The sequence below is a fragment of the Trichoplusia ni genome, chromosome 11 (genome assembly GCF_003590095.1).
Source record: "Trichoplusia ni isolate ovarian cell line Hi5 chromosome 11, tn1, whole genome shotgun sequence".
NCBI lineage: Eukaryota > Metazoa > Arthropoda > Insecta > Lepidoptera > Noctuidae > Trichoplusia > Trichoplusia ni.
The window spans coordinates 5,104,266-5,248,444 of record NC_039488.1 but is presented as its reverse complement, the minus strand read 5'-3'; the positions used below and the strand labels follow the sequence as shown (position 1 = coordinate 5,248,444).

Sequence of the window (144,179 nt, the reverse complement as noted above, 5' to 3'; positions counted from 1 at the left end):
GGGTTTCATAAACATTTGAATCACATGGACAAAAACACCCAGACTCCGGACACACAAGAAAATAGCCAGAAAGTAAGTACTTTTGCACATGTATTTTCATATCCCATATTTCTGTGTATTTTCTGTGAGAATAAATAAATAGTTTAGAAAAAAATCACCGGATTAACTGTCTCCCACTATCTTTGCATTACAACAACAGCTCAACCACTATTATTTTTACGAACATTAAACCTGAACAATACACCGAACAGTCACCTATCTCCACTATAAATCACTATTGATACAGCCTCCCGGCTCACACAACCCTTGATGGAAGAACAACATGAAGTCTAAACCTTTGTCTTAAGATAGGAAATGATTGGTGCAAGTCACAGTGACTGAATAAAAGCACGACTTTCCACGTATAAGCGATTTTCACGTGACAGAGCATTTTCTTGAGTGCCTCAAGTAGTTTGGGGAAAAAATTAGGACACATTAGGGTAAGTTAAACGTTAGGTACTTATAGAAGGTCGTATACGTTTAGGTCTTGGCATTAATGTTGTTGGTAGAGTCAAATCAATCTTGTTGAAATAGCTTTAGGTTTTAAGAGTACAAGGTATGTTTTTAAACTAGAACTACTCATAACAGAAACTGTAAGGATAGCCGAGTGGTTGAAGTGACCTCGCCAAATCCACGGAATGCGACGTTTCGTGGGTATGATCTCCACGAAAACACAAGCTTTTATGTGATCCCTGAATGCTTGTCCTAAGTCTGGGTGTCTTTGTGCATCTGACTTGAATTTTGATAGTAACTGTCGTGAAAATGATTCATTATTAAATGATGTAATGGTTTACTCACGCGTATTTATCGGGGTAGCCCGACTAGTTCGGGATCGCGAGTCGAACTCAACTCGCGTTCGACTCGCGATCTCATGATTAAGGACTCCGGTTGGGTCCGAAACTAGTCGGGCTACCCCGATAAATACGCGTGAGTAAACCGTTACATCATTTAATAATGTGACTTGAATGTTTGTGCACAAGCATTAAATCCCTTACCTCGGGGGACTTTTTTTTTAAATTGTGTGATAAATTTTCTCGTTCGCGGCTTTATATATAATGTTTGAAAAATTAAAATAGTTCTGGGAGTAATGGACAAAAATACTAGATTGAACATAGAGGGGGAAACTAATGTCCTCTTACACTAAGTGTGACTAAGTCGATGTATTTTCTCTATTAAAATCGAATCTTTCCTTTGTTCTTAAACAAATCCACAGTCTAGACTCTAGACGTAATAAAGTCTTTTAAGGACCCTAAAAGGCCCATAATTATATCCAATAAAGAGGTCTGAAATCCATTTGATAAGTTATGCTGGTCGTTTGCAGATGGACAAATGATCTATGGAGCAGACATTCTTAGAATACAGATGACGTTTTTAAAAACTATTGGGTATGGTTAGTACGGTAAATATATTTAACTAGCTGTTGCCCGCGACTTCGTCCCCGTGGGTAGAAGATATAAGTTATGATTAATGCCTGCCCTGCTTTTTTGACATTTTCCATTGTATCTTCGCTCCTATTAGTCGCAGCGTGATAGGTACATTGCTACACATCTAATAGGAACGTATTCTATGCCTTGACAATAAAAATCAGATGATCTAGAATTGACAAGCTGCGTGAAAGTATTTTGTTGTTTGCCTCCTGAAAAGGTTTTTTTTAGTAAATCGTCCAAATACTTAAGTTGACGAATGGTTTCTAATCGCTGTTCATGAAGAATTAAAACCGTTTTTCGTACTGTACGAGGTCTCGAGTTATTATGAAGGAACAAAGATCAATCCAGGAGTCGGGGCAACCTGGTGGCGATTAAAATATACTAAATTATTCAGTGCATGTGGAGGCAAAGAAAAAATATTTTTTTGCGATAGCATAGCAAATATTCCTGGTATCGATATGTATGAAGTTGTAAAAACAAAATGTATAAACGTGGTCCACACTCATAAAAATATATTTTTTTCTGGGTAAAATTGTACTCTCGGTCATTGACCCTGATAGCAGCTCCTAGCAGATGTGTAAATTTCTCCTACACATTATTTGAAATGTATCTACCTCGTTTGATGTGTCTATATATTCTATTCCAAGCATGGGGTATTTAATCGTATCTTGTTAATACTCAAAGATGTTTAAAACATGTCCCTCGTCAACCTTCAATTTCATTAAAGACAAGATAAATTTGTCTTTTACTCAATCAACTAAGTTTGATGGGAACTAACTACCGAATTACGTGTCATATATTGTAGATGGCTATACACAGCCCTTGATTAATCCTAAACTTATACACACGAGTCAACATCTCACTTGAACCTTGCCAAACTTGTTATGCCTCAAACAAACGAACCCAAGTTAATAGCTTAATATTGATGCGTGGTTTTGACATTTCCGTACTCAGTTACCCTACAGAGCAACGAAGGTCCTTAGTACGGGAGTCTTGCAATACCCTTTTACTTCTCAACTTTGAATGGCAAGGTGAGTTAATACATGCGTGAAACTTCAACGTGTGATTAATAATTTGTGTTAGGAATCACTCGTGCATCTAAATTGGTAAACATTTCGGTCAGTCACGTAGCGGTGAGGAGTCGAGGGTTAAGCCACACATTTTGATTTTATGATCCCAATTATACGGCCGTTGAATGTTTTGATTCTGTTTGTATGATTTTTCGAATGATTTGTGTGTTTGATGTTAGATATTAGATTTTTTTGGGATGAATATTGTTTTTATTAGTTCTTTGAATTTCTCTGACTCTCTTTTCCTTTTTTTTCTCAAGTCCTAATTTTTATTTAATGCCTAGTGTCATTCATACCTTATGCCTTGTTTTTTTTCAGGCACAGTCAACTGTTTACCTTTACTTATTATGGTAGATCTCTCAAGAGTCAATCCTATGAATTCAATCAGCAAGACAGTACCGAAATTAACCTTTTTGTATTCAGTTCCATACAACGTGTATATGAGTGCTAAATTATTTTCGTTGCTAAACTGATAGACTATATTTTACGTCAATTCATCAATAAAATATTTTCAAACTGCGCTTCGAGCTGTCAGATGTTATGATATTTTTATTACAAAGCTATAAAACGGGTTGAAAATAGGTTAGCGAGTACTGTCGTCAACTTGAAATGCCGGCGAATATTTCTTTGCTTTTTAATGTCGTAAATTTTATATCTTAGAACTCCGATTAGAGAATTGACTGAGTTTGGCTTTATGAGAAAGGAGGTTGAAAGTGTTGATTTTTAGTTGAGATTATAAACTTTTTGGAACTAAATAGTAGAGCGAAGAAATATTAGAAGAAATTTCAAATAAAATATACTATAGCTATAAATTTGCCGGGTCAAATTCTCCTACACAGTATTCAATTTTATCCTATTCGGAATTAAATTTTCGAAGATAATTCAAATTAAAATCCTCTGAATCTAACAGACCACCAATTAATAAAGCTACTTAATAAAAACGAACCAATACTATTATTATTATATTACAAATACTATTATTTCACAGCACGTATCCACGTCTAAAGTTACACCAGTATAGGGATTTAAATTTATGTCTCCGGAAACTCGATATTCCCGATTGAGGTAATTGAAAGCTTAAAGGAATTTATTTTCAATTTCCTATCATACGAGGTTTTTCCGTCTATGAAATACACCGCTCGTTTCGATATCATATTTATGCCGTGTCTGTTTTAATTCTGATTTTAACTTAATTGGACCTTAAATGTCTACGTCATTACGCTGTGTACACACTTCTTATTCTTTTTTTGAAAGTATCGATTATTGGTATATTCTTAGTGGTTTTATTCTCAGCTACACTGTCAGTTTTGTAAAAGTTTTTGTATATGCAGTTGGTGGGACATACAAGGCAGATTTTGAAGTATACTAAGCACCGAGGTGAGATACCATACAATTAGTTCTGGTGATTTGCAGCCTTGCCGGCACATAAGTTTTTAAAGTAACCGACTTAGGTCCCCAGACCTAAGTCGACTATAGAATCCCAATTCTATAGATGATACTTGTTTACTAGCACAAGTCTGCCAGACGCCTGAGGCTAAAAAGATACATGATTATTGGTCCAGAAGTTGTCATGTGTAAGCGTAACAAACGAATTTACTTTCGCATTCAAACTATTAAGTATAAATAAAGATAATTAACAGTAATCATAGTGTAAGTACCGGATAAGGTATGCTTTAGTAAGCCTATAGCGTTTGCAAATTCCTACTGCTTTAAAACAAAGCTTGGTTAAGTGAGAACCATTTTGTTTTAATATAAGGGACATTTGAAGATCGAATCGGAACGTTGACCGTAAAAAAAACTAATATCCCTTAAAAAGTTTCTTAATTTGACTGGTGTTATTGAAGAGTCTGCACTTGAAAAGTCGAGTGTCTTAAGTATCGAATGCTAAATATATTTTATTGACTGAGGTCATTTATTGGACTGCACTGAATTAGCTTGTACGTTTTAATTACATCAATTTAGAGTAAGAAACAAATATAATTGACATATTTTTTAAAGTTAAGTTATAGCAATATGTGTAGTCATCATCGGCCTAGCCTCTTCCCAACTATGTTGGGGTCGGCTACCAGTCCAACCGGTTTCAGCTAAGTACCAGTGTTTTACAGGGAGCGACTGCCTATCTGACCTCCTCAACCCAGTTACCTGGGCAACACGATACCCCTTGGTTAGACTGACTGTCAGACTTTTTCAGCTTCTGACTATCTACAACGACTGTCAAAGATGTAGGAATAACAGCCGGGACCCACAATTTAACGTGCCTTCCGAAACACGGAGGAACTCGTTTTGACAATGATGGTCACCCATCCACGGACCAACCACGTCAAGCATAGCTTAACCTGTGATCGAATCACTTATGCGGTTATAGCTTAGCCACAAGCTCCTCATAGCAATATGTGTAGTGTTAACTTAAAATGTTATCAGGTGAAATTTAGTCGTCATCTAGAATAAAAGTGATCGTTCGCTCTTCAGATTTATAAATGTTTATTTAAGTAGGTAATAGCGGTTTAATCGCCCCGTATTTTTTTGGATGGTCCGACTAGTTTTGGACCCACCCGAAGTCCTTAATTATGAGCAGAATTGCTGTCGCGAGTCAATGTCTGTCTAAACCGTTATGAAATTTACAATCGTTGTAATTGTTACATTTTAAAACATAAATTCAAGCTGACCTAAAAAATAAACATCGACTTCGATAAATACATATTACATAATATAATTATTAAGTATAACTAATAAAGTACCGCTAGAAACTTCAAAGTGTACATCAATTTATTTGGGGCTTATTTCTATGTACGTCATGAACACTTTTTCAATACCTAGGGTATGAATAAATTCACCAGTCATGTTCCACTTTGTACCGCAGTTAACTACCCCGGGGAGTACTAGGGGCATAGATGTCATATAAAAAACATATTTTCACGCATGTTCTTTAGTGCTTGGTTTGTATTTTTATTATCACATAGTTTTATGATATATTTCTATGTCATATTTTTGAGAGTAATTCTACGAGATGTTGTTGAAATACTCAAATAGAATAAGGTACAAAATTTTTATTTATTACAGTGCGTGTGAGTTGTATAGACCAAAAAATAGGGATGCCTGGGTGTAAAAAGGAAAAATCGCATTAGTCCCTCAGCTAGATAATTGAAGAGTATGAGACACGTATTTTTTCCTTTTTCAGAAATACTAGAATTGACAAAGATTAACTGCTTTAAAGTTTAGGAGAGGGGGCTTGTGACGTAATGATATGGTAAAATTTATACTCAATCGTGACGTCACGCGTAAGTTTAATTCACTGTAATTTGGTCAATTTATATTTGTGGGACAGATTAAAAAATACGCATCCATTATTATACAAAAAACTACAAAATGGACACTGCAAAAAAAGGCATCATCCCTATTACATTTTTTTTATCATGCTGATATTCTATTCATATATCAATTAATCCTCGTGACACAGATAGAGACATTTATAGATGACTCTAGGCTCTGTCGAGTATAAATACTTCGGTAAGACTTATTGATGGAGCTGTTTGACTATTTATGTAAATTATAACCTACTGTCTCCTTTGCTGTCTGATTTTCTTAATTTTGTTTAAATTTCCTATGCTTTGCTTGCTACCTATTCAGATAACCTAAAGGTGTAAAATTAACACGTAATTTAAAAAAGAAAAAAAATTACCTAGGTAATTATAATTTTCTTACGCCTATTTCAAAAACATTTTATTCCCGTTTTCCGCTCTAGGTAACAAAATCAATACTAACACAACACGGTACCAATAAAATGTAAAAGAAAGGAGATTAGCTAACTACTTCTTGCTAAAGTCTGAACTTTGTTACACTTTAGAGTCTGTCGGGTTTACCCACTTAAAGTCATTAGACAAACGATTACATTCTCGGGGCTGAGTGGAACACACCTAATGCTGGTGCTTCGTTTACACCGAGCTCATACGAGTATGTTTAAACTGTCATTAAACAATATTTTGAGACAGATTAAACGCTGTGTCATCAAGGCACCGACGCGGCGACGCGACGTCAAGAATTTAGGATGCGCAAACTTGAGAAACGTGCGCTGTGAAATTGAGACGATGGAGGTTTTTTTCTAGATATTTTATCATATTTTTTTTGTGCCTTTCTAGTTATTTTCAATCATGGTGAGTTCTATTTTAAGGCATTCATAGCAAAAATTGTAAAAACGAAAACCTATTAACTTAGGCTCACAGTTGTTTGCAAGGAATCGTGATAGCTAGACTGTAATTTTTCCATTTTTTTTTATTCGTCCTTTTTATCCTAGCTACAGTCCCTGTGTATATTGACAGGTTTGTGATTCACAAAATTTGGTTTAACTTCATCCAAACAAGACCGGTAATCACGCAAAAACGTATAAAAATATACGTTACTCGCAAATATTGCACACCCTTTCCAGAAAATATTATTGCTACTCAAAAAAACATCAAAAACAAAATGCATCCAGCGACAATCTCCCATCGAAGTTTTCACCAACAAACAAACAAGAGAGATCGGAAGAATTTATGTAGAACTAACGCCACGGAACAACTGTAAACAAGTTGACAGATAGATTTGTTTACATCCCTTTCTAGTACCATTACTTGTGGACACGAACGTAATTTAGAACAGAAGCATGGCTTTCCGCCTTCAATTTGCGGTGAAACGACAATTGTTTGCATTTCTAAGACAGCTCTATACAATAATCTTTGTTTGATAGCTATTACTCTATTATGCATTTGTGAATAGGATTTAGGAAATGACAAACTGCTGTTATGAAAACTTTGTAGTGTTTTTTTTTCGTATTGTTATTTTTTAAGTGGTACCTACTTATACTATTTAATTGAAGGCGTGTATGGAAATATTACGGTTTTTTTTTAATGATGCACCGGTTTATTTATTCACTCGTATTTATCGGGATTTTTCGACTAGATTCGAGTTCAACCGGATTCTTTAATCATAGGTCAAAGATCTTTCATGGCGGAGATATTATCAGGATCATCCGACTAGTTCAACTCGCGACCAAGCCGCCGCGTCAGCTTATAGCTAGGTACAAAATTAGTCGATTCTAATAAATATACGTGATGAAGCCTTTATTAAAGAAGTAACATCCTTTAAATCTCACAAGTACCCCAAACTCGAAAATGCGAAAGCCAAATTATTGCTTGTTATTTTGAAACGTCAGTCCACCAGAATCTCGAAGCATGCCAGTCCCAGTACGTCTACTGTAAAGTTAGAAAGAAAAAAAAAGAGTTACAATACACACCGTCTCCTTCTCACCCACCATTCTCAGATGCTTGTATCTTGCTCTAACAATCTTGTATCTCATTTCAGATGCGCCAAGTAACAAAGAGCGTACTGTACAAATAACACAATGTGTTTCGTGAATTTGGCACAAGTAACATCGTCTCTAATTAAACCAGGATCAGATGTAGCGGTTACATCGGCGGCCCGTTCGATGCTGCCACGTTTTTGGTTACAAGCCAACAAGCTTCTTGTTTAAATGATTCGCTTGTTAAGTTTTATGTTTTTATTCGGTGTGGCTCAGCTTGCTAATTATAGTTTTAACTTTTTGGGAAACTATTAAGCGGCGTTTAAGGAGAGACAAAATTACCCGCGTGGATGCAACACATCATATATTAATATCAATTCCACTTAGAATCGATGTGAATCGAATGCCTACTATTAAATCACCAGGTTTTTTTATGATAGAGAAAACTTGATCAGCTTGGAATCGCATACTGCTGGGGTTAGGCCTCTAATATTTTCCGCAACTTTTTTCTTCCCTTTGCCTCCAATCACTATTCTACACACACTTGCAAAACGGGCTATTTATTTTCAATTGACTACAAATACTGCAAGCTACAAACACTTTCAATAACCAATCAACCAACGTATACCCAACCTAAATCTATTTCTATCGCAACGCCAACACAGACAATTTTTGTCTACGATTTTCCCAGTAAAATTGCATTCGTAATTGATACGTCACAATCTCGTCTTCTTTTTTGGATTTAAGTCGACGATCATTTGCATTTCAAATGTAGCTTCAGTTTAAAATAATGTTAACATAAAGTACTTGAAACAACATGACGAACAAATACATTATACATTATTCGACATCGCTCGCTTCGTGAATCGACGTTCGTATTAAAAATGCCAGTTTTTATTTTGTATTAAATACATTTTCAACATATTTCTTCTATCTATATAAATATCAAAACGAGCTTTCAGGCTAAAGAAGTTATATAGAATAGGATATATTCCTTATTGTACAATAAATAATGAAATCAGTGAATATCACTTACTACTCGATTTCATAAATTACTGAATAAAAGTAGAATAGATGTAGTTGGTTTTTAAATAATTTCAAGCGGCAACAAAAAACACTTGACTATACACAGACGTTAAAATAACAAGGGACCTAGGGGCACGTCTTAAATTGCAGGTGTTGAAGAGAGATACCACTCTGAGCCGTGGATGGGCCGTCACGCTTCCACAGTCATAATTCCCTTAAGGCCTGGTGGTAGACTCTCTGGTTCATGTCACATAAGTATTGAGTATTGAGCATTATTATAATTTATTTTTCTAAACATTGACATTTTATAAAGGTTTTTTCATTGACGGTGACTTCAAAGCATCAATTGAAAGGACGGAAGCTGGATAATTTCATAACTTCCCGTGTACACGTTTAGAACTTACATTTACGGCTTCAGTGTGTTTCTGACCTCATTCTGGCCTTTAACTAGAACCTAAAAGTGCGACGGAGCTATTAAAACTTGGAGTCAAGCAACGGTCGTTAGAGCAGAGCTCTTGGTCCGCGATGCACTGTACTACACACGATCGAGAAGTTTCGCAAACTGCACTAATGGGAACAATAATATACACGCAAATAGCTTAGAAACTATATAAATAGGTTGGTTGGGTAGATATGTAGTTTTATGTGCTCTGAGTAGTCCCGTAGTCAGTGCACAAGTTTGTGACGACACATAATACTGTCACGTTTTTTATTATAACTAGATATGCCCCGCAACAAATAACAACCGATAAATCGTTCTTTACGAGGTCAAGTCGCAGCTTCCATCCTGTCTGGGATTAAAGAATAATCTATTGTATTTAATTGCAAACTCCACCTGAATAGGTATACCTACTCCAATAAAGTTCGTAATAATAATACAAACTTTGTTGGTTAGGATTCCTAGACTACAACTATGCAAAATAATTCTTCCAAAAGTAATGCATAGTGTATGAGTATTATGATAGTTATTGCCCTGGCTGTCAGTTGTGGGAGGTGTTCGCGCCACGTGCGGCAATCGTTCATCAAGATGACAGAATGTGGGCGAATAGGTATATTTGGCACGATTTCGGGCCCAAGCCTGAATGTTACTGATATTATAACTCTGATCGTCGGATTTGCATACTTCAAGCTTTGTTAAAGTTTTACTCGTCTAGTAGAGATGATGAGTTGTTTTTTGCGTGTGTGTGTGCTTTTTGGCACGCTTTGTGTTGTTTGGTATGATGTATTTTGGGTTGAGATATGTTGTCAGATTCTCACGAATGGTGATTGTAGCACTCGGAATATCAAAATGAGACTTTAGTAGCACTGAAAATTTCCATTTTGATATTTGCCGATACCAAATTACCCGAGATCAAATTAGCCTCTAAAAACCTAATAAGCACGCTTATCCCTTAAAATTAAGTACCAATAGTACCTAATTTTAAGGAAAACGCGTATAATAGATAAACTGTGAAGATACTTGAAAAGCTGCATCAGATTACGATTTGACTAGATAGCAAGAGAATCAGCTTGGTCAAATCAAATCAAAATTTTAGAAAGTAGGGACATGATATATTTAGATTTACCTAGCTCACCTAGATACAGAATCTTTTCAATAACCCTGAGTAAAAACAATTATCTATACTAATGTATAAAGCTGAAGAGTTTGTTTGATGGTTTGTTTGAACGCGCTAATCTCAGGAACTACTGGTCCAAGTTGAAAAATTATTTTTGGGTTGAATAGACCATTCATCAAGGAAGGCTTTAGGCTACAAACCATCACGCTGCGGCTAATAGGAGCGAAGATACAATGGAAAATGTGAAAAAAACAGGGCAGGTATAAATCATAACTTATATCTTCAACCCACGGGGACGAAGTCGCGGGCAACAGCTAGTAACCAATAAAAAGAACATATAAGGTAACTCGAACATATACCGAGACAGCATAGCAAAAATACATCCCCAACCAACTTTTCTTTCCGCAATCTTAACTCAATAAGAAAGTACGTACTAATTTATCTCCATAGCTTTCCGAACACCTAGTTCGTATGTGTTAGAGGTAACGCACGCGGTAACTTCTTTTGCCAACAAAAACGTGACTTGCTTTGTTTTATAATGTTGCCTGTTTCGAACAAAAGACGAGCGTTCGGTGTTGCCAGTTCAAAGGTGATCTCCGTTCGGTGTCGGTTGCGAAGTACGAGGCACTTGATAAATCAAAGGGTGAAAAATGTAAGTGTACCTTTGTGATTAAGGTTACGGCTCTTGAACTATGAGCGAGTGTGTTGAAGTGTTTGTTGGGTGTATTGGTGCATAATCAAAAGGATTGTTAACGTAGGCGTTTAAGGTTTAGGTTGCTTACTTGAGTTTGAAATATGTTAGGCTAGAAACTCATTTCTATATCAACCTTTTTTTGAAGTACCGAATTTTTTTATTTTCTTTTTTTTTGTTAGTCATATTCTGAATTCAAACTAACATAACAACATAACATAGCAGTGACGTTGCTTTCGCAAACTAAAACCTATAGATTTCGATTCCAACCGCGTCGTTTTTTTCCTTTACAAATTGTGTACAACATTTTTACCTACACACATCAAAAACCAACAAAATATTGCACATACAACGGTAAAACAAATAAAAATGTCACATACCATGACAACAAAAATAAAACAACACAAGCTCATTCTTTACCAAAATCACAGTATTTTAAAAGGAGCAATTGCACAACAAAAAACAACAACAATATCACATATTTTCAGTGCCGTCAACAATAATCCCACGAGTCTACAAAACAAGCAAAAGAGACATGCATTACGAAACGGAATTCATATTACATGTGCAAATAAAAATGGTGGCAGAAACGATGTAAATAGTGCACAATGAAACATTAAACTTAACAACAGTTTAATATGATCGTGGTGGATGCAGCTGCATTTTAATAATAGATTAACCTCTATACAAACACGGGTAGCGCTTGTAATCTTTAGTGTACACACAAATTTAATTAATTCTGCTATGACATGAGCACATAAACAGTTCCCGTTTGACTCTGACGGAAAATGTCACGATGTAGTACATTGCGTACTATGTTCTCTACTTTATAACTACTTTGTACCTAATTACTTCAGTGGAAGTCGTTGTTATTAAATTTGTATAATAATTTATGCAGTCTTTGTAGTTCTGTTGTTTAACAACTAAATTGTCTGGTTCTTGCTTCGTTGAAGGACTGAATTTACATTGTATTTCGTCATGAAAGTAATGAGACGTGACAACATGCTGAATTGACAGTATTTTTAATAACTTGTTTCAGTTGGATCCTAGCCTCATTTCGGGTAGGAAACTAAACGGGAAATTATTCTGAATGTTTAATTATGTATGTCGGAAAACTTGAATAGAGTACTCTGGAAGGAACTGATCTGACTGAAGGTATACAACATATGCAACGCAATATGATTCGTTGAATATTACTTTTTTTGTTCGAAATGTGCGGTTTCATTGCATACGTAAAAAGTCCGTTTCTCTTGTACAGTATTTTTATATTGTATACATTTTTAAAGGAATATTATCTATTTCTATCTTTTTTTATATAAGATTTTGTATATATTTTAGTTTAGGTTTTCAAATTCACAGTGATTCCCAGCTTACAGTAAAATTATTTCATTATTATATAACAGCCGAGTAATGAGGTGACCACGCCAAAACGACTATGCATGTGTCGTGGGTTCGATCACCGCGTAGGAAAAGCGCACATAAATCACAAAGCACAAATAATACAAGACCTCTTTTGTCCTGTCTTGCTGTAAGTACTCTGTAAATACGTCAACAAGATTTAATGAACAACTAACAAAGAGATAACATAATTGAATCTAGTTTAGTTTACTTAGAAGTTCCCTCAAGGTTTACTCGCATCGTCTGAGACTATTTTATGGTTTAGACCAGACTATTTAACTACAAACCAAGCAAACACGTTTAAAGCTAAAACTGACTTAACCTTGAATTAATTGTATTAAACATTCAACAATCAATGTTAAAGAAAATGTAATAAATCATATATTTTTAAAAACAAATGTACAACCTGCATTTGGTTGTAAAAACTGCTGAACTAATTATGGGACCAAATGACAGGTATTCACGTTGAGTGAATAAAAATGAACAAAGTCGTGGTTTATCCAGTCCGAAGCACTGAGGTAAAAACAAAAAAAGTAAAGAGAACCTTGAATTGAAAACGTTCTCGTTTTTGACGTCTGTTGACAATGAATTATGTTGCACTGTTTCAATCAGCAAACGATTCTACCTAAATGATCCATAGCTTGCGTTTGCCCCCGCTCTGGGGTAACTATCATCAGATGTTTTGCAAAAATATCTGATGATTCCATAGCAAACTTGATAAGAATTTGTCAAGCCAATATTGAATGAGTTTGAGTCAAGTGACACATTTTCGCTTTTGTGCGCCATACTTCATGCGGAGATAGAGATACAAATAAAACCCATTGTTTTATATTTATCCATATTTATACACATTTTCTTAGCTCGGCTTGAGAAGCAATTATAAAATATAATTTATTTATACTTAATGATAAAGTTAATTGCAATTTAAAGCCAGCAATTAAGGCATGTCACCCGGTTTCATTCGTACGCTACAAATTATAGCGTCCTGTATAAACAAAAATATTAATTGTGTGTTATACAGTATGTTATCTTTTCACGAAGATTTATAATAACTGGATGAGGTCCGTTATTCAGGAAACTTCCCGCTAATATTGAACTTATAACAACTTTAATCATAAACCTTTGTTTATTGGGTTTATTACCTTCAGGTTATTTAAGTATGAAAAGGTTATATTTAACAAACTCAGGATGAACGTTCAGAGAACATGGCCGCTTAAATCTTCAGAACATTTTCATTAGTGAGCGGAAGTTCCTTTATGTTGTAATTTTTGTAAAAATGTATAAGCTCTTTGAGTTTAAGTCATGAATTATAATTACACATACTTTTATAGGGCCAATTAATCAACTTATCTTATCAAAATCATAAACGCGAATGTTGGTAAGGATGGATGGATATTCGTTACTCCTTTAAGCAAAAACCGCAAAAAGGATTTAGATAACATTCGTGATTTATAAATCCGTTTACTACATTGGATAGTTTTTTTCTAATGTAAGTTTACTTTTCAGTTCTATCAGGTGGAGTCGCGGGCAACCTCTTGTATTCAATAATTATTGAAAATATACCAAGCATTTTACTTATTACATTGATACTTAAGTACATTGGTTTTTCCACATTTATCTTGGTGTGACCAGATACCATAATTACGTAACACTTAATGATCATTCTCAAGACCCATTTGATCGTATGTTCTATTGTCCGCTAAACACAGTAATACTGATACAGTGAGTGCTAAGCGATTGTCAAGATTGACATTAGATAGCCATTTCGACAGATAACATTCAACCTTCAGTACAATTGTCAGCTGGATTTGATCTGCATGTACTGTGACTGCTTGTAGCAAAACTGGTGTCGTTGAGTGAGATGCAACTACTTAATGTAGAGCGTTGTCTCGCTTCCACGATGACAAGAGTCTTTCTAAGTCAGTTAATGGAGAATGAGTGTTATCTATTTGAACTACTCAAATGGCCAGTCTAAGAACTCTTCATATAACAAGGTTTAACCTATTTCTCAAAAATTGTGTCTATGGACTTTGATAAGCTGAATTGTTAGATCGAAATGTAACAATTAATAAATAAGAGATTTTTGCTAGTGGGCAAGGTTCAAATAAAGTTCCTGCAAGTTATGCGTCATAATTTATTTCGTAATAAACTTGACTAAAATACAAAAACCTCATTATCACATTATGCTTACTAATATTATAAATGTGAAAGTGTGGATGTTTGTTACTCAATCACGCAAACACGGCTGGACGGATTTAAATGAAATTAGGCATGCATATATTATAGCCATTGACATGGAAAAGAACATAGGGGGCCGGCTACCTTTTACCCCGATTATTGAAATGGTTCCCAAAGGAAAATTTAAAAAGCGTGTAAAACCTATAAGATCACTCTGATGTATTTCCATGGAAACAGGGATGACCGAACGCTGTAAACAGAAGTCCACGCAGACGGAGTCGCGGGCAACAACTTGTTACAACATAATTGAGAAAACAAAATACTATGACGTATAAAAATACCTTCGCTTAAAAATAAATCGACTTTCCTAGAAATAATAATTATAAAATACACCAATCCGATCTATAAATAGAACTATCAATCCAAACCTGCTCACAATACTTGGTATCATTTAAACCGTATTAAAAAACATTTGTGCCAAACAGTAAGTATTGTTAATTGTTTGATTATGTCACTGAAGCTGGATTTCAAGCAATTATTCATGTTTGAAGCACTTCTTGTGACAATTGCCACTCGCAAAGCTTCCGTATAAATCGTAATTGTAAAGAGATTCCCCGTTTTATACTTTTGATCTCATTAAAACCGGGATATTTGGAATTTCAATTTATATTCCATTTCAATATATTATTTATGGGAAATTACTGATTTCTATTTATTTCCTTACTAGCTGTTGCCCGCGACTTCGTCCCCGTGGGTAGAAGATATGAGTTATGATTTATTTATACCTACCTGCCCTGTTTTTTTTCACATTTTCCATTGTATCTTCGCTCGTATTAGTCGCAGCGTGATGTTATATAGCCTATAGCCTTTCTTGATGAATGGTCTATTCAACACAAAAATAATTTTATTAATTTTTTAATTTTTTATTAATTAATTAATTTTTCAATTCAAACCACTAGTTCCTGAGATTAGCGCGTTCAAACAAACAAACAAACTCTTCAGCTTTATATATTAGTATAGATATAGAGTATAAATATAGATTAGCCATTTTATTTATCGTTCCAGTTATGGAAGGTAAAAACGAAACACTATTTATTACTGAGGCTCTGTTGTCTATCCACCAGTCTGTCCGTTCGTCTGTCCATGATTATTTATATCTCATGGACTAGACAGTTTAAATTTTTTGATGTTTATGTTTTTCGGCTGCTACAAAAACTAAGTATAAATCGAAGGAAGAGAACGATTATTACAAGATTATATAATTAAATTAACTTAAGGATGACATAAACTGATTGACGATTTTGAATTTGGCCATTAATCATTTACTAAATCCCCCGGAAGTAAAACAAAGAGGTATCGAGTAAGGAAGTTTATTAGTCAACAATCATCTAAAATGTAATCAAAACAATAAGTCTTTCCTTCAGCGAAATCTATTTTGTTAGAATTTTACCTGAATTAATAAACGAGATAAGTTTTGGCTTAGAAAACTATGTCAATTTCAAGTTCAAAGTTAAGGTCTGTTGAGGTTAGTTAGGTCAAAAACAAAGGTTTTGTTACAAAGAAACATCAAAACTTAGTGAAGGTCAAGTATTATGATAATTTACAGTTTGGTATTTGATACAAGATAAATTATACTAGTGGTACTTTCTATAAAATTATAAAAAAACCATGACGAGGACCAATATGAAAAATCATCTTCAGCAGAATTGCATAGACTGAAATGTAGTTGAAGTCTTTCGGCTATTTTCACCTCCAATACCTTCAAAACGATGGACCGAATACAGAACAAACTAAACTAAAATGGCTTTATCCGTTCAGGAGCTATAATGCCACAAACAGACACTTCAAACTTATAAGACCCATTTTTTCGCGAGGTTTGTAAGATATAATGAATGATAAATGAAAGATATTGTCATATTAATATTATTCCATTATATTTTAATTTCACGATAAAACGTTGTATGATTTTGATTAAGTAAAAACATTTTGGTTAGTATATTGAATAAGGAGAATAGATTAAATACAGAGTGCTGTGTGGGAGGGCGTACTTTATCATCACTCAGTTAAAATTAACAAAACCGCGACGAACGTCCAAAAGTAATGATAATTATTATGTAAAGTTTTTGTTTGTTTAAAAATGCATGATAATAAATCCCGTGGCTTCGTCTACGTGGAATTGATAAAACAGTAAATATCTTTCTATTTTATTAAAAGCTTACTATTTTAAGTACCTATAGTTTACTTTCAGTTCTGGTTAGATCTGTACCTATTAAAAAAATCATTTTTTCCTTTTTATTATTACTTTAGGTTTTTGTACTACAAGTAATAATTAATCAGATGCAGGACAAAAAAAAAACTCCTATTAACCATTTTAAATCTAGATCGCACTTCCAGTTTTTTTGTCTCCATATCAACACCCTCATTGGTGGCCAAGTGTGGTAAGAGTAGCCAAGTACACAAAAGAGCTAATTGTTTGCACCAAGGAGGGCAGCAAACAGACACAAAACTCCACCAAAGCCTCTGTTTACTTTTTATTAACCGAAGTCATCCTTAAACACATAGGCATATACCCTCTATTTGACAGTTTGCACAGAATAGGACGAGTAATGAGAATTTATATCCTAAATAAATTATTATATTGACGGCCGAAATAAATTGCTTTTCTTTTTTAGGGTTCCGCTATCAATGGGTAAAAATGGAGACCTCTTAGTTAGGTTCAGCTGTCTAGCCGTTTGTCTGTCTATAACCTGACTGTATCTCATCTTCTTTGATAGCTAGATAGTTAAGATTTTTACCGATGGCTTTTTTCTGTTGCTGTTAAAGCAAGAAATAAATATAAAAACTAACGGTTTAAATTATCATGAATTTTATGGGCGACCAATTTGATTGTATTATTCATTGTCCTGTTTGTACGAAATACTCAGTGTCGCGAATCAGACTCGCACTTGACTGATTTTTGTACACTGTTTTTAAATGAAGATACAGTACAAATACTATTATCCAAATTACTACCATCAACCCCTATCTAAAAGCTATGTAAAAATATCGTGTCACACTGTTTATTGCTGTATTGCTCCAAAACGGCTTGCCCAAAATTGATGCAATGAAATGCTAGCCATGTTGTATACCAATAGGTTTAATTGACATGTTAAAACAAGCTCTTTCATCTCAGTCAGTAATTATATGTATAGAATTTAAATCTAGTCTAATCTTTGGCTTAGAGAAACTAAATCATAAATTTTCTCAACACTCGGCACCTACACAAGTTTGGTCCAGACGACAATAAATTTTCATCACATAATTAGAGTAAAGAAAGACAAATGACTCTCTAGGTCGGGGTTCTTGTACCTTGATACGTCCCTTTACCGACCGGCGACCCTTGTATCGAAAAGCAAAAAAGTAAAAAAAACAACACCATTCATTGACTGCACGGATAGCCGAGTGGAAGGGTGCACGATGGACCCACTGAGCGCGACGTACGGTTCAATCGATGCATAGGACAAGTGTTTGTGTGATACACGAATGATTTTTTCGAGTCTGAGTGTCTTAGTGCTTGTGAGTTGAATATTGTGAAATCACAACTGCGGGGGTCGTTATAAAATATACGAATAAAAATAATATGTATTAAATAAATACTCGTATCTCAGTAAGTGTAAACTCTACACAAACATTAAACACCGTTTATAAACTTAATATTTAAACTGATTTTAAAATGTAAACTGGCAAATGTATTAATAAATTATTTTTACAAGCCTAAAGCTATTACAGTTTCGGAGCTAATATTTTATTAAAACTTTAATCCGAATAACGTTAGTTGAAATTACATTGTGTGTTCACAATAATACTATTTTATATGGAATCAAAAATATATCATTTTTCTTTTCAAACTTCACTTTAAAACCTTTGAATATTATTATCATATTCGGCTTAATTAAACCTCCGTTGTCATAGTTTTAAAAATAAAACAAATACTCATAATTGCTTGCTAAAAAGCTAAAGAAACCTTGCGTTACCCAGATATGGTCTGTATTTATATTTTCGTTTGTTTTTAGGGTTTCGAAACGAAAATGCTAAAACGAAACCCAATTATTGAGGCTTAACTAACTGTCAGTCCGTCCTTCACCAAACTTTATCTCATGAACCGCGATAGACGGATAAATTAAGTATTACTGCAGTCGCTACAACAACAAATATTAAAAATAACGATCGCGATTAAGGAAACTTTTTACACTCCTAATTTTGTTGGTCATAAATTTATTTGACTCCAAATCTATTACTATGTATTTGTACGAATCCCTCTGTACCTCGAATCCAAGTCGCACTTGACCAGTTTTTCCAGTTTTACGGCTGTATATTTGGAAAGTGCAAGAAAGGAGGCTCTTTATCGCCGGCCCCGAGGGTCACGATACATGTAACCTCTAGTAATGGACCAAGAAGGCTTTACTTGGTTTACGTACCACCTACCTGAAGATTGTGAATAGTGTTATGTTCTAAGTTCCCTGATGAAGTCCGTCGTTCAATGGCTGGTACTGTTTACTTGTCTTTCCTTATGTTGGGAAAGTTATTAGGGTTGCAAATGCTATGTTTTGGAGAGGTAACATCGTGTATTAGGTATGTTAGGATTTTGTTTTGTAAGAATTAGGTGCTTTTTCTTGAAATTTTTATTTTTTTTATTTTGTTCATGCAGTTACATCGTTGTTGGCGTTAACCTGACTATTTTAAGGACGATTTAGTCCATAGCAATTTTTTTTCCTGAAATGGTCTCATATGTAAGAAGCTGATTTTTTTTAGTAACACTGTTATTGTAATTTAATTTTCCACTCGGTCCATAATAGTTACTTTAATAATACAAATCAGTTTTATACATAAGCGGTCGATAAATGACGAAGAAAAATCCATAGAAAATATCGCTGAAAATAGTACAACTAAAAACGAATGAATTTATTTAAGTTTAGAAGACTAATCTTGACCAAATCAATTGAAAACCAAACCAATTAATAAGTGATTAAGGTCTAAATTAATTATTGAATCCAAATGCGCTACCGAGATACTGTCATTTGAGGACAATTAGATAATTACTGCATTAACAGGTTTAATTAAACGTATCAGCCTGTATTAGACAGAGGAGATATGAAAAGGGGACTTAGACAGGTCAGCGAGCACTAATATTAACGGTTAATTGGTAGATACACACGAGTCAATAGCAACAACACTGTTTATATTACGTGGTCAGTATACACATTATATTCAAGGTGATTAAACATATTACAGCCATATTATGAGATTTAGGACTTTAATGGATTATAGCCTTTTAATTTAACAACTAGCTGTTGCTTGCGACTTCGTCCGTGGGGTTAGTAAAATTGGATTTGTGTTTTAGACCTCACCCGATTTCGGCCCGTATTTGTAAGATATATCATTATTGCTCTGCTCTTATTAATCATAGCGTAATGGTAGATATATATCCTATAGCCTTCCTCAGTCAAGATATTATATCAAATCGACCATCAGTTTCTATGATGCAATGCGTCATGATGATTTTTTGAAATCGGTCCAGTAGTTTTTGAGTTTATTCATTACAAACATACATACAAATCTTTCCTCTTTATATAAGTATTAGTGTAGGACTTTATCCCATCAAAAACAATAAAACCAAGTCTCGCAACTCAGTTGTTCTGCGGTAAAAAGTTGTGAGATCCATGTAATACCAAGTCGGTTATTAATTTATTCAGTCTCTACTTAAGTGACTTTCTGTCTTAATACGTCCAGTCTCTAAGACCACGATCGTGGTTGATAACAATTGAAAATCAATTTTATTGTGTCTGGAATCTCCGTACTCGAAGCATTAAGTTATTACGTAATAATTAACAGGATCTTATAGTGACGTATATCAATATTAAAATTCTTGAATGTTTTATATAAGTATATCGAGACTTGGCCATCGCACTAAATAATTTAATTTACACGTGTTTTCAGGCGAGGCAAAAAAAATACAAGAATAATAAAATTATTGTGATTCTCTTTGTAATTTTATACTTAACATCATACAAGGTACCGTCTATCATCTCCTCATTCTTCTCTAGTTTAATGTAAATGATAAGCGAAAGTAATACTCCTAGAAACGCGATTCCTGGCTACATGGACCCAATACAGGTTCAGAATATTGTGGACACATGGGATGTTATCGTCACTATGTATTGATACAAAGTAGATTTCTGTACTCAGTAATCCGTAGACAGTAATGTAGAATATCTGAGTTCATTCGACCGTGTAGGCTTTGTTGACAGGTATAGTCGCGGCCAACTGGTTAATACGTACCTTAGAGGTGGATTAGGTCATCTCAATGTTTAAGTTGTGGATATTGTTTTATTGAATGATTAGTGCAATAAAAAATATATTTCAGGTTTTTTTTTTCGTGATTTGTGTCTAAACAAGTCCTATTTTCAGAACTTAAGATATTTTTTTTCTTATTATTTACACGCATCATTAATACGAATACGCTGTCTTTTGCTTTTCATCAAGAATGACTTACTAAGTTAAAGAGATTTTGCCACAATCAAATTATTTTGACTGATATTAAAGCCATTTTTATATTAAATATGAAATTAAAAATTAATATAAAGATATTTTAAATGAATTTGTAATTGAATTTAAACCGTAACTCACTGTTGACTTTACCTGTACCGTTTAATACCTTAACACAAACTGTAGTGCGAAATACCTTGGGGCTCCGGGTACATGCGCCCGTTGCCTAGCAACCAATATCTGAGAAAACCTTAGCCTATTGTATCCAAATACAATATTGCAGATATTTCCAATTGATCCAATTTCAATGGTGTTATAGGATGTCCAAGAGATAGAATACTTGTGTTGAAAATTGATATAACTGTTGGTATCGAATGTATTGTAGAGCATTCAAAAAATTCTTTTTGAGAGTTAACAATACGGTATATATTTATTTACGAGTTACAGAAGAATTAAAACTAGCGGCAGTATTTTAAAGAGTTTTTAATACACCCTTAATTAGCAAGTTGACATATTATTGTTGATTATTAATTATTTAAAATTATATTATTCCACAGCTGGGCAAACGCACTCTTATCTTTCCATTTTTATTTTAATATTAAAAAATTTCCAACCATGAAGGTATTTATTTAAAGACTGATATTTTAACTTTTCCGCTATGCTTTACCTACCTGTTAATGTTACTGCGTTTGTTTTTAACACAAATTCACAACCGTCATGCTTAATTCATGTTTATGTTAGCTTTATAAGATTTTTCTCATCAATGAGGTCGGGGTAAATGGTTCAATAGTGCGGAACCATAAGGGCCAGTGCACATGTAGCGAATCGAAGAGAAATTGATATTGCAATATCTTTCCTTTAGAGGAAACCTATATTCCAAACATTGCAATCTAAAATCAACACAGTAAGCTAGCATGGTGGTTAACCTTTTAACAAGAGATGAACGCTCGACAACAGGGCAAATCACAGAGTGGTTGAGGTCACCACGCCAAACCCACTGTGTGCGACGTGTCGTGGGTTCGATCCCCGCGTATGATCCACGAATCCTTGTTCTGAGTCTGGGTGTCTTTGTGCATGTGAGTTGTAAACCCCCCCGCGACGCAAGGATTAAATTCCTCAGTGCGGGAGCAGTTTAAAGAAAAAAAAATATGCACAGTATTGATAGTTTCTGTTTCTTTACAATTAATACAAAAAACTTTGCTTCAACATGCTCCGCTATATGTATGCCAGCCCTAAGACTATAGGGATCCGTTTGTAAAACCTCAAACACCTTTGTATTCATGGCGCGGACTGCCGAACAAGCCGGTTTGAGATAAGCCGATATAAATGGTAACAGGGTGTACACTACTAATGTTTTCCCGAATAACGTTTTTGCTAATCAATGCGACCCTTGTTTGTATTTTTGTGGGTCCATTAAGAGAAACTATCAGTTCATTTTCGTTTGGCTGGTCATTGAATGTTAATGTTCAGAATGAAAACACAAGATCACAATTTGTTGAAAGGTAAAAAAAAATGTTTCTGTTTTTTTCATTGATGAGATAGGTGAAAGTACAGAAAAAAAAACTTTAATTGTGTCTTCTCTACTGAGACACCGATGTCTGTAATCAGTCTATTTCAGGAACCATGATAACTTCACAGATAAAATTTTCACCGATCATGCATTTCTGTTGCCGCTATAACAAAAAATGAGAGAAACTACAAAGAAAAATGGAACTTAAGCAACGATTGATACAGTCATGAACTTGCTTGATGACAAATAAATACTAACCGAACGTATGTACGAAACCTATAGTTTCGTGAGTCCGACTTGAAGAAGAAGGTTTTATGCAACTTTTGAAGCATTCATTTCTCTACTTTCATTAGCGTCTCTTCAATACCACATCAATGTTAACACAATACAAGATGAAAACATTCAAACCGATAGCTCAGGAATCTTGGGAAACCATCAACATGACGCTGTTCCTCAGGGAATACACTGCTCCCAGCATCGGCATCGATATACGTGCCATGTATAAAACTGCGAGGAAATTCCGAATATCGGTGGTAAAGATTTTATGAGCGAATAGAGTCGTATCGTGAAGAGAATTGAGATAATTTTGAATGGAGGATGAGGTCATTGTTTTCCGGACTTAGATATTTTTGTGACAGAGAAATAGTGCTCATAACACAACTATACTAGAGTACAATGACCCGTAAGTAAATAAGTAAGTTACTTTATATAATGAAAATTTATTTACGAACTTAGCTAAACGCTTATAATATTTGATACCACCACTCAAGTGTGAGTCGTTCTCGCAACAATGTGTGATTAATTGGCGTTAGCAAACTTTCTAATGATTGAAAGATACCTATTTTTGTATTTTATAAAACAAAAATTCTATAAGGTGCACTTCGCAATAAAGATTTTACAACAAAGAACAAATTTAAAAACATTTCCTTAAAAGTGTTTGGTATCAACCCTAACAAGGTGTACTTTAAAAAGTTACTGCAAATCCCTGTATAAGTTTTAAAAACGTAACCCAATAGGGTTGTCACGGTTGTGCGGCTTGCCGGTTTCAGGTCAGTTTAATGAGTAAGAAGACGCCGTGAAGTATTTATAGAAACAATGTCGTTGACTCATCCATTAAAATAAATTAAATTGTTTTATAATTAAGTTTGCTGCTGACGTATACAACAGTAAACAATAAAATTGATCTAAGATTTTAGATTTATGTTTAAATAATGAAATAGATTAAGCAGTAGATATTTTTTTAATAAAATACCAATTTTACATCTAAAAGCTGTTTTTTCTACAACGGCCAAATTATTACTAGTTTTAGTAAGTCATTAAAAAAAAAAGCTTCAATTAGTATTTATGCCTATTATAATATATAAACAGGAATATTCTTAGAAAAAACCTGGTTCGCTCCGGGGACTTTTCCTATTAAAAAAAAATAAGTAAAAAAGGGGACAATTTTTTTTTTATTGACATTGTGAAATAGTGCTCGTAGCGAATCGTAACTTCTATTGCTTAACATTGATCTGTTATGTATTTTAAGAATAGTACAACAAAAATACTTCATTTGTAGAATTTAAACCCATAGCTTTTAGGATTCATGAGGGATAGTCCGTTGAAGGACAGACAGGTAGCCTAAAAAATAAAAGCCAAAAAAAAAACAACATAATTTTTGAATTCACTTAATATGATCAAAAAACTTAATATAATTTTCTTTGCAAAACCTGGAATAGCTCCAACTATACATTTGAAACAGAGCTTAATGTTATGAAAATCTGTTTGAATATTTATGTGTAGACCAAATTATGGTACCTACTGAATAAAGATGGTTGCCAAATGTATATTCTGTCGGTAAAACAACCAGATGTTTAGTTCATATTTACTTATTAATGTAACTATTATTGTTTGGCTATTCTCTTTCTATACTTTATTTAAATAATGTGCATTTGGAAATTGCAGAAAACTAGGTAATTTTATTTTCATTTTTATTTGAAGCGTGAACTTTTTTGTCACTGGTATAATAAGCTTGTATCATTAGTAGTCGCAGGCCCGCACGCTACAATTAAAAAAAGATCCCAACCTAAACTTTAAAAATCGCTATAAAAACTATCCTATGCGTTAATCCTGGTTATAAACTATTTGTGTACCAAGTTTTGACTAAATCAGTTTTTACAAAATTTTTATTAAACCTCTGAGATGATTATATTTCAGCATATTATCACATTTCCGTATACTTACTCTACATTTACCAAGAAATCATTGCTTTGACATTAATTAATTCATACAAAACGGTATGCGTAATGGCAAGTATTTTGCGAACTATGTTTTCTCTGAAGCAGACTGTTAATGAAGCTATTTTACCAAGAACCTACGAGATACGAGAACATAACCCTAATAACATATTCTGAGAAAGGTTCCGTACTAAAAGAGTCAAAATGGAACACTTACTGAGTCACCACTTTTCGTCCGTTTGCCTTGAAGTTGTATCTCACGAATACAACTAGTCAAATAGTAAAAATTTACCCAGATGAGGTTTTATGCCGCTTAACAATAAATGCTAAAATAAAAATTGAATTTGAGCAATTTCTCGATCATAAATTTGTTGTCACACAATTACCCTCCCAGGAAATAAATATTTTTTCACCCAACCGATTAGTTTTTCTTTAGTCTATTCACACTAAGCCCTCAGGATCGGGAGTTCGACTCTCACTTGACCGGTTATTATATAAGACAATATTTTTTTGCAACTAATTAGTGAAATATTGAAAACTAAAAGGTCGAAGAAGAATCATGATGACCTCTAGCATTTACAAAAAGAATTCTTAAAACAAATCCCAAATAAAGTAGCACCTACAAAACAGTTTATGAAGAAGTCCAGTCGGTAATTTACTACCAACATAATAAAAATAACTCGACAACACGGCACGCACATTGATCAAACGTCACAAGTCCGCACCGCACAACTTGGAACTGTCATTAACTTTCATATCTACAAGAAAAGAAGTTCGAACAACTATCTACAGATAAAATAATTGCAGCAATATCAGTCCGGCACACTCAATAGCCACAGGAGTGGTGACTGCAATAAAACTAACATCCCAGGTTGCCGTAGCCAACTATTTTCTATCATCAGAGTCTGCTATTGGAAAACTTTTTCGATCTACTGAATAGTGCGCTGTACGTGGGACATAAACGGTACAGATGGGCTCTCTTTTATTATTCCACACACAATGCTTAGGCAAGCTGAACTGTTTTATTGTTTCGCTTTGATACATTTAAATTGATTACTATTGTTCCTGATACGCTTGACGCTCTGTTTTATTACTTGCTTCGATTTACTGGTTGAGTTACAGATTTTTTTTTCGTTAATTGAACTACGCGTTGGGGTTTTTTATGACTTTAGAAATGATACGAGGTTTTGCTGTTAAGCTTACCTGATCTTTCAAGAATGTTAGGAGTATATGTAAGACATTAGGCTAACTATCTGGGGTGAGGTCATTCACATGCGCGTAATGTATTACGTAAGCGATGTTGTCGTCCGGTGAGCGTCAGGTGTCCCTGTCACGTGCATGTCATTAAGCGTGCTTCATTTGTGTCGATGCGGCCTTCAATTGCATGCGGACATCGGTGTAATGGCTCATTTACATTATGCGCTTAAACGCCTGCCGCGCCGTTCACGATTTCACCTCCAATATCGTACAAATGACTCATGTAAACGACCGCTCGTTTAACCATTCACGTGCAGATTTCTGAATTCCCCATCCCCAGTATCGACTTAATAGACTACGAAGATATACACACTTCCATCTTGCCTTGTTTTCTACGAGACCTGCAGAATTTACGTCCATAGATCGGTAGAGGAAACGCTGAAATATTTAAAATTAAAATGTTGCAGCGGTCTCTGAATATTGCAAACGATTCTCCCGCTCATGAAAGTCGTTAACGAAATCTCACACACGCGGGACAGCGTATAATGTAAATGAGCCATTATGTTACTCGCCTTGGGACACTAAGCGATGCTATCAGAACTTACGTTTGTGGATTAGTCGCAGCGATCGGTAACTATTGCTAATATGGCCGCCGGCTTCGCTACGCTTCGGAAATGGCAAATCTTTTCACAATATGGTATTACCGGTCGTAAAGTAAGATGTTTCATTCTGAAACCTTACCTTTAGGGAGCTCTGTGTTCTTGGGAATGCCAAGTTAGTGGATGCCGTCGTTTTCAAACCCACTGGCGCAAATAACATTAGCATAGTTATCGAACGCGCCGGGATGAGACCTCCGTAAAGGTCCCACTGGGGCTGGGACGGCTCTTAAACCCGCTTTTCCGATAATGACTATCGATGATTCTACCCCGAATGCGGCCCGAGCACAATATTATTACGTAGTTTGGCCGTTGTGGGGAATTGCGAAATATAACATGCTCTCGGTATTCAGTTATTTGAGCTGAGGAATGCCTCTTGTGTATCACGTGAACGAGTGCCGTGGGCTCGACGTGTTAAGGGGAAAGTAATCCGTTTTAATTGTGACCTTGTTGGCTGAAATATCTAATTAAATTGTGCGGTGTTCTGATATATATAAATTGTTGGAAGGTAGTTTCATTGTTCTAAAATTGTATCACTCTTCTATTCCAGAGTAAGTAACCTAATATTTTTTTACTCCAAAAGATTTTAAATAATATATATTTAATAAGTTCCGAAGTTTCAAAAGTTTAAAGTTGACCTTTGTTTCCGTATCAAAAATCCTGTTTAAAAAATTAGACTAGCTGTTAAAATATCCCGTTAATTGGAATCATAAAGATTAATTTGTTGGATTTCTAACTGAATGGGACCTTGCTTTGTTTGATAATAAATGTTATTTTTAGGTGGCAACCCTGGAAGCCCTAGTCACATTTGTAACAGTAATACAGATGAGCAGGATTCTATATTTCTATTTTCGTCTCTCTTGTTTCATATCACCTTTATGCGGCGAGCAGGTGTTGTTTATAGATCGAATATTATTATAAGGTTTCATTCGAATAGAGATTTAGGCTCTCGTCATGCTATATTAGGTTTACTAATGATAAGCGTTAAATATAAAAGACGGATGGCCGAGTGGACCCCAAGCCGGATACACATATAACACATTGCGCGACGTGTCGCGGGTTCGATCCCCGCGTAGGACAAGCATTTCCACGTAGGATTCTCAAATGTTTGTCCTGGGTCTAAGTGTCTTTTTGCATTGACTTTAATGTTTGTGTGTTTGTTTTTTCATAAATTCTGATAACCTACACTATTAAGCAAATCTTTGCATTATAACAAAGCATAATTATGCAGTAGTATTATAATATTTAAAATGATATGAAAAGAGGATTACAAGTGGTACTGTGGTGGTACTTTCTAGTTATTATATTCTACTCATAAGGCTTTTGCTGGTAATTGAGGTTTAAAGGCTTCATTGAATATAATTTTCATTTCAACAAATTACTATACATTCAATATTCAAAATTTCTGGTACACCGCTTCCGCAGAAGCTACATAAAATTGGTTAAATAATTAAACCTTGCAATTAAACAATAAATAATTAAAATTTTAATAATACGAGAGTTTATATAAAACGAATTCTTGCTTTTGTAAAATATGCATATTATTTGGAATAAGTCGAACAGAAATACAATACAAAATAAAATTACTACTGCTTACTCAAACTTCAGCAATGTTATGGGTATTTTGGTAAAATGTGTGTAAACAAAAATGTTAATATAATTAATTAACGCTGTGTACGAGAGCTCAATTATCAACGGATTCACTTGATAAATGTTATCTTGAAAAGTTTGTAATTAATCACACAATTGATATGCTTCACTTTAAATATAAATTATATTTATATGTGTGTGATCTTACGATTATTTATATGAATTTGTATGCGTAAGATGCAGGTTCGATTCGAATGCAGGTAAAATCAATATTTTTTTCAGAGTTATAATGACTTTCTTCATTATTCTGAGAAACAACGAACTTGACTTTTTCCACCCACCTTTTTCCGTCCTTTCCAAAAAATGCTGACAATGTACAAAAAATAAAACAAAATTATATCAAGCGATGCTCATTTGTCTCAGAAGTAAAACATCATCAACTTTAACCATTACTCACTCCTACCCCTCAATCACGAATCAAATAATAATTACTTAACAAAACAATCGATGAACGTCAGTCAGCTGTTTCTGACAGATCGAATCCCCTCCATACAGTTCTGTTTTGACGGAAAATTTCCGATTAATAATCTTTTCTTTGCATTAAAGGGAAGGTGGAGAAATAAAGGGTTCTACCGGCGTGCGATTCAATTTGTTAGAATCCTTCAGGAAATGCTTTCGAATGAAACATTTTGTGTTTACGGGAAGTTAAATTGTATTTCTTACAAGCTTGTTGGGCTTGTCGTTACGTGAATCCTTTTAATAAAAAATAAATACTTCGAATATTTGGATTACTCAATACGGAATGTTTTGATTTACATTACATTCACTTTACTACATGTCCCTGTATCTGGTTGCTAGTTCTATCCCAAGGTGTTACAGAAGTATTTTTTTATATCAAACAACTAAAAAAGGTTAATTTTTACTAATAATTAAAACCAGTACTGATGAAATATCATAAATAAAGACAGATTCAACAAAAGCAATTTTACCGATGCACGCTTTTTTCTTCTGAATTCGACCTTACAGCAATGATTGCATTAAATTTAAATTTAAATCAGCATACTGTCCACAATTTTCCATTATAATTTACTTCCCTTTCAGCCACTAAAGCGTAAAAATGCTTTGAAACATTAGAATATAATAAGACAAAATCTGCGACCATTCGACTGCGTGTTAGATTAAAATGCGGACACATTTGCCATTCAAATCTTTTTACAGTACCTCTACCATGAAACCTTAAAACAAAACCGATGGCGTTATAAAAGCGAGACGACGCTATGGTAATATAGCGCGCTGTCTCGTTTCAATCGCTTCTACAATATCAAGAGTCCTGCTTCAAGTGTTCGTAGTAGAGGTCCTGATCATAAAGTATTCAAATGTTCAAGTTAATATTTCCAACGCGTTGACTGTCGGGTTTTTTGTTATTCCTCCCCGGTGGTACTGGTTTGATTTATTCCTATAGGCTTCGTTTATTTGGTACAAGTGTACTTAACTTAAGTGACATTGAAATTATTAACGCCCGTTTAATTGCATAATGTATGGCTCAGTATTCGCTTCGAGATATCATGTTCTTGCTTCTCGTTTGATTTATGAATGTTTTTTTTTGTAAATATGAGTGTTAAGTATAATTAATATTCCACGACTTATTCATAAAGCCATCTAGGATCAAACTTAGTAAGGATTTTAAATATATCAGTACTAGATAACTGGTGAGCATATTTATAAACTTCTAAATACATTGAATAAGTCAATTCCGTCTCAACTCAGAACCAATAATCGTGCCCATCACAAGAATATTTGTCCTGGATAGGAATCGAATCCACCTCATACCTCCTACAACATGATACCTCTTACTTCCAGACAAACATGCCGGCCAAATTGTGATGTAAATAATTGAAAGTATTTTATTAGATTCGACACTTGTGTTATATTTTTGTAGTTGTAACCTTATTTCAGTAATCTTCCAAGCAGAATTTTACTAATTTTGTTACATATTTATAAATTTCAGAATATTATCCCTGCTTTCACTTACAACGACAAAAAAAAATAGTTTCTTAAAACGGCTATACTAAGGCAATAGGATTAAACTATCTGATTTACTGTGAGTTATTTATAGTTTTATCTCAAATACTTTATTTATTAGAAAATATTATAATGTATTATTACATCAACGTTTGTAAAATAAGTTTCACTAAAAGAGGTTCAATGTAATAATATCAAATCATTTATGAATACGGCAGAAAATATTTTGATCTAGTACTAAAATATTAAAACAAAAAAAATATGTAGACAACATTGATAACACAAAGTCAAACAGTATTTACTGACTTTGCCTTTATTTAGAAGTTTAAAACCTTCTTTATAGATAAGTCGTTAATAAATAAATAAACAATCTAAAACCAAGAACAAAGCAACAAACATCGAATTCAAATAAAAAATTCCTCTCACAACAAAAATATTCCAACTAATACTATTTTAATCTTATATACAGTACACCAAGTGTCTTATACTACCAAGAGTATCGAAGCAACAAATGCAATACCTCTCAAGTAAGCACGCACTCAGAGGTTATTGCCCCCCCTCCCCTCCGCGGCCCTCCAGCCCTCTGGCCCTCTGTTCTATCGGATGAATATGGCCCGAAGGAAATGACGAGAGTGCCGGCCCCATCACTGGGCCTGTCGCAAGGTAATGCCATCCGAACATCATCGTATGATAGAGCCACGAAAAACGTGGGTATAAGTGAAAGAGATTTTTGGTGCTTAGAAAGATTTTTGCTGAACAAATAAGTATTTTGTGAATGTAAACTAAATATGAAATTCGAAAAAAGAATGTTGGAGGTACTAGCATCATTCTAAATTAAATAAAGAATGACAGTTCCTGAACCATGATATAGTGAAAACGGACCCTATCTATAATATTTAAGTTAAGATATATATATATTATTAGTTAAGATATATAGTTAAGATAGATAGACTATCCTGATTTTTATTTTTAGTGCCGAATTTCTGTTTCGTAACAAAACCCTGACAAAACTAGAAATAGAAAAAAACCCATAGTAAAATAATTAAAAAGGTTTAAACACATAATCAATTGATGTTTAGCATCCCCATATCATGATTATTTTACTTTAACAAAAATGGTAGCTACAAATCAGAAATACCTACAGATCTAATTTCCCCCTGACTTCGTGACCACACCTTGTATACTCGATACAGTCTTTTCGATATGAATTTTCGTTATTTATTATTGTTTCTTTATACGGTTACGTATTTTAGTGACAGTTTGCATATTTTTCTAGCCTTAAAATATGTACCAATATATCTCAAAATGTCGTACGAAGCACTCGGAGCTTACTAACCTACAATACTGCTAAATTGCTGCTATAATTACCTTTATGATAGGTTTAAAAATATACGAAAAGTCGAATTTACATGTCCTTAAGTTATGTCATCAAGAACACCTATTAAATTACAATTATATCCCACTTTCCATAGTTGTTCCCTTGCAAGGTGAAGACATTTTTACAAGTTATAACTCTAATTCAAATAGGGCAGCTGTTTTCCAAAACTGCAAATTTATTTTTCAATCCCCATATGTCAGGACAATAACATTTTTGTTAAACTAATCCTTAAATTAGTAAGCGAACTATTTGGACATTAACCAACCATCCAACATCAATTAGCCGGCTAGAGCACATCTGTTGTCGTCAAACTGGCCACTCTGTTATTTTATATGACGCTATAAAGACGAGATGAACAATATAAATGTACTTACTCTTGTTTTATAGATATTTAAATACCAAAAGAGAAGTATATAAAAAGATTATACATCTCAGTACTGAACAACTTTATTCAAACCAACTAAAAATTCCATTGAATACTCGTTATTAAAAATAAAGTTATCATTTTTTTTAGGGTTCCATACCCAAAGAGTAAATACGGAATCCCATTAAGCTGTCTATCCGTCTGTCATCAGGCCGAAAGAATAAAATGAAAATCGATGTCTCTATAAAAAATATTCTTATTCTTTCAAATCTCTTCCATTCATATAGTTAAGACTCATATTCAAGAATACAATTATAAACGAAAAAAGGGTTGTCTCCAATCGTCTTCAAGAATAAGGGGAAGCCTTACAATACCCTTCGTGTCAAGGAGTACCTTCTGTCTCAGACCCTTATCCCAACTGAGAACGAGAGCCTCTTCAGATGGACTTAACGACCGGGTCAATGACCGTGATAACTACCTTCACGTGATTGTTGTACAGTCATATCAAATGACAATAATGTTAATTATACTCTAGATAGAATTTCGGTGTCGAAGCTAATCTCTGGCAACCTTAAGTGAGATCAAATGCTTTGGACAGATAGAACAAGTGGATGAAATTACCACGTCAGCGGTCATTCACATATGGCTGGATGGCATGGATTCATTCTTATGTAACTTTTTAATTAATTGCCATAATGACTTTTATTCATTATTGCTAGTTTTCAAAACTACCGAAGTCCTTTATTCTGCATTGACACAGTGGTCTTGCGAGTCGACTCGCTCACTGCTCAATCTCGTCTCTGGAGAGAGACGAGTAGAAAAGGAGTTTGGAGGCTTTTCAGCAATTACACATTTCAGATTTGTGACAGGAGAAAACAACGACAACACTGGAAAAGTTATTAAACATAGGAGTACAAACTCCGCCAATCTTCATTTACTTTCAAAACAGAAAGTCTTAGTTAATCCTAGTTCGTCTTTGCATTAATTTGAGACATATATAACCCAGTTTCATGCTATATTCAGCGAGCACCTCTGCTGTTATATTATTATATCGACCCTAATACAATGTTTCTAGCTTATTTTCAAGATCTAGGCCAAGGTCGTGTCTGTACACTTCAGAATTAATAAGTTTGTATATTGAGACTATGAATGTTATTGTTGTTACTATGCTGAGAGGGTGGTTAGTATATTAAGGTTAATATCCAAGTCTGTGAAGATTTGTTCAGTATATCATTTACGTAGCAAGTACCTAAGTATAATAAATATCCGGAACTAAACATCGATAAATTCAAAATTGCCTAAGCTATCATAATTTTGCTACGGCGTAGCTACTACGAGATTGCTACGAATTCCGTGGCTACGCCACATGTATTGCTGATTCAACTTATCTAAATATTGCACGAGTAACGGTTACTTAACTTTAAGTCGACTTCTTTTAATAATTATTATTATAACATCATTTTTATACAATTATGTACCTAAGACATATGAATCTTAGCCAAAAAAAAATGTTTAATTTGAGAATATTTTTTTTCGTTTTTGCACATAGCCTATTACTAAATCAAACCCTTTTTTGCAATTTTAAAACATAACTCAACGCTCAAAGAAATATTACAACCTATTTTAAGCCTCAAAATCATAAAATATTCATCCATCAAACAATATCACCAGCTCTATCATCACTACCAAATATGTCAAACAGCTTTAATCTCAATTCTCATAAGTAGAATTTCAACATTAATTTCCAGTTCGTCGAGCACAATATGGAGATGCTTCATAGTATCAAATTAGCGAAGTCTTGCTGCAATAATTAAACGCTAGCAGCTAAAGTGAGGAAACTGCGTTTGACTGGTTCAAATTAAACTGTGTTATAGGGAACGAATTAACTTGTATAAACTTTCTGCCTTTGACAAGTATTAAACATACTTTGTATGATCTGAAGGTAGTAGTTTATGGCTGGTATTTTGGAGAGTTCTGTTAGTGTTTTGAGGTACCTATTAATTTGAGATGAATTCAACTTACGTTTAATTTCTTTATTGTAATCACATGTTCTTAAAATATTTGTGAAATATATTAGTTAGTTTTAATTAAGCAAAGTAAGTAATACTAATAAGTGTAACTAACATAGTTTATGAGATATGAACTGATGATAGACAGATGGATAGACAGCGGTTTCTCGGTAATCAGGTTTCATTGTTATCCTTTGGTTAAGGAACATAAAAAAGATATAAATGTTTGATACCAGGAGCGATATGTTACAAATTACATAATATAACCTTTTATCATATAGTCTAGAGGATATTTTATTCGATTCGTCTGAGTAGTTTTTGCTCCCTAGGTAGAACCATTTTCGAAAGAAAAGTACAATTTATTGTAGTTTACAGCAATATCTTTCAGGTTCAATTTATGACATAATTCGTCACTTCATCTGTATCCTGCAAAATCAATGACATTTTTTAAGACACAGATAAATAATCTGCTCTCGAAACATACAAACAACATCAACATCATTCCCCTGCCCTTATTCCAATTATTTTATTTGGGGTCGACGCAACATGTCATCTTCTTCCATACCTTCCTATCGGCCGTCATCTCACAGGAAACACTCTTTACAGCCATATCGTCTTTCACACAATCCATCCATCGTTTCTTTGGTCGTCCTCTTCCACTATATCCATCCACATCCATGCTTAACGCCTTCCTTACGCAAAACGGCCCATACCATGACAGCCCGTTACCACGTAGTTTCTCAACATACAAACAAAAGTTACAAAAAAAGTATATACAAACTGTATTTACTTAACAAGCTCCGATATCTTGTTATCTAAGAATATAAGGTGTAACTATTTACTTGGGCGCACGACTTCAATTACTATTCATAGTGATTCCAATACTCATACATTCAACGCCTCTACTATGAAACCCGTAACACAAAATTGCTTCAATTGCAGAAGCGAGACAGCACTCTACATTACACATAGAGTCATCTCTGTCACACACAAAAAGAGAGTTTTGCTACAAATCTGATGGTACAGGTATTGGTCTCGTTTTTCCCTTTTAATTCTGTATTTTTTTCCGGTCCTATCTGCCCACCCATCATAAGGACATTAGATTAAATTGGGTCTCATTCCGTTCAGGACACTCGAATAGTTTTCATGTATATATTTAGGAAAATGATAAGGAACGTACTGGCGGTAAATTAGTTGTATTTGTAATGTATTGCTATGGTTTATTTAGTGTGTTTATTTGTATGTGGAGAGTTATGGTTATAATTTGGGTACTGCATGTGAACTAAATATATATCGTAGAAACATAGGTTGAACTGTAGAAAATTAGAAAAAAAAAGTCGAATAGAATTTTAATACACAAGGATTTATCTTACACGGAAGTACTGATTTTTTATAATTATGAGTCCGTTTCACAAAGGTTTGTTTTAAAATCCCAATATGCTTACATTGTAATTTTAGGGAAATCATAAATTATAATATAAACTAGCTGACCCAGCAAACGTTTTTTTTCCGAATATTTTTTTTTCCTAGTTGTATGTATTTTTAGTGCCACATTAAAAAAATAAAAACAATATTTTTTTTTAGTCTTATCAACCCTTATCACTTAGGGGTTTGAAAAATAGATGTTGTTCTATTCTCAGACCTACTAAATACGCATATAAAATTTGGTAAAAATCGGTTAAGCCGTTTTGGAGGAGTACGGTAACTAACATCGTGACACGGAAATTTTATATATTAGAAAATAAAGGTTATTCCGATTAAAATTCTAGTTAAAAAAATTTAAATAATCAATTAACGTCTCGTAAAAAATATTATCTGAATTTTTACTTATTAACGAAATAATCTAGTAATCTTATAGCCAATTAAACAACTACATCAAGGAATATTGTTCTTAGTTAAATATATTTCAGCTGTAAATGACGAAAACCGTTCTAATTTAATACTGTAACTTCGGTGATTCAATTTGATAACACAATTTTATAAGTTACTAATTACACTCGATTTTATCTCGATTCCAAATTGGAGGATTATTTTTGGTGTCAAATTTCTAAGAGATTGGATCGGAGTTAGGTATTAAATGTGATTTTTAGATGTCACTTGGAAATTTGAGACCGAAATTAAAAAAGAAAGTTAATGACAGATCATTTTGATTTCAGTTGCCTTGTTAATATTTTTGTGGTAGTTTTGAATTACACACATATTGTATCAGAATAAATACTTAACTCGCGTTACTTTTTAATTAAAATAAAATTTACAATTACATATTTTTGTCGTCTACAAAGAAAATTGTATAAAATTTTATCGTTGCCAAACCACCAGCAAAGCCATAAACGAAACGCAACAAAAAGATAAAAGTCAACTCATTTTCATTTAATTTATTTAATTACGTCCCTTAAATATCTCGGTCAAAACGTCTCGGGGGTAGATAAAAGAAAAAAACATTAAACAAAACGAGCGCATTATATTAACATAGAGTAACCTTTGGACGGACAGAGTGACAGACAGACACATAGATGTACGTACAGGCTCTCGTACCCTGAGGGCAGAAACCTAGACGAAACAACGGCCCTTTGTACTTGGCTCCTAATTAGCTATCCACTGGACTCGCTAAATATCATAATTAATTTCCAAATCAACAAGCCACGAATGATAAATTAATTTGAAACAACTCACGTTACTAGTTTGTTTAATTCATAAAGAAAACTCATTATTTTTTTCAGTATTTTATTAATGGGGTAACAAAAATGCTCTGCATTTTTTGAGAGTACATTATTAATTTTAAAAGAAAATTGATTTTGAAAATAATGCACAGAGCATGTAATGAAAAATTGTATGACTTAAATTGTCATTCAATTTTTCATTGGTTTCAAGTCCACATTTCATGATGGTTACATAAATTGGATTATTCAAAGAAAATTACTAAGGCACTATCAATAATGATTAATTAAACTAGCTACAGATATACGTTATTTCGTAAATAAAAGTTGTTCTACCCTCATTCATATCTTCATCCCTTTGGGGAGTAATTATTTCAAGATAAATCATCGAGTGAAATAGGAATTTGATCCTGATCCTATACTGTTGCTATGTCTACAAGAGTTTTGGTTTAAAACATTTGCTGTAGGAATATTGGTTTTTAAGAATATATGTACCGTGAATATAACAGCTAAAAACAATAGGATATTTTTCTGTAATCTGGTAAAAATACATTATTTTTTTAGAAATTTGTTTACTTAATATTTGTACTGTATGAAGTACCCTTGATTATAATCAGGTATTCTGCAAAATTCGGTTACTATTGTATGTTAAATAAACGAACAAAATAAAAATTAATCAAAATATTCGCGATACACGAACTGTAGTAAATAACTGCAGTTTTCGTGAATTCCTCACAAATAATTATACTGTCGATTCGAGTTTCTCTTAGTACATATTCATTTCAGAAGTCGATCTCACCCGCTTAATGGCGTAACCAGTGGTAAGGGCTAGGAATAGCAAGGTCACTGTAAAAGTCAACGGAGTGGAACACTTTAGGAAGTTCTCATCAAATCTCGGGCGGAGCCAGGCGGTTGACCTAGTCAAAGAGACGCTTTGATAACATTTGCTGTCGACGAACCGTGAGCTTAATTTGAATAAATCAAATTTGCCGTAATTCAAACTATATCTAAGGGAAAATATGTGTTTTCGAAGCGGTTTCCTTTCCTTATTGGCAAAGTCCTGGTTTGGGAAAATACTTGGGTTAATTAAAAACCGGTCAAGTTCGAATTGTTCGTTTAGTACTTAAATAGGCTAATGAGTTACAAAAAATTGACACCAATTAACGGTGCCAATGGATGCTTAACCTCAATATTCAATTTCTTTTTTGTGAAAACTTTTAATGTGGGTATCTATCTCAGTCCATAAAATTCAGCCTTGTGACAGATAGACTAACAGCCCAGCTGTCTGTCCAGTTGTCAGTAATAGGGTTCCGATTTTACCATTTGCGTAGACCCTAAAAAGGGAGGTAATTAAGAGCCAGTTTGTTTCATATACCTCCACGTATCAAAATAATCGTGTATTTTGGATGTCAAAGTTGAATCTCACGGAGTTATATTAAACTCGCGTATGCTTTTTGAAAACGTGCTCTAGTGTTGAATGCTGGAGAATTTCATTTGATGTTGCATAGCTACGTGAATAAGTTTATTACGAACGGTGATATTAATTTTGTTCATGATATAAGCAAATAGTATTTTATGATTTTGAAACGTCTGAGAATATGTTTTGAGAATATCAAAATACATAAACAAAAGCATAGCATATTTTGAACAAACTTTATCAAAACTCCAGTTGATATCTGGTCCATTTAACGTCCCTATTCCTACAATAAAATTTAAATTAAACAAAGCTGAACTGAGTATTTTTACGAAAAACACAAATTATAATGAGTTGCGAAAAAAATTTTTGTTCATTATTGAAATAAGTTAATGACTCAAAAATCTACAGCACCAAAACTATTTATGAGAGTAAAAAAAATGGCGAAAGATTCGAAATTATAGCTTCTAAAATTAAAATCAACTTCTTACAACATAAAAACTATCGTAACGAAACGTAAAGCCGTAATCCGACACAGTCCACTCCCCTGTATCACATTTACACAAGTACAAGTCAATTTAACTTAAAAAACAACAGTCTCAAAGATAAATAGTTAGTCTTTCGTAACGTTAAAATAGAATCACGTAAAATATGATTTTGTCGAACGTGTCCCGGTACGGTACACCGGCAGGTAGAACTGGTAACAGTACGGTACACCTGCAAGTGAAATGCGCTTCGGAGTCACGTCACACAATCCCACAGCGATAACGATTCCAGGGAAAAAATACTGAAGCAATTTATTTTAACTTAGAAAATATTAAGTCGACTAGTCTATGTATTGTGGAGTTTCTAGTTAAAGACTGTATTTTAATAATTCTGCGTATAATACTTTTATTCATGTATTTTTGTTATGTAATAAATGTTTGGCCGTACGTAAGTACGTAGTATTTTGATGTTTATGAAAATAATGGTAATGTTGTTATTTTTTTAATAATGATGTCATGTATATCGATGAAGTATGTTAAACATGTAGTTTATTTTTCTAAAAAAATGGAAGAGCATCGTCCCTAACCAATACTTTTTAGGCTAGTATCATTTGCTAGTACTTTTTACTTACTTACGTAATGCTTAGTATTTGCAAGCAGAAATACATGATCTCTGAAAATTTCAACTGTCTTGCTATCACGGTTTTTATGATGCATAGACACACAGTGGTGTTTCAAAAATATTGTTCCCCTTGGTAACACCTCAAAAGTGCTAATACCCGAAGCTTGACCTCTAAATACCCAGTCAAATACCGATTAAAAGGTCAAGAAACAGAAAATTACTTGTAACCCCCGTCAGCGGCACTAATGGACCAAAATTTAATATCACAAGTGTTAAAAGGTATTGACAATATTAACTAAGTTTAGAAAGAAAAATACTTTGGAGATAAAAAACAGAAGACTCCTCTGATTGAATTGTACATCTGGAGGTCTTTGACGAAATTATTTCTATTGGAACATTTGTTCAGTGAGAAAGTTAAATTGGATTTCTTATGGTGAAAGTGTCTCATGAAAGTGGGAACAGCGGTTGGTTTTATTCCTTAGCTGTTTGAGGTGTATTATGACAATAGCCGGTTTTTACCGGGCGGTGACGAAAATGGGCTGGTTTTGCAAGGTGCTTTTTTTGTTTGTATTAGTTTTGTAGGTATGTGAAGATGCTGTCTTAGTTTTGGAAATATGAGGATTTGTTTGTTGATTTTTGGGTTGGTTCAGTGTATTTTTGAAGGGATTTTTATTGTAATTAATGTTTTTAGGAGCATTTTTTCGGAGGTAATTGTTTTATGATAAGGACGAGTGCGAAAATGTATAATTTTCCTTGCTTGTTTTTAATTAATTAAATATCATTTTTATAATTCTATTCTCGCACATATACTTTTAGTATTGAAATGGGATTGCAATTCATTGTGAGATAAAGTTCTTAAGTTGAGGTACATTTATCTATTAAATAGTTCACTACTGCATCAAGACTCTAGTATTTGAATAAGGCAACAAAATGGAAAAAAAACCTAGAAACGACCAAGCGATAAGACCGCTATTGTGTCTACAATATATATTATGACTTGTAGTCATATATTGTTCGTGCTATACAATAAAGAAAATTTAATTCTATGTTACATTTTATTCTGCAAAATCTTAGTTTAAAACAAAATACTCAATATCATTAAGCTTAAAGCAAAATACTGGTCATTATAACGTGAAAAGAAAAATGTTTATTAGGTACTTAATTCTTCCTCTTAAAATCACATTAATCTTATAATCAGTATTTCAATAATTATCCCTCAATTACGTTTTGAAAATACAATTGGAAACAAGGCTGAAATTTTGTTAAATTGGAACGTTGTTTTCATCTCGAGAATATTGGTTATTTTGATACGCTATAACAAACATCTTGGATTTGGAAATTAATTAATACTTCTACGATAATGCTACGGGATCCTGTAACTAAAACATAGGTGCTGAATGATCGCTACATAGTATAATTGTAATTATTTGCAAAATGTTTTAAGGACATTTTGGAGTTTGAACATAATTTAGGCTAATAATGATATGACAGTGACATTATTTCTTAAAGGATCATTTTTGAACAACAATAACCTTGCTTAACCTTGATATCCATTTTGAGTATTTATTGATAAGCGGCAACAAAAATACATCGCTAATATATCTCAATATTTAACTGTCTAGTTGCAACGGTGCATGAGATACAGTCTGGTGATAGGCAGACGGACAGACATCGGAGTCTTAGCAATAGGGGTCTTTTTATGCTTTGAAAACCCTTAAAAGCTCTGAACATTTATTATATTTTCTTTAAGTAGCCAGTTAGTTGTGGGAGTGAGATACAGTAACGCGCAGCTTTTCACTCTTTTACGCTTCCACCACTAAAGCCATCCTATTTTTTGATTTTATAGTAAATTCGCTATGCCCAAGTGCAGCTTTAACAAAACTTCAAACAATGAAATGAACTCGGTTGGATATTTTAAAATTGTTATTTTGTTTATTGAGCAGTCTGGCTTGGCTCTTGTCAGATTTTTAACGATTGCTGGTTTTGTTAAAATGCCAAACAGTTGTACGGTATCCTAGTAGACGTCTCGGTTGGGAGACCGTCATACTTGTTTGTTCCTTTGCTACTGCAAAGAGTTAGAGATAATATGTTTCTGTTATTTTTGTGGATGTAATATTTTTATTATTTTTTTCTAAATACCTTTAGTATTCAGGTATTGTGGACTCTATCTGGTAAAAGTATAAAAATAATCTTACTCGTAATTCAAATTTATAATTAATCTTAAATAAACCATCTTTCTAACACAATTTTTAAATATATTTTACCAATTTTTGTGTCATTATTTTCATTATTTAATAAGCGTTACATTAAAATTAGATTAGTCCTAAAACTATAATTTGTAATTCATAATGTAGCCTAAAAAACAATGCTTGATAAAGAAATTATGACACTAGGGTTCTTAGTGAGCACCTCTTTTTTGAATATAACAAACTCAGGACACTGCAATTGTAGTACGAAGTTGTAAGGGCGAGAGCACATCAATGATAAACTGAGAAAATAATATTTTTAATAAGATAAATTAAAAGTTTTTACAAAAAAACAAGTGAGTCTAAAATTGGGGTCTTCTTCTCTTAATGAATGACAATAACCAAGTATATAAACCAACAAAAATAATAACAGCTCAACAATCAAGACAACATTTTTTGTACAAAGAAAAAGAAAAACATTTTCCATTGTGCCAGCCCGTCTAGTTCAGAAAGCCAGCGTCTTAACAAATCTAACGAAACAAGTTTCAACCGCAGCGTTTGAAATCTAAACGTACAAATTAAGTTACGCCACATGTTGTGTTACAAGGCACGGTGTTGCATGTTGCATGTTGCAGCATCACAGTACAAATGTGCGGCGGTGTGTTCTTGCCGCAGAGAGTAATTTTTCTTTAGCTGCGATCTCTTAGCTCAGAATCACGTAAAGTATGAATTCACTGAAGCACGCACAGTCTCTTGGACTATTCACTATTTTTACGACTTCGCTTTACGTGCTTGTCTGAGAGAGCCGTATTATTCGTTCAGACTCAACAAAATACGATCCTCATTATTATAAGATACATTCTTTTTTATTTAATAAATTTTTCGACCTTGTGACATTTTGTTTGTGTGGTTAAATTTTAATTGAAATTTTTGATATATGTAAATGTACTTTATTACAAGAAAAGAGTTTTTAATATGTTTTTGAATCCAAGAGAAGTAAAGCAGTTTGTTTAGATTTAGCTGTTTCTTACTTTCTTTTTACAAAATTATATTAGAAGAAAATTGCTAAACCTATACTTTTATGGTGAATTCTGTCTTGGCTCCATGACTAAATAGTCATAATTAAAGGTTGTATCATTGACAAAGGTGACTGCTTGTATAAGACTAACTAAAAAAATGTTCATTTTTTATTTTTTTTACAAATCCAAGCTTATTGAAATTTAAAGTTAGTAATGTTTTCTCGTTCATTAAATATCCATTTTAGTACTCAAAATGATATAAATTAAATAATGTTAGGTAGAAAATTTAATCAAAAATTTTAAAATTAAGACCGAGTTTAGCGACCCGAAATAGCCTGCAAAGTAATTAAAAGTTCAAGCATTTCGCTGACGTTTATTTAATTCCCCAATAGTCGAACAAATAATAAAGTACAGGGTCAGCGCATATGTCGGGATAAGGGCACAAAACGTTCAATAAATTGTTCAAAGCGAACTTCCCACAAAGCAGAATCCAAACATTTCGCTGCTTGCTTTACATAACGAGTAGATACATCAGAAACAAAAGTCATTCGTGAGATTCCGTTTCAGAAATTCTAATTAAATTACGAGCTCACAGGCCTGATACAGCTAACTATAGCCGCCCTTTATCTAAAGTTGCAGAGTTATTTCGACAAATCTGAAGTATTTGTTGGAAAGTCAACCGGATTGTATTAATGCCGGGGCATGCGCCGAATTTATACGGATTATATTGTACATGTTTTGGTCTCAAGCGACGAAGGTTTGTATGATATTTTGTAATTTACATACCGAGGAACTTACTAAAGTCAATATGCTCTACACAAAATACATACAACAGATGTTGTGCCCTTTATTCTTTCGTTTAACCCTAGCAACAACTGCGACCAATTCCTGAGCTGTTCTGAGTGTTCACAAAGCATATATTGGCAGATCACGACAGCCGTTAACACGCCCCATTGTAGTTGATTCCGCACAATCGTGGCGGCCCTTAGTCACTTGTCCAGACTGGATGTGGTAGGCACTCGAACCGGGTCAGATGGCGGAGCGATACGGCACGACTCTGGCCGTGTCTGCACTATGACACTCTGTTAAGGAAGATGGATGTTTCTCACTAATATCACTGCACTTACTATTTTTTGTATAGGTATGATTTGAAATTCTTCAAACGGTCTCAAGTAATCAATGCATTAACAAGCCATGAAGGTTGTATATTTATAAGATTACAATATATTTTTTATGAATACTAGCACGTTGCAATTGAAAAGCATCTAGAATCAAAATCGTATTACATAGCTCCTCAAAACGGTAGATACTCAAAGCAAGGGTTTTGACCAGGGACCGAAAACCTTTATAAATTACTGTACAGGTATTGAAGAATTTTGGTTACTATTTAGATTTAGGTTACCGCTATTTGGGTAACCAGACCGAAGAAAAACGGTTACCGTTACCGTTTTAATCAGGTTACCGTTTTAATACCGATTACCTAAAAATGTCCTTGATTACGAGAAGGAACCATTTCTAATGCCAATTTGGCATTAGAAAATAGTTAACATTACCAGAAAAGTCGTCGTGCTGTGCGGTTCCGTTTAAGTACTTACGCTGTTTTGGTTGGTTCACCTTTTTGTGGAGTACATATTTGTTGACGAACAAATTGTGAAATGGCAGGAAACGGTAAGTATTTTGGTATCATATCATCAAACTGTATTTCTGTAACTAAGTACATGTAAATTTTTAAATACCTACGTAGGTTTTAATCTAAATGAAACAACTTAAATTTTCAAATTGTATTGTTTTCTTTATTACTCGAGAGAAAACACATTATTACCTACGTTTTTTAAATGAGTTTGTAGGTAGCTAACTAACTAAGCTACCGCTACGACACCCGGTCCGTCCGCTACTCGAGTCGAGTAGCGAACGGACCGGGTAATGCGAGGACTGGGCCATTCGCGGCACTTCCAAATGGCATTTAGAGTACCTATAATTAGTTAATTGAAAAAAAGTTATAGCTATTTGAAAATATTATAAAAAAATGGTAAACTTAGTTTAAACAAATATTGAAGAATATTTTGGCACCTATAAATATTACGTCAAAATCCATAATCGCGAGGTATGTAACCTTAGAGAGTACTTCCTCCATGTGAATGTGGGAATATGTATATTTAAAAAAGTAATTTATATGTAAATATTATAATAAAGGAAAGTTTTTCTTTATACAGGTTGTAAGCGGTTACGCTCACTCTCCCCGAGCCTTCTACCCAACGAAGATGATTGGGATGTTATGTCTCAATCAATTTTAAGGCCATCCAAAAAACCAAATCTCAAAGGACGTGCCGAACAATCTGAAGTGGTAATGACATCAGGGAACACACGCGAAACCTGCAAAATATGTACCATGACGAAGAGTGACCAAAGAAGAATGAATTTTCATTTTTCCAAAATAGTGGAGTCGAGCTTAGAAGACATAGAGCCCTGCATACTGCCTAATGTGTATGCAAAAATAATCACATTTTTACAAGAACTTAAAGGCAGCCATCAGAAGGAAGTTCAATTTGACACTCAAAAAATGTAATTACTTTTCTAGACACTTTAATCATAAGTAAATAATTTCCATGTTTATAATTTTGTTTTATTTCCTAAGGTAAGAAATAAGTAGTAATTAACCCAGTCGCGACCGTGGCGTGCAGCTTGGCACGTTTTGGTTTTCTCCTTCTTACCGAATACCTCATAGAAGGACAAATTAATAAAAAACTTTATAATTTCTTCAGTAACTTTAATTTTCTTTCTAATATTGGGATCAACGGGAATAGTTTGACAAAAATTAAATACAAGAAAACATAATGAACGCCTAAGTAATGCAGATAAAAAGAATAATGAAACATCTCGTGAGATTGACATAAATTATTATTTTACAATTGAAGCAACTATTGCTCATTTTGTGCCTCCCAAGCCTCTCTCTAATATTCATAGTTTAAGAAATCTTTAATATACCTAATAAATAAAGAATAATAGTATAACCTTTTTTCACTGATCATTGTTTTCTTTTATTTAGGATCACCATTAATCACTAATGGGGAATAAAAATTAACAACTAAGTAATATAAAACTAAGCTAAACGCACTGTATAACATTTTAGATGTTTATTAAAAACATTTTTTGCAAGTATTCTTATATTTTTGCTATTGGCAGCCCAGTGCTAGCTTGTTTGTTACTGGAAATTTGATTCGCGGCAGTAAGTCGCATCTAGATACAGTATCCTAATGATCAAAAATCAAAATCATCAATACAACCCTCCAAGTTCAACTGTCAAGAATAACTTTTTCATGAAATACTTGACAGTTACATAAATATGGAGGGTTGTATTGATAATTTTGATTGATCATTATAATTCTGTCACCACATACGTCTTACAGCCGCAAATCATTCACCAAGATACAACCTAGCACTGACCTGAACATTGCAAAAATTTAAGAATTATTGAATTTCGCGTGCTACCCTGGAGCATCCACCTTAATGTTAAAGCCTCTTTAATCATGAACATCCTCGTCATCGTCATGGAAGAACTGCGATTTAATCCGTGATAAAATACGTGGTTCAAATTGGTGGGTATACAGACAACCAAATTTAAGTAAATATTTCTGAAAAACTCATGAAAGGTAAAGTGTTATTATTTCTTATTATTATTTCTTATAACTAAAATATTTTCAACGGTGGTATCGTTAAGATTATATCGCAGTCTTTCCATGATGAACCTTAATGATGAAAATAATCTTTCCACGCTTACTTGTGTAGCAGGAACTGCTAGAGCTACTTTAGATAAGGCATATAATCTAGGACGAGTTAATTTTTGGCCTTCCCAGTATTCCAGAATATTTATTGAAGATGGAATACGAGGTTCCGTAATAAACTCTCGTAAAATACTTTCAATATCTCCATTTTCATTCCGCTGAATCAGTCTTTGTTTCACGATACCAGTATTTGTCAACATAGCTTCAAACTCATCACGTTCTTTCTCTACCTCCTGATCCTCTTGTATTTGACTTGTAGATGCATTTCTATTGGTCTCATCGATTTCACTTACACATACGCTTTCTATGTGTTTCCACAAATCCTTTAGATGCTGTATTGCTGCGTCGATTTCGGCCGAAGAAAGCACGACATTTACACGCCCATCCAAATACATAGCCATAAGAAATGATTTTTCATTTAATAAACTTTGTTGCCTTTCTTTCATGGTAATTGATAAATGGTTAGCCAAAGGTGTAAGAATTTTTTCGATTTCTAGAGTACATTTCATCCATACGCAATAAAAATCTGTGAATGTAAGTTGTTCTTGCTGTAAGCGCTTGGCGAGGATTCGAGCTGGGAACAAAGACTTGACAATATCTTGAATTGATTCCCAACTTACTTCACTTAAGTATAGACTGTTGTTAGGATCAGTAGAACAACATTCTTTCAAATTAAGAAGGGATTCCAGCATATCAATGGTTGAGTGCCAACGGGTGCTGCAGTCTAAAACAGGTTTTCTTTTCTGTGCCGTACGAAGAATGTTAAGGAATGTTGGAGTTCTCATAGTTCGAACAACTACACGTGCATCTCTGATAATACCTAAACAGTTACTTTCGTTATTTAAAGCATCATTGACAGCTAATTGTAAGGTGTGTGCGGCGCATCTAACAGGTAATACTGTGTATGGTAAACCCTCTTCGGTAGTTATAGATGAAATTGGTGGAGTCAAATCTGTCCAAGCGCCTTCATCATCAGTATCATTTTCATCACGTTCGGACAAAGTTTCTCCTCTAGGTCGTAATAAATCATCGTTTATAAGTTTTATTAATTTTATCATGTTCGATCCATTGTCAGTTGTGATACTATAGACTTGTTTTGTTTCAATATAGTATTTGCGAAGCACCCATAACAATTTTTCTTTCAAAAATTCAGCGGTGCTGCGAGTGTGCATCTCTACAACTCCTAGGTTTCTTATAATTATTTTGGCTTGTTTAACATATTGTATATTGATTCCAAAAAAGGACCTGTCAAGACGAGTCGCACAATCCACTTTCACGGAAAGTAGTTGATTTCTTACCTCTTGACGTATGGAAGAACGAATAGCATCGGCTTTATCTTGCAACAATGATTTAATGTTGTGGGAATTAAAAGACTGATACTCCCTTGCATTCATAGGAATTAGTTTTATGATGTTACGAAATGCTGTGTCGTCTAATAATTCAAATGGACGACCATGCACTGTCACGAGGTTAAGACACTCTTGCATTGCACACAATTTCGTTGACTTCATACCTGCATTTGAGGTTCCTTCACCACAGTTTTCTTTATCTTCAGCATCTTTGGCTAGGTTATTGTATTTCATAACCATATTATATTCTTCAACGTGTTTCGAAGAAAGATGATGGAGCAAATTTGTTCCATGGTTACCCTGAAACGAACAAGTTTATTAAGGGCTATGACTTATGTATTTTAACACCTGGCTATGTATGTATGTATGTATTTGCATGTGTTGTATATTGTATTGTATAATGATGTTTTATGAATAAGTGTTGCTCGCTAAATTTTGTTAAACAACTTCTACCATGGGTGTACTATGCCAAATCGAATGACAAATAATCGAATAACAATTGATCGACCACTTTAAATCGAACGTCTAAATACTCGAACGTTCAAAATATCGTATGTTTGTTTGATCGAGCGTTCAACGCATCGCATATTCAATCCATCAAAATATCAGTATTTTTTTAAGAATTTAAGAAATACACAATTCTTACTAAGAAATCACATTTAATCTTTAATTACCTATTATCTTCTAAAGGTACATTTTAAAATTTTGTGTGACTTGCAATTGCACGGAGAAACTCTAATAATTCCACGTTGTTTTTATTGGATACCTATTTAGATTAAAATGTGATTTGTTAGTAAGATTTGTGTTTATTCGATTTGGCATAGTACACCCACCATACCAACCAACGGTTACAGATATTTTTGATGGAAATCTGACTCGTAATAAATAGCCCCCAAAACCTAAATAGCCCCGTTTTACAGTAGTTGTATTGTGTTGGGCCACCACATTTGTCAAAATTGTTTCGCAGGTTATAACTTTGACGTCACATAAAATCCATAACCAAATTAATTATAGTTCGTTGTTGCGAACGGTGCGAGTCGTGTGACCTACCAGACGGAGCAATAAACAAAATTGTAAGCGTAAAGCCATGTTCGTGATGTCGATGAATGAGAATAGGTATAATCCAAGCGAAACCCAAGCCCCTCTTAAAGGCCCTTTGCACACCACGTTTATTAAATGCGCCGTTGACACGCGTTTGTAGCGATCTAAGATGTCAAAAGTAGAACTGAAGCAGATGCACTAAGCACTTCTTCATTTTTTATTAAATGAAATTAAAAATTAAAATCATGTGAAGCGGATGTTCAGTTGTAAGCAACGCTTTGTGTAGGTACTGTTCGATCACCTTATTCGCTCCAAAGCATAAAAACAACATGTAGGTAAGCCACAATGACGAGGACGACGGCATAATATAGAGTAGGTAGCTGAGTTATACATACATAGGTCATAGCTCAACAAGAGACATTATTTGATAGTGCAAATATACGCCAAGATATTTTATTTAACTTACATAAATAGCGACGAAAAAATATAAATCCACTTACCTTTAAAACTTTATTGCAACCTTCTATATCACATTTAGAGGAATTTGTTTCCCTTTCGTAGGTAAAATATGCATAAACATGATTTTTTCTTTTTCGTCCCATTTTAAATAGCAGGTACGTAGCGTAGGTAGTAACTAAGAAAACCGAACAGTTAAACACTCGCTATCCAACTGATGAAAGACGCGTTGAGCGGCCCGCGTGCCGTGCCAGCGAGGGCCGTGATTGGTCGGCGTTCGCCTAAGTTCGTGTGTCGGCCCGATTCTTTGTCACACACACAGGCGATGCGCACCCTTTGACAATTGCCGACGGCACGTGTAAGATAGCGGTAATTTTTATTTTGGTAACCGGTATTAGTACTGGCTAAGTATTCAATTTAATGTAAAGGTAACCTTTAAAATTACCGGTAAAAGAAAAAAAGGTTGTTACCGAAAAAATACCCGTATTGATCATACCGGTTTCGGTCCCTGGTTTTGACCACAATTTTTGCTCTCAAGCTTTATAATGCAGTCATAGTGCTGCTAGGAGACTAAAATCTCCAACTATTGAACCTTTACTATATGTACGAAAGCCTTAGATAAAACATACCTACACCATAGACATTCTCGTTGTAAACAAACACCCAAAACATTGATCAAATTGCCTTTGGAAGTGCGGTACAACTTCTTAGACGTAATTTTCTTATTCTCATCCTTACCTTCCTTCAATTATCCGTAGGACATCGGCATCTCGAATTCAAAATGAGCGATCCCTCCCATTTCCTGTACTGTAAATAAATTTAGTCTGTTTTCAAGCATGAGGCAAGAAACTTTCACTAATTGGCAACCTAACAAATTGGCAGTATAAGTTAAACATTGCTCTCTATCTCAGCGTGAATACTATTACGATACCTTCAAATAGCACTGTTTCTACTGTAAGAAAGAGATGCCGTTATATGCCGTATATAGCGCTGTCCCTTTTCCACAATTTCTGTCGTACTGTTTTAAGACCTGGTGGTAGGTTCCTTAGGTTTGGCTGACTCGACAAACGATATTTATTGTTCTCACAGATGCTTTCCAAATATCTGAGTTTAATACTTAAGTTATCCTTGCGACAAAGCCCCGCTTAATGGTTAAATCTTAGCGACCGAAATCTGTTAACAATTATGAATTTTATGACGACATTTCGCGAATGCTTCGCCTAATCGTGTTGAATAATTACATAATCGTTTTAAATTTTGTCAAATAATATTTGGAATTGCGTTTTGTGTCAGCCAGATAGCTAAAATGTGTAAACCTTTTTGTTAATTGATATAAATATAACCTGAATATAATCAAATGGATGTATTTATTATACACGATTACTGAATTCAAATATGGCTTATTAAATTACTAACAATATTTCATAGTCATGATTTTCAGTGTAGCGTGAAAAGGTATTTACTAACATTTTACATACAAAACAATTGTAGGGTTTCATAATAAAATATCCAAATATTTAGTACACTATTTGATCGAATTTTTGGCTTCAGCAACAGAAATGAACACCGTAATTATTACGTCTACCAAGTTTACCAGAATCCAGACGTTTTATAGACTCGTAAGTATATAACAGTTAATGCTTTAATTCTGAGAGATATAAGATACTAAAACAAATTTGATACCGTCATTAAAAACGCGTCTCACTGAAAATAAAACCTTAATGCGATTTCGATTACACTTCAGTAGAAGATAATTAACTTTTTGATGTTCATTACTTGATAAGCCAAAAGATTCCAAATTTGAATCTGTCCACAAATGCCGATAACACTAGCAGGTATCAAAATGAAAAAAGTTAATCTACATTCGTTTGAGTAGATAATTTGTCGAGCAATTAATTCGGAACGTCGACGCTTTTAAAACGTTCAAACAAAAAATTAAAAATCGTTCAGTGTTCAGACGCGCAAAAACAGCAGAAATGCATTGATTCTCGTTTGTGGCGCATAAAAAGGTTAAAAGACGAATTCTTGTAACCAGCCAGTTTATGTTGGTTATTTTTATTTTTTATTTTTTTTAATGAAACTACTTTTACGGATTTTTTCGCGGTTTAATTTTAGATTTTAGTTTCCGACGTTTCGAAACCTTTGCAGGTATCATGGTCACGGGCAGACTGAGATGGCGTTCGTCTTGACAGAAGATGTTGCTCGTTCTACCTTCATATTTTAATTAATTATTTGTGGTCTGACCTACGCAGTATGAGCTCACTGTGTCTTGATGTCTTGCAGCGCTGCTCTTGGGTTTGACCTTGAGTTTATCCCAAGTAGGTGATTTCTTCCAGCCATATTCTCTATTGAAATTAGGGTGTTTTTTAATCTCAATAGCCTCGCGAAACATCCTGGGTAGGATTTTTTTTTGATAAACAAATTATCCCATAAATGTTTCTAAAACGCGGACAGATTTTACTGAGCTCTTGACCTTTGGCACTAAGAGTTGAGTAATCAAATCGAGGACTTTAATATAAATTATTAGTTTATTACGTATATTAAATTTTAAGTACATTTTTACTGAATTAACTCAATACCGCCTTATTTAAAATTCCATTATGCCTAAGGATTAATTTCAATCAAATTGATAAGTTGAAGAATTATTTAATACCAGAATTTGATTCAACCTACAGGGGGTCTACCATCTCCAATCAAAGTTAGACTTGTAGGTGTGGAAGGAAGAAAGCGCAATACACTTGGTATAGTAGCGTCTCTTTCCCACAACTGGTATGGCAATCACGTAACTTAGACAACTATTAACCTAGTTTTCTAGTACCAGATAATGAATTGAAACTTTGTATGTGTAAGCGATTACTACTTACCTAAATGCTTTTAAATAGATTAAAGCCATGTTTTGTTGAGTTGTATGTACAAATGTTAATTATTTTGTCTAATTCGCTTTTTATTGAGCTGTGGGTTGTGGGTTTACAAAGTTTAAGGAACTCTACAAACACTTTATTATTATTAACATTTCGAGAGAATAGTCAACAAACGCACTAAAATCGGTCAAGTGCAAGTCGGGCTTGCAACAGTGAAGCGACCCTACAAATAGGTAAAAGATAAGCACATCGGTAGGATGACAAATAGTAAAAACTAGCTCAAATTAATTTGTCACTCCCCAACAAATTTATGGCCGCTATCCCTTTGCTTAACTTTGATCTTTATTTTTAGTATTCCTTGTTATCTTGGCAGCAGAAATCTTAGACTAGTTACCGTTGTTCATGAGATACAGCCTGGTGACGGGCGCTCGGATAGACAAACAGCTTACCTTTGTTTAAAAGGTGCCATTTTTACCTCTAATATAAGGTGAGGTAGTACTGCTAATTTAAAGTGAAACCCATCCATTGAATTTAACATTTTATGTTTTGTAATCTAATCGTTCTACCCAGTAAAATGTACATCAGTCAACGAACAAAAGAATTACGATGTGCCTTCTAAAAATTGAATGAAGCTTCGAATTTTATTATTCAACGTTCGCAAAACTAAATTGGAGCTTTTATCAATTTTCCGTCTAGCTATGGTAACTATTTGTGGTTAGATATTTGTGAATACATTTTTTTCGACTGTGATCTGCAATAGGTTTATAAACAGCTGTAATAAATTGAGTTTAAATTGAAGTAAGATGTAAGAAATGTTACCAAAAAAATGATTAAGTGCGATTACCTCATGAAAATTGATAGCTAGACAGTAGATAGTTTCACAGATAATGTACGTATAACAGGCCGCTATAACAACAAAGATTAAAAATAAAGATTGGAATTAAGGGACGTGATCTCAACTTTAATTTTCACCCAGCCGATTGGTTTACCTTCAGACTATTTGTGCGAAAACCATGCTCATCATTGCAAATAATGTGAACCCGGATTAATAATGTGACCAACGCCACCACCTAGTACTTTAACCTCGGTATGCCACAGTGAAACGATTAACTATCTTGGAACCTATCCCCAATTGCACCACGGATAACATTTTAAAATTAAATGGGTTCCTAATCAGAGCTGTCATTTTGATTCCAATAATAAGAACGGCATAAGCGTCTGAAAGCACGAAAATTTCGAGTGGAAATAAGATACTCATAATAAATGAAACTGGATCTCGGTTCTAAGCTATCACAAGGCGTTAAGTAAAAACCACAGTAACTAAATATCAAGATAAATATAATTACGTGTACAAAAACATTCTTATCCGGGTACCAAACAGTTGGTAACGTCAAGGGCGTTATCTCGTAAGATATACGTTGGCCTATCCCGGGAGAAAAATCGGTGGGCTTGTCGCTACGCCGTGGAGGGACCATCCCTCACTTGTAGTCCGAGCGGGGATATTACAATGTGAATGAAACTTTCATGTTCATTGCCGGTTAAGTATACGTTTGTTTTTAAGGGTATTGAGACTGTGGTAGTTCGTAATTCCGAACTGGCGACCTCCGTGGTCGAGTGGCGTAGGCACCGGTTTCAAGGTGTCGCTAGCTCTGAGGTCCCGGGTTCGATCCCCGGTCGGGTCAATGTAAAAAAATTACATTTCTACATTGTCTCGGGTCTGGGTGTTTGTGGTACCTTCGTTGTATCTGAATTCCATAACACAAGTGCTTTAGCAACTTACTTTGGGTTCAGAACAATGTATGTGATGTTGTCCGCATTTATTTATTTTATTTTTAATTTAGGATATGGGAGTTTGGTGGTGGAGGTCAGTTCCGAAATTAAAAAATTATACCCATCCAAAAATTATCTGAAAAAGATCAATAAGACTGCTCAAGATGTAACTATTTATCTTTGTCAATCATCTTTAGATGTGGTGTGCAATAAAGAATAATATTCTATTTTAATATGTTCCTTGTTGTAATCGTAGTATTATGCATATTATAAAAATGCTTGGTCATATTTGAAATACTGTATTTGATCCTTAATAACCGGTTAATGAGAGCCGGATTTGCGACAGTGAGAGTTCCATACTAATAGGTTTTAAAGATGGAAATCGATTGTGTAACATTACACTTCTCACACATTTATTGCCCTTAACGTATTTATGGTTATAACTGTCTACCTATCACGGCTCATAAGGTGTAGCCTGATGACAGACGGATGGACCGAAAACAATTATTCAGTAATCTAGAGTCCTCTATCACCCTTTGGGTTCGGAACCCTGAAAAACATAATGTTATCCATTAAAGAATTTGTAGAAATTTTGCATAAACATTAATTTGCATCATGCATTACGGGACTTCAATCGTTTTTATTAAGTCAGTAATAAGGTCGTTGTTAATTATGGCCAATTACATTTTTACATTATAAAGAGAGCAAGCTATCACTTTGACATTGAGTGTGACCTGTATCTGTGATGTCGAAGGCTTATCGTTAATGCGTCATATCATAATAACAAATAAGATCATTTACAAACATATAATATAGGTTACTATCTGACACAGAAAATGTTGTTTGGCATAAAACATATTCCTAGGGTATTTGCGCTGTAGGAAAAACCAAATGAAAATAAAGTTCGTGACGGTCAACACGTCACTTATGGGTAAGAACAGATAAAAACCAATTTTCATACCTACTTAATAAGTATATATAATTTCATTAAGATCAGTCAAGCCGTTTCGGAGGCGTATGGTAAAGTAACATTGCAAAATTATTTTATAAATTTGATCAGCATCAATTTATGACTGTCCTGTTGGTCTAGTAGTTAATGGCTCTTTGACTTTGACTGCTTTGCGTCGTCAGTTCGATTCTCTCTGAAATATCTGGGCTTAAGTTGACGATAGGTAACATGTATGTAATTAGAAATTTATAGCTGGGTTTATTAAACTCAAACTTTGCTTAGTTTGAGATTAGATGGCGTTGTATAAAAGTACTAGTAACTAGACATTTTTAGTATGTTATTTATATAAGTATAAATTTACGTGTTGCTGGTGCATTACGAATATTGACAGTCACGAACTCTTTACAAATTACAATCATTGTAAACAATATTCGTCTTAATCCAAACATCAAATATTTTTAACATAAGGCCACTAATTTAGCGAAGTTTAATTTGAAGGTCATAACAAGTATCGCCGCTCAGCGAGGTTCGTGCCTTATCTCGTAACGCCAACACAAAGCTGCTATTTCGCCTATTATAATATCCACCAAGTAATTTATTACAGTTATTATATATCTGTAAAATATTCCCTTGTAAAAGATCAAGCAAAAGTTAAATTCAGTAAAGTTCAAAGGAAAATTCAATTGAAATTTCGTAAAATAAAATTTCTTACGCATTTTAGTACGGTATTTATATTTTAGCAAATTGTTTTAGTTGATTAACGTTTAAATAAATATTTTGTTGTAAATATTGGTGCTGTATAACCATGTAGAGAATGTGGAAAGGCGTTAGGTTTTCTTGCTTTTACATTTGACAGTCGAGAAAAAGCTATACGGAGCTAAATAATGAGAACAGATCTAAAAAGTCCAGCCATTTTGAATTCACAGTTTCAAAGGTTCATAGAGTTTCACTTCAAAAAGGAAGACCGAGTATCTAAATACAGGAATTGGATATTTACATATCCAATCAAGATACCTGTCCGTTCTGTAAAAACTAAAGGGAAATCCAAAGCGGATCCGAAAAATAAATACGTGAAATTAATTTAATTTAGTTAGCTACCTAACGAGCGTGTTTACATAATACAAAACAAGCAGACCCAAATACACATAAGTCAAAAAGGTTTTTTTTTTTCAATGTTACCAAGCGGGTTAAAACACGTTTTGATTAAAATTTCATCAAACTTCGCCGTGTAATATTTTCTGTATACAGGGTGTGTAAAAATCACAATCCCGATCGTAAGCCGGCCGCAGCGGCGCGTACATACAAACAAACAAATTTAATTACACGCCGAGGTAACTCCCTTCTATTGAAATTCGTATGAAACAATATTGTGACCCGCATGACAGTAATAGCTGAAAATTTCAATTTTCAATTACTCGCATGTTACCTGAAGAGCAAAACGTTATTTGACTGACGTTTTGTAATAGAAAGTCGGGGTTTTAGGGGTTTTTTAGTTACATATACGAGGGACAAAATGCGGTCGGGAAATGCACGATCTAGTTTTAAACTAGAAACTTGGGTACAGTTTGGTCAAATTGTTTGATATTCAATTAACGTTACACACAAATTCAAAAGAGTTTTTATTAATGAGACATGAAGAGCTCATCAAGGAGTCTTGATCGACAAACAAACAGACCGATACTTACACGTAGTTACCTCATTGAAAACTATACACCAAAAAGTATCTTATCAAAAAGTATCTATTAAATACCTTTTTTTTCGTTCTATTTAAGTTAACCTCCTTCCAACAACCAAGGCTAAAAATAAACGTTTAATTGATATTTGTATTTGTTTAAGAGATCGAACCGAAACAGAAAGCCAAAGGCTTATCCTAAACACGAATCGCTACGTCACAATTATCAATCGAGAATGGAAAGGGAATTTTTGATAAAATCCATGACGTGACAAATTGGCCGTTTAAATATTTAGCGACTGTCAGTCTTATTTCAAACGGTGTGTAGGCCAATTTCATGTTCTGATAGAATATGGAATGAGCTGTGACACCTTGTGAAGGGGAGGGGAGAATTACAACGGTGCACTTATTACGTAATCTTAAAAAATATTGTTATCTTTGTGGAAGCAAGATGGCGCTATAAGCAATGTAGAGCACCGTCCCGCTTCCACTATAACGACAGTTGTTCTTTATAGCTTCGTAGTACCTCGCATTTTGTTCGTGAAATATTAGCGTACTTCCCGAATAGTCATGACTTGATGTAATAAATGGGTAAAGTTACATTTAACTTGTGAAGACAACGCATCGTAACAGCACTTCCTGAATCTTGAGCATCCTTTTGTTAAAACCTCTTTCAACTCAAAAACAGGACAAAAAAGTTTTTTTTTAACATAATCTAAGTACGTAAATTATAAATTGAACGGTTACAAATTGAAGACTCAAAAAAAAATAAGATAAAAGATTTTATTTTTAATGATTCGTTATCTTTGTAATTTAAAAATGGAATGTCTTCAAATAAACATTAACCGAACGGTTGCATTGACATTTTAATAATAGTAATTTAGAGTTAAATAATATTTTTTCCAACAATTTTAATGGCGGTGATAATTAAACCGTAACTCATGTTAAACGCATACAATTTTAAATGGATATGGACTTTTAAATTAATTTAAACATTGGCTTGTGAAGAGTAATTTAAATCAACTCTTGCTTATGTGTTCAAAAGCTGTTCGATCCCTTTTTATTCGCTTTGGCAAATCACTGAACTGAAATCCAACATTAAATTGATTTGAAAAACAAGTTATTGGGATAATTAATTTTGTTGTTTATTTAAAAGTCGTTTTACGCTTGGGCTTAGGTGCTTAATACCAGGATTATATCTGTACTTTATAATTTTGTAATATCTTATCCGCCCTAATTTATGACCCTAGGGTGCTATTAGGTATACTGTGAGGGATAGTAAAGTAGAATTAAATTAATGTTTGTGTGGATTTATCTTTCGATAATCCGGTAAATTTTCGAAACTTAATATATTCTGAGAGTTATTTGTTGAGATTGAGACATTTTCTAAATTATTTAAATGTTATAATAAAAAATCCGATGAATCATCTATCTTTTCCTTTTTCATATTTACTTATTGCAACTCTTTAAAAAGAGAATGCTATTTATTCCTTCAGTTAATGTTTTTTTTTCTACTATGTTCTTCTACGTGTCGTAGACGTATACCTATTTAGGAACAGAATTTATCAAGACGTTGCACAAGCAAAGCTCAATAATACCGAAAGAGGTCAAATCCATGACATATACTCACTTCACAAAGCTATAAAATATCAATTATAATATAAAACTGATTAAAAGGAACTCGAAAAAGTTGTCTTTTTCCCCAAAGAATAGTAAAGTTAATTCAGCAGAAAACGAGTGACATGACAACTCCAATAAAGAATAAAAAGAACAACTTTTTAAACACGGAACATGTAAATTCCAAATATGAAATTACTTTTAACACAATCGAATCGAGATGTGTTAGCCGAAGGCGCCCGAAGCCCGCCGAGGGTGCACGACATCCTCACCTTTGGAAAACATTGCCCAATGCCGAATCAGTGCTCGTTCGCATTTCGTCGCGAATGGTTGTGCCATCCCCCGTCCGCTCGTGCCAGCACGCGCTCTCACACTCAATAAAATAATCGACTATTTAATCTGTGCTGTGACGTAAATATTCTTCACCTGTTGAACGGAGACTGGTTTATTTTTTAATTATTATTTCTGGTTAGTGTGTTCTTGGATAAATTTCATTTTCCACATAGAAAAAACTTTGACACAAAATTAAAAAAAGAATTGTTGGGTTGTAATTATTTTTTTCTAGAATTCAAATAAATAAATTTATTTTACTGCAATGCAAAGTTCTATGAGGACTATGAAAAGCAGGAAGTGATGGGACACACAGATATAATATAATAGGTACGTAATAAATAAAGGTGTTACACCAAATATTAATTCCTTTTGATTTATCGTTGTAGATATCCTATTATTATTCATATAAATGGAAGATGTTTATTCGAACAAATACTGTTATTATTTAGATGGCAATTTATAGTTTTAGAAATACAGGGTATTACTTTCCCTGGTATTCTTTGACATGCGAAATAAACTCTTTGAATATTCTTCTATACTCTCTTTTACTTGTAATCTGTCATTACCTACATTTTGCTGGTGGTTACGCTTTCTTTAAATTGCAAGGCTTTAGATGTCTAATTGTTAAAATAATTAATACTCACTTTTTAAGTCAAGGTCTCTTGCATCTCAAAGTGCCAAGCTCTATTCAAAAAGGTCGACATTTCTTGTTCGTTTGATTTTTTAAATCGGTATACCAGTTTTGGAGATATCTTTCTATAACTTCTATTATTGAATCCATTTTTTTTTTAATAAAAAGACAAATTGAATTCAACCTACATGCAGAAATGAAAAAAAATCTGTTTTTCGTACCAGATTTACTGCATCACACGTGAAAGCGATTACATTATATTTTTAAGGTATTGAATTTGCTTCATTACTTGTGCTTTATCAAAAATAACTTAATTTTCAAACTATTTCCCCAACCCAATTTAAAATCGCTGAATTTTAAAACTGTCAGACATTTTAAAAATGGAGGAGCGCAATCTTTTGGGTACTAATAAGCTGTTTCCATTGATTTACAAACCGGTTAAAAAAGATGAATATATAAAGTCACATCAAGCTGCTGTGTTTTTTTTTCAGAATGTTACAGATAAGGTAAAGAGACCTCCTTACAGATAGTGTAGAATAATATTCAGAGAACAGTGTAACCTAAATACAAAATATCCGTCAGCAATCAATTCAAACGAGAGTGTACAATAAATTTTCCAAATAGTTTCAATTTCCGTCTCAATTCTTTAGAAACAAAAGCTGCTTTCCAAATAATAGGTCTGGTCACACGTTGAACACTTCGGGGGATTACCTCAAATAAAATGTTTGTGTTCGAAAAAGTAAATACCATTGATAAGACGAAAAGTCAACCTTCAATAGAATTGCTTTGCTATTTCTTCTGAGAAATCTTATAGACAGAACCTATAATCCATTGTTTAGGTAAGTCATTCCTAGAAACAAAAATCGGTGACGTTCGTCACACTCAAAGGTCCGTGCATAAATATTATGGGTTCTATGAAAAAGTGATCATCAATTTCAACTGCCTATTCCGGTTCCTAAAACTACTTAGTGATGAACAGAAATACAGCGTTCAGCAATTTAGTTCTGTTTTTATCCCTTCAGCAACGAAAACTAAAAAAAAAACAAGAAACAAAATCGAATCGACGATCGCATTCTGACTTATTATTCGCATAAAACCCTATAATAACCAGCGAAAAAAGCAACGTTTATAATAAATAAAAAGAGCGGTATTTTGCATCTTAAACGGGAAATGTTTAATGTATTCATAGAGAGTAATAACTACTTGTTGTACGTAACGATGGTTGGCACTTTATCAACGATGCTGGGTATGAATATAATAAATAAACCAAATAATGTCTGGTGTTACTTGAGTGTCGCCGTGGAGGGTTAGGTCGGGTTGTCAGACTTACATAAGGTTGTGTTTGTATGTATATTTTATATCATACGTGACTATTTGGCTTCGTATATAAGCGAAATATTGGTCTGTTATAAGCGGGTAGCTGTGATAACCTGGGTACTAGCCAGTGTGGGCTAATAAGCAATTCCGTATTAAGATAACAAAACAGAATGTTTAAATCAAGTTGCAGACATTTTGAGAATATTTTAGTTGGAGTATCTAAGTAGATGATATTTAAATGTACTATATTTAAAACTGTACATTGTACGTATACAGTTATAGACACACTATTAACTAAGCTTTGATCAATATCCATTCGATCTATACATTAATTTTAAAATAGCTGCTTTCTTAAATTTTCTGTTTTTCTGATTACTAGCGTCTAAATGTTCAGGGGGCTTACCGTAACATCTTAAAGCCATATTAATATGGGTGTGGAAGAGAGATGACGCTCTACGCCATGTATAGCGCCGTCACGCTTCCACATTCATTCTAATATTACTTTAAGACGTGGTTTTAGACCCTATACTTGCAACTTCTACACAAGGAGATATTATAAACCTGGATTTTCAATTTAACATAAACCATTAACTAAAATTATTAGCACTTCACTAAATATAGGCCTGTCTGTGTGAGTAAACAATAGGACTGAATTAATTGAACAAACAAGCTACATTTATGTTTATAAATAACTTGGAAGTAATGGAAAAGTAATATCATACTATCTACCCATACACATCGCCAGTCCATTATAACTTGTTTCAGTTGTTAAAAGGAAGTATTTTTATGTTAGTACTAGCCTTTTCCCAACTATGTTAGGGTCGCCTACCAGTCTAACCGTTTTCAGCTAAGTACCAGTGTTTTACAAGGAGCGACTGCCTATCTGACCTCCTCAACCCAGTTACCTGGGCAACACGATACCCCTTGGTTAGACTGGTTGTCAGACTTTTTCAAACTTCTGACTACCTGTAACGACTGTCAAAGATGTAGGAATAACAGCCGGGACCTACAATTTAACGTGCCTTTGGAAACACGGAGGAACTTGTTATGACAAAGATGGTCACCCATCTACGGACCAACCGCGTCAAGCATAGCTTAACCAGTGATCGATTCACTTATGCGGTTATAGCTTAGCCACGAGCTCCTCCGAGTACTATGAAAAAATAATAATTGTAATCTTAGACTTTATATTGTAGTCCACCTTGCTTCAACAACTGTGATCTGCGATCTGCTAAGCTGTATGAAAGGGTCATAGGCTGTCAAATAAACTTAATCCTACTAATATAATAAAAGCGAAAGTTTGTTTGTATGGATATTATATGGGTGTATGGATGTTTGTTCCTCTTCGACGCAAAAACCACTGAACCGATTTAGAAGAAACTTGGTAGACAGATAGTTTATAACCAGGATTTATACATAGGATAGTTTTTATGCCGATTTTATGTTTTCTGGGGATCATTTTCGATTTCTAGAGGGCGGGCTAGCGGGCAATAGCTAGTGATTAATTACTGCTAAGATTAACCGACCATCAACTGTTTTATAAAAAACCTTTTTCCAAAAGCTTTGTATATCAGAAACAGTATAACAATTGCCACGAAAGTGGAACTTTTAATTCCAAATTTCGAAAGCTTCTGACCCGAATAGGGACGCAGTTTTAACCCGTATATTATTATTTTTACCCTCGGCAATAGTTTCATCGCATGCTCATTTGTACGGCTCTCGTATTTGTTCGAGACTTTAACACTCTGTATCAAATTCGTCTGCCAAGTCATCCGGTATACTTGTTAAATAAAAATTTGATTGCACTGTTTTACAATAGCGCTGTATGATTGTAACCACTGGCAGGCAAATAGTTTGGTTCATGTATTTTGTGTTTCAGTTGTCATTAAAACAAATAAAGGCCTCAAATAATGTGACATTTCAAGCTACTATTTGACCGCGTCTTCACCCGCGTACATATGTTATCGCAGCAAAAGTCGTGTTGTTTTTATTTCATTATTACGATACAATTTTGTGTAACAGTCCAATAAGCCATTTAGTAGATAATAAAAGGGTATCAAAGAGACGGTCAACATGGCTTTCAAATTTATTATAAAATCAGACAAAATCTAAAGTGTGGATAACATCTTAATTGCTTTATACTGTTAAAAAAATAAAGGTTTAGTCTATGACTCTCGCTGAACCACTCAAATTACTCGATAATCAAGAAAATAAGTGGAAAAAATTAAGAGGTTTTTTACATTAAACTGAAGGTAGTTGACCTCTGAAATTTATTGTACGTTAAACATTTTTCCTTGGTAAACTAACCTCATTTTACTTCATCTATTTTCCTAAATTCGACACTCGCGGGCTTGAAAGTCGATTCATCCCATTTTACCCAAAGCCGTTTACGAAATTTTTTCTATTATTGGCCTAATCATGCTCACCCACATGTTTAGAATAATACCGAGCTGGTATATGAGCGGATTAATTATTTTCCATTTATTTTCATCACATTTCTGCATATTTTTTGTATTGCATAGATTATCTTGTCTTTTAGCATATTCATAAATGGTCGATATCATTTAATTAAGTATGCATTAAAGTTGCATGCTTAGGTTTTTTTTTACTTTTTGTCATTAAATATATTTTATCATCTACTAAAAGTATTGCAACGGATATTAAACATTTGGAGCATGTTCAAAAATCATTTTTCGAAAAAACTTATTCAGCAGTTTTTTAGCCATAACTTTATTTTGTTTGCTGTGCTATAATTAAAATTAAAAAATAATTTATTCTTTAATGTCCTGTCAATAAGGAACAAACTAAAGAGAAATATGAGCAGCCGTTAAACTTCATAAAAATACTACGCTACGTCTTCATAATACGTCAATCTTTTGTTTTTATCCTCGGCTTAAGCACCTTATTACAAGTTAGCCTGTTAGCGCCATTCCTCTTCGTGCACGTTCCAATTTCAAGCAAAAATATTGAAGTCGTACAGAGCGCATTCACACTTATTGACTGTAGCAGCCATATTGAATATGTCGGATATTTTTGTTTCAGCATTTAAAAGCTAAGTTTTTCTTGAAAATGTATTAATAGCAAGTTAGAGCGACCGTCTCAAAGGAATCAAAGAAGAATTTTCGCGAAATATTTAAGGCGTTAAAGCTATTTCTATTTGAGGTGTTTCTTAAATTCTCTATTTGGTTTCTTACTTATTTTATTGACTGTGGAACAAAGTTAGGTTCTTTCCGGTGATACATTTATTCTTTATTTAGTTTGACTACCTACATAGCTTAGTACACAGTTAGGACTGAACTTTTGTCACAAGTTTTCCTTTCCGCTGTGATTGTGTTATCAAATAAATAGTTGTTTAGTTACCAGCAGTCAATTATGAAAAGAAATTCCCAATAATCACTTGAACTCCGACCCTGACTACTTACTTTATGCCTTAAAAAGAACGTAGGCACGTAATTTTATAAGGCATTCCAACATATTAGAAATTACGAACGCCAAGACACAGAACAAACGATCATGCTCATCACAAAACATTTGTTCTTGGTTAAATTTGAACTTCAGAAATTGGAATCAGCGCAATTAACCATTAGACCAACACGCTATTGGCATTAGTATGTTTAAATAACTTGAAAGCTGGCTGTAAAAATGCATAAGCAAGGTATTTTATTCGTTCAAACGTCTGTGCTCTGAACGTTGTATCAATTTTGTATATTGCAATATCGTAACGGGATGCATTTTTTGCGACTATCACACTATGTCAAAAATTTATGACACAATTTTGTACAACGAAAAAAGAATTGGGATTGAACTCGTTCTGTGAATGTTTTCAGTGCCTCGTAAGGTCCAAATATATTGGTTCAAGTACGTTTTATTGTACACAAACATTTATGATAGGGTTAAGGGTGTATGTGTTAATAATAAACAAAAGTTTTCGCTTCGTTTGAAACAAAATAGGGTCGTGAAGGAGGGTTGTAATATTTTGCTAGTATTAACGGGTTATTTACTATCACAGATAGCCGTGTACCGAGCAATCTTCTTTTCAGGGTAGTATTTTTCTTGGCTTAAAAGGAAACTCTTTTGTGAGTGGTCGTAGCATTTGTGTAAAAAATATGTTATCTGTTTTTTTCTTTGTGTGAGACCTTCCTTTCTTTTAACGGCTGATATTTCGAATTCCCTATTAGTTTTATAATCATAGTACGTTACACCATGTAACTTTGGGCAAAGTAAAAACCTGCGCAATCGCATTATATTTTCGTCATGGTAGCCTTGCGGTTCTTGGAATTGTGTTCACGAAGTGCGGGTTCGATACCAGTGCTCCAAGTAAAAATGTGATTTTTTTTCAAAGTTTTATTTCAGCCGTTACTGTCCCACTGCCGGGCAAAGGCCTCCCTTAGATTCAAAGTTACATAATTATAATCTTTCTTAATTATTCCAAGACAACACTAACAAAATGGTGAAGGAAAGCCTTCTGAAGCAACCTGAAATCCAAATATTCTATAAGACGACAAACAAAATAAGTAGATAAATGGATCACGATTAAATCTAAACAATTCTCTATTTATAAACTTCTTACTTAGAAATAAAAATAACCCACGCAAAAATAAAGCTTACCAAGAATTTCCTTTCAAATATAGGAAATATTTGACTATTACAAATAGACCAACAAGATCTTCATTTCATAGTATTTGTATTTTTATAATACTTCTAGCTGACCCAGCAAACGTTGTTTTGCAGAATATTTTTTTTTGTATTTTTAATACCACATTATAAAAAATAAAAACAAAAAATTCACATTTTTTTTTAGTTTGAGCAACCCTTAACACTTAGTCGTATGAAAAATAGATGTTGTTCTATTCTCAGACCTACCCAATATGTAAACAAAATTTCATAAAAATCTGTTGAACCGTTTCGGAGGAGTACGGTAAGTAGCATCGTGACACGGGAATTTTATATATTAGATACATGTTTAAGTATCCAGTCGCATTATAGTGGAAAAGCTCCTTTGTCTAAGGAATTAAAACAGCTTTTTCTAAAACAGTTGTAATAACATGTGTAACAAAGAGATTGTCTAGAACGTCATCAGCTGATCAAAACTTGTCTGAGCGGTCGAATTTATTATTCGTAACAAGTAATTGTTTTTGGAAAATGTTCTTTATTTCTGTAAAAAAAGATGTATTTATTCATGATCGGGCTTTACCCAACGAGAAATAAATACTATAAGAACGTCATTAGCTTTCGTCACCAGTCGTGGTCCTCTACGCTATGGTATACCAGAGGTTCTGGGTTCGATTCCTACCATGGACAAAGTTTTTTTGTGATAAGAACGATTTTTTTCTATGTCTCTGTGAAATATATGATGCCGACGATGATGTATTTTATTCAAAAACAATAACAATTTATTCGTTTGTCTAAAACACGTACCTACAAGCCTTTTTTGTGTGAAAGTTGTTGAAAAAAAATCGATTTTTATCATCGTTAACGCATTATCCCTTCTTTATATTATGTACTATTATTTAGCGTTTCCAAACTCCATCAATATACAGGCTGTTACATTAATGTGTATACAGATAACCGGTTAGTATCACCTATTAGCAGGTATGATGTAATTAATAAAGGCACCATCAAACTGAATGGCTTACTAACACTGAATTACACAGTCGCATCGCATTTGATATTAATCATTACACGATAATGGCTAATTATTCTATAGTTAGACATGATTAAATCGAGAATAAGGTGTTGTATATGATTATAAGATGCATTTATGAGTAAACTTACATGTTTGCTGTTAATATAATGTATTATTTTAAGTTAAAATAAATATATACAAATATATATAAAATAAATATACATAATCTATACTCTATACTAATATATAAAGCTGAAGAGTTTGTTTGAACGCGCTAATCTCAGGAACTACTGGTCCAAATTGAAAAATTATTTTTGTGTTGAATAGACCATTCATCAAGGAAGGCTTTAGGCTATAAAAGGCTATAAACCATCACGCTGCGACTAATAGGAGCGAAGATACATTGATTATGTCATTATAATAACTTCCGTGAGGTGAATTCATGATTGATTGACATGATGTTTACTCACGCTTATTTATCTTGATAGCCCAACTGGTTTCATAACCAACCGGAGTACTTAACCAGGGCTAACGTCACACGTTCTGAGTCGAACTGGGTTTTTCCTAAACGGCTGGGCTGATTTGAATGAATGCCTTTGGGTGGCACCCCGGATAGTTTAGATTTACAAATCATCCCGGCAGAACGAAGTCTGCCTTCACATGGGCGGACAGGAGTCCAGACGAAAAAACAGCATTTCCCAAGTGATAAGGTTTCCCTTATAACTTCGGTTACAGAACAATAAAAAGCCCTTAATTCCTCAAGCTAGCAAGAAGCAATATCACTGCATTTTTCTCAGTCAACATTATTTTTTTCCTCCTTTCCATACAAAATAATACAATTAAATATCAAATACAAAACGCTTAACATCCTGGCAACCTTGATACCTTCTACATTGCCAGGAATAAGCAAATATTGTTATTTGCAAACACCTATACAAACGGGATCATAAGATTTCGTCGTTATCTCCCGAGCACAGACAAATATATGAGCCTTTTTTGTACAATGATTTACTGAACAATTTTTGTATGAAATTTTAACTGCGCTTATCAAATTTCAGTGTGCTGTTACTGCTTTTGTAATTTAGTAATAGTTTTAAATTTGTATTTTTATAAATTATTTAGTGATGTTATAATAACTGGTTCGGATTTACTGCATGAACTTTGATATGGTTTAAATATTTTGGGTGAAAATGACATAGGATTGAAGTTACAGGAACACGTTTTAATGTAATCTCTATCTTTGTTTTAATATAAGCTTGACTATTTTTTTTGTCATATAAAAATGTATCAGTCGAATCATTATCGCGGTTACTTAACTTCCGTCTGTATTTCGATCTTTTTAATTACATGATATAAGAAAATTTCGACTGTCTGGCTATCACGGTTCATGAGATACAATGCCTGATAATAGAAGCAAGGACAGACGGATAGACAGTGGTGCCTGAATAAAAGGGTTTCGGTACTATTCTTTCAGTACCGACCCCTAAAAAAGTCCTATAACTTCACATCTATCCACGTCCCCATCACTTTTAACGCCTATAATCAGATTCATTGGAATAAAACACTAAGTACCCGTCAGGGAAATTATAGGGGGAACGTATAAAAGAATATAGCTTATAAAGAGAGTCTTATTGCTAAAAATCACGATATCTAGTAAAAGCAATCCATGGACTCAAAATAAAGGAGGTTTTACAAGGAGTTAGTTTGGTTACTTGGTTGTGGACTCCAGGGTTTAGCACCAGATTGGCCCATTATGCGTAGGATGGTTTGGGGCGACCCAAACCATCCTACGCAGTTTAATAGATGGATAGGTAACTTGGGACTTCCTTAAAATAACACTAATTGGTCCGATGACGTCTGTGTACATGATAACGTGTGACTTTTACTACAAAACTGCAGAAAAAATGTAAATGCGTTAAATATTCTGGTAGTATTATTGATTGGCTTGTAGACGTCGCATTCAGAAGAGGAATAACATTCAGCGTACATGGTCAAATAGTCTACATATCTTTCTTTCATCAAAATCGGTTAAGTGGTTTAGGAGCAAAAGCGTAATGAACAAACAATAATCACCTTCACATTTTTTAGTTTATCAGGTTAGTCTAAATTCCACTGTTTGCTCAAATTTTTTGATAGTATTTTAATCGATACTAACTAAATTTGATAAAAAAAAACTTTAAATGCTGTTACAGTAACGGGTGAAAGCGAATTCCAAACGTTTTTGTTAGCTAAATGAATTTATCCGACAAAGCTCGCCCTGAAACAGTGAGTTTTATACAAAAAATGAAACACAAAATATCGCTAAACTACGTCACACTAAAAATAGCGAACATATTTTACTTACTGTATAAAATAATATTTGAATTAACAATGCATACATAAAACTTTATATTCTTTTAACTTTATATATTTATATATTGTCAGTTGTTTCTCAGAAATTACAAGTTAACAATAAAAATGTCACATTTAGAATAAATATAACAATTTTTTTTTTATATCTGATCGTATACTATTTAATTTTATTTCCGTGAATATTTTACAACGTGCTACTTTAAGACTGCATTATATTCGTGATATAAAACATTAATTTTAATGTTGAATTCTCGTTAGCTTTTATTGAGGAGACATCGATAAACGCAAGCCTTAAAATATTTATCTATATCTACTCGTATTTACTGATAAAACACGTAACATTCTTTCGTAAACAATGCTTTACCAGTAAATAAATAAAAAATGAGCGTTACCACGAACTCGTATCACACGTTAAACTCACTCGATAAACGATTTAGTTTTACTATCGCAGAACTCGGAAGTAACCTCAAGAATTATTTTTGTCATGCGAGACCGTGCCATAACTGAGGCAATTCGTATGCATGCGTTGTATAAAATTATATGAATGAAACGAAATTTCTTCGTGAACTTTTCGCCTCAGACACGCTAACGATAAAAACTTTAGTAGTTAGTAAATATCTTTTACATTGATGGGAATACGTGACTTTATTCACTTGTAGATATTATAGATTAGTTAATTAAAGTCTTGTTTTTGAATTCATTAGGATACTTCGTTCAAGTCTTACTTTGTAAAAGTCGTGACGTTGAACTTTGTTTTCAATTTCTTGCGAAATGGTACATACAGTTATTTCTCAGTAATAAGTATATTATATAAAAAGTATAACGTTCTACTATTTTCTTGGTTTTCAATATTATATGTTTGAAATTTTTGTAAAATAATTACACATACAATTTGAGTTCTCTAAAATAAAATGAAATCGTAAGAAGTCGTGTTGGTCGCACGTCCGTTGTCGGTTACTGTCGTGTCGTGCGGACTTCTTGACGTCAACGTTTCGAGTTATGAACAAATACTCGTGGTAGCAGATGAAGACAATTACGAGCGGCCCGCCGACGTCCCGCCGACGGCACGCCACACTTTGTTCGTGTCAAGCCCCACACGCTTCTACACAGAATTTCTTCCAATCCGTATTTCTCGATACAAACGTTCGTGACTTCGAATACTCCTTGTTGACTTATTACCGCAATACACGGTGCTAATGTCGGCTACATACCTAAGCTATAATGTACTCTTTAATAGAAAAGTATAAAGTACCTAAATGTAATTAAAAATACTCTTAATTATATCCAGCCATTACAATAAAGGATTCCTGAATTTAATGACCCGTTCAACCCAAACGATATAATATAGAATGATAAGGAAAATTAGTTGTCTCAAGCTTAATTAAACCGATAATTCAAATTTTATTAAAGTAGAATCGTCACCAAAAGCATCTTAATAAGCCGTGGTTTAAAACAAATCCAAGGAGTTTTTCGTAAAATGAAATTAGCCGAAAAAGGAGGCGCCATTAAAATTACATTAGCATAAATAAGAGGAATGCTAATCTAAGGAAAATAAATCTTGGGTAAGAAATAAAAATAATCCTGGTGGCCAGCCGTTTAATGACATCATGACAGATTTGCTTTGCGGCTTATTTTACGACTGTCGAATTTCCCTTCGGCTGAAAATAAAATGTTCCGTTCAAAGATATGGTGTCGAACCGTTGGCTCATTGTGCGACATTTTATTGAGGTTCGGAAACAGCGGCTTTCAGTTTTTTTTTAATATTCAAATGAATAACAGATTGTGCCGGAATACAGGTGCTTGGCTAGCATTATTGTGTTCGAGCATTTTTGCCTATTTTTGTTGTTTGTAATCTTATCTTCGGTTACATAAATTTGTTTTTATCTTATCTTTTGTTGCTGTATTTCGGAGCTTGGTATTTAAGATTACCTTTTCGCTTCCCCCGATGCTTTTAAGAGTAGTGATCGAGTGAAACATAAGAATACCTACAGTTGAATTTAGTTCTGTATTTTCTCCTATTCTTGTTCTAACGTTTTTTATTTAGTAAAAGTTAGCTTTGTTTAGCTTTTGGAATAAAACAGTAAGGATTATATTTTTAAAAGTTGCCATAATAGTATTTCCAAAATACCCACTCGTTGTTTCCTTTGTCGATAAATGAGTTGCTATAATTCTACGATACTCTCAATTGGGCGGTCGATGTCTCGGTGTGATGCTTTACGTAGCTCGTGTTTACATTTATAAGGAGAGATAAACAAGTCGCTAAACACTGCTACAATAAAGTCACATTACAAACAATAAAATATTCACATCGTCACAGGAGTAGGAAGGCCCCCCCGGGGGACTGAGTGAAGCAAAACCGTTGCCCAAAAGCGTCCATCAGTTAGAGCAAGTTTAACACTCTTTTATTCTAATTAGTCCTGAGGGGACAAACTCAGAGGCTTTCAGGCTCGGGATAGGAAATGTTGGCTTTGTACCCTCCAGGGACACTTGTTTAATTCTCAGAGTTATTATATCTGGGCTATTTACAATGTTATTCGATACTCCTCGCAACAAATACAGTTCACCATAATACATAACGTGTGGCAGATCAAAATATGTCATATTTCTTTTCTTTTAGATTTTAATAACATGACTTTAGATGTTCATAGCTTGTGATAGATACAAGTTAAAAATCTACTTTAAAAAGCTCTTGAATTTACCCATAGCTTTCATTTTCAGAATTGACCTACAATATAAGTGTAGGTACAAAAAATTAATTCAGGTTATATCCTCCATAAAACCCCTCTCAATCAATTTTATTACTTGGTAAAGGTAAATGAATAAAACCACAAATTTCCGCGGAACGCAACACTAAAATAACAATCGGACAAAAAGTGGTCAGTCGACCTACTATCAATTACAAATAAACTGATGACACTACGTGTACGTACATCTGGCGTAGCCAGCAATTTTCTGTCGTACACGGCACCTACACGTTCGGCCGAATTCAATTCTGGCCTCTCAGATATTCCACGTTCACAAAAATAGTCGATTCGGCTCCCACCCGGGATCGATGGAACTACGCCCTGGAAAAGATGGCGTAATATCACAACAGATGTCGACGACGGTTATGTCAACTGGCCGTCGATTCACGAAACTAATAAAAGATTCAGCATTGTCGTTTGCCCGAAAGAGGGTCTTTCCAAAGCATTGACGCCCATTTGGAGCGGTGCGAGGCTCATACCGGACCTTACCCCGTCATTATCACTGGATATGGTTTACAATGAACACGCTTGTAATCTCTCGCGTTATTCCTTTTTTTTAGAGCACCCCTTTTGTATTGGCGGTTTTTGTCATATTGGGTGGGAATGAGAATTGCCGTGTACATTGTCCCGTATCACATGTGAATACGATTCCAAGTTATTTTGTAAAACAGTAACTGGGTATTCTTACCTCTGTTAGGTTATTAAAACAGGTAGAAATTAGATATTACGTAATTTAATCTTTTGATAACGCTTATTATTTTAGGTAATTCTACTCTATAATTACTTCATATTTAAATAGCAGTTATAAAGTCAAGTAAGGTGTCCGTACGGTAACAATAACTTTTAATTTAAATAGTCTCCAATATAAGATACAGACCAGGATTAAACAATAAATCCCTCAACATCATTACAAAACTATTGTAAAAGCGAAATTGAATCATGTAAAACACATCGAAAAAATACCAAGAAATATGAGATCGGAAAGTTACAGCATAAAGTATATATCAAATAGCAATTGCCAATTCGGGATACGAAAGGTTCGCCCTATAAAGTACGTGAGGCGGTCAAAAACAAACTTGTGCAATAAATAACCAGATCGGATAAGAGGAGGTACGCACTCAGCCATTTTATATTCAATAAAAAATGAGATAAACTAAATTGTCTTGCGATACAGGCGGTTACAAGTATTATGGCGGCTGAACAATATTCATGTTTATTAAAAAGTTGCAAGTATGGATGTCCCTTTTATCAGGCGGTTGGTGAAACACTTGTGGAATCTATGGGGTTCTCTTCATTTTATAGTCAATCTCTTTGATGAATATTGCAGATAATATTTCGGTTTTGTTTCTTTTTGTATCTAAAGGGCTTTCGAAACGATTGCAAAGGTTTTAGGTCAGTTTAATCATGTTTGATCGCTAACGCTAGATTTTGGATATTTTAATACTTACGTGTATGTCGTTCATATTTTTGCCATGTGACCCATTTTGCACTGTTGCCGTTTTATGTAAAATACTATAGCGTTTAAAACAAACATGTTTTATCATCTCGATGGTCACTAAAAGACTAGTCTCGCATTTTCGCAAAAGTGTTTCATTTGTTTTACTATTCAAATACGTGACTGTCTCTTTTCGTTCGATTTATTGTCTGACGTTTAGGCAATCGAGCCTGAGCTTTTGAAGTGACATTCACATTTAGCATGGAAAGGTACCAACCGATACTGCAGTGAAAGAGTGCAGTTCTCGGTTGTTTGTGGATTTTACTGAAATTTGGGATAACGGTTTAAGCCAAATAAAAGCCTGTTTATTTACCAATTAGTGAAACTGTTTAGGCCAAGAACAAAGGAACTGTCGTCTTTTTACAGTATGCAGTGGAATTAAAAGCAAGTTCAAAAAAAATAGTTACTATTATAAGATTGTTTGAATAACAAGGAATTAAAGCGCTCTTTCTTAAAGGCAAAAAAGCATTTTATCGGTTATTTAAAAAGAAGTTTTATACCTAACATTGACTTATTGAATCGATCAAAAGCTCTTTACTCGGCAACTTCACTAAATACATAAAAGAGAGTACTATAAAAATACCGCTAAGCAAACGAACCAGACTGACGGATAGCCCAATACGCCTGGGTTAATAAAGAAAAATATGTCGGAATACTGTTCCTTTTCATTTGATTATAATAAAAAGCTTTTCCTAAAAAAGATAGATTACTTTCGCGTTTTTTTGCCAATGTTTATCTTGAATAGATCTTTTTTTTGTATTTATATTATCTGTATCTGACCTAATTATTTTTTTCTTGAATGGCCAGTGTCCTAAGAAATATAATCAAGAGAGTTTCTATTTTATTTGGCTAATGAAAAAGAATATACAGTGTAATTCAGCAAAATAATGTGGTCAACCAATGCATAGCTAATAATGATGCTGTTATCACACTATCAGTGTACCAATCCATCGATCGGTTCTGAAGATTTAAAGATGCATCCTACTAATATAACAAAAACGGAAAAACATTGTATGGCTGTTTGTTGCTCTTTCACACAGGAACCACTTAATGGATTTAGGTGAAACTTAGTACGTAGATAGTTTATAAACTGAATCGGCTTTTATCCTGGCTGTGTTTACGTAGGATCATTTACGATTTGTAGCGGGACCCACGGGCAAAACCTAGTTAGTAATAATGATGCTGTTATCACACTTACCGATGGACCGTCCATCCATCTGTCAAAAACAGATATTTTTTACCAAACATATTGATCAATCAACACTCAGTCATTGCTCCGAACTAGAACATAACGGTGTGGTAACACCATCAAAATATATTCACCAAAGAAAAAAACAAATGCTTGAAAATTTTTGTACGAAATATGCGAAAGGTCCACACTGAACACCAACCTAATTCACACAACCCTAGTACATTCTGCATCATCATCCCCACCCTTAACATAAAACATGAAAGAGTATTACAAAACATAATCGAAAAATAAATTTTATGTCTCTTCTAATGTTCGTGAAAAGTTTTTATTCCTCTGGACAAGGGTCAGAGGCTTCTGTACAGATTAAAAGACATTATTTACCCTGTACATGCGTAACCAAGCGTCAAAGTTTTATATTTCTGACAGGGGACTGAAACCGGACTCCGAGCATATGTTCCACTACGGGTTTCAATGTGTTTATGACTGAAACGATTCCTGAGGGTCAGTGTACTTGTGGCAATTTAAGACACGCACTTATATTTATGAGGGGTTTTCTAGTTTGTACTTGGTTGTACTTTAGGTAGTTGATGTGAATTGATTTAGATATCGCAGTGGTCTAAACATGTCAATGATATTGCAATTTTGCTACCTGGATATTACTAAAAGGAAAACTTTAAAGCCTGTACTTTTGTTCGAATATCTAGATTTGTAATCATCGTGGGGTGTCTGATCCCAAAAAAAATACGGATCACCTATACAAGTCACTATCATTTTTAAACCTACGAAAGTTCCATCTACTAAAAAAACGACATTACAAAAACTATTAACTTATTGGTGCAGTGGAAAAGTCATATCTACACTTACCACCCCAGCCCCATGCCATATAAAACCTTCACGTTGTCAAAACGCCAACAATTCCATTCAATATAAAGTGTTAAAGGCAGGTCGAGGATTACGTGGCGTCCGCACAAACTACAGAAAGGCAATTGCCTGGAATATTACTGTTTTATTCAACGTTGTTTCAGAAAATCAACGTTCAATATTAAAACCTCTCATTTTCGACTCATTCCAATGATCCATTGAAATTATACAGCGGGTTGCTACAACTGTATAAACTTGGAAATATTAGTATTCTAGAATATTCTTGAATAATTTTCCGAACACTACTTATGGAGGTAGAACATTTGAGTTTCTGTTTCAAAGTGTATTTCATTAGTGAGACTTAGTTTAATTATCTTGAATTCAGGAAGGTTTTTGAGTGAAATATATTCAGGTATTTCAAATGTATGAAAGACACGTGAGTTCTACCTTACAAACAGACTTTACTACATCTAAAACTTCATCATCATCATCATCCACAGCCTTTGTCCTCCCACTGCTGGGCATAAGCCTTGCCTTTCTCGTGCCAATTTCTACGGTCCTGTGCCAGCCTCATCCAGACTCGACCGAAGACCTTCACTATACCACCGGACAATCTCGCATGTAATACTTAATATCCTACTTTCACAACCATGTATTGTACTCACTTTAACCTTAGCAAAACTATAAAGAAATTTACGTAAAAAAATATTATGCTACACAAGCAACAATAGTCCAAAATATTGTACTCACATCACAATACAGATATTTTACACAGATAGATCAGGAATGATTGAAACACAACGAACAAAACGGTATAATGCAAGCGCTCTAAAAAGCGAACCCAAACGTTTATTTTAGTCGGACAAAGCTTTTTACGCTTCAAAACAAAAGATTCACAATATTGGTGAGCCTTCGTTTTTAGTCCCAAAAAAAACCGATGAAAGTCAATTTCCCGTTGAAAATGATGTCCGACGTTTTGTTCCGTACATTATTAGGAGAGGAATGACAGCTGAATTGGGCTGAGACAGGCAGCCGGCTTGTTCCTCGCAAGCGAACGTGCAGACTCACGCGTTTACTAAAACCACGCGCGGTACAACTGTGGTCGGCTTAAAAGCGAGACAGCGCATTAAACTGCGTATAGATTCGTCTCGCTTCCTCTATGGATATATGGCTGGTATAAAAGCTTGTAGTATAGGCACTGCACTGAACTTTTGGCAAAGATTTACTCCCTAAAATAGTCCGTTAAAATCGAGAGCGCTGTACGCCACTCGTGGTTTTGTATCTGAAGTCTTCATAATGCCAGCGGAATTTAAATTTAATATCGTAAAATTAAAAGTCTGCTTACATTTTTGCGTTGAGGATGAGGTTTACTAGATAAGGTTGCAGATTTGCACCAATGATATGTTTTATACTAGTACCTTTTTGAGCTTTTTTAACCTGCTTTAATTTTGAATAGAGTGTAATTAGATAATAGATTTATTCTCGCTGTTTTGCGTTTATTTATATACACGAACGGTGGATTTTAATTGAAGATTTTAGTTGAATTCGTCAGTTTCACATTATTTAATTAGTTAATTATATTTTGCCTACAAACACGCTTTTAAATATATATGTCCAAATGCCAAAAAAATATTAAAAAGGAGTTTTGAACAAAGAATTTCAATATTGGAACGCGGATAAAGAGGTCAAATGTCACCGCAAATGTCAAATGTCAATGTTCAACGATAGTTCACCGCCTCCTCGATACCCGGTAATACCCTATAATTTATGAAAGTTTTATTACACAAGATTTGTCGTTTATATATGACTGTCTATTTTTAATTAATATCTATACTAATATATAAAACTGAAGAGTTTGTTTGTTTGTTTGAACGCGCTAATCTCAGAAACTTCTGGTCCAAATTGAAAACTTGTTTTTGTGTTGAATAGACCATTCATCGAGGAAGGCTTTAGGCTATAAACCATCACGCTGCGACTACTAGGAGCGAAGATATAATGGAAAATGTGAAAAAAACAGGGCAGGTATAAAACATAACTTATATCTTCTAACCACGGGGACGAAGTCGCGGGCAACAGCTAGTTGGATTATAAATAGACATCTTATTTTAGATTCAGACATGTAAGGTAATACGTGTGCTAGCCATAACCGACAGCCAAAATCGAAACGAGCGTTTTGTATTTACAATATAAGTTTATGTTAATGAATGGTTTTAATAGGTATGGTACCGTATCTAAAGAGTATAAAATTCGCTGCTTTAAAGGCCTCTAACTATAACCAGTCGTAAAATTGATCGCTGATCATTGTTTAAGCCAATATGTTTTCAGATAAGCTACATCGAACTATTTACTAACGCATTTTTACTTTTTTTCCAGGTACATTTTACAAAATCAGAAATCATCAAAAAATGGTTACAAAAACTAATAAAAATTCAAACACTGGCAGCATGCCAGACGTCGTGTAAATGAAGTGTAAAAAAGAATGTTTAATCTGTGGTTGTGTTTGTGATTGTTTATGGTGCGATGTAAAGAGGGTTAGTTATAATGTGTTCTGTGATGTGGCTGAGGCTGCTGGTGATGCTGGCGGCCTGCTGGGCGCAGGAGGGCGAGTGGAGCGAGGACGCCGAGGACCTGGGTAAGAGACTGGTCCACCTGACTATCAAATCAAAATAGCTTAACATTTAGCAGCAAAGTACTTTTAAATCTTGTTATTATTTAACTTAGGCCTGTCATTTCCAAACATAAGGATAGTTTTTTAAAGTTATCAATTACAAAAACATCGCTTGGCTAGAGGAATTGTGCGCAATTTAGTTACGTATTAACTAATTCAAACATTGGAAAATATATGCGTATTTTTCTTAAATTTTGTCTTGTATTTTGTCGCTACTAATTCTTACATTTTATATAACAGCTCTCAATTAAATCGCAAGAATGTAATGTATTGTTAGCTTTACACTTGCATTTCTACTATAGATACGCACTTATGTATTGCCCCCGTTGGGCGCCATTACTAGCATGCGTCCCACCTCTTAAACCGTAATATGCTCCACTCTAGGAATTGTCTGTTCCAATTATAAAGTTGCTACTTCGTTCTACCTCCACAGATGCTTTATATAGTAAGTAATTGGGAATAGCCCTACGCATTAATCGTAGCTGAGTTCCTTGAAGCAAAAATTAAGCACTTTGTCGTTAAGGCCAAGTTATTTATAAAAATAGACATATTTTTGAAAGTCATGCAAGTATGGAAGAGAAAAAGTGTTTGTTTACTCCTGATGAGCAAATAGGTTAGAAACCAAACAGTATTAATTAATTATTAAAATAAATTGATGACAATAACCACCAATTAAAAAGACAACCATTAAACAAATCTAACTAAAACCAAAAAACTACCAAAACAATTCCATGTGCCGGAAAGTAATTAAAAACAAATTGTATTAATTAGTATTGACTTGCAGGTACTCTGTTTATTTATAACTCTACAAACTGGAAACACGTTTACAATGTCTTTTGTTAATCATCCTCCCATCACGAAATTTTCCCATTTTGAATTAAAAAATAAATAATAAAATAATAATTTTATCTTTTATCGCCCTTTCATGCCACACCTCACGGTGAATCGCTGAAGCGATCAAATGAAACAAAATCGAACAAACTCAAGTGGGAATCGCGTTCAACCCATTAAACGCGATTGCTTGTCGAAAATGAAAATGGGGAAATATATTTTCGTTTGTTCGACGGATCGTTGTGCCATGTTTTTGTCTGATTTTATGCAATCCGTCGGGAACTGCGTTTACACGCAACAAATTGCTCACTTTGATTGAGAGTGTTGAACATAACGTGTCGTATTTCAAGCGCTTGTTATGTTTCGAGCGGAAACTTTTCAATAGTTTTATCCTTCTTATTGTTCGCTATTGATAAACAAACTGAACTATTCACGTGAAGTTTTATAAATGTGAACGTTTGGGAATTGTACGTGAATATCTACGTATGTAGAGTTTTGAATAAACATGACTTTCATCGTTCATATGTTAAGCACACATAAGTACACCTAATCAGCGAAGAGATACGGTTAAATGTAAACGAGGGACTTGCTCAAGTTCGATTTTTCGTTTGGATGCCTGCGAAAGAAGCAAAAAGAGCGACCCAATTAAAAAGTGTTCATGCATGGGTAGCTCTATTCGGCTCCAATTTTATTGGAACGATTAATTTTATTGCGAAAATTTCTGGACAGCGAAACGAATGGAAAACGAGAGTCGGTGGAGGTGGCATCGGCGACCTTTTTGTGGTCGCGCAATGGATGGGTTCGTTCAGCACCGAATCTAATCAAAGGGCACAAAGCCGAAAAAACTGATCGCCCCCACTCATTGTAGACGTGATGAATGAATTGAATTTTTAATGTAATTGGATATCGGCGATGATCGAGCGCGGCCGATACCGCTATGTACGACAATAATAAATATCCGGCACTAGATAAATTGCTTCGCGCTTTTATTGCGTTTTTTGTTCATTTTGTTTAGGCACCGAATTGAACTCTACATTTCAGTAACTGTAAACTAATTACCTAGATCGTTAATATAAAATGAACAACATACATTTGTGTGTTAGGTTATCGCGATTCCAGCTAACATATAACTAGTGTAACTACGGTAATTTGTATGAGTACAAAACCTTATTAGGTAATAAATCATTACTACAGTTAGTTGAAATACGAGAAAACATAGCACATGGTCGTTAATGAAAGTGCAAATTATTTGTTAGCGTCATGCTCGGGCTTGTACAGTCGCACACATTGTAATGGAATCACACGACAGGGCTTGCTAGCGCGACATGCATTGTTACGACTGGCTTGTTGGTCTAGTGGTTATTTGCCCTGACTGCTATACAAGAAGTCTTGGGTTCGATTCCCACTCTACAAATGTTTAAGTGAATCATTTGTTCTGTATCTGCAATTCATCTATAACAGGCATGTATTTAAAAATATATCAGTTGGCTGATATTCATAATACAAGCTATGCTTAGTTTGAAACTAGATGGCGTTATTTGAAAGTTGTGGAATATTATGGGAGAACTTCAATCGACTGCCATCATTAATAAGTGATTCCTAGAACCTGTAATGTGTACACTGACCTTTATTTAGCTCCGACTTAATATTAAACAGGATTAAATTTCCGTGAAATTGAAATATTCCATGCTGGCCAATAATATTGTTTTAGGCTTCAGCGATTTCATCCAATGTTTTGTATTTTTAAGTATCGCAATATTATCTTACACCTATTTTTAATTACAATTGATGGAAGGCCAATTATATTCTCTCACAGTTGATTATTAACTGGAGACTATAATTGACTTTCCATTCTCATTTAAAATCAGTTCCACCAAACTTTCAACTACGGAACTGTTAACAATATCGCCCACTTTCCTAAACTCTACGAAACCGCACGATGCTGAATGTAACCGTAACAGTAACAATCCAAGTTGTCGCATCGTACCGTTAGCAGAACAATAATGTGCACATATGGTACAGTCAGCAGCGGAGCACTTCGCGAGGCGGGTAGGTCAGGCCTGAGGCTTGCGACGTGTCTCCACAATAATTTTATTAATATTACCCCCGGAAGCCTGTCACGCGCGAAACAACCGCTCGTATATCTTCAGTCTACGAAAAAATATGATATATTGAGAGAACGAGAGACGTAAGAGCTTTCCTTAGCTTCCCTTCGCGAAGTTTAGCGTCTTTTTACTGTACTCGAGTACGTTGTACGGTTTTACTACACCTCCGATGTGGAGTTAGTATCTTGAAATAAAATTAATAGGTTTTCTATTTCGCTCTACTTTTTTAACTTACTTTTTTCTTAACTCGGATGGAATGAATAATATTATTCTTGAGGAAAAAACAGTTATTATCTTTTATGTTTCCAAGTTAATACGGTTTGATGGTGCTAGGACCGTTTATTTATGAACTAGATTTTAATTTGCATTAAAAAAAACCTGTATCTTTAACAAATCGGCCGCTATCATTACAACATTGGTCAATTATAGAACGGTGTCATAGCACTTATATTCCAATAGCGTTCATCACAATCCTACGCAGATTGACAGGCCCACACGTGGCCGCGTGGCGTGCTACACCGCCACCACTCATCTGGCCACATTCGGCACCACAATAATGAGTGCCGCAATTCTTTAGTGCCGTCCAACACGACACAATCTTTGCGGGCGCGTTATGGCCTCCCATTACAACAGCGAACCCCCAATCTAATATAATTTATATTTCCGATACATTATGCGTGACATTCAACGTCAAAAGTTGAGGCTTTGTCAGAACAGCTTTATTGTGAAATTATTCTAACTCAAACGCGGCGGTGACATCAAAATAAAGGGGCGGGACCGATTTGGAATTTCATTTCTTCGCTCTTATCTTAATGCGAGGAGGCGTCGCGTCTCGTCCTACTGTAAGCTGGGATTGCTCTTTTTCTTTCGTTTTGTTTACATCAAAACTTTTTTCTTGCTTGCTTAGCATATTCATTTTTAGATAAAAAAAATTTAAATCACTACATAAGAAACAATTTTTTGCAAAATATTCATTGTTTCGCTGACAACTTTTGCAGTAACCAGTAGTTTGACATTCATAATTTATAGGCTGAAATCATGAAGTATTATGAATTTCCTAAGCTCAATATAAACTAATAGAAAGCTACAAAAATGCTTAGTTTTACCGTCGGCTTTACCGAAAAATTCACTTAAGTTACGATCAACTAAACTGGAGCAGCCATGTACTAAAGATTACTTGATAAAGGCCACATTACGGTTTTGGCACAGGCGGCATTATAAATAGCGACACGGCTCCAAGGTTAGTTTCGTCGGTCATAAGGGCTATTGTACATAATTTGTCTAGGATGTAAAAAGTTACGCAATATTATATCAAGCGTACAATACCTCTTGGGTCTTCAAGCAAATTGATACCCGACTGGCACCGCGAGACCAAGTAATCCGTCTTTATTAGGGTAGTCTTCACACTGAGTAAATTGAAAATTCCTCCTAAGTATGACTGATGGTGTACATTACTTGTCCCCAACACCGCGACAGTTTTTCCTTAAAGAAAAGAAGATTATTTCATGCGGTGTGGAAACGGAGCGTTTTAATATTGCGTTTATTTATATTCATAGTCTGTTTAACGCCTCGGGAAAGGGAAGCCAGGAATCGTAACGATGGAAGTACTGAACAACAGTGATATTCACTTAGACATTCTTTTCCTCAGAATTATACAGAGACGGGGCGTGTTACCCGCGGGGAGCTCGAATATCTTGTGTCGACGATTCGGGAAACCGAAATTAGCTTTCGTCTGCCGTGCTGTACTCAAGTGTGCATGCATTTTAATCTAACGAGTATCATGGCTGAATGGCGGCGCTCTTGTAAGAGCACAATTTCGCTGATATTATCCAACAAACGACGTGTATTCTCTCTCGCTCCCTACAACAACGTCAGAAACAAAAATGCGAGTAAAATTATGTTTTTCATAAGAAGGATTTTTGTGATAAGTTTTCGTCGAGTTACTCGTGCGTAGGGAACGTAACTTGTATTAAATTAACCAAACGGAAGAGGTCGTATGTATGAGAAAATTCTTGGAGTAATTTACGGCGCTTATGGTATAATTATGGCGCGCAAGGGCCGACTAGTGAGGGGTACGGCAAGGCTTAAGACTGTATTATAACGAGTAATAACGTGCGCACTATGTGCGGGATGTGGCCAACGGTACAGGGCGTCGGAATAATGAAAGAAATAATGAGGAGTAGAACCTAAAAGGAGTTCTACCCTCTATAATAGGCACGCTTCAAATTAATTAAAGTTTAACTAAGAACTTAGGGTGGGGAAACTAATGAGCTGTGATTTGACGTTACAAAGTGCCATTGAGAAAATTATATTTTTCAAAGTTTGAGATAAACCTGAAATATTATCGTTAATGAATTATAATGAAATTAAATTATAATAGCTATAACTCAATAATTAAATTTGAGAATGACTGCTTCATACATTTAAAGGACTAGGTAGTTCTATAGCAATTCAATTTTGATCTAACAAGAAATTTATTCGACGTAATAATGTGAGATGACTTTAGTATTATGAGTATAACAAGTAAGTTTAATGAAAGACTTTTTTTCATCCAGTTATTCTGTTAACAGTCCACTTAAAACTCTTAACATTTTTTTTTTGGTGCAGTGTCGACGGTGGATGTGGACGCGGTGCTGGGGCGCACGGCGTCGCTTCCGTGTGACGTCACGCCCGACGCCAACGAGGACCGCGTCTACATGGTGCTATGGTTCCGTGCCGGAAAAGCTACCGGCGGCAAGCCTATATACAGGTAAATAGAACGGTAATCAAATCTCTCAAGCTAAATTTGACCCACTTACTGGTTGAGCGGTGAGCTAAAGCGTTGTAATTTGTATATCTTCTGGGCTGTATAATATTATGATGATAATGAGCTGATCAGATACGGAGTTGAAAGGTGGCTATAGGCCAATAAAACGACACAACCACGTTCTTCTAGTTTGCTTAGACAAGAGGGACTAAGAACCTAAAGCAAACTAAAACGCTTGATTTTAGAAAGTGTTTATTATTTTTTGTTTAAATTAAATCAACTGATTTCATTTTATACACATAAACAGCATTATTAAACTGATATCTAACTGATTTTTACAATCAATCTGAACGGAGCTACGATACGGCTACGATCAGCTACGTAACCGATTCGTAGTACTGCTACGCCGTAGACTCGTTGATAATAATTGATTATTGTTATATTAATAATTGAAACCAAATACAATATTGCTTTAGTATTTGCAATAATACGGTTTGGTAGGATTGCATATTAAATGTTAGACTATTGTTCTCCACATTATTGCCTTTAGATATTCCTGTTGTGGGCTGCCAATAATTTTAATGTGATTTCGTTTACTATTCTATACTTCCGCGTATTCACGAATATTGGGTGGTTTCTATTAATTAATTTATTAAAAAAGTCAAAATTCACCTTATTTTCATAATAACAACATCGTCCTGAACGTTTTTTTTTCTAAACACGACAAAAACGAATGTGTTTTTGGTTGAATAAATACAAGTCAAAAATCTACTTAATTATTGTCACTTACAACTTCAACCCTCTCACTAAATAATATCACTACCGAAATCTATTTGCCCTCAGTTACGTAGTTATATTTATATAGTTTCGTACGGACAGTTGCGGTTCGATTAATTGCTGAGATGTGGACTGCCGGACGTCGCCTGCGGATAAGCTGCAAGGAGTACGACGCATCAATCATCCTTTGACAAATTTATGTGATTCTGACACCAGATCTTGTATAAACGGATCTGTACTACATCCGTATTGTAGGTTGTACTACATGTTTGTGTACAGGGTGTTTATAAATGTGTTATGATAGGACTGTCTGTACTAGATGCATAATAATATGTAGAGACAATATGTCAATGTGTTAGTAGTAGTAATAGATGTGAAAGTGTGGAGAGTCTTTTTGTGTTGAGCCCAAGGAGTAAAAAACAGATCCCTATTACTATAACATCGCAATGTAGACAATTTAAATGTGATGTATTTCAGTTGCCAGTATAAGGCAGGAGATAAATGTAACTATTGTTTATTTTATTTTATTTTATTTTATTTTATTAGGGAAACAAACAGATATTATATATAAACAATTACAATCATAATAAACTAAACATAATCCAAAACAGTTTCCACACTTAAACAATACATTCGCGCCAAGAATGTTAAACAGGTATGAAAAAGAGGAGAAAAAAAAAAAATTTTTCAGTATCAAAAATAAATTAAAATAAAATTCTTCCTGGCATCAAACTAAAATGTTGAAGTTAAAAAAATCTCAAATGCTGATGGGAACCAAACAATCGTGAATGGCTCTTTCAGATTTAGGAAACGAAATGTTAAAAAACATCTATGAAAAAATACAATATTCCAGTATTCAAAATAAAAATTATTTGTATCTTACAGATGTCTCCAACAACCCGCCTCCCAAATCCAAAAAAAAATAAAAAAATAAAAAATCACCCATGCCCGCCCGGCCCCTCCCAACATCCGAGACCCCTTCCAGCCCGATACAAAGAAGAATTCCCATCCCCGACACCGAAACACTGCACTTCCTCATAGATGCTTTCAAACTTCCGTTGTTTAAAAACATCCATGAGAAAAATACAACACCTCAGCACCAAGAACAAAAACTCCTCCCCGCACCAAGCCAAAAAATCCCAAATGCTGAGAGGAACCAAACAAACGTGAATGACTTCCCCAATTCTAGGAAACGAAATGCTAAAAACATCCATGAAAAAATACAATACTTCAGCATCAAAAATTTCAATACAATATTTCAGTATCAAAAATAAAAATAAAAAAATCTTCTTTGTATCAAACTAAAAAAAAATCTCAAATGCTGAGAGGAACCAAACAATCGTGAATGATTTTTTTAAATTTAGGAAACGACAGGTTAAAAACATCTATGAGGGTATCACTATTTCCGTTATTTATAATATCATTATACAGCCGGCATGCTCTTGAAATAAATACATTTTTTCCATAATTAGTTCTTGCAGTAGGAATGAAGAATAGAGATTTCTTTCGAGAATTAATACGTGGACATCTCAAACCTATCCTATTTAAGAGGTAAGGAGAGTCAGCTTGACTTCTTAATATTTTATATAAAAATAAGAGGTCACGTTCCTTTCGTCTTGTCTCTAACGAAGGTATATGAGGTATTTTTTCAGAATAATTATTTTTATGACTTCTCCATATTATATGCTTATTCAATTTATCTTGGATCCATTGTATTTGCTCAATATATACTTTGTATTGTGGGTTCCATACCACAGATGCATACCACAGATGCATATTCCAGAATTGGCCTGATGATCGTCTTATACAACAACAATATTGTCGACAAACGCTTAAAATCTTTAGTAGCTCTCAGCACAAAACCTAACATACGATAAGCCCTACTAACAATGGACGTGATGTGCCTATCAAAGATCAGTCTACTATCTAATTGGACTCCCAAATCTCGCACTTCAGACACCCTATTGATATATTCATTATTTAATTTATAACTATACTCAATATATTTTTTCTTTCTTGTATATGTAATTATATGACATTTTTTTACATTGAGGTAAAGCATATTATTAGTACAATAGTTAGATAAATTATTTATATCATTTTGTAGTCCTCGACAATCATCTATATTTTTTATAATTTTATAAACCTTCTTATCGTCAGCATATAACAAGAAATTTGAATTATTAAATACTGAATGAACATCATTAATATATATATTAAATAAGAGGGGTCCTAGATGCGAGCCTTGTGGTACGCCTGATGTAATCGGTATAAATGTTGAACAAAAACCTTTAATAGTAACAGCCTGACTACGATCTCGCAGGTAAGACTCCAACCACCTAAGCAAGTCGCCGTGTATACCGATGCTCTCGAGCTTACGTATCAGTATTCTATGGGAAATTTTATCAAAGGCCTTTGAGTAATCGGTATACACGACATCTACCTGATAGCCCTCATCCATAGCCAAGGTCACATTATCAATAAAGTCACACAAGTTAGTTTCAGTAGATTTTTTACTAATGAAGCCATGTTGCTGAGGTATCAATAAGGGCTTAACAAGCGGCGTAATCATATCACACACAATTCTCTCAAACAGTTTAGGTATTACACTAAGCTTAGAAATGGGACGGTAGTTCTTAATATCGTGTTTGTCACCACTTTTAAAGATGGGGACAACAAATGACCGTTTCCATAATATTGGCATGACACCTGATCGTAAGGATGCATTGAATAATTTATGTAAAGGGGTTGACAGAGCTTTATGACACTTTTGCAGAAATAAAGGAGGTATGCCGTCAGGACCAGATCCCTTTTCAGTGTTTAGTTTTTTAAGGTAATTCAAAACAGTATTTAAGGGAATACTAATTCCACTAAGATTTAAAAACGTCTGGTTTTGACAAACAAAACTTGAGTTAGTTGGACAATTCATAATATCTTTTTCAAAAGCAGAGCTGAAATAAGTGTTAAAGAGATCTGCTATGTGTTTACCGTCTGAGGATGCAGCATCATCCAGGTGTAGACTGTCGGGGAGGTAATTTGATTTTTTTTTACTCTCAATAAAAGCCCAGAATTGTTTACTATTTTTTGATATATTATTTTCAATTTTTTTTATATAATTATCATAACATTGCTTAGCAACTCTTTTTTGTCTATCCCTTAAAAGGACAAAGGTTGAATAATCCTTATATTGACCATAACACTTCCATTTCTTGTGAAACTTTAATTTTTCTTTAATAATTTTAGTTAATGCTGTGGAGTACCATACTGGATATTTATTTTTATTATATATAGTTTTACTTGGAACATGAGCACTTATCACTTCCTCTAGAACACTATAAAATCTTAATAAAGATTCATTAATGTTATCCTCATCTATGACAGTCTCCCAATCTATACAACAAAGAAGAGAAATAATAGCATCATAGTCGGCACTACCAAACATACGATTAACTTTCGGTGGGGAATGTAAAGTGTTTAATTTTATGTATCTAATAATAACATCCAACGCTGGATGGTGAGGATCTTCAGTGACTAATGGGAATGTAGATTTGGCAACTGTGCAATTAACATTACTTAATATTAGATCGAGTTGTCTGTTATTAATATTTGCAATTAGATTATATTGTGAAAAATCATTAAGTGACAAAAAGTTTGACAAGGCATTAACTAAGGGATCTGTTCCTATTGAGTTTAAAACAGCCTGGTTATTCTGTCCTGTTGATAGCCAGTCTGCATTTCTTATATTAAAATCACCTGTTATGAAGAATAGATCATTTGGATAAGTTACTACAGATTGGGAAACTTGTTCATAGAATAAAACTTCTTCATTAAATTGAGAATTAGTCTGCGGAAAATAGCAACAATACAATCTTAGTTTGGAATTTAAAGTTGGTTTTTTAACACAAACACTCAAAGATAAAATATCTGCTGACCTTGAGTCATTTGAAGGTTTGATGCTGACATCCTCAACCGATAAACCCTTCCTTATTGCAATAAGAACCCCTCCACCCATCTTATCTGATCTAGAACTGTAATCCCTATCACATCTGTAAACACTAAACCTGTCATCAAACAATTCTGAATTAAATATCCCAGGCAACAGCCAAGTCTCACTCAAACAAATCACATCATATGAGCAGAGCAACAAATTTTTGAGAAATAAATTTGTCTTTGTGCGTAATCCCCTAACATTTTGGTAATAAATACTTATTTGAGAGAATGTGAGATATTAGTAATATAACATTTTGTGACAATTAAATAAAAGGTACCTTTTAACATCAAGAGATAAGAACAAGACGAATCCACAGTGCCAATTATGGAATATGCATCATAGTTTACCAATTTAATCAATAACTTCCTCATTCTTCCTGCTGTAACAAATAATGCTATAATTAATATATACAATATATAGTTCAGTATATAGTTCCACTCAAGAACAAAGCAAAAATTGAATTTCCTTACTCTAAGCATTGAGCCAATTATGGAATGTATGTAATAGTTTACCAACTGAATTAATAATGCTGTAACAAACAATGACATAATTAATATATTGTTAAGTATTTGGTTCCGTTCAAAACAAAAACAAAAAACAAGTTTCCTAACATTAAGAATTATAACAAACAGAGATACAATTAATATATTACTTAGAATTAGGTTCTGCTTATGAATAAACTTGAGAATAAGCATAAAGACTACTATGATAAACTCGGCTAAAATTAACAGTTGACAATAAAGAACAATAGTAAATCTTCCTAAATTAACTTTTTTAAGTCATCCTCGGTCAAAATATGAATTGCTGAACCTGAGTCGAATTTACGTACTAGTATAGTGTAGTTTTTTACCCATACATATTTGTATTGCTTTTCTTCAGCTAACTTCTTCACTTTGCTTAATAACATCTTTTTGGAACTTGTTAGGTGTTCATTAAAATAAATCCGAGATGTTTTATCAGTATAGCCAATGTCACAGGCTTTTAGATCTTTTTGACCTCTCAAGTGGGATAAAAACTCATCTTTCTTATACCTGGATAGAAAGCGGACTACCACTGGCTTTGGTTTTTTGAGATCCTTGTTTAGGTGAGCCACTCTAGTCACAAAATCGATGTCAGTCTGCGCGTTGAAAGGACATTTAGCATATGTAGCTAGCTTAGAGAGGGTTTCAATCAAGTTTTCACCATTTTTTTCTGGTAGACCTATAATTTCAATGTTGGACCGCCTTCCCCATTGCTCTTGTTTTTCAATACTTTCATTAAGCACTTTCAAGTGACCTTTCAAGTCATTTACTTCCATCTCGAGTGTATTTATTATCTTGGTCTTTACTTCTACACAGGATATTCGTTCAATGATAGAATCATATTTTTCAGTCATGAACTTAACACTATTTTGCAACACAGTTACTTCAGTCTTCAGTTCCATAAGTGTATTATTAATATTGGAGAAAGCCGAGTTAATTTCCTCTTGAATAATACTGCGTAAAGTTTCCTTCGACGTGGAAATCAACTCCTCCTTTCTTACAGCAGAGCCTTTTCTCGTCGTAACATTATGTGATGCTGAGGATCGCACTTCTACCTTATTATCAGTCTTGATGGACTTAGCTGGCAGAGGGGTCTCACTTTCTTTTATTTTACCATTACTTCTATTACTATCTTCCATTTTTTTTTTCCGTACGTTAGGGCTATGCAAACGACGCTAGTGGTTGCTGTGTGAATGTTGGTAGCACTGCTCACTGAGCGGGACCGTGGTATACGCCACTTTAGCAGTTATGTAGTGCACGTAGCGACGAAAATCCCTTGAACCACTATCTTGGCGCCATAACGAGCACTTTTATTCACCGGTTTACGATATTTGTAAATCCACTTTCTTAGCGTTATAGACTTGCACTATTGATTATACAGTAAGGACTAAGTGTTAATTATGGAATGTGCGCACATTTACTGTAAATTTCGAGGTTGAAAAGCCAAAATACAATAATAGAATTAGGAGCTATTGACAGAGTATGTGTTCCGGGCGCGGTCCACAGACTAAAAAAAAAGAAAAAAAAAAAAAAAAAAAAAAAAAAAAAAAAAAAAAAAAAAAAAAAAAAAGAAAAAAAAAAAAATTGTTACGTTATAATGTAGTTGACAAACTAGTTTTTGGCGTAGTGATTCAAGATTCAATAGTGTTTCGATTCAATGGTTACGTCATAAAATAAAATTAGTAATATAAAAAGCCTTCCTCTTTTAATTATTTTTACCAAACATTCAAGATATTCTAATATATAAAATTTCCGTGTCGCGAATTTGCGATGTTAGTTACCGTACTCCTCCGAAACGGTTCGACCGATTTTTATGGAATTTTGTATACATATTGGATAGGTCTGAGAATAGAACAACATCTATTTTTCATACCCCTAAGAGATAATGGTTGTTCACACTAAAAAAAATATTTTTTGGACGAAATTGTTTGTTTTTTTTTATAATGTGGCATTAAAAATACATACAACTAGAAAAAAAATATTCGGCAAAACAACGTTTGCTGGGTCAGCTAGTTTTTTTTTTTATATTTGTAGCAGTAGACTAGGTTTAGTTGATTGATGGATGATTGAATGTAAAATAGTGTTAAGAGATAAGGAATAGATGCAAGTGGCATTAACTTGACTAACAAAATGCCTAGACATAACTATAAACCTCTCTGCCATTAAGTAAAGGTATTAGTAGGTAAGGGTCTCAGCGATAAGCTGGAGACAGACAGATGGATAGACATGGAAGATATATATATACCTATAGATATTAATTCACAAATCAAATATTCGAAATTGTAGAGTCGCTAGAAAATCATGTTTTATTAAATAATGTGAGTTATTGCTTTTGGTACTGCGTCCCCGAAAATTTCAGATGGCACAAAAAAATATTTTTTGTTTTGCATATCAAATTTTACTGAATCCATTAAAAGCGAAATATATACCTACTCACGATCGCATTTAAAATATAGGTTACACTGCCTGTAGGTATAAATGAAATCTAAAACTAACCCAACTTTTAATAGAAAAACCCCTCGCCAAACAACAAGCTCTAATTAATCAAATAAAATGTATTACTCCTTAGCGAATACTTACATTACACCGTCGGCCACATAAACTCCAGAATAACCTGTTAAGCCATTATTATACTTATTACTCATGTAGTAGAGTTCATTTTAATTTTAACCTACTTTATAATTGAACGAGTATTTTCGGATGCCTGTGTGTGGGATTTGATGTATAATGTATGTGTATTTTGTATATTTGTGTTATTCTACCATTTATCTTCTCTCTACTTAGATAATCTTTTGTAGTTAAATACCAAGTAGAGCAAATTTTAGGCAGTTGAAATTACAAAGTGTATAAAATTTTAAACTAGTTCGATAATTTGGCTCAGGTGTAGAGCCAAATTATCTACTTCTACTATTTTGGACCTAGTTGATTTAACATTAATGACGTTTGTATGGAAAGGGAGCCTTTTTTAATAATTTCAAATTAATTTCGTTGTGAGTTTCAAAACATTCGTTTCACCTGTGTCACAACAAACACTTAAGGGTTTCGATAGTAGTTAGTCATCGGCTTATAGGGGATGCAAAGTACACGGATTTTCTCAAAAAAATAATTACCTTTACTTATGCTTTTTTGTCCCATCTTCTAATATATAAAATTCCCGTGTCACGATGCTAGTTACCGTACTCCTCCGAAACGGCTTAACCGATTTTTACCAAACTTTATAATATATGCGTATTCAGTAGGTCTGAGAATCGACCAACATCTATTTTTCATCCCCCTAAGTGTTAAGGGTTGCTCACACTAAAAAAAAAATTAATTTTTTGGTCTATATTTTTTGTTTTTATTTCTTATAACGTGACATTAAAAATACATACAACTAGAAATAAAAATATTCGGCATAACAACGTTTGCTGGGTCAGCTAGTAATTATTATATTAAGAAACATGACTTGATACACAGTACTTAATACCCACAGAATTATAACCAATATCGTTATTTAAATAGGAAAATGAGATTGTATCCCTCTCAGTTCATACAACCGCTGACGCAGAACTTTTGATGTACAAAATTCGACGGCAAACTCGTAATTATATTGGCCACACTTTAAATTAAAAACTGGAACTTATTACGTAATTTTCTGTATTGGATGAACCAGTGGAAGCAAGATACCATGAATTTGTGTCAATATTATTTAATTAAAACTTGCACGTGGCACATTTAATGATGCTATGGTACTGATAAATTGGTGATGTGATAAATGATATTATTTTTTTAACCATTGACTAAAATTTTACATTCTCTACAAAATATTTACCTATAAACTAATTTCAGGTCATTATTGAGCTAAGCTTCCAAGCAAATTGCACTCTATAACAAAGTCTCAAGAAAATCAACCGAGAAAATAGACTACCACATTTTTCGAACAGAAAACAGTTACAAAGATGCCATAATAAATTACACCCGCAGTAAAATCAATTGAAACAACAATCCCGCAACGAATCTCTTGAATAAATAAAACACGGAAAACTAAGGGGTCGTTGTTCTTCTGCGGATCTTGTTACGAGTTAGATACATTTACACTAATGTCAGGGTAAATATGAAATATGAGATGGAAGACAAAAATGGCGGATTGATTTACCGTGGCAGTCCGGATCTCGGCCAGATACGGACTTCCGTGCTACAGATATAACTTATGTGATAGGGTTGTGACTTAGTTTTGCTGTCGATTTTTTGTTTGTCCGTATTTGTGTTTATCGTAAAAAAAATGATAACTAGTGTATTGATACAAGTAATGTGTTTTTAAATAAGGTTGGCAGAAAAAATTGCATTTTTTTTTTTTGATGCAAATATATTTGTATATATCTGTATTCATAAAATTCTAGAAATCTTTTCGTTCATGAAAAAAATCAGGTTGTCAATTTCATTTTACATTTCTCAGAATATTTTTTCATACTTTTATCACATTCTAAAGAGAAATATTTCAACAAAAATCGGCAGTACTATAGCAAAAATAAAAGGATATTTAAGATTTATAAGAACTGAATATTTGAAGCGAATTTCCCCTCACTCAACAAAAGAATTTCGAGTCGATCTCCAAAATATACGAAATATATTCCCGACTTCAAAGAAGCATCCCTATAACTTACACGAGTGACCGACTGATACGATTGGAATTTGAATCAATCCAATTTCGTCCATATTTTATTTGGACTTGAGTTCATTATCCTACGTGCACAGTTGAAGTGGATTGAAATATCGGGATCTCGTAAAGCGGACCAGGTAGTTTTCATATTTTATGTATCTATATGCTCTGTCCTGGCTTCACGTCCGCGTTATTATTATTTTATAAGACCCTTTTGATATCTCCGTCTGTTCTCAATGTCAATGGGAAAATACATTCATTCATGTTTCTCTCGTATTGCTTATCAAATTGTACTTAAAATACGCGTATATTTTGTAGAGATTTATGTAGTGAATAGATTGACCTAGTTCTTTTGTGAATCTGTATAAGTAATTACATTATTGTGGGTATGTAAGAGCCTTATTGAAAAGGCTCTTTAATAGATACTTATTGGAACCACAACATGCCTTGTTTATACATAATACTAGCTGGCCCAGCAAACGTTGTTTTGAAGAAAATATTTTTACATTATAAAAAAAATAAAAACAAACAATTTCGTCCAAAAAATATTTTTTTTTTTTTGTGTGAACAACCCTTAAAACTTAAGGGTATGAAAAATAGATGTTAGTCGATTCTCAGACCTACTGAATACGTATATAAAATTTGGTGAAAATAGGTTAAGCCGTTTTGGAGGAGTACGGTAGCTAAGATCGCGACACGGGAATTTTTTATATTAGAAGAAGATGCTAATCGATTCATTCCTAATCGTTAATAACAGAAGGAGCTTAAACAAAGAAGTGAACGATTAAATCATATAGTCAATACGGACAAGACACATTTGTCATTTGTTTCCATGCAGGAGCACGTAAAGGGTTACGATTAAACATTAAATCCAGTAACAGCAAGTTGTAAGTGGACATCTAGGACCACTATAGACACAACTGGCACTACTGTATGTGGCTCCCGGCTTATCGTCAAACGCTTTGAATAGGACGCTGTTACCGGTATTAGTAGGTCATTGTAAATAGGAATATTTCAGTCAGTAATTTTCCTCTGGGGTTTTTTTATTTATTTAATGTCATTCTGAATTGTTTTTTGTTTTGAATACTCGACAGATACTCATAAGGGTTTGATTTTGATTCAAATGTAGGTAAACCATGCAGGTTTTTCTTTAATTTTATCCGCTCAACTAGCGGAATCTAACATTGAACGTAAGTATGCACCTCAATCCCTTTGAAATAGTGCAAATTAAATCTCTATTTCTCAAAAAACACACAGTAAAAACCAATATTTTAATTAAATCAGACCATTAAAACAGTGGAATATTTGCACAAGAAAAATACTAAACCGGCTTCCTCCAACGAAGCATCCTTAAGCTTTAATGAGTAACGCGAAATTTAAATAAAACGCAACGAAATGTAAAACAAGAGCACCCTGTACCTCTCTTGTTGACTTTTACATTTTGTGTTCTTGTTTCAAAAATATGTCAAATATGCTTATACCTGGGAATTGCAAAGAATAGCAACTCGTTACTTTAAGCTGAAACTTTAGTAAGTGAAACGCGCGTTTAAATTGAAATTAATTGGACGTTTTCGTGTGTGCGTGGACCTGCAAACACGCTGTATTTTTATGTGTACATTTATATTGTTATCTACATATATATTTATGTTATATAAAACTTACCTTAAATGTCCAAAATGAAATAGAAATGTTTGTAAACATTTTTTTTCATATGATGTAAATTTTCAGTTGTTTGTGAAATCTATTAGTAGCAAAGTTTTCACTGGAATTATACTTACGATACGTTTTCCGATTCTAAAGATAAACTACTTCATCATCATCATCATCCACAGCCTTTATCCTCCCACTGCTGGGCATAGGCCTCCCCTTTCTCGTGCCAATTTCTACGATCCTGTGCTAGCCTCATCCAGACTCGACCCGAGACCTTTGTTAACCACTTACCACTACAAAATGATGCTAACTATTGCTTTCAACATGCTTCAAAATTTATAAATGTAATTTAGTGTAAGCTAAACCTGTACTTTTCAGTTACTTTACTTTACAGTGTAGCCTGTACTTTTCAGCTCACATGTAAAAAAATCAATTTAACATTAAATAAATAACATTCTTAACAGGATATGCCAAGTTAGTATGACTATCAACACGCAATGCAATGTATGCAAACACGATAAACCTGTTTCGGTGTGGCTTCGTTTGCACGCACCTCGCATTATCTGATAACAGGCATAAGTCCTGATCCTAGTCAATAAGGCTAAGTACCTATTTGAAAAAGTTTTCCCTGATAATATTTGGAGTCAGGATGAGGCTAGCACAGGACCGTAGAAATTGGCACGAGAAAGGGGAAACCTATGCCCAGCAGTGGGAGGCTGTGGATGATGATGATGATAATATTTGTAAGGAGCGAAGTGAAGAGGAAAGTATTCCGGAGCGAGATCCCTCTCCGTGAATTCAGCATATCTAGGAAACAGACAAAATCGTGATATTTTATTCCCAATAAGGAATGTAAAATACAGTGAAGAAAGCCACAGAAAAATCCATGTTAGTCAAAGAACGTATTATCGTAGAAAAGTAAACCACATTTTCCTTTCAATCCAAACTTTCATTCATTTCACATCATTAATTTGCTCTCTTTGGTTTTTCTCTAATTATTTTCAAATTCTTCGATGTTAGCAAGATTTAATTAAAATTCTAATTACTCTTTAATGAGTATATATTACAGAAACATATGGAAACCACAAATGGTCTAGGATTTATCCGTTCCTCGGAATGTAATTAATAAAATCATAATTATTATGCTAAAGAGCAGATAGTATTTATAAAATTGAAATTGTGTTGGCTTTTGTGATCATTTTATTATACCGAAAGAACTCTTATAATAATTTATAATTAGTAGTATGAAACATGTTATTGGAATATTGGGTTTCAATAATTATAGAAAATTGCTTTTGTGCAGTTTTTTATTGAAACCGATGCTGAGTCCGATAATTAGTTGATATGGAATAGTAATTTAATTTTCGAACTTAATGTTTAATTATTTATTAATAGTAGGTGAGTCAGTATTTTTATTATTATTTTTAGACTACTTGCCTCTTCTCCCCGTTTTTTGTTACATAAATCATTAATGTTCGGTTAATGTTAATCATACTGCGATGGTTTATATTCTGCAGTCTATCTCAAAAAATGGGAAATCTAATATTCAGACAAGATTTTTAAAATCGGACCATTAAAATAAAACTACTTAGGCGGATCAGGTATCCGTCTTCCCGTGACCTGCAAAGGTCGAAACTTCGGGAACTAAAATCTAAAATTAAACCGCAATAAAATCCGTAAAGGTAGTCTTATTTTAATCACTATCGGACCATTAGTTCCTGAGATTAGTGCGTCGAACAAACAAACATACTTTTCAGCTTCATAAAATTAGAAAAGATTATTTTCAGTTGCTGAGCACGTGAATAAATGTTAGTACACAAGCCATAAACACACATCGTTAGACATACAGAAGATTATACTTACACACACTAAGTATCATAGAACAAGCAATTACTGGAGTAGTTTCACAGTATCTACGCGAAACTAGGCACCGCACCCGGCCCTGCCCGGTCATTAATCACGGGGCATCGTTTAGCCCTATTATTAGGGTAACTGCCGACGGCTTTTAAATATCCACCCCATATACAATAAAGCATTGGTGTCAAGGCGATAACTGGCAGCAGATTGAACCGTTTCGGAACAACGTTCACCGTTTGAATTGAGTGAACAAATGTTACTAGCTAATTCTGCGGGCGATTTCAATTTCGTTGTCGGCTGTAGTGTTAATCGCTTTTTAGACGAGTTGTTTTTTTTTACGTAATCTAAAATATAGGCTGTGTCAATAGTTGTAGGGTTGGTTTTTTTTGGGACGAATATCAAAGCGGCAGCCTTGTCTTATTTATATTACACCAAAATAAGTACTATCTATATGCGTTTAAATATCTAGACGTGTCTGTGATGTTTTTTCCTTAATATTTCATTACGTTACGCTTTCAGACAACATTATAAAATTAAAATCTTTACTTGTAACTGCTGATTTTTTTTAAAATTTACCTGCATAGAACCTACATAGAATACATCAAAAATCAAAATCCGTACCCAAAACGCTTCACGATTATACCCTTTTAAAGGAAATAATCATTAAACAAAATACAGTCTATCAAAAAGAACCCCACCGTTACTCAGCAGAGTGCGCAAAAATGTATTGATTAAAGACGCCCATTCATCACTGTATGTAAATATTAGAAGCCTTTCTTTCCTGTGAAGGGCTCGTGACCTTGATAGCTTTCCAGCAGGTCAAGGAGCGTAAAAAACTTCGCAAGATACACGAACCTCTTTATCATGCCTTAATTTATTATCGTGGTATTATAAGTAAGTGAAGAGTCAGGTATAATTTACTTTTTGAATTGAGTATCGGGTAGTTTAGTAATTTCAAAGTTTTATTGAAGTTTATTATTATTATTGGTAATACTTTGAACTGGTAATATAAACGTTATAATAATTCAATTATCTATTGCCAAAATTTTGTCTAATCTGACTTTTCTAAATAAGGTTAGCCAGAGGCCCCTTTTCTTTTAGCCTTTGTGAAATACCTACAGGAAAATGCGTTTACCTATATAAAACACTAGCTGTTGCCCGCGACTTCGTCTCCGTGGGTAGAAGATATAAGTTATGATTTAGGTATACCCTCCCGGTTTTTTTCATATTTTCCATTGTATCTTAGCTCCTATTAGTCGCAGCGTGATGGTTTAAAGCCTAAAGCCTTCCTCGATGAAAGGTCTATTCAACACAAAAAGAATTTGGACCAGTAGTTCGTTCAAACAAACAAACAAACTCTTCAACTTTATATATTAGTATAGATTTTCAATGTTAAAATTACATTTTAAAAACGAATATACCACACACACACACAAAATAAAATCACTTATTCAATTCAAACAATTGAAAAGCTAATTTTAATTCCATTCCACATTATTCTGCACCTGCGATACTTTATGCAGAGTTTGTGAAAACCATTGTGTTACACTGTTAACTCGTGAACTTAAATGTCAGCGAGATATGTTAACGTGTATCGTCCTGGAGGCCTACTACTATCTTCTAAAGTACTGTTGCAGGTGTGAAAGGGAGATGAAGCTATGCAATGTATATAGTGCTGTCTCGCTTCTTTGACTGCAAGAATGTTACTTTAAAAGGCAGTGGTAGGCTCTCTGTTTATTTGCATCAAGTATTTACTGCTGTAGTTACATTTAACTGGGTCTACTGCCTTCACGAATGCTGAATACAAGCAGTAAAATGCGAATTGTAAAGTCGTGTAGAGTGGAATGTTTTCCTTTTTTTCTTTTTGAAGCTGTTTATTGCTAGAGATAGCTGTTCTTATTCGTATAAATTATTTGAATAATAGATGGTATAGTTAGGTATTGTACGCCTGTATGACAGAATCGGATTAGTTACACAATTTGTGACGCAAGGACGAGTTGAACAATTAATAATGATTTATTTTAATTTTGCGATAAGAAAAAACTATAGAAATTTACCAAGCAGTGAAGATTATAAGGGCTAATGTACTAAGTTTTCAAAACCAAAAGATAGATAAAGAAAAGACAGTTTTATCGTAAACTTATGTACAATCCGTTAATTTATCATTTTCGACAATTTTGCTCCGTCATTTTACTATAAAAAACATTAAAGTTATATTATGGCAAGGAAAAATAAAATCGAATTTCATTTATTTTTCTATCACTTTATAAGCCTTATCCTATTTAGGTTATTTAAGGTTTAACGTCAAATATCTTTTTGATATTAAAGCTTTATTACAACTTATGTTATAAGACGAGTATATCTTATTTATGGGGGATAAGTATTACATCTTCAAAGCGTAAGTTAATATCAAGTTTATTTAAATAAAAGGGTTGGTAACCAAATACTTGTATTAAATTCAGCTAAGTCTCACCAGATTATACCGAATTTATCACGGATTTGTGTTAAAGTTTCTTAGAATAATATGAACTTAGTAACTTAAACCTTACAAGCATTATTAAATAAATAATCTCTTATTAAATAGGTTATAAGACTAGTACTTACGTAGCTTAATGTAGAACAAAAGAATTTGTAATTGCTACGTCGTAGCCTGCTACGCCAACTACGCGGTCGTAGCTGATAAGATTTCGGGTCTCGGCTACGGGTCGAGATACTTGAATCACAGTTTAGCTTAGAATATGTTTCTCCTCATTGGCCTTTTTCCGTTAAACGATGAAACATTACTTATAGAGATTGCTCACTTACAAGTTCATAATTTGACATGCCTTTAGGCCTCGAAACGATCAAGTTTGGTGTGAGTCAAATAACGTGAGTTATTTTAGGTATGCAATTTAAAATTGTCAATATTTACAATATGAATAAATCGGTTATTGATCCTCTGTCTCACGAGCATGAAAACTAACTATACTAACATCATCGCCATTCTAGAATGTCGCTAAATAGCTATTATTGTGGTAGTTAGTAGCGTCCTGAATCCGTTTCGCGAAGGGCTCAGCTGTAGTTATCTGCATAACGACAGGTGATTGGCATAATCACTGACTCCATTTGCGTTGTTCCCTTGAATTCTGTGAGAATTTTGACTAATATGTTTTAGGAAGGCGTTACCAAATTTTCAGGAAAATCGTTTATTCATTCTGAATATTTTGGTTGTTTTACTGAACTGTTGTGGAAATTAACTTTTTAGGTTTATTCCAGTAATTTTGCCTTATAGTGTTTAAGTGTAAATGAAACCTTTGTTGCTTTTAATTATCATGACCATTTAATACGAAAAATGGATGGTTAAAATGTAATTGAGCTAGGAAAATCTGACAAAATTTTTGGCTAGGACTATTTAAATATTGCTTTTTTAACTGTTGATATATGATTCCTAGAATACAATGTAATAATGTCTTGGATTACAGTACTTAAGCTTAACGATTTTCATGTAAAAAAATATATGACTTTCCAGTTGAACTGCAACTTAATTACAAGTTAAAATTCTCTTAATATTAAATAGCTTTGCAACAGCTTCCTTGATAAACCGAACAATGTCAGTTAAAAATGTATGAAAATATTATGAATTTCACAATTATTTACGTTCACATTTTCCTCGTTGGAAATGCTAATAACAAACTAAGTAATAAGTTTTAATTATTCATTGGCTGAACTTACAAATGTTTAATTATGCAACTCCCTCGGTTGACTTTTGCAAGTTGGTCGCTGTGACAAGTGAGATGGGTTAGTGCAGTCGATGTTAACTTGCTACCTGTTACTTTTAGAAATTAGTCTTAAACTTCAAGTTTAACTGACTTAATTGGTTCCAGTTCTATATGCTATTAAGTAATGACTTTGAGGTTCTTTTAGTCTTCTTAAGGCGCTAAATATAGCATTTGTACTCACAGATTATAAATGGTTAAGCACCATTTGGGCCTGAAAAGTAAATGTACTGCAAGGAGTCTGCGCGTACTATAGATCACCACGGCAAACTTAGTGATTGAAAAAATATATTCTCTTTTAATAGATACATTTTGCAAGCTTCGTCTTCTTTGTCAAACTCTACGTCATGTTATGAGCTAAATGGTTGCATGTATGTATGTTTTTTACATATAAAAAAGGGTTCAAGAGGTTACTCTATACCGGTAATGTCTGTAGATAAGTGTTCGATGTCTAAACTTAGTCGATGGAGGCTCATAGCCTTACCGTTAAACAACTAACAACGATCGGCAACGTTAAACATTAGAAAATTTTTATTAAAACATCACTGACTCCATAAATAAGCAACGTAACGCGTTTTCCTGGTTTTTTTGGGAACAGCTCACTTCTATACTCTGTAATTAATCATAATGAAAACATAATAATGCAAAAACCTTTTGTTAGAAACATAATCGATCCTAAGACTACGAAACGTCGAACAATACAAACTTATTGACAGTCACATCATTATAAATCACGTTTATTAATTTGGAGTGTCATGTTTTCCTTAGTGTAAATAATTTGGAATCGTGAAATAACGAGCATTCGTTACTTTCTTATGATAAATGGTTAGTTAGACTTTTTTTGTCGTTTCTTATCTAATAATGAGAACGAGGTCACCATATATTACCAGTATATACATACACTCTTGTGACAAGACTGTCGTTGGTGATAAATTGTGAAATGTAAAAGCAAATCAAAATATACTTCTTGGTTATATGAAATTTGTGAGCTATTTAAAGGAGAATTAGTATGTGATGTAGTTTGCAACTAAATAGTAAAATGAAAAACGCTAAGCTCAGATGTAATTCTAACTAGCGATACCCACACACGTGCCAGAGAAAAATAACTTTTTTTAAGTTAAAATCATCATCATCATTGGCCTAGCCTTTTCCAAGCTATATTGGGGTCGGCTACCAGTATAACCGGTTCAAGTCAAAATCAAAATCAAAATTCATTTATTTATATCAGGCTATTAATTAAAAAGAAAAACTAAAGTAGCACTTTTTGAAGTTCAAAGCTTTTAAGTATCCCATCCTTAGATAGGCAAGGACTCAAACAGTAGGTGCCATTCAAAAAATACACTTGATCAGTATTGGATACTAAGGCACTTTCTTCTCTCATTAGCTTCACAAATATAGCCTAGCTTATAAGCAAATCACAATTTTATATTTAATTCTTTCCTATTTCATCGTTTATGACCACAAACGACGATTTCTGGTAAATGATATTTCATACAAATTACTTGGCGTACCATACACTCCATGGAATGGCTTCGCTAATTGCTATTTTATAGTTTCTCATTAGCAGTCGAAGATGGATTGTACGCGTAATGGTTGCCTTATTAAAAAAAACTTGGCTTTTATTTACATTATGAGGTTTCATTATATAATAATGTTTAATTCGATGTTTGTCTTTTCAATACAAAGTTACAGGTAGGTACATAGTTAAAAATATGATTTGGGAGGTTTTTCAGAGAATGATAATAAGGATATTATGCCAAGTGCGAGTCGAACTTTAAGGATAAAGTACAAAAAGGCTTTAACCCAACAACTGAAACAACCGTTAATAAAACTCAATCTTTAGTATTTCTTATACACAGAATACATAATCTGTGAAATTCCATCACGTCTAACTGTCACAAATAATGAGATACAGTCACTAAAAGACAGACAAACAGATAACGGAGCCTAATTAGTGATAGTGTTCAGTGTTTGCCCTTAGGGAGAGGATTCGTAACAATTAATGACCAAACATACTGAACAATTTATTTATAAATTAGAAGCTACACAATAACTTACATATTAACATAAAAATGCCTAAAATACTAGTGTGCGCTTGATGATAGATCGTAATTTAATCTAATATGAATCTCAATTCAATTAAAAACAAAAAAATACGAGCTTGAAAATGACAATGTAAATAAGAAAATAAAACCAAACCGAAATCAAACAACATAAATCACATAATGATCAAAGTGACAAAAACATTATAACTTTGATAAAAATATAACTTTTAGGTGCCTTTTGAATTAAAACAAAATACTATTATTAAAAAAACACAAAATACATATCTACATACCTTTAAACAAATTTATATTAATGATAAATGTATTCTTAAACGCTATATTTATCTGTTTAAACAGTCGTTGCTTGAGAACTCTACAAAGTGATTTATTTTGAAATGTAACACGTTTTATATACTCAAAAACTTTGAGAACTCATGCTTTGTTTCTCAACTTGTTATACATTATTTAGAAGGTAACTTTGTGCTTCATTCAATTATAATGTCGAGGATGTACGTGTGCACTTTAGGCTCTAAATACGTGAAATGTGATACTTGTTAACTAAACTGTTTTTTTTACAACAGGTTAAATCAGGTTTTGTTATCAGCATTAAAAAAATTAAAAAAATGTTATTAGTATTAAAAAAAAAACATTCTTTTTAGATGTTTAATTACAGCGACCTCCGTGGTCGAGTGGCGTACGCACCGGTTTCAAGGTGTCGCTAGCTCTGAGGTCCCGGGTTCGATCCCCGGTCGGATCAATGTAAAAATTGACATTTTTTCATTGTCTCGGGTCTGGGTGTTTGTGGTACCTTCGTTGTATCTGAATTCCATAACACAAGTGCTTTAGCAACTTACTTTTTGTTCAGAACAATGTATGTGATGTTGTCCGCATTTATTTATTATTTTATTATTATTATAGTTACAGAATCATCATCATCTCAGCCTATATATCGCCGTCCACTGCTGGACATAGGCCTCTCCATGTGTTTTCCAGCGCGGTCGGTTCATTGCATTAATCATGTAGATTTTTTACGTTGTGGTACAAAATATTTAAATGTGGCTAATTAATTTTTAATTACTGTTAATTTGTTTCCTACTAAATTATAATAATGTATTATTACATAATATTCAAGTCTTAATGAAAAACTAAACAAAAATAAATCTGCATTATTTTTCCCTTCAAATATTTGGTGACGAAAAATTATCATTTTTCACATGCATGTGAGGAAAACCATTTTTCTCTTTCACAAAGATATGTATAGATAGACAAGGATAGGTTGACATTACCTGAACGTAACAGTAGTCGGGACGCGCAAGACTGAGCAGAAGTTAATACGACTCTAGTCACGTGACGGGACTTCTATAAATAGGTTTTATTCTCGCCGCGCCTCCGAATACCGCTCGGCGCCTTGGCCTACTGAAAATATCAGATGGAATGCCTCAACGAAATAGATTGATGTTGAGATTGCATTTGTCACTAAAACTTAAGGTGTGGTATAATTAATTAAACATGTTACTTATTATCATTAATGATTTTCTTGAAATTATTTATTCGAGATTAAGGGAGTCTTATAGCACTGCTTGCTTTATATGTAGTTAATAAAATATTAAGTAACAAAACAGTTAAGAGACGTAAATAAATCTATTTAAACTTAAAATTTTAATGCAACTAAACTTATGAAGATTAATAAAACTTCATCCGCTTCAGTTTTCATTGACATCTCAATCTCAAATGTATGCCTATTATATGATTGTTATAACTAGGCTCAAAACTGAACGGTCAAGAGCCGATTAGAACAAATCTTGGTCATTCAGTAGAAAACAAAAAAAGTATATACCTTTAATACAAACCTCTTTGTATCCCATCAAACAATACAATGGCTCATCTCTTTCAGTTTCGACGTCCGCGGCCGCTCCTTCAACAAGGCGTTGCAATGGTCAGACCCGAATGCCTTCGGTCCTCGCGCGTACTTCGCGACGGTTGCTCGCCCGGCGTCGCTGACTCTGGACACTGTGCAGCTAGATGATGAGGGCGTGTATCGATGCAGAGTTGACTTCAAGAACTCGCCCACACGAAACTTTCAGATTCGTCTGTCTGTTATAGGTGAGTGGATTTGTATTTATTCAATATGAACTACACGTAAATGCACAGATTGCTAAATGTCATAGGCCACCACGTCTAGCCCATTGTTATATTGTTATATTGATATGTCGCGGGTTCGATCCCCGCGTAAGACAATTGTTGTGTCTGTGTCTTGAATGTTTGTGAAGCAGTAATTTCAGGATTAAGTTTTTTAGTTCCGAAGTGGTACTAAACATAGTCATCTCAAATTAGTTATTTACAGTTTGCGTCTAAAGTAGCGTAGTCACATGTCGTTTAGGTATCTTATACCTTAACTTACATTAATGTTATTATGTAAACCCGATAATGGTCAAATAACATTCCACCGTAAACACGTTTCACTTAGAACGCAAATTTAGATCGAAATAAAGGTCACTTCACTTTAGTAGAAATAATAAACATGCGGTCCGGAGCAATGAACGTTCCTTATATAATCACGTTGAAATTCTCTCTCAAAGGCGGTACTGAACTAAATAACTAAGCTTCAAAGAAATATTTCAATTCTTCCGCGAACAAAAATAATAATTTTCCATGTTAAAAACTACTTAAGCCAGTACAACTAACATTTTCAATTACCGTCTGAATATAATTGCCCCCTAACGAGTGAAACGGTTTCGCAAATAACTCGGCCGCAAAACGTCGACCCTCGAAACTAGAATGGGAATCGTAGCAGATGTTCGCATTCCCACACTGAAAAACTTTAGCGCAAAATGTCTGCTCTATGCTGAAAATTTATAAGAGAACCTTATCTAAAAAGCCAGCCTTTCAGCGGCTTTCGTCGAGCGAGCGATGCAAAACAAAGCTTTGTTAGAGCTCCTTTGAATTTCGGTAAGGAAAATGAGAGGTTACACACGACCCCTACCCCGTCAAAGAACCTCCGAGTGCTGTTATTACAATAATGTACTGCGATATCACGTTTGGAGAGGCGCCGCGCCGCACCGCTCGCTCGGTTGACACGGCTGCCGACTCCATCTAACTGCTCGCACCGAACTTACTCCCTATATTCTACTTCTATACCTACGCCATGCTAATGCTACTAACTTCATTGAATACTTTTTCCGCGAAACCAATATGGCGTCCCTTTTATTCATAAATTGAATACTTGTTTTCCGTTGATTATTTGTTTCGATAAAATTTTTGATTTTGCCAAATATCGTGGCGTTTATCTGTCGAGTTTTTATCAAATATAATTTAATTTTGCACGTTGCAAAATCCGTGCAAAAAGTAATTTGATTAACACAAACTACGTGTGTATCGTGCTATAGGCGCGCAAAATGCGGGATTGACTAACAAAGTGATTTTATTAACTCGCCTGGTCTAGTACGTCGGCCGGCGTTGCCCGACCCGAGAATTTATTATACCACCCTTATCTACATATGTTTATCGCGGAATTTTAAATTGTAAACGAGCTCCACTTGAAAATACCGGTTCAGTTTCCGCATGAATTTACGCTACATTTTGTTTGGCGCAACGTATATTCTGCATTAAATTATAATGACCGTTATTAATTCGATTATTCGATTAAACATCAAGTTGGAAACCTCAAATTATTACACTTGCGGGGTTTCGGGTTGTTGGCTGATCAAGAATGCAATAAAATATGTTTATTGGGAGATTTATTTTGAATCCGTTATCGATCGATCGCTTTGGGAATTTATCGGTGGGCGGCTCTGCATCATTAGTTGGTGTTTAGCGCGTCGCCATTTATAAGGCCGACGGGGAAATGTGTCTGTGTTGCGCACGTTCGCGGCCCGCGATCCACTTCCGCGTGTAATTCTTTCCAGGCCGGGTTTTGAGTTAAGTGAAGCAATATGTAACAGTTAAGTGGGGGTTGCAACGCCGTATCGTAAGTCATCGTCTCTACGACCGCCGCGCGCCAAGGTATTGCACAGCAAACCTATATTTCACACTGTTTAAACAAAGACTATTTACGAGGTCTGATAACTTCTAAAACACATGTATGTGTTGTCTTTTGTTTAGTACGTCAATTTCTGTGTTTGTGTTCGACTTGTTCCGGTAAACTGACATTTTAGCTGCATAATTTGTAATAGCCTTTGCCCAGTTCCGTCATCACGGTAAAATGTAGTCTCTATACTAATTTGCAAACTAATTCAGCATTTACAAAAAAAATAACGAAAAATTGTATGTAACCCTACGTTTTTCATTTTAAAAGTTTAAGTTATAATCTTTTGATACAAGTTTTTAACTACAAAAAAATGAAAACGTAAGCTAAAAATAAATTCGTTAACAGAACACTGGATAATGGAAATGTGCCTAACATTGTTCTAAACTTTCAACTTCTAGACCAAAGATCCTTTTGAAAGACCTTCTAAAGGTCATACAAAAAGGTAAAAGACAAAAACGCTATTGTTAAAGAAAGTACGGACTTATGCAACTTTCGTACTGTCAGCAACAAAAATCGAACAAACAGATTTCGAACTGTCAAAAATGTTCAAAATAAAGTTTAGTAAAGTAAGTATTTCCAACAGAATTCTGGTATTTATACCGTTGTATTTCCCAGTCGAAATAATTTATTTATTAATTGTATTTGGATGACTTGTAAATCAACCTTTTAAGCCAAGAGACATAACTACAATTTTTAACATCAATAGATATCTCTCAAATTTATGAAAATGTCATTTCTCGTGACCTTGACCTGTCATCTTCATACTTTTGAACGTTTTCTATTGACGTTAACGATTGTTGACTTATGTGTGACTTGGTCTAAGGATTGGTGCTTAAAGACTTTTATTGCTGTCTGTACAAAGAGGCGGATTTTATTATGAAAATTCTAAACGTCCTTTAACAATTCGACGTCAAAGCTAATAGAGTGCGTTTGTTTTGTGTTATTTACCAAACAAATAGAGTCTTGGAGACTCATTACAGTGAGGAACACACTTTATTGTTCCTTTGGAGTTGTCGACATCGCTAATGAGCGTTCTTGAAAGGGATCTCCTAAAAATGTTTGCTGAAATCTATATCAACGATACTGAGGGTGTAGAAACAGATGTTGGCTACATGGAGTACATTATTTCTTTATCGCCCTTTTAAATCCCACTGCTGGGCAAAGGCCTTATTTTTGTACTTGCTTGTCACTTTATCTTAAATATAACACAATTATCTACAAAATAAACCAAACCTATAGCATACACGCCAATCCCACTCCGCTACGGGACGCGCGTTTGAGCTCCGCATAGGACAAGCGTTTGTGTGATCCATGAATGCATGTTCTAAGTCTGGGAGTTTTGTATCTGAAATTAGAATTTCTGTAGAGCCTTTCGCAACTCAAAAATTCGATTTCTTAGTTCGGGAGGTGTTTAAAAAAATCCTTAACTACATAAATCAAATCTATACTCTATACTAATATATAAAGCTGAAGAGTTTGATTGTTTGTTTGTTTGTTTGAACGCGCTAATCTCAGGAACTACTGGTTCAAATTGAAAAATTCTTTTTGTGTTGAATAGATCATTTATCGAGGAAGGCTTTAGGCTATAAACCATCACGCTGCGACTAATAGCAGCGAAGATACAATGGAAAATGTGAAAAAAAACAGGGCAGGTATAAATCATAACTTATATCTTCTACCCACGGGGACGAAGTCGCGGGCAACAGCTAGTGTCCAATAAATACTGAGTAACTTCTACTAAGAAAGTCTAATATAAGCTATCTACTCGTACCTAGATACAGTTTGATCACAGTAAAATTCAGTCTAGCTCTAAAATAAACAGATCCAAGCAAAAACGTACCCCAAAACAGTAGTACAACAAAAAAGAAAACTCAATTACAAACCACAGAACCCTTAATTCACGACAATAGACGTTAACGAATACCAATATTGTAATACAATTAAAGCCATATTGTAGACAAGTTAGGATTAAGGAAAGTAAAACAGAACGAGGAGAACGGAACTTGGCAATTATCGCGATACGGTCTGAGTGAAGAACCCTTTTCGAGAGCCTTCAAATTTCTCGAAAACTTCATCGGCCGATGTGGAAGCGACGTGAATATAAAAAACAGGCGTCTGGCGGCTCGACGGCGACGTGCGGGAAATGCTCGCCTGAATTAATAAGTACAACGCGAAATTTGAATTTAATGAAACAAGTTCGTAGTAGCAAGCTGGTGAACGTGTATCGATTATGTTTAGAAATATACTGACGAATAAACTAAGAGGTTTTATTCATACCCGTATATTGAAGTTCGTTTAAAACAAGCAAGTTTAATCGTAAAGTAACTTGCCTTATGCTGTTTGTGCACAAGCGTTGTGTTGGAATATCGTTGTGACGCACATCATAAAAATGCTGTGCTTTTCTTGCAATGGACCAATTTATGTTTTATTTAATAAAAACTGACATTTATAATTAAAGGAAATAAAATTGTTAATTAATAGCCTAAACATTACTAAATTTTGAAAAAAACAATCATTAACTGAACCAAAGTTGCTTAACCTTATTTTTCTTTGCTTTAACGGACGAAAAATAGTTCCTACTGCAATTTTCAACAAGGTCTGTTTATCAAATACGTAATAAATAGTTGTATTCAAACATAATAGTTGTATTCATTTAATTAAATACAAAACTACTAGAAGTTCTTACACCAAGGTATCTCGACAACTTTCAAGTACCCGGTAATTATATCGTCGATGTAACAGCAATTAACACAAACGGAGCAAAACTACGTAATGTTAGATCCCTCAAACAAATATTCGACTTAAACGTCTGAATAAAAAGCTTGAAAATCGTTTGTCGTAAAACTAGTCCGACTTTTAAGTTATAGCGAGTAACGTATGGACAAATACCCCACTTATATCAAGAAGTGTCGAAATCTCGTAAACTATGTAATATACTTAGTCGTATAATGCGGCTAGCTATAAAACCGGGATGATAGACTTACCATGGATTTGTGAAACGAGTTATTCTGACAAATAACTTTAAGTGAGTACTGACAAATGTTGCACGAAAAAAACTATTTCGTAATGTTGGTTTTACCAAAAATCTCAATTTTTTTTTTGGTCTTTTGGCATTCGGTCATTCTATGATTATGTGTGAAAGGAAAAAGTATAAGGTTTTTTAACTTAATATTTGTGTAAATTGTTTAGAATATATCATAGAGAACAGCTCTACCCCTAACATCGGTTGCCAGCGCGTCTCGTAACCCTACTAAACCGTGGCAGTATTTGTGTACAAATAGTGTTCTCGGGCGGTCGGCTCGACCCATCGTCGGGCACTTTTACAACCGCTAGCGTGTTGCCGCTAATGCATAATTCAACAGCTATAATTTCAGCTGTAGTCTCAGCTATGCGATTTATCGTCACATCAAACGCGTTATCGCAAGGGAGACCACGCGAATTGATCGTATCCTATGTTCCTTTATGATATATGAGAGGGAGTGGACAGGATGTACCGTGCGATTGTAAAACATATTTATAGCTCGTAGTTAGACCAACTTGTTATTTATCGTCTGAGATCGCATCAATAACCGGGCTCGTTATCCGCTCATTATATACCGTAGCTTCATAACGCCGATACTGATATACTAATTGTTGTTTCAAATAGTGAGGTTATAACGTTATTTATTATCCAAAACATTTAGATTGGCACGAAACTGTTTTAATTGCAAATCTAGGTGAAACGTAACAACTATTGTTTAAAAAATAAATTGGATCGAAAAAAACTGAAACCAATTAATTAGATCTAACGAATCAGAAGCAAATTGGCGCCATTATGGGTACAAAACAAACGTCATATCGACATAGGGTTGTGTTTAATTGACGCCGTCGACTATGAAATTCCGTTTAAATTGGATGTTGTTCAGTCGGCCACCGATTGTACCATGGAGGGGCAACTTGCCGAATGGCTGGGTCCGTAATGCCTACTAACTAGCCTGGGCAGAGCGACCCGACAGTATCGTACGACTCGTACGATCCGGGACTAAGGGTGCGGGCACACTTTCGTTACCAATACTGGAAAGGACCGAAGCGTAATTCGGTTTTGCGGTCGTCCCTCTTACTACGTGCTCACTGTTCAACTATTGTTTTGTTTATACGACCGTAATTAGTGCCGTCTGTCATGTTGCGTTAGCGGTTTTTGAAGTGTTTATTCAGACGCACCGCTGACCATTCATTCATATAGTTTGACAGTAGCGTTAGATAATTTCGTGATGGATGGGTTTGGAATACATACGGTTCTTTAATAGTCCTGCAGAGGCTGAATTGACAAGTATATAATCTGATCTAAACTATTTTATAATTTGGAAAACATATATAAAGTCAAAGAACTACAAAGCTGTTAATATAAAACAGCTAGATAATTTTTCAGAGATCCAAAAAGTCATAAATCTCTTTTTTACTTTTCCTAGTCTAAATGTATACTTGTCTCTTTGCACATATATTTTATTTCCACATTCTACTCGAAATCAGGACAACACTCGTTAGCATTCAATATCCCGCCACAGAAGTATTTGCACGTTTATCAATCGCGCCGACCCAAAATTCTTGGTCCCACGTTTTTTGTACAATGCTTGGTACCCTGCTCAGGGAAGGACGTTGGTCCCTATTGTTGACAAGTAACGCAGTATTATTCAATTGCCTGATAGTATAGGCAAGGCTTGTCGGCGCGGTATGTAATACAAAGCATTTACAAGTGATAGGGGTAGGGTAGGAACTCGATATAAACGGTTCTTGGTCTCTAAGTGAGGGTCTTACGTAATATTGCACTGAAATTGTTTTGCTTGCAATGTGTTTAGAGTTTTGTAAGGGGTTGAAGAAAGTGACTTGTTTTTATGTTCTGTGTGTAGAGAAGATAGTTGACTTTGCTTGTGTAATATCAATTGTATGTTTTTCGTTAGTTTTAAAGAAATGTTCTATAAATCAAATTAATTCAAACCATAGTTAATTAGTTTTAAATGATTTCTTTTTTAACTCACTTCTTTATATATTCACTTGAAATCAAATATTCATTATTTCGTATAATAAAAAAATGCATTTATAGCAATATCTTTTATTTAAAACATCTCTGCTCCTTTGTTATTTAATTATTGCGTTCAATCACAATTTCTATGCAAAATTGAACATCGATTATCTTTTTCAGAGATTCTTCTTAAAGTCCGGCTTATTTTTTTAACAGCTTTCGTTATACGTCATATTAATATTTATCCACACACAGTAGCACAACCTCCTATACAAACCATCTGTTTATTCCAGTTTCCACTTCATAACCTGTACAGTATTCTATTGGCATCTCAATAATGAGTTGTTCTTTGTTTGCCACGTTATTTTCAGTGGGGTGTCTTATTGTGCCAGATGTCTTGTTACGTAGTCATGTTTATACATTATGTTAGGGTGAGGTTGTGCGTTTGATTTGTCTTGAATAGAAGTGATCGTATTGGCTGTATTTAGGTGAACATTAATTTTATGTCATGCGTTTATTTGTTTTGGTGTTGGGTTTTGAAAAAGTTTGATTCGCGGATTATTACACGTTAATAAAAGTTATTTCTTAATTGTGTGTGTACTACATTTATATCTATCTCAATATTTCTCCATTACTTATTTATTCTCTTTTAATACAACAATTTATTTACCAGTAGACAAAATTTAATAAAAAACCGCTGACTAACCCTATCCAAATTGGTTTACCCGTTTAGGAGCTACGGTGCTACAGACATGTCGCGTAATCTATACTTAAACATAACAAGTTTAGCGTTCGGTTAATTAAGACACACGACGATTTAAAAATAGCCCGGTAGTAATTATTATATATAATAGTATATATTGTTTATAAAGTAGATATTATTCAGAGTTCATAATGAAAAAATAATTTGAGTATTCTTCCAACCTCCTTGTTATATTAATGAGTTGTATAGGTCTATAAACTCTTCTAAATTCGCCTGTTGCGTAATTTTCTATTGATTTTAAATCGGCTCGTTTTTAAGAAGCCGTTCATGAAAATGATTGGTGTTTTGTTGTTATTTTTTCATTCGAATATTTTAATGAAACATGAAATGAGGTTTCAAGTATACTGGTTTGTGTTGCATGTGTTTATTTTAAAAGGTCATCAAATGTGTGGTATGTCACAATTATTCATTTAACTGAATAGTTCTTGCTTTTTAACTTTTTCTGTGACCGACAGGGTCCAACATGAAGTCTGAACTTACTAAAACCACCTATATACCTGACATTATGGAACGCAATAAATAATCGATTTAAATTGAGAACAATTGACCATTAAATTAGATTTTTTCTTTATATGTATTTTGAATCTTCTTGCGAATCTTTGTAATGTCCACTAAGCAACGTTCTCCCTTCATATTCCAGTTACTTCAAATGTATTAACAGTTAATATTTGTTGCAGTACCGCCTCACCAGCTAATCCTGTACGACAAGTCTGGCCGGGACGTGTCCGGGGTGGTCGGTCCTCTGGAAGAGGGCAACGAACTGGTCCTCGTGTGTGAAGTCCGAGGAGGTAAGGCCGTATATGTTGTGAGGTAACGTCTTATGTAAAGACAAAGGCAAAGATTTATTTGCTTAAAATATGGTATGCACTATACAGAGGATGTTACATGTTAAGACAAAGTTCAGCATATTTTATCATTATTATATTATAGGTTGTTCAACAACTGGTCTTGTTTTGCTGCAGTGATGTGCGTTGGCTTTTCATGTATTTTTTTACGGTACTGGAACTACATGTGAAAACGGTCTATTTTTTCTCCACCCCAACTACCCAGGTGGAGTAAAAGTTAACTGGCCAATCACAATACTTAAAATCTTCACTTTGCAACTGTGATCCCCGTTCTGTGCCAGTGACAATCATACTTGGTAGAAAATTGTATTATTTTATTCTCCTTACCTTTGTGATGATCTAACGGGCATGGATTTATTCTCACTACAATATCGGAAATATACATATATAGATCATAAACACAGTTTAATATTTCCCTAGTAATATGGAAGGATTTGGGGGAGGCCTTTGCCCAGCAGTGGGACACAGTGGGCTAGAGAAAAAAAAAATGAAAATAATAATTTGAGATCTTAACTTAGAATATCGACTAAACTGGAAGTTCAAAATTAAAGTATCACTTTAAATAATTTGCAGATCGCTATGAGTTAATTTACAAACTGAAAAGTCTCAAAGAGTAAGTTAAATTTTAGTTAAAACGATACATTTGTTTTTCTAGGATTTCTCGAGTTTCCCAAAGGAGCGGTTACTCTAGCCAATAAAAAGGAGTTTACATTTAAATCTGGTTTAATAATTTTCTGCTGAAGATTAACAGAAAAATTTTACTCTGTATTTTTTTTCTGCTTACATAAAAGCATGTACACCATAATATACCTGTAGCAAGTTTTACAATCGTTTAATAAGTATTGAAAACATTTATTTATAATGAGGTGTTTAGGCACCTATATTACTTTTATGAGTATAGCTTTTTAAATAAATCTAACTCTTCCGCATTAAACTCGAAACTCGCGTAAGTTTGTTGCTCCTGTACGCCAAAACGGCTGAATCGATTTCAACAAGTTTGCATAGGAGATAGCTAGGATTAACAGGCTGATTTTGTCAAAAGACCCTTTGTTTGTTGTTGAAGCTATACCCTACATCCACGCAAAACCGGGAGCAACAGCTAGTATCAATATAAAAGTATCCGTATTATAATTGTCCCACTGCTTGATAAATATATTATCTTTCCGCGTCGAGGTGTTTTATTATTACGTTCTAATTAGTCGACAAGCCGATTGTAGCTTAATGATTGATTATGTTGGTCTCTCATGAGAGAAGGGGCTTATTTTGTGGTGTCTTATATGCTTTGTCAGAACTCCACCTGTATTATGTAATATTACGTAATGAAGACTCAATAAATCACTTTTAAATTATTTGTCGTAATGTTAAACCACTTGGGAGATTAATTTAGGGAGTAATTAGTTAGTCCATACGTCATAGTCCATTTCGCCATGATTCAAAAGAGAAAAATGATTATTTTTTAAATCTTTGATATTATACCAAATTTTAAAATAAATATAGCTATAATAAACTTCATAAGAGTAATAATTTAAGAAAGCGTGTAAAACTATTAAAGTGTTATCCAAAGAACCATGAAAGCGTTACAAAATGGAAGCATACGCATTGCCACGTTGGAAAACAATGCCATTCTCTGTGCAAGAAACGGAACAGCCCTCAGATCACGGGGGCAGTCGAACAGGCACTTTGCAAGTTCTTTATAAAGAACTCTTGCACTTGGGTATCAGGTTCATCATCTTGGGCATCAGGTTGGGTATCAGGTTCGGGTATCAGCCACAAATGGCTCAAAAATATTATTACCAATCAGGTTGTTTTTAACCGTTTTTAAATGTCAGCTGATCCAGACTACCCAACTTAACATACGGGAAAACTGGAATAAGGGAAACCAAATGGTGACCAAAACCATCGACTCTTTTTCAACATTGATAAAGATGATACACATGGTAGACCTTCGCAAACTAATGACGTACCGGACAATATTGTTATGCATTATCATACCAACATTGGTTAACGTGCCCGTTACTAGAAGCCCGATTCCATTATCTCATAGCCAAGAGATGAACGCGCTCTGCAATATTGATTGACATATCAATTAGTTTATTTCGTATCAAACTACAAAACGTCTCATCCCACAGCCACTGAGCAGAGGTCCTTCGGGGAGATCCGTTCCCGGGCAGGACAATTTCCAACAATTTAGTCCCTATTAAATGATATAACGTTTTACTCACGCGTATTTATCGGGGTATCCCGACTAGTTTCGGACCCAACCGGAGTCCTTAAACATGAGCAGAAACTAGTCGGGCTACCCCGATAAATACGCGTGAGTAAACCGTTACATCATTTAATAATGAATCATTCTCACGATGGTTACTGTCAAAATTTACTCCCTAGCTCTAAACAAAAACTGAAAAACTCGTAATCGATAGACAGCAGATGAATTAAATCGATAAATAACTTTAAATCACAAAGTTAAGCCTTGATTTAAACTCAGCACATATTTTGAATGTTCTTCAAATAATTATTCAGTGGATTCATAAATTTACCTTTGATCAAAAAGTCAAGCGCTTAAATCATATAATTGGGTCGTTATTTTTTCTTATTATGAAAAGAGAATTCGTTGGATAATTAAATGAAAAGACCGTAACATGATTTTGTATTTTTGAATTGAAATATTTTCTTAAAATAGACGATACAATGGTTTACTTAGGCGTTACCCTTGTATCATATGTATAAATATTCAGTCTAACTGTTTAACTACCGACCCAAAAAGAGGTGTTATAACTTGGACGTTTCGCTGTCTATCTGCCTGAATCATCATAACTGTCGTAAGGTTTAAGCGATTTCGATTTGATTCGTACTGTAGGTGTATTATGAGCATGTGTAAGAACACTATTCTAACACGTGTGCGATAAAAATCGGTCAAGCCATTTAAAACTTGTGGAGTCGAAAGTTTTTACTGCCGGGGTACTTTTGTATGAGTACTATGTATGAAAACCTTACAGGAATCCGTCCGATACATAGGCCGTTCTTAAAATTATGCAACCAACAAATATTATGCATTTATAAATGTAAATATGTAGTTTCATTTAAGTAAGTATTTTGCGCTTCGCATCAATCCTAACCTAATATTTTTAATATCACATGTATTTATAACCTTGGTGGTCATAAATGATATCAAAGTTAACAGTTTTAGTCGCTGAAAACCGAATACTCAATATATAACCAACCATTGCAACATACCAAAAGGTTCAACGAACTCAGATTTATGTATTGTCCAATGTCCATCTTAGAACGACTTGACACTTAAGATAAGGCGCGCTGCAACAAAGGGCGGACAAAGACCATTTCATTTCCAGTGTCCCCTATAAACACTATCTGATGTCAGCTTTAAAGGGTTAACATTAAGCCAATACAAGATTCAGGCGCGAGTAGGATAGTGTTAAAACGAAGCCTTACTAGTCCAGAAACTAAGGATTTTATTGTTAACGTGAGGTGTTGCTACGTGCTGTCTTACCCACACAACTGTAATAGGGTTTTTGACAAGAACTATGTTTAGACCGTCAGAGAGATTTCTAAAAAATACATATTTTTAAATAGGTAAATTTTTTTTCTTCTCGTAAACAAAAATTGAGGGCTACAGTGAAGTAATAATGTGACGTCACTTACTAGTACGCTTTTTACTGGCAAGTAATGTTACTGGCCCCCATTGCCATACATTTTATCATCTTATATTTAATTCTTCTTCTATCTTCCAAACTTCATAATGATGTGATATATTTTTGGGAAACCTCACTAATGGACTACTTAGATGTTCTTAGTAAAGTACCCTCTCATACTTATTGAAACGGCAATATTTATCTGTACCTGAAAACTGATCGTCACATAACCACACAAATACTGTAAACATAAAACTATCGAAGTGACTACATCTTCACAAATCACGGCGGTATCAGTCAAGGAATAAGCATAAGTTCTACCCCAAGTGGGAGATGAGAAATTAAAGCGATTACTTTGATATATCGCTCTTAAACTTACCGATAAGTCACTCTGAGAGATCGGCTCCAAATGGCACCCGGTGTAAAGTTATCCATCGCCCCAAGATACGCCAGCATCCCCTCCCCTTCCCCTTGTAGGGGGAGGCTGCCGGGAAATGGCGCCAAAACATTTTGCAAACTTTATATCAATTATCTTTGTAGAAACCTACTCGATTTTATTATATTCGGCTTATTGTTACGGATTAGTCGTTTCAATCGATTTTCATGTCGGATTTTGAGTCTGTTTGATTAAGTTATGAACATCTTGAACAAGTATAAAGTCGTCGTAGGATTGGTAATATGACAAGACAATTGCAAACTCGTAGTCAAAATCATAAATCGTATTGTAATTCGTCAGTTTTTGTAGCCCTGCAGGATTCTAAAGCCATAAAACATTTTAGTAAAAACGAAATATAACAATAGCATTCGCTCAATATTTCATTGATACTATAATTTATCTAAACAACGTTCAAACTTTACATGAAATAAAAATAATAACTTTTCAAATTACAGCAATTTACCTCTACATTTTATATTCAGCATCATTTATCTTCGTTTTTACAAAAGCAAATACATTTATTATTTATACATTCCAATTATCACTGGCTTTTGAATAATTATATTCTAGTTGTTCATGCATACACAAAAAAGATATCGTATTTCATACCCATTCTATTGTACCGTGCGCAAAAAAAGATAAAAGGAAAGAGCACAAAAGCAAACAAATATTCTTTTCTGAAATACTAACGTAAACTTACATTTAGGTTCATCTTATTATTTGTATGAAAGGCGAAGAAAGGGACGCAGTACTTGAGTAAATAAACAAAGTATAAGCAAAACAAAGGGAGGGAATTGGAAGATGTCTTCTGTCACTTTATTGTGTTTAGAGGCTAAGGCTGTATGTATACAGTAAAAAAGTCGACGGTCCTCATTTTCAGTAAAAGCTTAAGTTAAAAAAAACCTTCGCCCTATGCATTGAGACACGAATATTCGTTTTGCCAAGTGTAGACCCCGCACTAAAGGGATTTTAAGGTGGTCCGTTGATCACAGACAATAGATTATTTTCTTCATTACCATCGGAGTAATGTACACACGTCGTTTGTAGGATCGTTACGAATTTAAAGAACAGAAGAAACGCTAAATTGCCTGAGTATGTCAGTCTAGTTTTCCCTAATACTGAAGACTTTTCTCAGCGTGTATAAGCGCACTAAGGGTGTATGCACACGGCGCATTTTATGGGGAACATCGAAACGTGCTACATGGGAAGCGCAGTACAACATAACTTTCACTACCTAATGGCATTGTAGTTTGGTGTATATGTCAACCGGTGTTCGTAAACAACTCGCTCGTATACGCAATAGTAAGTTAGTGATGTCATCTATGCGTTTTCTCATTATACCCAGAATATTTAAGTGAAAATTCGTCAAGTGCGAAACGGAGTCGCGTGACTAAGACAAGTGTTCCTTACGAATAAAATAAAAAGAGACACCCATTAATTTTAGGACCGCAAGATCATAGCCTGCCCTTCATCTTTACCAAAAGTATTTTTTGGTATAGCGGCAGCTGAAAAACATCACCTGTGAAAATTGACAACTATCTATCTATATATACCGATCATGAGATACATCCTGGTGACACTGACTGACAGCTGAGAATTAAGGTTCCATATTAACCTTTTGAGTTCGGAACTACGTGTTTAAATCTCGAACGATTGTATTAAAGATTATCGTCTCCAAAACCTGATTGACTTCGGTCACCGTCATGAGCAATTGAAGTTTACTCAACGTGTTTTCTAACAAACTAGCTGTACTAATGATATGTTCTAATATATAAAATTCCCGTGTCACGATGTTAGTTACCGTACTCCTCTGAAACGGCTTAACCGATTTTTAACAAATTTGATATGCGCATTCTGAGGTCTGAGAATCGGTTAACATCTATTTTCATACCCCTAAGAATTTTCATTTTTATTTTTTGGACGATTTTTTTTTTTTTTATAATGTGGCATTTAAAAATACATATAACTAGAAATAATTTATTAGGCAAAACAACGTTTGCTGGGTCAGCTAGTTGTAGTATAATACCTAATAGCTCCCTTTTCAAAAAGTACGGACAGAACGGTAATACATCAGACGGTGTTCACAAACCTAGCCTTTTAGTGAAAGCTTTACTCGGCTCTGGACATTGAAGATACCAAATACAGGGTAGGCTTGAAAAGGTCGTTCGCGACCCAACGGAATGATTATATTGAGTATCTACCTATAATATTTTACCTACCTATAATATACCTATAATATTTTTGGAAGTCTGAAAAAATATCTTGTACGGTTTAGTTTCAATCATATTTCATTATAGTCTAGTCTAGTCCGTTTCTAACCAAAAATATAGAATAATATAGCGAATGCTTTTAGGCTTATGACAACAATGTTTGTGGACTTTGGACATGTAGATCCTGAGAAATTACTGAACAAAATGTTCAACAAACATTTAATTTACCTGTTTTTTTTTTGTTTTTGTAATACCCAGGTAACATCATTCAGCATTGGCCTAGCCTTTTCCCAACTATGTTGGGGTCGGTTACCAGTCTAACCGGATTCAACTAAGTACCAGTGTTTTTACAAGGAGCGACTGCCTATCTGACCTCCTCAACCCGGTTACCTGGGCAACACGATACCCCTTGGTTAGACTAGTTGTCAGAATTTTCAAGCTTCTAACTACCTGTATCGACTGTTAAAGATGTAAGAATAACAGCCTGGACCCATAATTTAACGTGCCTTCCAAAACACGGTGGAACTCGTTATGACAAAGATGGTCACCCATCTACGGACCTACCGCGTCAAGCATAGCTTAACCTGTGATCGTTTCACTTATGCGGTTATAGCTTAGCCACGAGCTTAACAACAATGCTTTAATTATATTTGGAGCAACATAACATTAAATGACACCAGCTGATGAAATGGATATAAAAAAGCATTTAAATCGATCGAGTCCTTTATTAGGAGTTCAGTGACATACTCACGTACGTAAATTGTGTAAGGCATAAAAAAACGCAAACGATACGGATTTTTACTGGTTTTGGTTGTTACCAAGTCTAATTCAACCAAAAGCCTATCTGAAATTTTAATATGTTGCCTCCTTCAAGAGGTGCCGTGACATGAACTTGAAGAGGCCAAGGCTTATCATCTTACACAAACTTTAAATTATAGTTTACGTTCGAATTCTCTTGTGTACACAAATAATGTTATTACCAGAGTTCACAAAACTTATCGACTTTGATTATTCAAGTTACAAATTTACTCTAAACAAGATTCAAACAGAGACTTGTTCAGTGAATAGTTATATCACCGGTAACTGTGCCGAAGTTGAGAACCTTCTTAAATAAATCGCGGCTAATCCCTCAGAGCGCTTAATGTTTTGAGAGGGAGTTATGCATAGCCCGGGGGATTAGCGGGTTGTCATCCCGTGTCGGCAGAACGACTCCGCTAGATCATTTTCATGGTCGAATGTGCGGACAAATAGATAGTCAGGGAAAACGGCTCTCATCCTAATGACCTTTTGTTAATATTGCTTCGCCTTAGTGTTACGGCGGATATACGTTATCCCTCTTACTTATAAAAATATTTGGGTTCTGAAATGTACACTGTTGTTCTAATTTACATTGTTCTGACGATGTTTTTGGTTCGACAGTGGGTGGAACTGGAGAGGTCGATACGGAGAACCTACCTATACGTTAACAAGAATGCTTTTATATTTAGATATATTATTTTATTTGAGATAAAACTAACTGAAACAATTCAAAAAAGGATTTTTTTGCACTCCTACTCAATTACATTTCCCAGAATAGTATTACTTAGAGACCTACTTGTAAGTATTCGCAAAATGTAAATAAATCCACCAAGAGGATCATAAAATGCTTCGAACATTAATCTAGACGCCTTTGTCCCCCATAAACAAAGTTTTGACATAGGTACCGATAACAAAACAAGAAATATTTTCGAGAAAAGTATTCTGAGTTTTCTTTTGTTTTGTTACCCCTATTACGGGGAATATAGTGTTGGTACGATGGTACGTCTCAATGTGCCTTTCGTAAAGGGCGAAGCTACCGAAGTTGGAGTAAGTTTGGGAGTAAGTGACGTGGAATGATCAATAGGACGGGGGCCGGCCACGATAACGTAATTACTGGTGGACTCGGCCGACCTGAGGCGCCTCGACTTTGTTCCTGACCCATAATCTATTGGGTTTTTATGTATTACTTCCTTTATTGCTCCAAATTTAGGGGTAGCTGATAGACGGTGCCTTTTTACTGTCCCTCTTCGTATCTTTAAGGAAATACGAGTTGCTTTTGCAATATTTCGGTTGCCCGCGGCTAGTTTTTTAGACAAAAGAAAAAAAAAGATTAAAGCTAGCAAGGAACAATTTTTAATCAAAAATCAAACTACAAGTCCATTTGTTTTAAAATCTTCCTTATCGACAACTTCAAAAATATCACCAGTTCTGCATAAGATGCTGAAAATTCTGTTGAGCATTCTCCAGTAAATAACTGGCCATGAAAATTAATAGGATGGTCAAGAAATATGTCCTGAAGCTATTCTCCGCGAACTGGCAGGACTCCAAAGTTAGCCGACAAGAGCCTCGCTGCTACATCTATGATTAAGAGTCTGCCCGAACAGTTTACCTCAGAGATAACCAAGTTAAAGCAAGCGGAAAACTGAATTTATCTTTTTGAAAATTTCGTTAAGAGAGGAAAATGCTAGAGACAATTAATAATTAGCAATGTTCATCAATTCAATTACGATAGGAAATGTTGCGCGCGTTCAGTGGACAAAAATAAGCTAAATAGATGAAGTTGGAGTCACGTCTCATTTAGCCCTTTTAGGCAAGTTTAGTTTAGTCAAGTAATTTGATCATATAAGTAATATTGTACGAAATAAGTGTAGAACAGAAATGATCATCTCTGCTAAATAATTACATGAAGTGAAATTCCAACCATTGGTTATTTTACTTTCACATAAGAAAGGGACCTTCCGTTACACGCTGAAAACCAACGGAACCAGAACATTACTCCCAAAAGACTTGACAAAATACTTTTCAAGCCAACCTCCACACTAATCCCCCTTTTCTTCACCAGGTCGTCCCGCCCCCACAGTTATGTGGCTGATCGACGGCACCCCAGCACCACAGTACATCGGTGAGAAGACAGACACCCACGTGGTGGTGAATCGGTTGGAACTGCCTCACGTGCGGAGAACCCACCTGAACACCACCTTCAAGTGTCGCGCCTCCAACACCAACCTCGTCAGCCCACAGGAGAAGACTGTTAGACTAGAAATGAACTGTACGTATGGGTTTCATCATAGATCTAATTAATTAAGCAAGTTAACAACTGGTTAGGTTAGGTTAGCCAGTTGAAGCAAGCTAACAACTGGTTAGGTAGTAGAGAGCTGCTTAGTTTTCACAATGATAACATCAATGACTTTCAGTTGATACTAAAAGTAGTTGATTTCTGATTTGTGTTGACAAAATGGGAGCCTGCATTTGACTATTTGTGAATATCTTGAGAAATAATCAGTACTTGCACATATTATTTGTAATCTTGTTTTTTTCACTATTTTGAGTACATAAATGATTCAAAAACTCATTTATTTCAATTTGATCAATTCACAACGTTTTCCTATATCGATCGTCACGACAATCCGTCAAAATAATAAGATTTCGATATAATATAACACCAAGAACTTAAATTAATAGAAATATCTATGTTAATTAAAACACATAAAGTTGAATGAAAATTGAAATAGAAGCCTGTTTCTTGGAAGCAGTCTTCACCTATTCTATACGGTATACTTATGTCTTTACATAACTCTGTGCATGTTTCTATACTAGTTTCGAACTCGTTCGGGATCCTTTCACGAGTTCTGATTCAGGTCGCGACCCGCGTGAAAAACTTAGCTTATCCAAGCTAAAACTCGACTATATTCAAAAACGAGAATTTCAATAATAGTAACGTGAGTTTTGATCGCAACTGTATAATATGACATGTGTTGTTGATTGACTCTTAAAAATCATTCAGATAACGGATATTAACTGTGTACGTACAAAGTTGAATTTAGTCAATTATGGTACATGATAATTGTTTAATTTTCTGAAAAAAATATATAATTAGACATGTAGGTCAAAAGTGAATACCGGTTATGTAAAAACTAGTTAAAAATGTATCAAATCGTGACGTCAAGCAAAATTTTAGTTGATTTTTTGCTTAAACTGAAAAAAATGCAAACAGATTCAGATTTTAAATGCGGCTTTGAGAAAACTTCTTGAAATCACATATTATTAATATTTGCAGCCAGAACCATAATTCCATAATAAAAAACTATGTGATATAAAATATATGATCACATTCATTTAATAATCACACCTGAAAACAATTAAAGTAACATTAAAGAATATTTCCGTTTTGAACGAAAGTTGAAAACCATTAATCGTAATTTACTGGAATTGCAAGAAACGTTTAATTTACATCGATAAACACAAATTACCGTGCATTTCACTTTTTTATTTCTGCATTACGAAACTGTAAAAGGTTTGAAATTAAAGAAACATTACTGGCATTATATACGTTTCCTTTGCTATAAAATGTAAATGAGCCAATGAATTGTATTATTAAAATTATGCCTCCTACATTTTCCAATTAAGTCGGTAATTGCATCAAAGAAAGTTATTGATTACGTTTATAATCATGTAATAATTCTAAATTATAGTTAAGTGAGTTTATTGGTAAGTCTTTTCTTGTCTTGAAGCTTAGCTTTACGTGAACTAAACATTTTCTATCCTTACCGAGGCAATTAGTCTACTGATTTTGAGATTTAAAAAAGCAACTTCAAGCAATATCACCGAAAGACTACTTCGGTTTCAGAGTTGCTTTCATCCTCGATAATTATGAAATAATTTAATTTTATAAGTAATTAAACGTTGTAGCCAAGCCATGATCAAGGTCTCCAATTGCGACAGCAACTAGTTGGGCGATCCCAATAAATACGCCTGAAAAAACAGATAATAACAAATAATCAGACTAAAATATATATTTTTTTATTATATCAATGCATCGAAACATAAACCGCCGTCTAGAACTCATGGCCTTTAGAAAATTAGTAACTGAAATTGTAGTATCAAAACCTGTATTGTCTATATTCATGTATTTTCGAATACCGTTCATATTGTTCATCTCTTCTCAAACCATACATATTCCACAGTGAGGCCTACAATGGTGCAGATAGCAAACAAGCCGGTAACGCTATCCTCGGAGCGTTACATCACTCTGACGTGCCTGTCCGAGGGCAGTCGGCCGCCAGCGCAGCTCACCTGGTATAAGGATAACAGGAAGTTCAAGAGAGGGAAGGTGGGTAGAGTCACATGATTTACAGTTGATTTTGTGGAGGGATAGATTTAAATGCAAGTTAATGAAAAAAATAATGGAACCTAGAAATTAAGCAAGAGCTAAGCTGTCACTAATTTCAAGCTATTTTATAGTATGAAGATATTAACTTTTTTAGCAAACATTAAAATCGTTAAATACGTTTGTGTGAATGATAAACTCTCATTTGATGATTTTATTAAGTAGGTGCCCATAAGAGCAAATTTTCAAAGTCTAGTTACAAGTAACCTCTTTACGGACACTGAGATTTCAAATCTTAAATTCGGTAAAGAAGCTAACTTGCACCTAATGCAGGCTAACTTATTTGTTTGTATTTCACGTCTTTTTTCTAATATTCAATTCTTCTTAGATCGTGGAAGCGATGAATGAGACGTGGGTGAGCAGTCAGGTGCAGTTCATGCCTCTACCAGAGGACGATGGAGTGCAGCTCAAGTGTCAAGCGGATAACAACGCTTTGCCCGGACAGAGTCTAGAAGATTCTTTCAAATTGGACGTCGTCTGTAAGTCATTCCATCATAAATGAGATTTTGTAGAAGTCCTCCTAAATCATTTTTGGATCTATTGAACGGATATATTTTTACAAGTCGAAAACCAAGTTATTCTTGTTAACCCAAAAGACAGTGAAAAGGAAGTGGATGGTGAAAATATTATGAATTAACTACTGTCAATAATGGTCCCCTTGTCTACCTTTAGGTCAATGACCGAGTTGAAAAGGTCTAGTGTATATAAGTTTTATATTAACTGTTGATTATGATAATGCGTGCATTACCCCCCTGGTTTTTTACCTAATTTAAGTAAAAAAATTAAGAGTAAGTCAGTTAAGGAAAATCTGACAAACTTCTGTCCCAAAACGAAACAACAAATATGTTGTAACATTCTCCCCAACACTTTAACAACTAAGTATTCTCAGAATCAAATCCAAAGACAACGCATTCTACATCGCCACTTAAAAGTTCGAAATCCGCGATCTCAAAGAAATAATTTCGTCTATCTAAAAATTCTTCGCAAACTTGTAGTTTGTGATAGTGCCTTCCCCTTGTTATTTGCGAGTGTTGAGCCAAGTTTCTATTTGTTTCTAGATGCCAAGTTGCCTTTTATTTCAACATCTAATATAGCAAAATTCGAAAGCGCTGCGTGAACTTTACAATTCATATACCTACCTAAGCTACCTACCATATATACCTACCTATATACATAGAAAACGTAATGAAGCTGCACTTCTTATTCGAATTTAAATATTCTTAGGTTCAATCAAATCAATCATGAGCATCTATGAGGCTAGCAATATCATAAACCAGAAATATTAATTGCACTAGGTGCCTCATACAGTTTCAACAGTTTTAATTGAAACTTGCAGGTAAATTGAAAACTGTAAAGCGCACTGTTCTATATTATTATAACTCTCGGCAAATGCCTCACCATTTATTTTCCAGCCCGGTTTGAGTAACAAATTAAACATAATTAGGAATTCTTAACAAATATTTACACACAAAGTGTTATTACAAAAGCAGAATCTCTAATGAGTACTCATAATTATTCGTACAAATCAACAGCGCTTGTTCATACAATGTAACAATTAGCGCAATATCTTAATTTCTAAGACCCCTAAACGAGTATTGGTGTGAAATGAGCAGTTAAGGAGCTCTACGTAACCAGTTTGCACATCTCTGACGTCATTAAGTTTAATTATCATTGGTACTTGCGCTCCGTCGGTAAGTAGGTGCGGGCGGTACGCATTTACCGACCGAGCTCACGCATGAACCACCAAACCAGTTATTATAAACAGCTTCCAAATGCCCCCAGTATGATTGCTCTTGCAATATATACGTTTGAAGTCAAAGCGAATCGTTCGGCCATTGTTTGACTTTGTAAGATTACCACTGAAGTTAAACGCTTTGAAATTGGGATCAATTTTGCTAATTAGAATTATTTTGTTGGACCAGAAATATTAAATTATATTACAGACGAATAAACAAGACTTCCTAAAGGTCAGGAGAAGTTTGAAGCTGAGAAGGCAATTGTAGTAGAACAATACCTACATAAATAGACTAACAAGCTACTGAGGCATTTCTCGACATTATGTTATTTATCGTGCGCAAGTAACTTTATCTAAAGGCCTTGACAATGTTACAGGCACACCGATTCTGGATAGAAAACGAATAGAGAACAACAATGTGTAAGTGTGTCATTCCTTATCGACAAGCGACATGACATTCAGATTTCCATTCAATAATACATTCAGCGATCCGTTAAGCATTAGCACTTGGAGATATTTAGTATATCTACCAGCTCAGGACTCTGAATTACAATATAAGGATGAGTAGAATCTGAATCTACAAGAAAATCTACGCTAATAAACACATTCAAAATTTCTATAATCTCAATAAACATATACAACAGCAATGAAAAGAAATCACAGCACGTAGATTACTTAAAAAAACCCGCTCGACACCTTAAAACAAGATTTATCTTAACGGATAAAACTTAGGTGCTTGCGTAACGGTACATCGTCCTTAATGTAATGTTCTTATCTTGGTACTTATCTGACGCGCCGGTAACCGTAAGCCGCCATGACACAACAAAGCCGGCGGCGAAAGCTCGAACACTCCGTACAACCCTCACAACCCGTACAACCCGTTCAGTACATACAACCAGTGTACACTGAACGTGGGACTTGCTATACGTCCCCGAGAAGTTCAGTCACTGACAGTTTATCCGTTGCCGACTTGTTGGGAACTAATTCTGTCTAATTTAGTCTGCGGCAAGCGGACTCGCAGACGCATGGCTTACGTAGACGAGCCACTCCATGACACCTTCCTGTCTAAGGATTAATTTGGCTTTGTTCGGTTCTGCTTTGTTTTGCTGTTTAGCTACGTTGACGGAGACAAACATTGCTAGGTTAGGAATGCAAGGTGACCATAAATTTTGAAATATATGCTAGTTATTCCTTGGTAAATATTTCCGCAAGTAGGTTCTATATGTGTCACCAAAAATACAAATTCATAATCTTGGATTGTTGGGTTTATATCGCTACTTGTTTTCGAACCAAATTGTGGTATCTTTTCATACTTAACACATTATTTTTATGTTTTACAGCTATATCTCACGATTTAAAAGCAGACTCTTAAACATATTTTGTTGACACTCGACGCTTCATTTTTGCCTGAGACATAAATTGTATTTAATCAACAACCCTAATTAGCAACAGCCGGAATATATTCATTTAAACGGATCCCGGAGTGTAATTTAGTCAACTCATTTAACACGTAACAGGCCCTGTCAACATTTCTGAACAAACAACCTATCTAACAATATTAAAAGCTTGTATGCGCCAACATGAGAAACTCAGTAAAGCGTAATTAAAACCTTGTTAGCGCCAGCGAGCACACAACATCAACACTTAACATCCGCTGAGGACTCGCCAAAAACTAATTCGGACTAGTGGGGACGTCCAACCCCACCGGATCCGGATCGCAAAACGCTTAAAGGGATTAAGCCGGCTTAACATAGCCGCAGCGCTTACAATCTAATAGTAACAAAACGCGCAAAATTATTTATGCGGAAACTGGTTATCTAACCCACAACAATCCCGCCCGCACTTGTACTTACAAATCTGTGGTCGCATGTCCTAAGATCCGGAACTGTCCATCTGTCGCTCAATCAAGACGCTAATTGTTCGACGGCTGGTCAATCCGCTGCAGGAAACGCGCTGACTCTATTACGACTGAGGAAATTAATTTCCAAATATAAATAAATTCTATTTACTTCTGCTCGGCGAACCGTAACGCATTTAGAACCGAGAGAATTTCGCCGCTTACGGCGTGAATCGTTTTGGCAACAATTTAAACGGAGGAATCGTAAATGTTTATTTGGAGAACTGGCGTTTCCTTCGGCCGCGGGGCGACGTCGTTATAGGTCTTTAATGGCCAATAAAGTGTCAACGCCCGCTCCTTGCCGCAGATAAGTGTACACCTGAAGGAAAAATGCGCCTCTACTGTGGACAGAGCGAAAATAGACCTACGTTACAATATAAAACCTTCGTTAAACAAAATGGACATTTTATACTTTGTTAGACATGTAATTATGTTCAGTTAATTGACAAAAAAACAAACGAAGACACTACAACAGCCTTTTGTTTTCAACATATTCAAAAAAAGAACTTCGTACGTCACTCTTTTAAATAATAAATGATACAAATATGACGTCAAGACCCAAGTTTGCGTCATAGTTTCGCTTTTAAACGTCGAGGTAAACATTTCTTTATACGCAACAACAAAGAGAGCTAAACTAACTTAGGTAAGCATAATAAATGAAGCTCTGAACTGTAAGTGTGTGTAAAACTTTGAATGTTTGCGCTCAGGTTTGTTGCTAAAGCCGTGATAGAATAAACCGCACCATCGTTAGTGTAATCACGGCCTTATTTAAACTTTATTCAATCCGTTTTGCTAAGTTCTTATTAGGATTATTGTAGAAGTATCAATTTATATTGAACAAACCGTGTCGTCTACCTATGTACTTGTCCGGCTAGCAAAAGACAAAAGTATTGCCTTCTAAAGGTGTCCAAGTTAGAGAAAATATCACAAGAGCTTTACCTCAAACTTCAAAAACAAGATCGTTGCCTTTGTAAAAGAGAGACATCGCTCTACATTTCGTACGCCATCTTGCTTATACTTGCTATATTGGCAATAGGCTTATTTTATAAGATCGTGGTACACAGAGCTCAAGAAATTTTGTCAACTTCATAACTATTATGAGCCTGTACGCATAGCCGAGCGGTTGAGCAGTACGTCGCGGGTTCGATCCCCGCCTAAGACAAGCGTATGTGTACTCCACGATTACTTATTTTGAGGCTGGTTGACATTGAGCATGTGTCGCGGTTTTTTTGCAAAACCACCCGCGATACAAGAAAAAGAGTTGTTTTTTCTATTAATCTTCGAAAGCTTGGTGATGCTACCGAATTTCGAAAAACTCAATTCAAATTATTAGTCTTGAATAATATTCATCGCTTTGCCTACGCCTATTCGATAAACCAAAACAAACTCGCATATTACACACTCGTTATACCTAAACAGGCAAAATAATATTACAGCAATACGTAATATACAAAAAACAGCAGCTGATTTTGAAAAGGTTGATCATTTTCGAGTGGTATTCACGTCACGTAATATTTTGAGGTCTGCGGACGTGTCGACTAACAGATTTGATTTATCATACACAATCTGGATGATGATTGAAATAAAAAAGCTTTTTGTAATTCGCCGCTAAATTTTCTCTGTTACCTTAATCAGTCAACTCAGGTTTCGGGTAATGGGTTTCGTTAAAAATATGTTTATTTATTTTTTGGTTAGTAAATTTGTTTTATGTTGAGGTAATGCTTTGTGCATTATTTACTTGTGAACTGAGGGTTTGTTAGGTGGATATCTTTTTGCTGGCTGTTTTGGGCATTGATGTTAAAAAGTCTTTTACTTATATGACCTTGGTAATATCGACAAAAGGATTCAATACAAAATTATTTAATCAAAAGAATCAATATTACATTGATTTGACACGTGGTACTAAGTTATTATTGTTGAATTGTGACGGAAATAGAGGGGTGTTATAAGTTTGACCGCTTTTTGTCTATCTTTATATTTACATATGTATACCGTAGCTCTTGAACGAGTGAACCGATTCTGATGCGATTTTTCTTTTACCTCGTCTCAAAAACCGTTCATTAACAAAAGAAATCAAAACCCCTTTTAAGAAATGCAACAGTAAATTGTTAGCTCAAACTTAACTCCTTACAATGAGAATTTTTAGAGCAAGTCTAATTTTAAAGAAAGGCCTTTAATCAACATGCGAAGACTTCATTTAACTCGAGTGTTTTGTTTCAGACCCGCCGGTAGTGTCACTGTCGCTTGGCAGTACCCTCAACCCTCATGACATCAAGGAAGGCGACGACGTGTACTTCGAGTGCTCGGTGCGCGCCAACCCCAGGGAGCATAGGATATCGTGGTACCATAATGTATGTAATTTTATATTATCTAGATAAAATAAGGCACAATTTACATTGGATATGTATGATGACATTTTTGACCGTACCTATTGCTTAACTTAGACTTAAATGCACTATCTGTCAAAATTCTCTATCTGTCACTGGTCATGAGGTACAACCTGTTGACAGATGAGACAGCGAAGGCTTTCCACTGAAAAGTTCAGTTTAAACCTTTTTAGTAAGAAACCTCAAACAAGAACCAAACCAAAACATAAAACTATTTCTCCTAAAATTTCGCCAGAGTAAAATTAACAAGGAATACCTACAAACTTATTTATGTAACAGAATACGAAGTAACTATCATAAGTCAAGATAAAATAGATTACGTTACAACGACAGCTGACGAATGACTGGTCAAAGTTGGTATCTGTTCATTATCGACCGCTAAATACATTATGAGGGCATGTTGATGTAATACCTCTCTCCGGTTATGATTAAAGATTAATAGGGATATTTTATGAGCTCGTTATCGGAGATGATTATGTTTTCGTCCTTTTCCCTCAGTGCAGTTTTTGACTTATTAGGTTGGGTGTGCATTGAGGTGGAAAAGAGGTAGATTGTATTTGTAAAAATGATAAAGAAAAGAGTGAATTTTAAGTAGATGAATCGTAGTAGGAATTATTGAAAGTAGGTAAAATATTACGAATACATCAACAATAAGAAAGGAAAAAGATCAAAAGCTATAACTCTAAAGGCAGAAAAGAGTTTTTTTCAGGAAAAAACACTTTATAATCAAAGACTAAAGAAAAAACAAGATGAATATCAAAAAGTTTGTCAGTATAGAAACCAGAATACATGAAAAAATCTAAAGAACGAGTAAAACCCCACCAGTGTGTTACAAACCAGTCGTGTCCAAACCCATTTATCAAAGCAAAAGTGCTGCCTACATGTTATTACAGAAACATAATCATGAAACATTGATTAAGTACGTATTAAAACAAAATGTAACGTCAGGGAACAATCTAAATTACATTTAAATAATTCCGAAGCACTCGTGACCTTTATGTAACCACTCGAAGCCCACGCAAACTTTTATGGGACAATCAATATTAATGAAATAAAATATACTGACATTATTTTTACCATACCGGTTAAGGCCTGGAGTTATAATAATATAAGAGAACGCTAGAAAGGAGTTCGAATTAGGAATTCAAAACAGCAAAGAGTTTTCATTTCAGTTCTAAAAAAAGTTCTGACTGCCTGAAGAATGCTGTTTTAATTGAACATCGATTAGTCTCGTAATGAAAGCTAGCTTGACGGATGATCAACGCAAATAATTTTTATTTACAAATCAGTAAGATTACTTTTATTTATTAACGCTGTTTTTGATACCAGAAGATTTCACTGAATGATAGAATGTGGTATCGATATAGCAAAGGTAACTTCAAAACGCCTCAAACGACTACATTATTTTTTCCAAAAATAAACATCGATTTTGAATCTAAAAGCGAATATTTTCCTTTTCAACCAATGTATATTCTATTTCTATTGGATTTATGTATCTGCTGTCATTAAAAGCTCTTAAACGGCGTGGTTTATTTTATTTCTGATTAGGGTCAATTACACGCCGCGGCCACAAAATAAATAGTTTTATTCTGCGGTCGTGCCATAAATTCTCCCTGCCGTTAGCAAATCAACTAAACTATCGGCAGATAGATTAATTACGCTGAATAGATAGGCGTTAAGCTTAAATATATTGTAATACCTAATATAAATGTAAGCTTTTATTTAGAACAAGCGAATGTTGTTTATTTTTGTCTCTTTAAATGTATACAAAATAAAATAAACAGTGAAATCGAAATTTATGAAATCAGTTTTGTTGTGACTATCAGAGACATTGTCAAAACTTTTTAAGCTATGCAATTATAAAAATAAATTGGAATCATATTGTTTTTTTACAATAACCACTTTGTCTTTCAACAGCTTGTACCGCAAATATCACACTACAACATTACCCTACAAAATACGACTTTCTAAACTTTGTCAACTCTAACCACGCCTCTTTTCGGTTAAGGACAAGGCGGTTCTCCACAACGTGGTATCCGGCATCATCGTGAGCACCAAGTCCCTAGTCCTGCAGAAGGTGACGCGAGACCACGGCGGAGATTATTCCTGCAGAGCCACCAATGCGCTCGGAGAGACCGCGAGCCAATCTACGCATCTTAGTATACAATGTAAGTGAGAAATACTGGGATTTTTGGGAACGATTTATGCAATATCGAAATAGAACAAATTTATGTTACAAATATGGTAATCCAAAGCGATCATTTGATGGCTTGATGTTTCTGAATAGTTCTCTAAACATTGTGTTTTTTTTTGCAGTATCAATAGTTTGAAAAATCAAAAATATTATAATTCCTTATTTTTTTTTAATAATTAAAGAAAAATCAATGTGCACTTATCCAAAAAGAAACAAACAACTGACAATCGTGTCCTAGACAAATTTCAACATAAAGAATTAGATTTACACTATACTAACTTGACAATCGTGTCCTGGATAAATATCAACATAGAAAATTAGATTTACAAATAAAAACAGTGTCGAATACTTCAAACCACTAAAAGTGCCCCAATTTAACGCTCAACTGGCACCCTGAATTACATATTTTATTAGAGAACTAGTAATCCATGATCAATAAGTGAAGGTCGGATTACATTATTATTGTGTAACTCAGTCATTAGTTACGAAACGCGTGTAAATGTACAAACGACCTTGCTTGACACGGATACCGTATTAAGATCGACCAAAATATTAAATCATTCGTAGCGTTAAACGTTATAGAATGTCAAAATGGAATTGCATACTAATTATACATCAAGTTGCAGATTTGATTAAGGCAAGCAAGTCGCGAAGTGTTTTTGAAGTTATTTATACTTTTCTCTTTTCATTTACGGGATAATTACATGGTAGTAGACCCAGTCAGTCCTTTTAAAAAGCGTATACGGGAACACAGGTTCAACATTCAAAGTCCTTGTTGAGAAATGTAATGGGAGCATCTAGAAGTCGCTTACCGCTTTTCTATAGAAGAATAGATATGGACTACTCCAGGTAATAATTAACTATTATTAAGATGCTATTAAAAGACACTATTACTAAACAAAACATCATGGAAAAAAGCTGGAATCCAAATGTTGGAACATGGCAATGTGATCATGCTCAAACCTTTCCTACGAGTATATGAGAAGATAATCCGAGCAATGACACATTAATGTGCTACAGTTATTTATTTTATATCAGCGTTTAACTATCCAATTGTCTTCTTAAAAGTCCCATGAATAAAACTCGACGTCACAAAGGCAGAAAGACAAGAAACAACAAATCAAACAATAAAATAAAATCGTTACATTATTCTGAGCGCCTGGTATCACCCAGACAATCGCATTCCATTTGTTTATTCTTCAAATAAGATCGGCAGTCGACAAAAAATAGAGGGGACTCAATATAAAGCACAGCAATAAGTAAATTGTTCGTAGATAACTGCCGTAGGAAATCGACGATCCTTTTGTTCTCTATTATAAACAGAGTGCTAATAAATTACGTTTCATTTCGTTAGAGGCTTTCCGTCGTCTGCTGAACGCTATATCAATCATTCTCAGAAAGATCTTAACAAAGATTCGTTACAGTCAACGAAGTGGCACCCCGGGATGTATTGAATATAGAATAATTCCATTTACTGATAAACATGAGCAATAAATTACAATAAAAGAGCTTAGGTGCGCTACATCTGTCTTCTGCGCGGTGTGATGTATGTAATGTACTCCCGCGGCACAGTAATGCCAGGATAATGAGTTCTCCGTACATTCGCACGATACAGGTAATTTTTGTGCGAACACGACTTCTAAGTACAATAAAATTATGTAATATTCATGAACGGGTACTAATTACATTATAAAGCCGTACGTATTATATTCGTAGTCACACACGATCACAAATTGCCAGCATTCAGGCGACTCGTTGGTTATTTTTATTAATTTAAACGTATATACGTGCAGCGGTGAAAATTTCCATTTCAGCATAAAACTCGAAACACGACAGTTTACGGATGAAAGAATCGCCGAGCGCTTGCTAATGAGCGTGCAATCAGCTCCATTATCAAAACGAACTCTGGCAATAAGCCAAGATAACACAAGAATAAGGAAGAAAGTTAACATTTCAACTATTACTCTAACTATCACCAAGTGTACTCCAAGTGAAAATTGAGTTTACTTTGCGAAAGTATGAACGATATCGATCAATATCGAGGTGTGAACTATTATCCGAAGGGATTAATTTAGCTCTACCAACAACACTGATCAATGCGTCAATGGGCAGGGGGTTATCTTAGTGAACGGGACTGCGTACTTTGACGAGAAGTCTTTGGAGTGAGTGTGTATCAATCATCGGGGAAGGAATGTCGAAGATTTACGTCGGCTCCGTCACCGCGGCGGTCGATCTGCGACAAATGTAGCGGCTGTGGACCACCAAACCCTCCCCCCCTAGCTATTTGTTTCCGCGCCACTGTTTTACTTTTGCACCGCTCGCCGCCGACAGTTTGTTTCAATTTTATTGATCCTTACCGTCACAAATCTAAGCCGAAGAAAATGTACGTTGTTATTCGCACGCGGTACACGATCGCTGGCGCCGGTGTTACATTAATCCACATACATATTTTCATATTCCCGCTACAGTAATCCGACCGAGGTAGGGCTGCTTAGCGCGAGCAAATATTTGAGAGTTTAATGAAAATCTAAGGCAGCTTGGGAGCGCAGTTTTGCAAGTAGATATCTAAATGAATCACAGTCGACGACTGCGCCTGCTCCGGCAAGGAACAGTTGGGCGATAAAATTTATATATCGTCTAACTTTTGTTATGATTTAACGAACTGTATTCGGGTCTCTTTGAGCTCTTTGTTAATTATTGCATTCTTGCTTGAGAGACGCGATCTTTGTTAAATAAAACGTTCCGGATTGCTCGTTTGGTGAAGTACAATATGAAAGAATTTGAGCAACGTTTTCGCATGTAACATTTCTGTTTCGCTAATGAGAAAATTCTTACGGAAATACTGCATTGCAAAATAGGTTTAATACAAACAAGCGGGTAATGTTAGCAATGTTTGTGCTGATTGCCTTCGTGTATTAATTAGTAGGTCGAGAATTTACTGCTTCCTTGTCGGGATTAAGTAATCCTCTTTAACGTAATAATGATCTTTTCTCAATGCTATTAAGATACTTTTTCCTGATAGAAAATATTTGTTTAGATGCCCCGGTATGCGCGCACCAATCTCCGCAAGTGCTAGGAGCGCAGCTTGACGAGTCGTTGCGCGTGCGCTGCTCCGTGACTGCTAATCCCCCTGACGTCACGTTTTTCTGGCAATTCAACAACAGTGGCGAGAGTCTCGATGTGTCGCCGCTCAAATTTGGTAAGTCTACATACAAATAATATTTGTGTGTTAAGTAATTTTTGCTTCGAAACAACAATTATATACATAATTAAGACAAAAATCGTCATTATTTCTAAAATCAAGTTGTAAACCCTTCTTTAGTTTGTCATTGATAATTCATAATAACCTTATCTCAAAGCAGTGCATTCGATTTTCGTCAGCCCCCAAATTCAATTAATCAATTATCATTTTTCCAACAGGTACTGCAAACGGGAGCACAAGTGAGCTCAGCTACAAGCCACAGAGCGAGAGGGACTACGGAACCCTCAGCTGTAGAGGGACCAACACAGTGGGGCGGCAGCTAGACCCCTGCGTGTTCCAGATAGTGCCTGCTGGTGAGTGACGTCATCATTATAAATAATACAGCAATAAACGAGACCTTCATGTAACACGCTTCTGGTTTTAATAAAAATGCCAGCAACTGCACTGGCATTCGAAAATTCCCCCACATTTATTACGTTTGAGAGATATTTATTTTGTATTTTCATTATTATAATACACGAAGAACCACGAAAGTTTAATAACCATTACATAATGTTCTTAACGAGCTACCATATTGGGGAATATAAGGCAATAACTCGGAAATACAACAACCAAAAATCGGCACTGAAATGAACACTTCAATAAAAGCATTAATAAAACTCCGCGCACACAATTTGAACCAACAGCGGCTGAACTTGCGATTTATAATTTCAGGAATCCGCTTTCCACAGCAGACTGTGCCAAATCTCATAACTCCTCATGACGCAGTTTTCCGTGAGCTGCCATTGGCACAACACCCAAACATACAAACTACAAAACAGACTAATGGAACATTCGAAATTATCTTTTTAAACGTCATAAACGAACATAAGTAAAACGTATAAAAAAAGACAAGTTTCAATGATGAAAGGAAAATACTCAAGCTAAATTGAAACTTTGTTAGAATATATGAAATTGTAGTGGAATAGACGAAACGTGGCACGTCTTCTCATCTTTTTATTCTGAAATCTCGTTATTTAATAGAACGCTCCCTGCAACGTGTTCGTGCTCTTATAATTCTTTGACGCGCACGACTGCAACGCGAAATATGAGTTAGGTGTTGCGGGCTGCAATACTCCAACAGCGGTTTAATATGTCCCTAGTTTGCTATAACATATAACGCGTTAAATTGTCACCCGCCTGCCATAAGTCACGGCGAAATTAGTGAGTTTAGCGCTCTCTGCACTTAATTTTCATTTTCGCGCACGCACCGCCGGTTATACGAACGGCGAACATTCCTCGCGAACATACCATAATAATGTACTGTTAAGAACATAAATTTTGATTTTTATTACTATTTGTTTCGGAAATATCATTTAAAAACCGGTCAGGTGTGAGTCTAACTCGCGCTAAAGAAAAATAAATGTCACTTATCGATCGTTGCTTAATCGCGTGACATCTGAAACCTATGATCATTTCGTCTATCTGGCTATCACGGTTCATGAAGCCTGGCCACAGGTGAAAAGACAGAGAATTAAAGTCCCGTTTTTACCCTTCGAGTACGGAACTTCAAAAACGGTTTGAATGTATTTTTGTTTGATTTCTGCTTATTTCGATGTACGTACATATGTGAAAAAAAGTTTTTGAGGAAATATTTTATACCAATCCAATTTCAATAACGTGATTTAAAAAATACTTTTAGTGCAAAGTTCTCTGGAACCGTCACATAGAAAACACATAAAATACAAAACTCACCTTTGACTCGTCACAAGCGCTTTGTTCTATTTCTCAGAACTTTACCATTGTATTATTTCAATAAGGAACCAAAATGATATAAACATTTTCGAACATAACAGTCATAGAAGAGTCTTCATAAAATTATGTCAATATATTTATTTAAATAATTCAAATAAAGCTTGACGCCACTTAACTAGTACTCATAATATAAGCTTTGCTTAGTTTGAGACTAGATGGCGTTGTGAAAAATAAATATAAGGCTCATAAAGTCAGCTAAACGCTTTATTCACTCATTCGTTCGATTTCTGTTTCTACGCTAACAATTTATCATCGAAAATTGAACCAATACATTTTCACAATAAGGTTCATTTTTCCTCTAGCCCGTCCAACAGCGCCTCGCAACTGCTCCCTACAAGCGGGCAACACGAGCGCGGAGGGTAGCAGTTGGCTGCGCGTGCGCTGCGTCGCCGGCTACGACGGAGGACTGCCGCAGTACTTCATGCTAGAAGCCCTGGACCCGGTGACGGGAAAAACTAGGTTTAACGGCAGCGTTAATGAGACTGGTATGTGGTTTTTATAAAGAAGAAATTAACCTTAGCATTTGAGGATTCATTGAAATTTTAATATATCCTACAAATAAAATCTTGTTTTGCTAAATTACACGTTAAAAGACAAAACAGCCTTCCTTGTAACTTGAAAACATATTTTTCAAACAGATGGACTGGCAGTCTTCAAGCTAGATCTCTCTCAGCTGACATCGGCTGGAGAGGCAGCCGGCGCTACCTTCAATCTGCTCATCTATGCCAGGAACCTTAAGGGCGAATCAGAGAAGACCTTACTTGAAAATATAGCCTTTAACGACGCTGCCAGAAGAACAGGTACAATACTTATTTCAGGAATAAGAATAATTATATTCTGATTTTATCCTATACACGGTGATTTTTTAGTCGTCTTACAAAAGCAGCCCAGTTCATGTATCCGACGTAAAATACCCCTAGGCGCGATTATTATTTTTTTATCATCAACTAAGATAGTAAGTATGAAGAAAATTGAAAATTGAACAAGAGAAATCTGAAATATACTCTTAAAAATGATAAAAACGCCGCCGCCCGCGCCCCTCACCATTGTTACAAGACTCGGACCGCGCTCGCAACAGAGCTGTGTTTCTAAAAAACTACGAATTGCATCATATATTGAATAAAAATTGCATTTTTTTTTTCAAATCTCATAAATACCTATTTTTTATCATGAACGTGTTCTAGTCATTGGATACATGAACTGGGCTGCTTTTGTAAGACGACTAAAAAATCACGGTGTATACTTGATTATATACGCTGACTGCAAGTGACAATAAGTGTGTGACAGTAGTGCCAATAACTGTTATTATAACTTTCTATTCTGCAAGTTTCACACACCGCAATCTTGTACTGATCACAGTTATTATAAAAAATACTCCCGAACACAGTAAAAAGAAATGTTCAAGTTCATCTCACCAAAATTTTGTCCTGGGTGGGCATCGAATCTACATCTTTCGGTATAGCAGCCACGGCCAATAACCACTAGAACTACAAGCCAGTCGAAAATCGATTGAGCCTACGAATAAATATTACATTACAAGTCATGTTAGCACGACGCCTTGTGTTTACTCGTGTTTAATGAGACAAAAGATCTTTCCATCGTAATGGGTTTAACATTTATGCATGAAATTTATTAAATATCGTTTGTCATTTAATGGAAAAGTTTCTTCGGAAGTTTTCACCCTTGTAATAAATTAAATTAAAGCGCCTAATGTGATTTGTGCCGCTATAGTTAGAAATTCGAAGAAGTTTGATATTATATTAAGTCCTGTTTGACATACGAATCTTATAGCCTTGTTTAATTGTTTTTTTATTGTTAGATGCTTCATTAGATTATCCAATTAATTAACGTAAGGCTAAGTTCAGTGTCAACTTAGCCTTAAGTTGGTCGATCGCAGGTTAAGCTATGTTTGTTTGTAGTAACTATCGTGAGACTGATTCATAATTAAGTGATGCAAAGGTTTATTCACACGTATTTGCCGGGATTGCCCGACTAGTTTCGTTCCCCGCCGCATCAGCTCATGATCAAGAATTTCGGCTGGTCTGAGTCTGAGTAAACCGTTGGATCGTTTAATAATTAATACTTTTTTCCAGCTATGTTAGAAAGTTGTTTGATTTTTCTCCGTGAATGAAATAACTGTTTTATATAAATCGAAAAAAAATTGGTACTGTTACCATGAAAATTCTTCAAAAGGTCAAACTTATTGACCTTTGCTCCAACAATTCTTCCATTTTATTCAAATTGATGTTCCTTATGATTGATTCCATCTCATTATTAAACAATAATAACTGGAGTATTTTATTTGCTGAATTTCTTTTCGTTTTAATACTTCACAAATGTTTGTAATATTTTGGCTAATTCAATACACAACGCACAGACATTTCACTGCTCGGAAACCCGAGTTCAGGCTAAATCCCCTGTGCGCCACGAGTCAAAGGTTCGATATCCACAAGCTTTGTGACAGACACCCAGACTCAGTTAGATGTTGTCGATCATGTGACTTAAATATTTGCGAAATCTCCTGTACAACAAGAAATATATTGAAATGAAACTACTTTTACGGATTTTATCGCGGTTTAATTTTAGCTAGACGGGCAGACTGTCTACCCGTGACCATGATACCTGCAAAGGTTTCGAAACGTCGGGAACTAAAATCTAAAATTAAACCGCGATAAAATCCGTAAAAGTAGTTTCATTTCAATGTCTAACATTCGCGTAAACCTAAGAAACCACTAAGAAATAAATTCCTAAGTGCGAAAAACGTTGTAGAAAAATCTTACGAACCTTCAATTTTTACTAACCATCATCGACACTTAAAACAGATGGCAAGGGTGCTATGGGTGGTGTTAGCGTGGGAGTAGCAGTGGCAGCGGCATTAGGAGCTACGCTGGCAGCCGGTGGGGTGGCACTGGCAGCGCTGTGCGCCCGCCGCCGCCGCGCAGCACCACCTCACAAGCATCCACCAGGAGATATGCTAGAGCTGAGTGATGGTGGGCGGCGGTACGTGGTGGCGTATACCATCAAACCCTCGCCGGACCTGAAGACGCCAGATCCACAACCTGATATATTAAATGCACCAGGTATTTTTTATTTTTAAACTGTATTGATTATATAATTTTTAGGGTGAATAATAACTAAATAGGTAAAACGTGGTTATAATTTAGTATTCATGGTATGTATTGATATAAAAGTTTATTTTTAAATTTTGAGACTATAAACCAAAATATTTGCTGCTATATAGTAGGTATACATCTCCAGAAATTCTAATTTAAGCAATATATCATATCCTCTAACAATGATTGCTGATTTAACTTAATTTCAACAAACTCTTAAAAAACATACTCATGACTATCATTTTATCGAAACCATAATTCCTTGCTAGGTCTAATTTACGTCGGTACTTAGAGCTTAAATCGCTGAACATACAATAAAGTCCAGGTCTATAATCCACAATCTAATAGCTGTGTACGTCCCAAATAGGTACATCATAAATTTGTAGTCCCTTAGGTACACGTGAAATTCGGTTCGATACCTATTCCAACTGCCCATAAAACAGATCTTATCTCCAATATAGCCAGTAAACTAAGAATGTTTAGCGAAACTTATAAATCTAAGGAATTCGGTTACCGTTAGATAAAATAAATTATGTCGCGTCTATTTCTCCGAATTCAATTATGCTCATAAAATAGCATTTATGGGTTGTAAATATACTGGGCTTGAATACACGTGTATTTTCTGTTTAATAAGGGTACTTTTACTTTCAGATTGTGAAAATCAACCTTCAGCGCCAATAATAGATGAAGCTGATGAATGGCCTAGCATAAAGGAAGTGAGAGGTGAGGTTCAACTCTGATGTATTATGTATTATGTTAGCATAAAGATATGGTAAATGCTTAAAATGGGATCGTTCTTCAGGAGATTGGAGTAAAACTGGTGCAGTTTTCTCAGCAGAAGACCTAGCACTTCTGGACTCTACTGGGCGACCAACACAGGTGAACAAGCAATTTGGTCATCAACTTTTTAAATTCTTCAGGTGTTTACAGATTTATAATTAGATTTTTCCTCTACAGCTGACGCCGAACAGCGACCTGGTGCCTAGTAGACAAGAAGACGTTCTAAATCAGAACTTACAACCAGTAGGAAGTAACTTTAGGCCTAGCTATGTAGTCACAAACAGTCCTACTCTGGGCAGCCCCAACTTTGTGTGCCCCAACGGCAACTTGAGCTCACCGTTCGGTAGCCAGAGTTTAACATTAAGTGGGCCTACCCTCAGTTCGGGAAGTCTCGCCACCTCGACCTTACACAGGACCAAAGGCAAGGGCAACGTTCGAAGAAGGGAACACGTTCTGGCCGAAAATCTGCCGGGACCCGAAAGTTGTGTGTAAAGTGAATATAATGTGCTCCATGGATTTGATCAAAACTTTTGCCAATGAATTGCAAATTAACTTAAGTGTAATAATAAAAGGACGGATTGTTTTTTTACTTGATATTACGCTTGTTCATAATGTTTATCCCACGCCGCGTGGCTTGGGTAGTCAATTTTACATGAGTACTTTACGTTGTTTTGCCAAACCGATCTGTTTCATAAATGTTAAGCGACGTGACAATATTAATTTCACGTGTATATAGATTTAATAGTTGAAATATATTTAGCTGAGGTGTTCTTCAGGGCTCGATATATTGTCCAATGTAACCTTGAACTATGAATTTGGGCTACGTAGCACGCTCTGAATAAATTACGGCCTACATTTTACGTTACGAAATTGCTCAAAAATCAAAAACTTTGGGAAGTGCGAAGCACAAAGTTTTAAATTGTATTTCAAGGTTTCTTATAATTATATTAAGTAGCGGGGCAGCTTGGAACGCAGTCATCCGTATTTTATTTCGACTCCAGAATATACGGAAATGTTCTTTCGTATTTACTTCTTGTACCAAGACTTCAAGGTCAAAGGTTAATAAAGATGGCATTTATATATTTGATGCTCCATTTGCCGTTTAAAGAATGTAAGTAAGATTTAAAAGACGACTAAAGGCTTATAGGTACTCCTATTTGGTTTAATGAAATCGGTTGTGTGACTGTAAATATTGATAGTTGTATAAACCTGAATTGTATGTATAGACAAATGTATATTAGAGGTAAGGAGCTTTTGTTGTCAATTTTATGTGAGAGTATTTAGTAAAGTTGTAAATATTGCATAGAACCGTGATGATTATATTATATTATATAGATGGTGTGCTCTCGCGTACGGCATGAGGTACTGGAATAAAAAAACCCTTTAAGATTTATTTTGTAGCCGATAACCTGCCTTGTTTTTAGGACAAGAATTCGTGGATGAATCTCAGAAATGCTTGTCCTACGCGGGGATCAAATACACGACACTTCGCGCTTTTTGTGGGTTTGGTTGGTGACCACACCTACTTGGCTATTCCTGCATAATGTTCGAATGAGTCATTGACCAAGCAGGTAACATAATGTAAACAATTACGCTCAAGAATAATATTCATAACAGTTTAAAATAATAAACAGTTGAAAACTGATTATTTGAAATATTTACGGAAAATCCCTCATGCCGTGAGCGAAGTGTCACTGTAGTGCCATTTTATAACGATAGTAATTGTAAATGTTTCCATTTTGTGTTGATTCTATTATATAGAGTTTAACATTGAAACTGTGGGATTAAATGTGTAAATTATGTCGATCGAACTGTTTGTAGATGTCAATCATAATTTAATGTGGTCCTAACAATCTGATATGGCAATTTTATATTTAATAAATAAATAATGGTTTATATAACTTGGTTTTTCATTTACTTAACTTAGTCTCTCAGTTTTGTATTCTACGATTTGAGTTAAAAAGTCTGTGGGAATCTTAAACTCAGTCAGAGGGCAGTAAGGCAGTCGAATCCAGTTTATTCTTGAACTTGATTCTAAATAATGCAATTTAATTTAGAAAAAAGCTTGGCTGAAAATTGTTTATCTCAATATGTGACTTAAAGAATCAATTGAGTATGAGTGCGTAGTCTGAGGGCTTAGCAAAAATAGGCTGAGGTGGCCAATACATTCGAGGGGTGACTGTTTAGCAATCACAGCTCATAAGATGCTGTCCGGTGACAGTTGGACGGATAGACAGATAGCCGTATATACAGATGGATGGACGAACAGACAGCGATGCCTGAGCAATAGCAGAACCCCTTAAGAATACTGTACTAAATATACCCTCTACCACTCTCAACACATTCTCAGACAAACCGTTTTGCTTTAGAATAAACCTATCCAGCCAACATCAATTAAAGATTATCTACACAATCTCGTTAAAAGTCGATAGCCTTTGTCTTATCGACTTTAGACCAACCATTTTTTAAATGCAGTACAATTGTGGAAACTAGATGCCACGATAAAGAGCGTAGAGTGTTTTCTCTTTTCCACAAGGCAATTCTTACTTCAAGACGTGAGACCCAACAAAGCTAAGTTACTTAGGTAGTTAGGTCCGTATATCGGATTAGTGGGTTTATTCCCTGCAAGAACCGACTTAGATGTCTAGACTGGACTTAAATAATAACAGACCAGTAATGGAAATAACGTGGTTTTTTATTATGCTTTTGTCTTACAGTTCTGATACATTACTATCAGGGAATAAGCCGCTCTCTTTTTCTTTCTATTCCGCCATTTCGGGCTTGAATATTTTGGTCATTCATATTTTTAGTTTGTTTAA

The 144,179-nt window shown here is 34.6% G+C and overlaps 1 protein-coding gene across 1 annotated transcript; it reads left to right on the top strand.

Annotated features, from left to right (window-relative positions):
- The first annotated feature begins 76,948 nt into the window (after positions 1–76,948).
- LOC113499056 (hemicentin-1-like) lies at positions 76,949–143,261 on the top strand. The gene is made up of 17 exons (XM_026879391.1): positions 76,949–77,190; positions 82,770–82,911; positions 104,038–104,246; positions 112,610–112,720; positions 121,934–122,140; positions 124,056–124,201; positions 124,587–124,737; positions 130,111–130,241; positions 132,286–132,445; positions 135,509–135,670; positions 135,892–136,026; positions 137,770–137,952; positions 138,106–138,267; positions 140,290–140,547; positions 141,232–141,303; positions 141,383–141,459; positions 141,538–143,261. Exons 1-17 carry the CDS (start codon positions 77,100–77,102, stop codon positions 141,850–141,852), a joined length of 2,712 nt encoding a protein of 903 aa, XP_026735192.1. The 5' UTR covers positions 76,949–77,099; the 3' UTR covers positions 141,853–143,261.
- Positions 143,262–144,179: the final 918 nt, after the last annotated feature.

Bases quoted from the DNA above. Each gene is read 5' to 3' on its own strand.
- LOC113499056 (XM_026879391.1), top strand. From the start codon at position 77,100: ATGTGTTCTGTGATGTGGCTGAGGCTGCTGGTGATGCTGGCGGCCTGC. The intron at 112,721-121,933 runs GTAAGGCCGTAT...TTTCTTCACCAG, and splicing joins CGTGTGTGAAGTCCGAGGAG to GTCGTCCCGCCCCCACAGTT. The intron at 124,202-124,586 runs GTGGGTAGAGTC...AATTCTTCTTAG, and splicing joins GGAAGTTCAAGAGAGGGAAG to ATCGTGGAAGCGATGAATGA.